This window comes from Sciurus vulgaris (genome assembly GCF_902686455.1).
Source record: "Sciurus vulgaris genome assembly, chromosome: 3".
Classification (NCBI taxonomy): Eukaryota; Metazoa; Chordata; class Mammalia; order Rodentia; family Sciuridae; genus Sciurus; species Sciurus vulgaris.
The window spans coordinates 153,481,603-153,600,638 of record NC_136463.1 but is presented as its reverse complement, the minus strand read 5'-3'; the positions used below and the strand labels follow the sequence as shown (position 1 = coordinate 153,600,638).

Here is a 119,036-nt window from a genome sequence, read left to right as displayed (position 1 = left end):
TAAAGTCGGTTTGTGCCTCGCAGGATGTCATCCCACCCTCGTAACCACGGTTGGTCTAATGCAGTTGGATACAGATTGGATGTTGGAAGAGGGGCTCACCTCTGGGCTTCCATGGGAACCCCACTTAGACATCTGCATCCTTCTGTCTCTGGAGCTCCAGGGGTCTGGCTACATGTTGCTTAGGCTGGTACTGGAACTCCTGGGCTCTAGCAGTCCTTCCAATGCCTTGGCTTCCCAAGTGGCTGGGATTGCAGGTTTGCTATTAGAAACCAAGCTTTGAATGAACCAGGATGAATTCCAGAAGTGTGGAGCCCCGGGTGCCACTATGTTGACGTCAGTCTGATATCTCTGCTTCAGTCCATCCTGCAACAGAAGTTGCTCAGCCATGGAGTTGGAGTAGGAATCCTCTTGAAAGGAAAAGGAGTCCTGTTTCCTGCCAAACCAATCCCACAAGGCTGTTGTGTACTTACCTTGAGGGCTAACCACAATTAAAGACTGTACCCATTTCTTAAAATTCAAAAATTAATGACTTTATAACCTTCCTACCTGGAGAAAGAATAAAATACTTGAAATTTAAAATAAGACTCAGAGATTAGCCAAGAAGTTTTCATTATTCTTTCATGTTCAAGTTTAGTTTACACAAATAACTTCAGACCCTTGTGTTCCTTCAGGACTAATAATGAATTATAGAACCTTGAGGATCCTTTGCAGCCAAGTCTCTGAATTATCAAGTAACTATAATAAGGCAGAATTTTGTCTTATTTTATTTATGCTTGATCCATGTGTGTTCATGTACTAGCTATCAAACCCAGGGCCTTGTGTATGTTAATCAAGCACTCTTAACACTGAGCTATATCCTTAGCTCTAGGACATTTCTGTGCTTTTCTGTGTATTTAAAACTGCAGAACATAACAGTATCTCATTTGTTAAGTATAAATTAATATATGAAAAACAGTTGAACTTGTACACAGCTGTAACCCCAGCTTTTTAGCTACTTAGGAGGATGAGAAAGGATTTCAAGTTTGAGGCTAGCCTGGACAATCTAGACCCTGTCAAAATTTTAAAAAGGGATAGGGATATAGATAAGTGGTTGGGTGCTTGCCTGAAGTGTGAGGCTGAATCCTTGGGCTCAATCCCAAGCCCTTCATGCCACCCCCCCAAAAAAAGGAACAGTCTTAATCTTTTTGGGGGGGAGTGGTTAACCCACGTGCACCTTACCACCGAGCTACATCTACCCCTTTTTAATTTTGAGATAGGGTTTCCAAGTTGCTGAGGCTGACCTGGAACTTGGAATCCTGCCTTGGCCTCCTGAGCCTTTGGGATTACAGGTGTGTGCCACCATGCCCATCCTGGAATCCTTTTGAGAGTATACACCTAGTGACCTAAAAACTAGGCCCTACCTCTGAAAGGTTCTGCTACTATCCAATAAACACCAAACTGAAAAACAATTTAAGGTGTGGGCCTTGGGTGGATATTCCAAATCCAACCTATAACTCTCTTTGACATATTTATGCTTCTCTAAAGGTGAATCAACATTAGAGGCACTTCAATTGTATATACATATCCTAAGGTTCTATACACAAAGCTAGTTAGAAGCCAGAGAGCCTGTAAAGAGGCCTGGGAATGTAGCTCTGTGGTAGAGCACCCCTGGGTTCAATCCCAAGTGCCACAAAAACGCTTTTAACAGAAAGTTGAGTACATGGAAGTATAACGTCCCTATTGCTATAATTGGTTTGAGACCAATACTGATTCTCACCCTACTGGTCTAGAATGTTTGTCCCTAAAGGGATACTGTGGTATTATAACAACAAATATTTGGTCTTTCTAGTTCCTGTGCCAAGAACTGGGACCCTTGGGATTTCCTAGGCAATCAAGAGAAGCTGGTTGCCAAGAAACCCCACCATGTAAGGGAGTTGAAATTTAGCACCACTTCCCCATCTCAGAGGTTATGAGGAGGGGCTGGGATTGACTTACTCACCAATGACCAATGAATCATCTCCTTTCCCACTGACCTTTCTCTATGCATTTGTATCTTCCATCTTGGTTGCCTGAGCATCCTGCTCTGTTAGGTTTTTTGTTTTGTTTTTGTTTTTTGGTGGTGGGGGTGCAGTGGATTGAACCCAGGGGCACTTAACCACTGGGCCACATCCTCAGCCTTTCTAGAAAGTCTTGCTGAGTTGCTGAGGCTGTCTTTGAACTTGTAATCCTCCTGCCTCAACCTCCGGAGCCACTGGGATTATAGGCGTGTGCCACTGTGCCTGGTTTATATTCTTTTATGGTAAATTGGTAATCTAGTAAGTTAACCTCCCGAGTCTTGTGAGCTGCTCTATAAAATTATCAAACCTGAAGAGGGAGACATGGGAACTACAAGCAATGAATGATGTGTAACTGATCAATCAGAAATAACCAGGGGCCAGCTAGTGTGGTGGTACACACCTGTAATCCTAGGTACTTGGGAGGCTAAGCCAGGAAGATCTCAAGTGGGAGGCCAACCTAGGCAATGTAGTTTGGGACCCTCTCATAATACAGTTTTAAAAGGGTTGGAAGTATAGGTCAGTGGTAGAGCACTTTCCTGGCATATGTGAAGGGCTGGGTTTGATGCCTATCAACACACACACAAAACCCAAAACAAAAGATTGTCACGAAGTGGGGACTGAGTCTTGTGAGACTGAGCCCTGTATCTGTGGAGATCTGATGCTAACTCCTGGTATTGTAAGGATTGTATTTTAAGTCTTAGAACACTGTCTCACCCCTAAAGAAAGGGGGGCAGTAATTTTAAAAAAGACGGGGGTGGGGAAACCATGTCCCAGAAAGTCTATATACATATACAGATACTGGGGATTGGTCTCACTAATACCCAGACTGACCTTGAATTTGTGATCCTAGTGCTTCAACCTCCCAAATGGATGCGATTACAGCTATGCTGTGTCACCTCATGTGGCAGATAAAGGACACTGGCTTTCTCTTGTGCACGCTGGGAACTAGGGCAAGTTAGTGTTATCCATAGAAAGTGGTTTTATTGCACGTACATCTGGACAGTTACTCCTTGGGATGCTGGTCATACAAGCAAGCTAATGCTGATGAGGACACTGCTTTCACAGTCTAATGTAAAACCCTTCTCTGGGGCCTGGTGTGGAATGGAGGGCATTGTGAAAAAGGGTACATGTCACTTATCTAGCTGGCCACTACCTGACTAAACACCATGTGAGGAGGCACTGCTTGGTGAAGCACCTTTAGGGGGTTGAAGGTGCCATCTGTTCAGCCTATTGCCACTGAACTCGTGGAAGTCACTGATCTTTTTAAAGTTTCCCCCCTAACATCACATCTCCCTTGCTGTGTCCAGGTACTTCCTTTGGCTTTCCAACAACCTACCACACTAACTTGGCATAATTGGGCGGTAGCCAATGCAACAACCCAGAGAACTGAATTTGGAAAAACCCCACACGGGGGGGAACTTTTTGTTGGTGAGGGGGAAGTACCAGGGATTGAACCCAGGGGCACTTAACCACATCTCCGGTCCTTTTTAAATATATTTTCTTGGAGATAGGGTCTTGCTGAGTTTGTCAAGGCTTCACTAAGTTGCTGAGGCTGGGTTTGAACTCAAGATCCTCCTGCCTCAGCCTCCCAAGGCATATGTCACCGTGCCCAGTTTCTTCATCCCTTCTGAGGAAATTTGAGTCCCTGCTTAAGATACCCTTGTAAGGCTCCATGAGTGTTGCAATTATCCACTTTAAATTATCAAGAAATAGTTGTCCTAAGAAATGACTCCAGGGAGCCCCAAGAGCTCTGAAATTTCTGCCTTGTCCTGCAAACCCTCTCACAATAACCAGGCCAATTTCACTGCTAATACACTAACACCTTTATCTGGCTGGTGGCCAACCTTAAAAAAAAAAAAAAAAAAAAAAAACTTAAATCTGAGAGCAGTTGTAGCTTTAGGTTTAGTGGACTTAACTGTGCACCCTGGTGAAACGGCCTAGGCTTAGAACCTCCCATCCAGCAGTGTTCCAAAGCTGCTGGAGTGACGAGGCCACTGTGCTTGTTCCCCTGGGCTTGTGTATTTTATCCACTGGATACATAACCTAGAATGATGGTCATGGATCATAATACAGTAGTCCTCCTTGTCCAGTTTGTTAGGATGGGTTCATAACTTTCACAAATATTAGGAATACTGGCACAGTGGTTACTAAGAGGGAAAGTCAGATTAAACAAGCGATCATGTAGGGCCTTCTAGGGGAAGTTAAGATTTTAAACTACATTTGAAGAATGCTCTAGCTACCGTGCTAAAGGACGAGGTGGACAAACTGGATGCAAAGATCACTTCCCCACTTAAGATGCTGGTGGCTTGAATTAAGGTGAACACATGTGAGGGGTTATTTCGGAGCTGGAGTGGACAGAATTTGATCCCTTAGACATGGGGCTGAATGGGTAAGGACTTGCAGCTTTCTGGAGATAGCAAATGGAATTGGTATCTTTGAAATTCAAACATTGGTGCTTTTTGGATTGAACCCAGGGGCCCATTACTACTGAGCTACACTCCCAGTTTTTATTCTTGAGACAGGGTCTTGCCAAGTTGCCCAAGCTGGCCTCAAACTTGTGATCCTCCCATCTCAGCCTCCAAATTGCTGGGATTATAGGTGCACACCACACCACCCAGCAAACGGTCATTTTTGAACATGTACACAATGAGCCATACAAATGCAAAAGTGCATCTGGAGGAAAAGCATGTCTAGGAAAGACCTTTGGTCCCTAATTACACCATAAAATAAAGTCAAAGTTTGAGGCTTTAGTGTACAACCAACTGAAGTCATTGCTTTTCTCTACATTAACAAGGAGTCTCATGAAATTTTATTCCATTTCAAGAGTACAGACAAGAAGCAAGTTTCACAGTTAAACACAAATAATGCAGCAATATCACTGGCTTAGATGGCTGTACTTGAGGTTGTTCAGAGTGCCAAGAGCTATCTGGGTTACCAGATATCCTGTTTCCTCCATTCTTCAACTGTTTGCTGTGCCCGGCTCCATTATGCCTAACTAGAATAGAAATGAGGTGTATTTACAGAGAAAATGTTTTATTCTTAAAATAGAATGTAGAACATCTTTTTGAAGTAATAGAAGTTTGTCTATAACCAGGTCACTTATTTCCAACTAGTTTATTTCTAATTTAACTTTTAAGCGCAACCTTCAATATTTAGCTTAAAAAATGGTCTTAACTATTGTTGTCCTTAGAATTTTTTGTCCTTAGTATTTTAGCATGAATTGGCTCCTAGCTAGTTTTGCTCAGGCTATTATTTCTTTGTAGATCTAGGGATTAAACCCAGGCAGGGCCTTGTGTATGTTAAGTAAGCACCCTACCACTGAGCTATACATACCCCCAGCCCTCAGATTAATTTAAAAACGATTACTAATTGGGAATTCCCTGAAAAAGAACAAATCAACTACATTTGATAAACATGTAGCACCCCAAATTCATTACACAGTCACAAACATTCTAATCACAGCTTCACAAGATATGGGTTCTGAATAGTCTACAAAGCAAGAAATCTGCAGTTTTTTTTACTACTCATCTAAATAACACAACAGTGGAGTTTTTAAACTCCTGATTAAGAGGAACTAAAATGACAGTGATTTAAGTACATTTATCAAGTGTTTTCATTCTTTCACTTCATTAAGGATTAATTCTAGAATAAAGGATTGTAAGTGCACTGGAGAATGAAAATGACTGGATTTGCCAGATTCCTCTAACTGCCCACAGTTAAGTGGGGGTGGGGTGGGGAGGAGAGGAGTCGGGAGCTTTCCTCATCCAGTTTCAATCATACCTAAGATCGTGTTCAGATTGTACTCCACTGGAATTCAACTTCTTAGACAAAAACCAAGTCAAAAAGTACTTATCAGACTTTTTTCAGGTCCTACTTAAAATTAAGCCTACTGAAAACCTTTTTTCCTAGTATTTTAAATCTTTAGGCCTTGGTAGGCTGGTGAACAGAAATACCTTCTATTGATACTAAAGGACTAATATTGCACATAAAAATTACGGTAAGGCAATTTAGCAGATTTCTCATAGAAATGCTTATTAATCTACTTTACACGACACCTGTAAATAGCATCCAAGGAAAACTTTTACAAAGCAAATTCTGTAGTCTAATGTACATACACCAACTTTGGCATCTACATTTCAAGTCAACCCACAGTAGTAGTGGTAGTTCCTGCAAGCAGCTTACTTGAGTAGAACAGTAGAAATTAATAAAATTTCAATGCCATTTTCCAGTGTTGACCCCATAACCTTGAAATAAATCATTCATCTGTAAGATTTTCAATCATTTTTACAGATTGGAAGTCCAAATCATTCTACTTATTGATATTTACAATCAAGCAAGTCGATTAGGCTCTCCAAAGCCCATGGGAAATGCCTTGCCTGGTGCCTATGGTGGGCTAAGATAAAAAGCACACTGTTGAAAGATGATTTACAGAAATTTCATTCATTTTCTAGTGACCCTGACAGAAAAAAACCATACTGCTTCACACCACAGACATGCATAAAGACATAACATTAGGACTCCCTCTTCCTTTAAGAAGAAAAAAAAAAAAAAAAAATAGAAATTACAGCACTAGAAATCAAACCAGGGCCTCACACATGCTAGGCAAGCACTTGACCACTGAGATACATCCAACCCCATCTTATTTTGAGACGGAGTCTAAGTTGTCCTACTTGTGACTCCAGCTTGAGATAACTTCTGCCTCAGCTTCCCAATTACCTGAGATTACAGGCATGTGCTACTGTACCCAGCTTTCTCAGAATACACTTGAGTGTATATTCTCAATGGGGTGATTTCACCCCAAGGGGGAACCAAAAAGTCATGTATAAAGCACAGACACAGTACATACACAACGTATGATATTAAAATTTATTGGGGATGCTATTAGGAAAAAATGTTTCTTGGGGGGGAAATGCAGGAGATACACTAAACAAGAGGTTAATCTCTTAAACGTGCATTTTCCCTCACCACCATCATAATTGGTAAAATATTCCATGGCATTTTTGTTATCTGGAATATTTATGAGAACAAAAAATTCCTAGGACAATAATCTTAGAGGAAGACCAAGAAATTTATGATCAGCTCTAAACACACATTTAATTATAGTATCCAAGTGGAAACTTATCCTTAGAAACTGACACCAAGCTAGGAAAATCAACATTTTTCCGATCATAATTAAAAGTACAAGTTTAACATCTTTATTAAGAATCACATATTTGAGGCCATAGGTTGGCATTGGCAGCTGAGTTTTAAAATTCAAAATGAAAATCTGCAGTTGTTTTATAAAGCATTCCCTTTCTTCATATTATACTCACAGATGACTTATCCATTTACTAAATACTGTAGTAAGTAAACACTACTGTGTCATTATGAAGGAAAAAACTATGATCAAAGATCATAATGTAGTTCTGGAAGACTACACACTCTTTCACTATACACAGTATATAATAAACAGGGTACACTTTGTACGGCAGTAACATGCAATGATTTGGTCATAGAAATGTCAATGTAGTTTCAGCTACATCATAAATCTGTGTAGGTGTTTACAATTTGGGAGTTTTAAGGATGAAAGAAGGAATTATTTAATGCTTATACATTAAAGACATCTGAACACACAACATACAATACACCACTAGGTATTAAAATGAAATTTATAAACAAAGAAAAAGGCTAATCTATAAACCTAAGTGTAAGGATGGACTTTATTTAAAAAAAAAAAAAAAGTATTTTGCAGACTACAAATACAAAGTAAAAGCAGATCACTAACTAGAAATCTAGTGACACATTTTGCCTGCACATGAAAACTTTATCAAAGTTATTCACTTAACAAAATCACCCATTCACAATGTTATCTGTTATAATGATCTTCTTAAGGTCACTATACCTTTATTTCAAATTATATTACATGTTATTCCTCAAGATTGAATTTTTAAATACCACTTCTTGGCTAATAAGAACGACACCTTCAAAAGGGGTAATTTCCACTCAATCTCTGGTGGCCATTATTCCAGGCTAGTTTCTTTTCAATTAAAATCCTTCAAAATGTTCACTTGTAACACAATGCCTTTCCACCCAAAAATGTTGCAATATTTCCCCCCTATAATGACTACATACATGGATGGGTAGCAGCAAGAAAATAAAAAGATGAAAATTAAAAGGCAGACGTCAAAATAAATGAATTAACCATATAGAAGAAATATTTGGCTCATGGCAATTAAAAATTGGCAACTAGGGCATGTTAATAGCCAGATGATTGACTCACTACTGAATGTAGTAAGAGAATGAAGTCGTCCAGTACAACCAAGTGGGAACATATAATTATCACTGAACTTCATTCTTTGCAACAAATGCTCTAAGCTAAAAGGAAATATAAGTTAAATTCAGATCCCCAATTAGAACATGTAGAGTCTTGGCATTTTTCAACAATCTTATGGGGTCTACAACAGAATATCCTTTATTCACACTTCTTTAGAATCTAAGTGTATTCTGAGCACAAATATTTAATCATAAGACTTCTACGGTACAGTTGAAATGGTCGCATGAAAAGAGTACCCATTTGTTTTTGCCTGTAAAGATACAACTGAATGCAGAAGTCTCTCAATGGGGAAGAAGCTCAATTTTCTTCTTCCCACCATCTCCTGACATATATGATTCCTCAAACTTCAGTTTGTTTCTCCATAGCTTCACTTATAGTGAAAAACAGAGAGCAAACAATTGAAACTTAAGGACATCTGGGGTTAAAGATGCAAGTAAATTTAACATGCAAGCAATGGTCCAAATATTCAGGATTCATGTTAAAAAATTCAATTACTGTGTAAGAGACTTTCCCTTGATGAATAGGGCTCTAGGCATACCAAATTATCACACAAACCATTGCCTTTTGAGATTTTTGGATACTTTTACAGTTTTAATTTGCAAACAGAATTTTTATAACAAATTATTTTTAACCAAATCATAATCTTGAAAACTGTTTATATATGAAACCCAGGAATAAAGTGAACTGTTCATTGTGGAAGGCTTTAAATTACATTATTACAGTAGAAAATACAGGAGGTAGAAGATAACTGAAAAGACTATGCAACATTAGATTCAAATCTATAGCTCCTGTAGCTACTTAAACATGGTTTTAGAAACTAAACCCAACATTTCCAGTAACCATAGAAACAGTTAAAATAAAATTTGCCATGAAAGCCTTATATCATGCTTGATATAAGGGAGGTAGGAAGATGTAAGAACCAGGACACATGAGACATGACATTTTATCTACAACTCCTGTTTGCTTTACTGAGGATGTAGTTTCAAAATTCAGTCACCTTCTTCAGCTTCAGACTCAGATTCTAGAAAGGGGGGAAATGCAGTCAAACATTATATATTAGAAAGCAAAAAAGTTCCCATTTTTACCTTAAAACAGTTAAATCATAAGGAAGAATTTTACTAGTCATATCTTACTTATATAAGGATATTAAAAAGTATTCATTTATAAATTTCAAAATTAATAAGTATTCTCAAAATTATAGTTCTCCTGCCAGGCATGGTAGTATACACTTGTGATCTCAGCTCCTCAGGAAGCTGAGGCAAGAGGATCCATGTTTGAGGCCAGCCTCAGCAACTTAGCAAGAACCTGTCTCAAAATGAAATCAATAAAAAAAGGGGTGTGGGATATATCTCTCAGGGGTAGAGCATCCATGGATTTAATCCCCCGTACCAGAACAAAATATCAATTTCCCTTCTAAGAATGTTTAGTATTATTGGTGAACCATCAACATACTTTAACAATTATAGTCTAATTTCCCCAACTGCCTTAAATCAAGTCTGTCATAAGTAAACAAAAATGTGTACTCTGGGTACAAAGCAGCAACAGAATGAGAGAATGCATGTGTGGACATATAGCCACATTAAAATCAATTTCCAAACAATTTGCACAAAAGAAAAGACTTACCTTCTTCAGCATTTTTGAGCCATTTCTACACAAACTTTTTCATTTGTTCAAGGAAGACACTTTTCCCCTTTGCAACATGTGCATCTTTATACCACTTCAGAATGGGCTCTTCACTCAGGACTTTCAGCTATAGAGAGCAATAAATCATTACATTAGGGAGTTTTATGTATTTCTCCATATGAGGCAGAGTTAAAACCACCTAATGTACAAATACCTGCTTGGCAAACAACATTTTCCTGGAAAGTTAAGTAAAAATTTTTATTTTTGTTGGTTGCAAGATAAATTCTATATTCAAAACACTGGTTTCTTCACATATTGAAGAAAAAATAAAAAAGGTGAAACAGGATCATTTATGTAAGAGACTTTTACCAACTTGCTGCACATGTATGAAACTACCCAAACTGAGCATAAACTGCAGGGGAAATAAATGCTTTCAATAAACCTAAATACAAGATGATAATCACTGAGCACAGGCACTACCCATTTTCCATACTTTCCTTTAAAACATGTTTTGGGGACCAGGGTTGATTCTTATTCTAAATTCAGAATACACATAATCAACAAAATATCGTCAAAAACTAGGGAAGAGAACACATGTACAAACCAACTATTCTAAGATTCAGGCTACTATGATTAATGTGGAACTGTAAAGGGCTCTCACCAACTAATAAATTAACTGCCTGTAATGGGTTCTCTCTGGACAGAGGTCTGTCTTTACTACCAAATTTAGAGCAGATTTCTACAACTGGGATCACAGGAAAGGAAGCAATAACTGCAACAGGGGGGTTACAAAAGCATTCTGAATTAGTCTTGAAGCACAAGGGAAAGTCAACACTGGGTGGTGGGGCAATGTGAAGGGAGGCAGACTTCCCACAGGCAGAAGACTAGAGATAGGAAGTGTGTCTAGAGAAGAGACCTGGGGAATTTAACGTGGTTACAGTGTTCAGAGTCAACTCTCAGACTCCATCACAATGGCTTTGGATTTCAACTTGTGAATAGGAAGAGATATTCTGACAGAAATATTCTAAAAAGCACCCAACTTAATCAAAGATGCCTAGAAGTAAAATAGTTCAAGGAGCCTATGTTCAGATACTCATTTGAAAACAATTGACTATTCGAGGACTTGCCACCCCCAACCTCTACTTTTCATTTTGAGACAGGACCTTGCTAAATTACTGAGGATGGCAACAAACTCATGATCCTCCTGCCTTTGCCTCCTGAGTAGCTGAATTATAGGCATGTGCCACCACACCTGGCTCCTCTAGTTCAAGGATTTAAAAAACATATTCACAAAATTCTATTACCTTTATAAAAAAGCACCACTATTTTCTGGAAGGCTTTCATGAAATGAATGTTGTCATAACAATACTCCTGAATCTTCAGTAACAGAGTCAGCTCAGACTGACCTTGAGTAGTAAAGGCAGCAAGTAGAGGGCTGTATTGCTTTTAAAAGAAGAAAATATTAGTCATTCATTACAATGACCATTACAAAACTTCTACAACAAAGAACACAACTCACATTTTAAAATCTGTGAACTATAATATGTTTCCTGGAAATTAAAAGAACATTAAAACAAAAAACTCCAACCAACTACTAAACATCAAAATAAATAATTCTATAAGTATTTCAGGCAACTGCTGAACAGTTGATACTGGGCTTAAGTTATACTCTTCAATTACTTTTAAACATGTTCTTGGTTTTTAACCTATGAACCATTGCCTAAGTCAGACTTAAAAGTATTATCATCAATAGTTAATATGTTACTTGTCTACTTACTGGTGGGTCATCCCCAGGAACCAAAGATGTGATACATCCGCTTAGAAAAGTACAGTGACAGTTCACTTATCCCCACTTAAAAGCAGAACAGTTTTGTCAGGCACATTTCTAATACCTTCAAGTGCTTGATGGCTTGCTCTGCTACAAGCTCCTCTTTTTTGTTCCACTCCACGGTGCTCATTACACTTGACCAGACTATCCCAATGACAACTGGTTCTGGGATGTTGTTTCTTTTCATCTCCTCCTTAACATATAGAATTATCTGCAAAATAATCCAAATTTAGTAAAGGAAACCAGTTTCAATATACAAAATTCACACATCAAACTTAGACCTTTTATGAAAGCATAAAGATACCCTTTCATGCAATTACCAACAACCACACATATACCACACATAATAGAACTTTTGGAACTGGAAATGGCCACAGATTTCAACCTCATTTTACACGCAAACTGGCTAGGAGGGACTAAGAAAGAAACAGAATCAGGTCTGTCAATTAGACTGTACAAACTCCCCCAAGTTTCATCATTTTGGGGCATCAGTAAGGTATTGAATTAGTATATGAAAATGGCTGAGATGAAGTACAACATTCTATAAAGTATTAATTCAGACTCACTCTGGTGAAATATTTTGAAGTTTCTCAAATGCGTGAAAATATGCCAGAAGTTTAGCCATAAAAAGATGGTTTAAACAAAAACAGCTTACATCCTTAAATGGATCGCCACGAGACATCTGTTCTTGAAGTTCTTTCTGGAGCTCCTTGCGAGCTCCTATGGTCTGTTGATTCCGAACATACTCTGAAAGCTCTTTCAAGCCTGCCTCAGTAAAATACTTTGTGAAATGTTCAACGCTTTGCTTGTTGGCAGGAAAAAGTTCCTATAAGGAGAATTTAATCTGTTAAATGATCTTTAACTCTGATAAAGAAAAATATTCTCCACTTTCAGATTTAAAAATGAAAAAATTTACAAACCATCAGTCTGTTATCCATGCTGACTTTCCGAAGACTTGCAGCTACTGCATTGATGTCTTTTTCATTTATCCATGATTTAAAGAGTTTTACAGCAAAAGCTGCTGAAACTCCTGTGAAAGGGGAGGAGGGAAAAAAGAAGCTCATCTAACAGAAATACCTTCCTGGATTTAAATCTTGCTATCTTGCTCTACTTTCCCCTCCACAGTTCAACCACATGGGATTATTCATTCTCTTTCTAAACTGAACCTTCAGCTTTCCTCTACCACTGCTTACCATTTCACTTCAATTTCCCTATTCTATTCTTTGTCAGTTACATATTTTTGGCCAACTTACTTAGTATTTTGTAATGTATAAAATAAGGATAACAGTTCCTACACTAACAGGAATATTGTGAGAATTAAAGAGGCCCTTAAATACCTAGTATCATGTAAGGGAAAAGAAAAAAAAAAAAAGAAAGAAAGAAAGAAAATCACTATGTCAGAAAACAGAAGCCACACTGGGAACTAATTATTCCTTTTAGCTTGAAATCTTTCCTAATGTGTCATCTCCATTAAAGATGTCCCAAGTCTCCCACTTGGTACAAAATCTTTCTGGGTTCCCAAAGCATTTCTCTTTTTACTTTAATTACATCTATTTCACCCTCATCCAACCAGAAACTACCCTATGCTAAAGGTTGATTACCTTCTTTAACCAAATTTTCATTATAAAGGCTATTAAGAATGGATGCATTAAGTGTTCCATTAGCCAGAAGAACACCAGTCAACATAGCCAGCTTGTTCCTCTCCGACTCTGAAAAACCCTTTAAGAACAACAGCAGCTGTAAAAATAAATAGTTCAGTTAAAAAAGCACTTGTTTTACTTTGAGAGAAACAGCAAAATACACTCTATCGATTAAAAGGGCAAGCTCTGGGACCTAATCACTTAAGTTTATATGTAAGCTGTAATAATTCATTAGCTAAATGATCCTGGGCAAAGTACTTAACTTCTGTGCCTCAGTTTCCTCACATCTATGTGGATAAAAAAACTTGCCGACCAGGGCTGTTATTATTTATTTTCGGTAGTGGGAACTGAATCCAGGAGCACTTTGCCACTAAGCTACATCTCCAGTACTTTCAATTCTGAGACAGAATCTCACTAAATTGCTAAGTCTGGCCTCAAACCTGTGATCTTCCTGCCTCAGTCTCCTCAGGTTTGTTGTTGTTTTGGGGGGAGTGGAAGGGTTAACTGAGAATTGAACCCAGGAGTGCTTTACACAGAGCTATATCCCCAGCACCAACCCCCGCCCTTCCCCGCTTTTTTTTTTTTTTTAACAAACTTTGAGACAGGGCCTTGCTAAGTTGCTGAGGATGGACTCAAACTTACAATCCTCCCGCCTCAGTCTCCCAAGTCACTGGGATTACAGGCACGCCACTGCATTGGGCTCCCAGGGTTTTGTTTTGCGGTGCTGAGGATTGAACCCAGAGCCTTGTGCTTCAACTGAGCCACATCCCCAGCCCCTCCCAGGGTTTTTAATGAATATTAAATGAGTTGATATGTTAGAACAAAGCCTGGCACTCAATAAATGTTAACATTATCAGATTTTCTTTGCACCTGATCACACTGGGACTCACACCAAGTAAACTGAATTTCTTACTCAACTTTTTAGGCTATTCATTTTCTGAACAAACTCCACTTAGACTTATTTAAAATTATGTCAAATCTGTGGCAGAATTAGAATTTAACATTCCTCTGCCTGACCCTATTCTTGTTCTACCACTGAGCCATACCAAATCCCTCCTCATACCTTTTTTACTTCATCTTCAAAACCTTTCTCCAGGTATTTGTAGCGCCTGATTAGCTTGTTAAAAACCTATGAACAATACCAAAGTTATTTCCAGAACAGCAAAGAAGGAAGTCTTACACTAGAGGTAAAAGCTTATACTTTATATCAACTTCGGAAAAATTTTATTTTCTCCTCAATCCTAAATACACCAGTACTATTAATGCATTAATTGCAACTTCTCTATAGATTTGTATTGTTGGGCATGTGTGTGTATGTGTGTTTGGTACAGGGGATTGAACCACTAAGCTATACCCTACTCCTTTTTATTATGAGACAGGGTCTTGCTAAAAAGGTGATGCTGGCCTTGAACTTGCAATCTTCTGCCTCAGCCCTCTGAGTGACTGGGGATTATAGGCCTGCCCACCATACCCCAGTTACCTGCCCCTCCTTAAAATAAAATGTTCTGTAAACATTAATTAACTGAAAATAATGAAGTAAGATTTTAAGTACCTGAGCAAAGGCGTGCATGGTCTCTAGGGCGTCTTGTGCTGCAAACACGCAGACAGGTGTACGCATCATGGCATCTGCCAGTGTACCACCTGGGGCTAAGAAATATTTTACAAAAATTGTACTTAGTTTAGTTATTTTTATGCTGAGGATTGAACCACAGGGGCCTTGAATATACTAGGGTGAGGGTTCTACCACTATGCCACATCCAGCCCCACAATTTGCAATTTAAACTGGCAATCCTTTCAATCTTTCTCTAAGAATTTTCAACATAAAATAAAATGGTAACATTCTAAAAGACAAAATAAAAGCAAAATCAAAATCAACCAGCATGGTTGGTTCAGTATATAAGAATGAAGAGTAAAAATTTACACAGGAATACATAGAACAACCTTAGCACCCTAAAGAAACTCATTAACCAATCAGTAGTGCCAAATCTGTGAAGTGGAAATGTTCAGAATTGGCTCTAATTACATGTAACTTTCCATGAAGAAAATAATCCCTCAATCTTCCAAACAGGTTATGTTATAAAAACCCCAAAGTTAGAGACCTAATGCTTTAAAAAATCGGGGGGAAGGAGAAAAACAGCCTAGATGTGTTAATAACTATTGAAGTTTGGTAAAAGATCAGATGTTCATCATATTATTCTGTTTAGGATGTACTTGAAATGTTCCTTAGAAAAATAATTTCAATCTGTACTCTGGACTGAATCCAGGGGCACTCTACCACTGAGCCAAGTCCCTAGCCCTTTTTATTTTGAGACAGGGTCTTGCTAGATTGCCCAGGCTGGCTTTGAACTTGCAAACTTTGCCTTAGCCTCCTGAACAGCTGGGATGGCAGACATGTTCCTACCTTCCTTAGTAAATAAATTTTAAGAATTTTTTTTCCCCCCAAAAAAGTCTTACTGGTAATGGTACTATGAATAGAAATAGAAATCTTTCATATTTCTTACTACAAATTGGCTAAGGCAATGAAAATAAATACTCACGTGACTAGGCATTAAAAGGCATTAATTTCCCCCCACATTTATTGGTGCATTATAGTTTATGGTGGGATTTGTTGTTACACATTCACACATCCAAATAACATAACAATATAATTTGGCCAATATCACTTCCACAAAAGGTATAAATTCTAAGTTCCTGGGTCTACTACTGGGTAATGCCCCCACCTATCAGGTAAGCCTCATAGCTTGGCTGTCAATACAATATTACTCTGAAAACATTTTAAAATATTCATTTTACATTCTTTTTTCTACTATATCTTTTTAAAATAGATCTTTTTGGAGATGGGGTCTTGCTAAGTTGCCCAAGATGGTCTTAAACTCTCAATTAACCAGCCTCAGGCTCCCTGAGTAACTGGGATTTACAAGCATTCACTACCATGTCTGGCTCTTTTCTATTTCATCTCTAAAATTCAATGTGTATTTTATGCTTACTGCACATATAAATTTGGACCAACCACATCCCAAGTACTTGACAGGCACATGTGCCTAATGGCTACTATGCTGAGTCTAGAGCTTTCAAGTATAAAAAAGTATTTCACAGGACAAAATAAGGAGTTTCTCCATAAAATGGCAGTATTCAAACACATGTTAGAAAAACCATCAGTTGGGGATGCTGTAGGAAATTGGTTTATCATATACTCTGGACTCTCCATAATCTCCAGAATTTTCCTAATTTCCTAAACCAACAAAACCCAGACACTTACCCAGCATTCCACCAGCCACCAGAATGTCAAAGAGTGTTTCTGCATATCGGCGATAGTCAAGTTTTGCTCCAGAAGCATCAAGAAACTTAGCTACTGCTTCCAAATCAGTACCAGTTTCAGTTAAGCCTTGAATAATACAGTCTTGAAACTGAGTAGGGTCAAACCTCTCTTTTTCATCTGTGGGGAAAAGCCCAAAACATTCAATGGCTTACCAAAAGACTATGAAACCATTATCACCTTATCAAACTAACTACTGAATAAGTTAATCAATTCTTAATTTCATTATTTCCATCAGAAGAAAGAAAACATAAGCTGTATGACCCAAGACTTGCAATAAACACAAGAGGAAGAGATTATATTCGCATCCTTTGCAAGCTTCCTTCTGCAAATATTAAGGCAGGACGGCCTAGTCACACAAATTGTGTGGTTGTTCTCCTACCACTTTTTCAAACAATCTCATTAAGTGAGCTAAATATACTAGTGTTTCATATGCCCACTGCCACAAGACAATGCCACTAGGAATGCTCTAATGCATCTTGGCTTTTTCAAAGTTTAGACCATCCTTTAAACCTGAGGTGAATTTTATCCCTTTGAAAATTGTCCAAATATTTGAGCTATTGGTTCTGTAGATGCTCAAACATTTTGGTTTTTAATTTAACCATTCATTTGTTATTTATTAAAGTAATCTTTGGAAGTTGTGTGTATTTTTTGGTTGGTTTGGTTTTTTTTCTTTGGAGGTGGTGATACTGGGATTATGGGCAAGTCACCACAACCAGCAGGCTCCCATAGTCTGATTTTTCGTTTGTTTGTGAGGCATGGTTACTTGGATCTGAACCCAGGAGTGTTTTTCAAAAAATTTTGGTCTTGGGCTGGGGTTGTGGCTCAGTGGTAGAGTGCTTGCATAGCATGTGTGAGGCACTGGGTTGATTCTCAGCACCAAATATAAATAAGAAAATAAAGGTCCATCAACAACTAATAAAAATATTTTAAAAAATTTTGGTCTTGCTAAGTTTCTGAGGCCGGCCTTGAACTTTCGATCTTCCTGCCTAAGCCTCCTGCTTCACTGGGATTACAGGTGTGCACCACCACACACAGTTATATTATTGACCAGCATTATTTGTTCTAAGTTTGTAACTCCTGTTCCTTACAAAAATTAACTGGTTAAATCTAAATGTAGCTGCAAAGACTAGAATCAAATCACACTTTGCTCTCCTCACCACTTCTACATGGGAACAGACTACTGAAGATTATAAAAGACTGTAATATACCTCAAAATGTGTGTTATTCAAGGTAGAAAAACAACTTATGACCATTAGTTGACCCAGTTCTCTATTTCCTCTAATCTTCTTGTAAAATAAGGGTATGTGTTTTCAAGCAAGAAGACGTAGTGTTTTGGGAAAATATCAAGCTTATAAAAAATCTGAGACCACATCTTATTTAGGCTCCTGTACTACTAGCACAATTCCTTGCTACTAAGTTAAACATTCATTGAAGTACACACTAGTACAAAATAGTAGCTAAATAATTCTAATTCTTTTCCTATTAAACATGTAACAAATATTTAATTCCATTGGACATTACAATGTGACTTATTCCATAATCAACTTCCATTTTATGGTAAATTATGATTTTCTCATACCTTTTTTTTTTTGTACTGATGTGTGTGCTGCTGAGGATCAAATCCAAGGCTCTGTAACTGTTAGGCAAACACTCTACCACTGAGTTACATCCCCAAACCCTACCACATTTTTGCATAATTTGTGTCTAATTAATGACATTAGGAGGTATCTTTTTACAAATTAACTTCTTTGCTCAAGTAAAAGTTTGCCTAAATAAAACTGCTAGTGAAAAGTCCTTTTTTAAAAGGTTTCTTATTTTTACACTAAAAATAACCTTGAATAACCTGCTTAGAGATACACTGATAATAAAAACTACAAGTTCGAGAAAGCAGTAGAAATATTAGGGGTACATCTGAAATGGCAGTTACCTATAAATTCAAGTTCCTTTCTGGTATTCTCTCTTGAGGTTTTAGTACTATGCAACTGTCAGAGGAACCAGGATACACAAGATATCTGGAGGTTTGAAGAGAAATATTAAAACATAAATATTTACCTCTTTTTCTGGTTTTAAAACGCTGGCCTGATAGCGTTGGCTTTTGCTGCTTTTGATTATTCATAAAAGACACCCTAGGAAAACAGAAATATGGCCTTAAAAGTATCTGTGTTGTAACATTCATTTTAAGAACAAAGCATAGACAAAACTTAGTCTAGTCACAAATCAAATAGAACACTTTCAGCTTGACAATATACCAAGTGCAGGCACAAAGAATTACCTTCACTTGAATTAAATCTAACTTCAAAATCTGCATTTCTCTCTACAAGAAACACTTTAAGGAAATTCTGGGAACTACACTTTGGATGCTTTACAGTGTCACAGTGACCAGTGACAAACCGCCCATCACAAACATAATTGTTAAGTTTCTTCCACATTCCTGTTTACATTCACCTACATCTTCCACTACTTTTAAGCACCACCGACGCCGAAATTAGAACTAGTCGCAGAAATCTGTACGTCAATCCCGAGACACCGTCAAAAGGGGAATCCCTTCTTCTAAGCAGTACCACCCTACCCAAAGTCACGCCTGTGATCCAGACGGCAGCTTGCACAACTGCGGCCTGCAAAATTAGCTGGGACGGCCGGACCTCCTTTGCCCTGTATCCTACAGTCTAAGTGAGCCTCGTCCCCGGGCACGTGTCTCTCAATCCACACTCTTCCCTAGCCACCCGCACGAGCGGCAGATAAGCCGCCCCGTCCCGGAACACCCTCTCGACTACAGTCGGGTGCCGTGGGGTCCCGTGGGCCCTTCTCCACTGACCCTGTCGCCTGGGGTGGCGGCCGCCGCAACGAGCGGACCACAGGCGCCGAGGCGCTCCGCGCCGGGGGCCCCGCCGCCCCGTACATCCGCCCGCCCTCCAGCGAAAGCAGCGGCGGAGGAGGCGGCCTCAGTGGTGGTGGCGGCTCCTCCGCCCCGCCCGCCGGAACCCCCCACGCGTACATCACCCAATAGAGGCCGCGGCGGCTTTGTTACCCAGGCCCGGGCAGCGTCCGGAGGTGGGCCGCCTCGGCCACTGACTCCCCCGAGGCACCGCGGCACGCTCCCAGGCTCTACTTCGGACTTGACCCCCCGCTTTTCGGCCTCCCCGCCAAAGCGACGGCCCCGGCCCTCGAATCCAGGCCCCGGATCGGCTTGGCCTCATGCGGCGGCCTCCACTTGGACCCACCCAAGTCGCGCCGCACCCGACTTGCTGCCTCCCTCGCCCTCTGCCCGGCGACGACTGGCCGCAATGTCAGCCCAGCACGAGTCGGGCGCCAGGCCTCACCGAATTTAAGGCGAAGAGAAAAGAGCCAAAAATCCCCGATGTGGCGGCAACTGCAGCAGTGTCTCCTCTGCGACCGGAACTAACGCGAGGAGGAGGGAAGAGGTGCCACCCCCGCCCCGGTCGCTCCGCTCTCGCGAGATTTCTCCACCTTGCACAGCCTCCGCGCCCCGCCCCTGTGGCGGCCACGAGCTTCCGTCTTTCCCATTCCTTGGAGCGTGGGGTGGAAAAGTAAGGAAAGGAAGAGAGCAGGAGTTTCAGACTCCTTTAGTCCCTTGTTAGATCCCAGATCGCCTGGACACTTGTCCTAGACTAGCCTCTTTCTTCCACCGCCGCTTCATCCGGCCTCTGAGCACATGGGGCGCTTGGGTGAATGATAGTGCCCCCCGCGAGTCTCGAAGTTGGACACGTCCTCCCCCACTCCCTAACCCGCCGACCCCTTTTCCAGCGCCGGAAGTTGGAGCCCGAGGACTGGGGTGCTCGGGCCATGCGTGGGCGGAGGCAGGGGCGGGACAGGGGCTTGGCTGGAATTGGGGGAGCTTCTCTTCGCCTCTGCCCCAACCGGGGGTGTTGGAAGTCGCTCAGACCAACCGCGGAGTAGTGTGACCTTACTCTACAGTGCTGGCTCCCTAGGGTGGTGCACCGCCCGAATGGAGGACCTAGGCAGAGGCTTCAGAAGCGAAATTCTGCCCACCGATTGAGCCCGCCACGTCTTGCAGAGGTCTCTATCGTCTCCCGAGTGTGGTGGATGTGAGGATTTCGAGAGCATCGAAAGTCCCCTGGAGGACTTGTTAAAATAGTTTGCGGGGTCCCATGTCTGCAGTTTCAGATTCCGTGGGTCTGATGCGGGACCCAAAAATGTGCCTTCCTAACACTCTCTGTTATGTGAATACTGCGGGTCTAGGAACCACGCTTTGCGAACCAGTCACAGGACCTATCTTCAGAGACCTGGGAACGATCAGATAAGACAGTGCCTGTGAAAAGCCCTGCACACACAGTTCTATGCACAACATCTCCAGGATGTAGCCCCATGTTTTTATTTTCAGTATCTGTCTCCCTCTGTGTCCTCACTCTCCCTACTAGAGAAACGGGTAAAAATGGGATTTATCCCTAAAATCACCTCTGGACCTGGCTTCTCTTATCAAACATGTCAGGAAAAGTCTATTAATTGACTTCTATTCCTTAATTTTATGATTCCCCCACCCCCAACTTCATAGAAAATTAATTACTCAGCATTCTTAAAATTATTGCAAGTCCAGTGATTTTTTTTTTTTTTTTTTTTTTTTTCAGTCCTCACCCTCCTTGCTTCCTCTCGAGCCTTAAACTTTGCTCTAGCCCACAGTCAGCCCTGCCAGGCCTAGTATCGCACACTTGTAATCCCAGTTACTCTGGAGCTCCAGCAGGACGCTTTCAAGTTGTAGGCCGTTCTTGGCAGCTTAGCCCCTGTCTCAAAATAAAAAATAAAAAGGGCTGGGAATGCAGCTCAGTGGTAGAGCACCCCGGAGTTCAACCCCAGTGTAAGGGTTGGGCGGGGTTAGTAAGAAAAAACTTTTTGCTCTTATTTGGTTACTCTGTATAGACTTTGTTTTTTTGCTGACTCTTCTTTCCTGCACTTACCTTTTATCTTCTTTCCTGTCTGTGTCATGGCAGTCTCCTGTGTTCTCTGGTATTTAGCATTTACTCCATTTAAAGGAATTTCAAGTTCACTTATTGAATCATTAAGCCAATATTTGTTGAGCCCAGCCTCTATACTCTTACAAATTGAGGGTACAGCAGTGGGAATGTCTTGAAGAACGGGACCTGTTGGAGGTATTGCAGAGTGTGTGTGACTAGAGCTTTGTGGGAGATGGGGTGGGGGTTCAGAGGGAAGTGGTGGGAGTCAGAGTTCTCTGATTTAGTCCCATCTTTTCTCCCTAGCCCCCAATCTCCCCTGAACTGGGAGTAATTCATTCACGCAATGAATTACTCTTCCCTCAATTTTTCTGAAGTGTTGTTAAAGGTACAGTTTCACCATTATACAGAGCTTCATACATGCTAGGCGAGCTGGTTACCACTGAGCCACAACCCCAGCCCAAAATTATCGTAGTTTTATATAGCTCAATACATGTTCAGGTATCCTCTAAGCACTTTATTAACGTCATTTAACTCTCAGGACTGAGGTAGGATTGAAGAAATTAAAAAATAGGGAGAAAAGAGACATAAAGCAAGGACAAGGAAATATAATTTTAATCTGAGATTCTACATACCTTTCCAAGCCTGCCATTCCCCAAAGCCAGACTCCCAGGCCTATCACTCCCAAATTTCTGGGGAATGTGTACATCTTAGAGTTAGCTGTAAAATCACTCTTATGATAATTACCCTGTCCACTGTTAATTAGCCCATCAAAAAATAGATTAAACAAAGAGATGTAATTTTTTAAGAAACCTACAATTTAGGAGACTTTCCAGCATTATCTGTTGTTCGAATAGTGGAAACCATGTCAATCTAAGGATGTTGAGAATGACCAGACCAACCATCATACACCATCTTGTGAATCCCAGACTGATGTCATCCCCACACCTTTCCATACCCTACACTTACCAAGTTTCCTTTAAAAAAATGAGTGAGAATTCCAAAAGCACCTCTCTCTTGAGCTGAAATCCACTCTCCTTTGAATGTTGTCTGCTTTCCTAAATAAATCTCTGTGTCTTTGAATGGGGCATGCTGAAATTCTTTTCCATCAAGGATACCAAGAACCCCACCTGTCCTAAATCAAGGTTCCCCCTCTCTGGGAATTACTTAAACCCCTTTCACTGACAAAACTACCCAATAATCTAGATATCAATATTAGCCCTATTTTATACATGAGAAAGCTAAGGCATAGAGGTCAAATAAATTGCTCAAAGTCATAGAGCTATTAAGCAGAAAAGCTCAATTTGAATCCAAGCAGCCTAATTCTATCATTATAAAATACCACCAACCACCAATATCTTAATTATTTAATCATTTGACAAATATTTATTGAACTAGAGACCAGTAGAGTTACAGAGGTGACAAATCAGACCCATGTCTTCACAAAGTTTATCTTCTATATTTGCCACATTTCTCCATTTCATCATCTTTTTCCAGTTCCATCTTGATTTAGTTTTCTATTAGCTCCAAAGAAATGGGACTTTTGCAATAACTTCCTAACTACACTACCCTTTTCCTTATCTTCTCAAATTCAGCCTAAATTCTTTCTCTTCAATGTTTAAATTTTGGGTTTGTACTCATGACCACCCAGGAATAGCTCTGACTTATGTTTTACTTCTTTACTCCCACCACATTGGTAAGTTTTGGTTTTGTTTTTGTGCTGGGAATTGAACCCAGGGCTTCAGACATGCTAAGCACAGTCTCTACCACTGATCTATACTCCCAGCCCTACATCGGTGGTTTTATTGCCTTCCATTAAAGCTAGCAAGTTATTTTCTTTAAAAATGAAAGCAGATTTAAGGTTTTCCCCAATATAAGATCACCCAAATGGGGTGCAAGGGCACTCACCTGTAATCCCAGTGACTCCAGAGGCTGAGGCAAAAGGAGCACAAATTAAAGGCCAGGTTGGACAACTTAGCAAGACCCTGTCTGGAAATAAAATTTAAAAAGAGCTAGAGATGTAGCTCAGAGGAAGAATGCTCCTGGGTTCAAGCCCCAGTACCAAAAAAAAAAAAAAAAAAAAAAAAGGAAGAAAAGAAAAGAAAAAAAAACAGGAAAAAAAATAATTCTCACTTTCATTCCAATATAAATTAGTAGAAATGAGAGGGTCTTGGGGTTACTGGGTATTGTACAAGATAGGCATCCTAGGCATCCTATCTTATCTATGTCTTCAGGTGTGTCCAAAAAGCAGGCACAGTGGACTGGCATGGAAAATATCATTTGTAAACTGTATCATGGTAGAAAAAGATTCCATACAGTTGAATCCCCTGCTTTAAGTTAGCCAGGACACATGATTTCTTCCATCTTCATTGATGTTCTTTCTTCATTTTTTTTTTTTTTTCTGTCAAAGACCTCCTTGCTGTTTCAACCTCTATCACAGTGACTACTTTTTGCCATAAGCCTTTCCCAGTCAATGCAGGAAATGGGAACACATTCCTTTTTTTGAACATCCTTTGAATTTTGTACTTTCTTCCTTGATAGTGGGTCTACTTTTGTATTTATAATTGTCTTTTGTCCTAAACTGAAATTCTTGGTGACAATGGCTATTTCTTACTCATTTTAGAAGTGCTTCAGTGTATAGCAAGATACATGCTTTAGTAAGTACAGAGTGAATCTGAAGAAGCCAGTACCTTTCATACCATCACAGAGTTCATCATGGGGAAAGAAGTGTGACAAGGAGGTTTGAGGAAGAACTGTTTCTTTTATAGGAGTGCTTGAAAATTGACATTTAGTCCTGGGCTATATTTTTATTTCATGAAAGTCACTTACCCCATCTGAAAAATGTGGGTACCAAATGCTTCACATGACGATTAATACCCTTCTAAACCTCCAAATTGGGGCTCTATATCTTTTTGCAGTCTGTTATCAGTACCCTTGAACAAACTGTAGTTCCCAGTGATATGTTCAGTGCTTGCTTGGTTCATGCTGTACTGGATCTAGTAACAGGTGACTGTAAGGAGAAGAAGGGTAAATCAGATCTTTGAAGAAATGTCCGATTGGATAAGTTTATGCAAAATGTTGTTCAGCCTTCCAGTGCTCAATGAAGAATTCTGGGGCTGGGTTTGTGGCTCAGTGGCAGAACACTTGCCTAGCACATGTGAGGCACTGAGTTGGGTCCTCAGTACCACATAAAAATAAATAAAATAAAGGTAATGTGTCCATTTATAACAACAACAACAACTCCAAAAAGAATTCTGTAATGGTTAGCTTTGCCGACTCTAGGATATAATTAATTTATTGATAAGATGTTGACTGCATTCAAGACAGTGTCTTATGATGGAAGTTATTTTCTTCATTGTTAATAGGTCAGATTGGCTTCCTTTCTTAAGATTTATTTTATGAATGAAAATATTTCATTAACTACACCTGGCAGTCTCATAACATTTTTGTATAAGGATTGATATTATTTCTTTTTTAAATAGTCGATAGAATATTTCACTGGTGACAATGAAGCCATCTGGGCCTGAACTTCCCTCTGTGAGTATATTTTTAATTAACATTAAAATTACTTTTTATCGATCTACTTAAATTTCTATTTCTTGTCAAGTTAGCTTTGATCATTTGTGTCATTTTAGGAATTTGCCATTTCATTTAAGTTGTCTAATTTGTTAGTATAAAGTTGTTCATAATATTCTTGTGTGTGTGTGTGTGTATGTGTGTGTGGGATTAAACCCAGAGTACTTTAACCACTAAGATACAGCCCCAGCTCTTTTTATTTTTTATTTTGAGACAGGGTCTCACTTAGTTGCTTAGGACCTCCTGGGTAGGTTGCTGAGGCTAACCTCGAACTTGCCATCCTCCTGCCTCAGTCTCTTAAATTGCTGGGATTATAGGCATGCACCACTGCACCCAGCTTTTTTGGTGTTTTCAAAAAAATGAAATCTTTGGTTTCATTGTTTTTTTTTTTTTCTCTGTACTGTTTTTCTTTCTTTCTTTCTTTCTTTTTTTTTTTTTTGTTACTATGATATATGTCATTTCCTTTTAGACAAGAATACCACAGACACCATTTTCTTACCTTAAGTTTAGCAGTGTTTCATGAATAAACACTTCCCAATTTGTTGTTTGCCTTTAGTGATTTCTAGAGTTTTAAAATGTTGGTTTGGGATAGTTTTGCCAGTTTTGTAGTTGAGAGAGGATTTGCTGACTTCTCCCTCTGCCATTTGTTGTAAGTCCCCCCTAGTACTTTTGGATTAAATTTTTTGAACTAAAATGAAAGGTGCCACCTGAACTTGATACTGCTTTATAACTGTTGCTTTTTCAATAGCAAGTAACAAAAGATCTTTATTTAAACAATTAGGATGTTGCCAATGCCTTTGGGGAATGATCTGGCGAAAGTATACTCCTATGCTTTTATTCTTATAGAAGATTGTATAACACCTTATGAACCTGGCTTAAACACTGTATCATTTATTTATATACCTATATCAATACATCTCTCTATATATGTATGCACACATGTGAATTTTTTTTTCTTTTACACGTGAATTTTTTTTTTTTTCTTTTACAATTCTGGGGATCGAACCTTGCACATGCTAGGCAAGTGTTCTACCAACTGAGCTCCAGCTGCAGCCCATATGTAAATTTATGTACGTGTGTGGCTAGAAATATTTTCATAGGATCCACAAATTTTTATAATAAGTAAGTTTTTAACTGAGTGCAGTGGCACATGCCTGTAACTCCAGCAACTTGGGAGGCTGAGGCAGGAGGATCACAAGTTCAAGGTCATTCTCAGCAACTTAGTGAGACCTAGTCTCAAAAAATGAAAAAGGCCTAGGGATGAAGCTCAATGGTAGAGTGCTCCTGGGTTTAAACCCCAATACAGAAAAACAAAAAAACAAATGAAAAAAATCAAAAAATCTTTGAGGTGTCATATTATGGTTTGGATGTGAGGTGGTGTCTCCCAAAATCTCATATGTGAGACAATACAAGAAGATTTAGAGGAGAAATCATTGGGTTTTAAGAGTCTTAACCCAATCACTGAATTAATCCCCTGATGGGATTAACCGAGTGGTAACTGAAGGTGTGAAGGGTGTGACTGGAGGAGGTGGGAATTGGAGGTGTGCCTTTGGGGTATATATCTTGTATCTGGTAATTGGAGTCTCTCTCTCTCTCTCTCTCTTTGCTTTCTGATCATCATGTGAGCTGCTTCCCTCTGCCATATTCTTCTGCAATCTTGTTCTCCCTCACATTGAGCCCCAAAGAATGGAGCCAGTTATGGACTGAGACCTCTAAAACCATGAGCCCTTAAATAAAATTTTCCTCCTCTACAATTGTTCTGGCCAGGTCTTTGAGTCACATCAGCAAAAAAGCTGGCTAAAACATGTTGTGAGCTTTCCAATAATTTCATTTTAAATGAAAAAATTATTAAGTATTTAATTGCTATAATATCTCATATACACCATTTCATTTGCTACGCAGGATGATTTTAATGGTTATTCTATAATTATTAATAAGATTTGACATAATAAATATAAAAATTAAAATAAACATTGCTTCATTACGTGAATATTTTAGCAAAATTTGATAAATAAGTACCCTCTTTTATTTAGGTTGAGATAATTGGGATGGTTAGGAATTCAAGAAATCTGATGCACAAGTTCCTTTTCTTCCCAGCCTCTACCACCAGCTGGCATGAAGTGAGCACCTTATTCTACTATGTATTCCCCATAAATATATATGCCTAATCACTAGCCCAAAAGCAACAGAGACAACCACCCATGGACTGAAGCTTCCAAAACCAAGAGCTAAAATACACTTTTTTCTTATTAACTTGGTTTACCTCCCATGTTTGCTATGGTAGCAGAAAACTCACACACAGCATCAGCAATAGTACTGCAACTACTTGGAATACATGACCTCTGCTGCTATTAGTACTACCAATAGAACGAGCATAGACCTTATGTCTATAGAGGAAGTAACCACCTGCAAAATATTTTCACATACATTATATAATTTTTCACAGCAATTTTGTGAGTAAACAGGACTGCTTTGTTTTCATTCTTTTAAAAAATTTCTTCTTTTGTGTACGTGTGGCAGGGTACTGGGGATTGAACCCAGGGGCACTCTACCACTGAGTTACATCCCCAGCCCTTTTTCATTTTTTATTTTGAGAGAGACAGAGTCTCACTAAATTTCTGAGACTTGCCTTGTACTTGTGATCCTTAACCTTCTGAGTTGCTGGGATTATAAGCATGCACCACTCTGCCTGGCTAGGGTTGCCTTATTTTCAATGTAAATTAACTACAATATAATTGATGATTATTACTCTTTCAAAAGAAGGTCATGAACTGCCATTAAGTAAATTTAATGCCATTTTATCTGATGAGAAAAAGTAGAACACTTTTTCTTATGGTGTATTTTGCATCCCACTCTGTCTTGGAGGAATTCCCAGATTTTTCTGGGATAAAATTAATTTTCATTGAGAAGTAGTTCCTTATTTCAGAACCTGACCAGTGCAGAAGGCTTTAGAATCAGAGGACATTATGCAATAAGCTTACCCACAACAGACTCTCAGCATGAGTTAAGTGCTAAAGTAGAATTCTCCTTTAGTTTTCTAAACCTATTATTTTGAGTTCAATTTACTTTTTTCTTTTTAACGGACACGTAATAATTGTACATATTTATGGGGGTACAGTGTGATAATTCAATACATATATTCAACTCACATTTCTATTATATAAATTCCATGAAGAAGTTTTAGAATGCAGTTAAAAAGGGTTATGAAATAACATGAAGAACACTGGAGTTTTATGACTTCAGAAAATTGAAGAATCACTTGTCTAGAAAGAACAATGTAAAAGCAACAGGTTTACTTGCCTTTGCTTTTGGTGAGATCTCATTAGACAGGTCTCTGCTTTTCCTGGGTGAAGAAGTAACAATGAAATATTGTAGGATTGCCACTTTTGCCACTTTTCTTTTTTATTTATTTTTTTGGTCCTGGGGGTTGAATGCGAGGGGATGCTTAACCACTGAGCCACATCCCCAGGCCCTTATATTTTTTTGTTTTGAGACAGGGTCTTACTAGGTTGCTTAGAGCCTCACCAAGTTGCTGAGGTTGGCTTTGAACTCACAATCCTGCCTCAACCTCCTGAGCTGTTGAGATTACAGTTATGCACCACCACACCTGGCTGCCACTTTTCTTTAGTGAACACATTCCTGCTTTGTTGCCTGGTATGCAGTAATGGGGTTATGAAGATGAGTAATCATGGTGCTCATGATGTGCACCATCCGAGATACAAAGCACACCACCATCCTGAATGTGTTGACATAAAGGTGTGTACAAAATGTCATTATCTTGCAAAAGAGGAAATGATCAGCTCCACAGATTTGAGGAGGAAGGGGTTCCCAAAGGATCCTGAATAGGAGATATTCAAGATAGGTCTTGGAAAAAGAAAAGAGGTTGGTCAGATGGAGGAATAAGAGAGGGCGTTGGAAAGGCCTAAAATTGACCATGGCTGTCAAATTCTAAGAACAGGGAACAACTTGGTATATCCAGTGTAGTGTGTGTGTATCTGTGCATGTGTATTTTGGGGGAGGGATGGTAGAAAGCAAGCTGGGGTTGACTTGAAAAGGACTAGGAGACCATGCTGATTGTTTATTTTCGTGGTGTTAGGGATTGAACCTAGGAGAATTCTGCCTCTGAGCTACATTTCCAGCACCTTCCTTCTTTTTTTTTTTTTAAACAGGTTGCTGAGGTTTGCCTCAAGCTTGTGATCCTCCTGCCTCATCCTTCTCAGTAGCTGGGATTATAGGCATGTGCCACTCTTCCTGGCAGGAGTTTTATCTTAATTTTGTTCTGTTTTCCGTGCTGTTATTTACTTTAAAATACTTGAGAAATTTAGTATAAATTAAATGACATATTTAGACATAAATTTCATCTACACCCTAAGTGTAGTCAAAAAATCTCCTTGGTGTAGGTAATTTTCATTTGGAGAATTCATATCATGAATCCATACTTCAACCTTAGTCACCAGACACTTAAATAACCATCTACAACTCCATCTTAAGATTTTGTTCACTGGTACAATATACATGGTTGTCTAGAAAGACTTCTCTTACACTGTGAACATTTTCTGAAGAAGGTAGAGGAACCCAGCAAATGGTGCTGGCCGCAGTAATCCTTGTCTGCAGCTCTGTTGGTTCTGAGTACTCTCCTCAGAGGATGCTGTCACTTTTCCACCTAGAAACTAGATAATTCTGCCATCAGACTACTGTGTTGGGTCATGCAGGTTCCTTGGCCTACTCCTCATTAGTGGAGGATGCTGGTATTTATGAAAGAACTTGTTGGTTGCTGTGATTGTCAATTGGTACCCCCTAGTTGGATGTGGATATTGAACTTGAAAAGAGGCTACCTTTTCAACAACCAGAGGGTTGAAATTTTTATTTAATTAAAATTAGACTAGTGGTGGCACATGCCTATAATCCTAGCAACTCAGGAAGCTGGGGCAGGAGAATTGCAAGTTCAAGGGCGGACTCAGTAATTTAGCAACTGAGTGAGACCCTGTCTTGAAATAAAAAATAAAGAGGGCTGGGGATGTGGCTCAGTGATTAAGTGCCCCTGGGTTCAATCCCTGGTACCTCCTCCCCACAAAATTTAAATTTTAATAGCCACATGTGACTAGTGGCTACCACATAGATACTCTATTATGGGCTTATTAGACAGTGCTGAAATATGACATTGAAAAACCATACAATTTTTTTGCCTTATTTCCAAGATTCAGAAATTTTTTCTTAACATGTTAAAGTAAAATAAATGGCATCTTCAGCAAACTTAAATTCAATAACAATGTGAAGCCTGGTTTATTCGTCAGAGTCATCACTTCTTTTTATCTTCCTTAGATCTTCTGGCTCATGGGTATTTCAGTTATATAAGCACTTCCTGTTGTAATGGAGCACATACATTGTCCTTACTTAATCAAACATATGTGTCTCGTTTTGAAGTAGATCCTGTGGTAAAGAGTGAGTGGAACATAGTCCCTGCCATCAGTTGCTGGGTTTCTTGTTTAAGAAGAGGAGGATACACATGTAGGCAAATAGATGATGCATTAGGAGAACCAGGTACCATAGGAACATAAAGAAGAGTCACTTCTACTCAAAGACTATCTGTTAGTCTCAGCAAGAAGGTCTAATAGTGTCCTCCTAAATTCATGTCTATCCAGAACCTTAGACTATGACCTGTTTTTGTCAACTTTCTTGTCACTGTGACCAAAATACCTGACAAGAACAACTTAAGGGAGGAAAAGTTTATTCTGGTCATGGTTTCAGAGGTTCAGTCCATGTTTGACGGACTCCATAGCTCTGGGCCCAAGGTAAGGCAAACATCATGGTGAAAGGGTTGGCAGAAGAAAGCAACTCGGGAGATGAAAACATGGAGGTGGGGAGAACGCTTTACTCACCAGGGACAAATATAACCCCTGAAAACATACCCCCACTGACCTGCCCACTCTTGCCATGCCCTACCTGCCTATAGTTACCACCCAGTTAATTCATCAGTGGATCAATCCACTAATTAAGTTCCAACTGTCATAATCTAATCATTTCACCTCTGAACATTCTTAATTTGTCTCACACATGAGGTTTGAGGGACACTTCATATTTAAACCATAACAGACCTTATTTGGAAATATGGTCTTTGCAGATTAAATTAGTTAAGGTGAAGTCATACTGGATTAGGGTGGGTACTAAATCTCATGACTGGTGTTTTTATAGAAAGGACAGGAAGAATTGGATACATAAGGGAAGAGGGCCATATGATGATGAGGACAGAGATTGGAGTGATGTGACCACAAGCCACTGGAGACACTGGAGGGGCAAGGAAGGATCTTTTCTGAGAACTGATGGCTCCACTGACAGTCGATATGGATTTTCTAGCCTCTAGAACTGTGAGAGAATGAATGCTTCAGCTACCCGGTTTATGGTCATTTGCTCCAGCAGCCAGCTGTAGAAAGTGAATACAATCTCCCATAATTGAAGGCAGAGTTGAAGAACCAATCTTTAAGATGTACAGGAACAGGGCACCTCCCAGGCTCTCAGCAGCAGGAATTGTGGACTCCATGGCTTGGCCATCCAAGTGATCTGCTCCAGTGAACTTTTACCCTTTCTCAAGAGCCTAATGCTCTGAAGTTATGTTCCTTTCCCAGCAGCCCAACTGGAACACATGGCATGAAGGATGGATGATTTCCTGAAGTGAAAAAAAGAAAAGAAAGAAAACAACCCATGTGTCTTTTTCTTTAAGAAGAGGTTCCACCTTTGGATCACCATCACCACAGTAGTCACCATTTGTGTAGGTGACCACTACACAGAGGATAATAAACATATGTGGAATAAGAAAACACTTTGGAATAAGAAAACATCTAGCTGAATGCTACACTTGTACCCAGTGGTGGCAGGTTATTATGGATGTTGAGAAAGGTTATCCTGACAGCTATCAGCAGAATGTTTTGGAGCAAGACCAGAGAGCCAGCCATTGTCATCATTTAAATGTGAAGTTATAGGAGCATGGGAGAACCTGTCCTGCCATGGTGGCTCTGCAGAGGAAAGAATACTATTGTATTGTAGTCAGAGCTTAACATTGACTTTCAAGATAGTGTGGGGAGACTGAGGCAATTTCTGCCTAATTTTTTAAATTTCTTTTTGACATCTTTTTTTTGTTTTTTTCACATAATAGAGTTTATTCAGCAAACAGGCAGAGTGTCTCCCTGCAGGGTAAGAGAGAAAATGAGAGGAAAAGAGAGAGAGAGATAACGTGCACAAGAGACAGTGAAAGCCAGGAGGAGAGAGCATGAAAGTGAGGAGGAGAGAGAGAGAGAAAATGGCAGGGGAGCTATTCTTAAGTAGTGGAATTTCGTGGGCTAACAAGGACCAATAATGAAGAAGAATACTTGCAGGCTGACTGATGAACCAATAGCTAGCTAGGATGTTCACAGACTGACAACTAGGCTGTAAGTTGGGAGGCAGGGAAAGGACTGCAGCGTAAAGGGCGGGGGAGCAGCTTTATATTATATTATATTCCCCGTTTTTGTTTTTATAAGAAGATCTTTTGTTCTCCAGTTCTCTCCCCTCTTATCTCTCCTTCCTGCCTACATGACTAGGCCTGGTTTTGCAGGTGAGATGTAAAAAGTAAGAAGCGAATGGGGCAGGGGCAGAGCCAAAGTAATTCAGCCAGGCAAGGGCCCAGGGGGCATTAATTAGCAGCTCCTTGCTTGAAGTACTTGATAAGGGCAGGGAAATCTGGTAATCAATGGACTCCAAAGATCCTTGACTTTCCATTCTCCCAGGGGCAGTCTTCAACTTCCACATTTCCAGAGGCAGATGGCTTTCATGGACTTCATTTCCTCAATTTGACCAATCCCCTATTTCTGCACTAACTGCCTGTCCCCAGTTCTGGCTTCATTCCCCTCTCTAGTTTTAGGAACTCTTTCCTGCTGTAGGGAAAGGGGGCAACGACCACTCTGACTGTTTCAACTGGAAGGGGGCAGCAAGGGGCAAGCAGTTTGGAGTTCCCTTTTAAAGATTGGGTCAATCGAGGTAGAAGAAGAAGTCTGGCTGGGAAAGAGCAGGTTGTAAAGGCATCTGGGGGTGGGCGCTTCATTATATACTATCTGTTCTGTAGGTGATGGCTTATTATCACAAGTTATCTAAGTTCTGTGTTCTTGAAGCAGTACCTCTAGGCTGGGGGTCAGGTAAAGGGGTTTAAGATTGTCTAGTAGACCCCCAGGGGTGAATCTGCTGAAATGGAGGACCCAGATCCTATGGTGGAGACTGATACAGCTGAGTCAGTGTCCAGGGCATCCTGAGATTAGAATAGTCAGCAATCTGAAGGCCGGTGGTAGATGTGGAGAGTGTCCGGGCGAATGGAATGAGACCATTGTCTGGGGGTCTGGGTCAACGGATGGGATTCCACCCACCTAAGTGGCAGTATAAGAGCCCATCCGAGTCACAGCACCAATGTAAGAACCCAGAAACCACTCCAGACACAGGAACTCACATAAGAGAGTTTATTCAGCAAACAGGCAGAGTGTCTCCCTGCAGGGTAAGAGAGAAAATGAGAGGAAAAGAGAGAGAGAGATAGCGTGCACAAGAGACAGTGAAAGCCAGGAGGAGAGAGCATGAAAGCGAGGAGGAGAGAGCTTTTTTGACATCTTAAGAAGTGGGAACAAATCTTTTTGTTGCTTGTTTACACAATTATACAAATCAGATCAAGTGTTCATTTTCACTGATCTGGAGTGGAGCTAGAAGCAGGTTTCTTTATGCCAGAAAAAAAATATCCACTTGGAGAACCCAGGCTCAGAAAGACAAGAGTACACCTATCTGCCTCCTGTGCTCCCAAGGCCCAGCAGCAAAGAAGTAGGATGCATAGAACTCAAAATGAACATTAAGAATTTCAGCTCTCTCTTCTCAGTTATTAAGCTGCCATCGATGGTAGAAAAGAGGGAATAAAATTGTGTAGAGAGAGAAAAGGGGAGCAGCAGGTGTAATGGGCAGGAACCAGGTACTTCTTGGTTGCCTTAGACTTTCCATGACATTCTAACATTTGGTCATTTTTGTCCCATCTATTTGTAGGGCCAGCTGGGAGTAGCTCTGATCCTGACAGATCATATGGGCATCCTGGACCCAGTTATTTCTTTTTATTTTTCCAGTTATTTCTGATGGGGAAAAATAAAATTAAAAGTAGTTAATGAAAGTGGTTGTACTCTACGCATGTGTGAGAATTAGATGGATGAGGATGGTGTGTGTTTTAATTAGTTAGGAAGGTTATAACAAAAAAGCCAGAAACTGGGTGGCTTATAAACAGCAGAAATTTATTGCTTACAGCTCTAGAGACTGGGAAGTTCAAGATTAAAGAATCAGCAGATTGGGTGTCTGGTGAGGGCTTCTTTTCTGATGAATAAGTGGTGTCTTCTTGTTGTGTCCTCACATAGTAGAAGGGGCTAGCTGGCTATCCAGGGTCTCTTTTATAAGAGTACTAAGACCATTTGTGAAGGAAGAGTCCCCATGACCTAATCACCTCCCAAAGGCCCACTCTTAATACCATTGACTTGGGGTTTGGGCTTCAACATATGGATGGGCCATGGCAGGCGACACAAACATTCATGCCAGGGCAGAATGAAAATCAGTTTGCTATGCATGTTTTTGAATTGCGCCAATGTATTATTCTAAAAAATATAGTTAAATTTTATCTTTCTAACAATACTTATTAAGCCCACAGACAGAACTGGTTTTAAAAATATGGCTTCAAATGTTTCTTTTCAAAAACACCAACACTTTATTAATATCCATTCCATCCAGATTTTAGTGCACCAACTTGCGGGAATCATTTATAGTCAGACACATTTTTTTAGTGCTTGGTAGTATTCACCATGACAAAGAAAATAAAGGTTTAGTAACCATCCTTGATCCTAATAGACCAAAATAATCCAAACTCTATTTACCATCATTTGTGTGTGTGTGCATGTGCAGTACTGGAGATTTAACCTAGGAGTGCTTTACCATTGAATCACATCCCTAGTCTTTTTAAATTTTATTTTGAGACAAGGTCTCTCTAAGTTTCTGAGACTGGCCTTGAACTTGTGATCCTCCTGCCTCAACCTGAAGTTGGGCTTACAGGCATGTGCCACTGGGCCCAATTTATTTACCATTATTTACTTATCTAATTTTTATTTTTTATTAGATCATTATAATTATGTATAGTAGTTGGGCTCATTTTGACAAAATCAGACATGCAAGGAATTTGATCTCCATCTTTCCCCCGACCCCTGCCCTTTCCTCTTCGTCTCTCCCCTTCATTCTCCCTCCTCTTCTGTTCTTCCTTTTGCTCATTTATTTGTTTATGGTATGGGAGATGAACTCAGGGGCACTCTGCTGATGAACCACATCCCCAGCCCCGTTTTGTATTTTATTTAGAGATAGGGTCTCACTGAGTTGTTTAGAGCCTTGCTTTTGCTGAAGCTGGCTTTGAACTCTCCATCCTCCTGCCTCAACCTCCCAAGTGGCTGCGATTACAGGCATGAGCTACCATACCTGGCTATTTTTTTTTTTTTTTTTTTTTTTTTTGTGGTACTGGGGATCAAACTCAGGGCCTTGTGCTTGCAAGGCAAGCACTCTACCAGCTGAGCTATCTCCCCAGCCCAACCTGGCTATTTTTGATTGGTACTTTCTACATATACATAAAAGTGAAATTCCCTCTGGTACATATGTATGCACATAACATGATTTTGTTAAATCACTCTGTATTTCTTCCCCTTTCCCATCCTGTCTTCCTCCCTTTTAAAAAATTTGTTCTAAATAGTTATACATGACAGTAGAATGCATTTTGATTCATCATTCATAAATGGAGTATAACTTCTCATTCTTCTGGTTGTCCGTGATGTAGAATTACACAGGTCGTGTATCATAGATGCATATGGGGTTCTTCCTCCCTCCTGATCATCTTCTTCTTCTACTCCACTGATTTTCTCTTTATCTTTTTTTTTTTTTAATTTTTTAGTTGTTGATGGACCTTTATTTTATTTATTTTTATGTAGTGCTGAGGATCGAATGTAGTGCCTCACACAGGCTAGGCAAGCACTCTACCACTGAGCTACAACCCCAGCCCTTCCCTTTATCTTTCTGATATTCGACCCTGCCTCCACCATCTTCTTTTCCTAGCTTCCACTGGAGAGAAAGCGACTTTTGATTTTCTGAGTTATTTGAAGTGATACAAGTGAAAAAGCAAATTTCCCACATTTTTATTAGATTACACAACTAAGGATTTTATTTTCAAAAGAGGTCTATACATTTTCTTTTATTACTTTCAACATATTTCACCCCAGCCACTCCTGAAAAGTTCCCCAGCTCTTCTGCTCACATGTCTTGCATAACTTTATCCTGCCCATAACCTTCTACCTTCTCCTTTCTCTTTATGCTCCTGTTCCACTTTCTCTAAAGTCAGCCTGTGGACAGCCATGCCTTAGCCCCTTTAAGCAAACGTGTCCAGGGCCTTGAGTGACCTGAGCTCCTCAGGGCTCTACTGCATGCCTCATCCCATACCTTCTCTCACCTATCGCCCACTGGTCTGGTTCTGCTTCCCCTCTGCATCAGCTTCAGGAGTCACTGCAAACCACAGCTGGTTGAGCCTCATTTATGTGAATTCTGGCTAACAGAGTACCAATTTTCCTTTTGATTTTCTGGTCAAATAGGCCTAATGTATGCACTGACTTCTCCTCCTCAAAAGGCCCCTAAAACTCAGATTAGTGGAATTTTATGGATCCTGCATATTCTTATTATTTTCTTTCTTTCTTTCTTTCTTTCTTTCTTTCTTTCTTTCTTTCTTTCTTTCTTTCTTTCTTTCTTTCTTTCTTTCTTTCTTTCTTTCATTCTTTCTTTCTTTCTTTCTTTCTTTCTTTCTTTCTTTTTTTCTTTTTCTTTCTTTTTTTTTTTATTTTATATCAGTTCTGGGGATTAAACTCAGGGCCTCATGCCTGATAGGCAAATACTCTGCCACTAAGCTATACCTTCAACAATTTATGTTTCATTTGTTCTGTGTTACCCACTTCAGTGTATGGGAAACTGAGTATTCAGTTATTTCTGAAACTCTGATGCCAGATCAAATGTTTTTCATCAACAACAACAAAAATGTTTTGTGATAATGCATTGAAAGCGTTTCACATTTCTTTTTCCTTTCCAATTTCCAAAGGAATGTTAATCAGTGGACTAGCTGATCTTCATGAGGAAAACACCACTCCTTTGCTGTCAAATGCACACACACAGATCCATAGCCAATTCATGATAAAAACAAAACAAATACTTGCAGAACTCCTGTGGTGTCGCTGCTCTGTGGTCCCTGAATCAAATACATCACCAGGAAAAGTCATCACGTGTTTACTAAGAAGTGTTTTTCTTACTTTATTTTGCAGGGGTGGGTACTGGGGATTGAACCCAGGGGTCCTCTTTACCACTGAACCACGTCTCCAGCCCTTTTTATTTTAAATTTTAAGGCAGAGTCTTGCCAATTGCCCTGGCTGGTCTTAAACTTGTAATCTTCCTACCTCAGCATCCTGAGTAGCTAGGCTTGCAAAAGCATACTACTACGCCCTGCTGAGAAGTGTTTTTCAGTGATTTTAACCTGTATGACCAGTTCAGTTAGATTGGATGGACAAAGAAGGGAAAAATTAGCTTTCATAGCAAAATTCACACCATCTTTTCAGAAAAAAATAATCAGCATTAAATTTGCTTGTTATGGATATTTCATAGTACTGCAATATTAATTTCATCTTGATTTGTACATTGACTTGTGGTTTCTAGGTCCAGAAGTCTAAGTAAATAATTTTTAAGAAATGATTTTTCTTGTTAAAGTAAGAATCGGAATGTTTCTAAATTTCTTGTTATTTTCCCCCTCAACAGATAATAGCATCAGTTTGGAGCCCACTTAGGATTAACAAGACATCTTTTCACTTGAAAAACTGTTAACACCTAGAGGAAAAAAGAGAAAAGAATAGTTGTAAAACAAAGGGTACAGATCCCTCAATTTTAATTGGAAAGAAAAACAATAAGTAGTTGAAAATTGGATTGGTAAGCTACACGGTTACGGAGTAGTACAGTTGGGTATTTTCCTATTCTCCCTTGGCCTCTGAGTCTTCATTCATAAAATAAAAAGCTGGGTGAGATCAGGGGGTTTTGCTTGTTTGTTTTTATCTTTTTCTTTTTTTGTTTTTGTTTTTGTTTTTGTAGGGGGCTCTCTACCACTGGGCTATGAGTTATAGCCTCAGACCTTTGTTTTTCATTTTGAGACAGGGTCTCCCTAAGTTGCCCGGGCTGGCCTGGAACTTGCCATCCTCCTCCCTCAGCCTTTTGAGTCTCTGGGATTACAAATGTGCACCACCGCACTGCTGAGACCAGAGGTTTTCTAAAGACCTTTAGCAGAGAATTAAAATGTTGTAGGAGACACATACACATGTGCACATGGTTTTAGTACGGTATAAATTTCTAAGATCAATGTTTAACACTTGCTAGTAAAGCAAATATGTTAGAGCGATTATGCCACTTTGGAGAATACAAAAAATTTGAAATTGCAGGTAAAAGATGACAGTTAACAGGCTCAGAATGAAATTCATATCTGAATTTTGTTTTGATCGCACAGCATGAAGAAAATTCTGACACACAAAAATAGTTGTAAATGAGAAAGTGGCACGAGTTTTTGTCTTGTTTTTATTTTTAAAATTCATCTTGCAATTTGAGGATGGGCCTAATATATTTTAAGGTTTGCACAAAAATAGAACAACCTAGTTAATTCACTGGTATTATCTATTTGTTTAAATTTAAAGTTTGTTATTTGGCACATCTGAATGTGTGCGTGTGTGCGCGCATGTTTGTGCGTGTGCATGTGTGCATCTCTGTATGTAACTACCCTTTGTTGAGTTCTCTTTGTCAGGCATAATGCTATGTATGCTACATGCCTTGTTTTACACAGAAATTAGAGTGGAAGCGTCATTATATTAAATTTAACTTTAGGATTTAGAAAGAGAAAAAATGTAGAGAGAGACAGAATTAAAGAGATTGGATAATTCTGCCCTACATTCCCTGAGTTTTAAAATTACTATTTTACAAAAATGTAAGATATGATTTTAAGGGTCAGCTATTTTGATTTTTGTCATTGTAAAGAAGCAGCAAATGCTCTTCAGTTATTTAGCACAATTTAGTAAAAATAGGAATGCAAGTTATTCTCAGGATAAAACACAACAGAATTAAACGTATATTAACACTTGGGGGTTATTTTAGATATCTAATTGGAAAACTAGACTTAAATGAAAAAAATTGATTTTTTTCTGAATTTATGACATAGTATTCTCTCAGAATGCTTTCAGATTTTCTGTTGTTGCCCATTAAGTGTACCGAAAAGTAGAAGATTAATTTTCTAACAATAACAATGTGTTTTTTATCAGGGTGTCTCTATGGTCACTCTCCAAAGCCTTCAGTGTTCTGAATTTTGTGTTAGCGGCACAAAACTGAAGCAGTCAAATTCAGTGAATATAAACAGATAATTCTTCCAAATAGCACTTGTTAATCATAAGTGCGGAAAATCAATAGATTTCAATTTGATGTGTTGAAGTCAAGCTTCAAGTGACTCTCAAATCAGGGAGTAGAATATTTAAAATGTCTCAATCTAACACATTTTCATTTCTTGATAAAAAGAAAAACTTCAGCGTTGGCTACAGCACTTTGACCTAACATTCTCATCATCCAGAGTCATGCATATTGAGTGTTAAAAGATTAAAACGTGGATAGAAAGTATATTAACTTGAATAATTATTCAATCCTAGGGTTCCATGGAACACAATTTGAGAACCACTGGACTGGCTAACATTTTTCCTCTTTGAGTGATTATCTTTTATTTTATTGATCTTACCTTTCAGGAAATAACAGCGGGGGTTATGCTACAGGAATAGACCAAGGTTTAAATGTCTTAGGGTCGTCTCTTGGGATCTGAGAAGGAAAGCAAATGAAATACTTAATACATATACCATAATACCATTGCAATATTTTGCCAGGAAATTTATATCAGATCTTTTAAGTTTTGAGAAATTCTGCTTGGAGAAAGCAGGATTTTCCTGGATCCTGGGGAACGGGACTGTGTCATTTCAAATAACAACTCTTAGAAGACAGTGTGTGGTGTTAAGATCCCTGGTGCACTTAATGTCTCTGAGTAAGAGGACACGTCCATTAGTAATCTATCTTCTTTGCGTCCCAGGTATGAATTGCAAAGAGAATCATATATCCTATGAATTATTTGGGGAGGAGACTTGAGGGAAGGAATTAGACTGGGGAGTATTGTTTACATTAAGACTATTTTTTGCAGTGTAATGATAGTACTGTCCACACCATTAGCCAAATAATTTGCATGGCATTGCATTCTTGCTAGTTAAGTTCCAATCCCTCTTCATTATCCTGGGCTACAAACTTCAGAATTTGACTTGTTTATCTTTCTTCCTTATGGTTCTGATGTCTGTCTCCTCTGTTGAGAATTTTCTCCTTTAGGTTTGACCCCAAAGCAGAACACATATTCCTTGCTTTCTCTTGTGTCCGTCATGTTTTCCTTTAAAGTGTTGGTTGATTTTTATTTACAAGGATATTTTATTTATTTTTTGCCTCTGGGAATTGAACCCAGAGCCTCACACATGCTAAGCATGTGCGCTACGACTGAGTTACATCCCCAGCCTGAGAAAATGTTAAAAACAAAACCAAATAGCCCCTAATGACAGAAAGTTATAAAGATTTCAGAAAACTTTTCTCCTACTCACATCAATTCACAAAAAATACCAAAAAAAAAAAAAAAAACAAAAAAAAAAAAACCAGTTTAGGTATGGGATTCGGTAGTAGAGTGCACCAACCCTTCATTGGACACCAAGAAATGAAACAAGAAAAAGCAAACCAAATCAAACAACAACAAAGGAAGACAAAACATTTCACCTCAATCCTGCCTTTTAGGATATATTTACAAGTTCTAGTCTCTGTATTTAAATGTAAATGAAAGGCTAGGTTTCCCTTTCTCTTTCTCAAGGGCCTTCCCTTAGTATCTTATCTGCTCCCCTGGAGTTGTACAGTCAAGTTCTTTAGAACTAGCATGTTCTCCCTGGACTGGACCCAACACTGGACAAAGCTCCTCAGTCTAGTCTGGGGTAGCTTCAGGTCAGGTAGATTCTGCTAAGGAGAGGGAGTTTTTAGTCTTCCAAACCCCACTTCCTATTCTTTTCATCAGACCTGGACTCTTGGGGTGCTTTTCTGTTCTGACCTTCAATCAATCTCATTCTCATGCCACTCCTCCCTTCTTCAGTCCCACCTATGCCTTAGACTTTTGAGTGAGGACATACCTTTCTTTCTTGGTCTCAAAAATCAAAGCCTTGGGCTGTGGTAGTAGCTCAGTGGTAGAGTGCTTGCCTGGGGTGTGTGAGGCACTGAGTTTGATCCTCAGCACCACATTAAATAAATAAATAAATGAATAAATAAACAAATAAATAATATAAAAGTATTGTGTCCATCTACAACTTAAAAAAAAAAAAAAAATCAAAGCCCTGGAACTCACACTGCACTGCACTGATTTTTGGTGCACTCCCTCCCCTCCTTCCTTTACCATCTTTTGCAAATTAAAGCAATACATTCACTTTGAATGTCAAGACCAATTCCACTTTTAGTTAAAGGTCAGCTTCTAAAATAATTTCTGGGCCCAATTTCATTGTCATGGCCTCATATCATTGCTAGTTGCCACCAGTTCAGGATTCATCAACGTCATCAGCATGATGCAGTTATTGGAGTAACTCTGCAGGCCTGGGTTGTCCAAACCCTGCACATTTCCCTCCAAATAAAAAAGGCTTGGTTCTTGCAGTTGGTTATCTCCTGGAGATAAATCCTAAGAGTTTGGTAATATCCTGCCTGATAGCAAATGTCTTGCTTAACTAGAGTTAAGTGGTTGGGGCATTTACTCTGGCCTCTGGAGAAGTAATGACCAAACAAGTTCAGCCATGCAGGCAATTCTTTGCCTATATAATTGATCCCTAATAAAAACCAAGGCTTCCCTGGTTAACAATACTCTATATATCTTCATACAGAATTAAGTGCTGTCTGTGCCATTCCACTGGGGAAAGGGCAAGAGGATGTTCAAGCATCTGGTTCCTGCTGGACTTAGTCTTATGCACCTTTTTCCTTGGCTAATGTTAATCTGTATCCTTTCACTGTTATCAACTACAACTGTGATCATTAGCAACTCTTCTCAGCTCTTTTTTTTTTTTTTTTTTTTGTGGTGCTGGGGATTGAACCCAGGGCCTTGTGCATGTGAGGCAAGCACTCTACCAACTGAGCTGTATCCCCAGCCCTCTTCTCAGTTCTGTGAGTCATTCTAGTAAATCATTGAATATGAGGATGGTCTTGGGGATCTCTGATGCAATCATCATCTTCACCATCGTCTTCATCATCATCTTCAGTATATATTGACCATTTGCTCTGTTTTTGACACCTGCTGTATGTCTTATATATTGTTATGGTTTTGATGTGCTGTGTCCCTCAAGAGCTCATGTGTGAGACCAATGCAAGAAGGTTTGGAGGAGAAAGGATTGGGTTATGAGAACCTTAACCGGTGAATTAATCCCTTAATCCTTCAGTGGTAACTGAAGGCAGTTAGGGTGTGGTTGGAGGAGGTGGGTCATTGGGGTACATATTTCGTATCTGGTGAGTGGAATCTCTCTCTGCTTTATGATTATCATGTGATCTGCTTCCCTCTGCCACACTCTTCTACCAAGATATTCTGCCTCACCTCAAGCCCTGAGGAATGGAGTTGACTTTCTATGGACTGAAACCTCTGAAACCCAAATAAACTTTTCCTCCTATATAGTTGTTCTGGTCTTTTAGTCACAGCAGCGAAAAAGCTGACTAAAGCATATGTGTTATTCAATTCTCACAACAAGCCTGTAAAGTTAATAGAATTATTCTCTCCACTTCCCCAAACTGCACTCCATTTCATAGATAAGGGAACTGAGTGACCAAACTGAGAGAAATTAAATAATCACCAAAGGTAAAGCTGGGGTTCACACCCAATCTCCTGTAACTCCAGGGTCATGTCTTAACCACTAAGCTAAAACAGTTTACTGTAACTCCTTTCCCCAGATGACTTCCTTTTTCTATTTTACGTTCTGCATTTTCTTATGACCTTTCTTAAACCGAGGGACGCCTCCAGCTTTGTCTCTTTTCTTTTAGAAGCTCTCCCAGCTCTTACTTTCCTCTGCTTCACCCAACCTAAGGAGTAACTTTCCAGAGACCCAGTGGGAGAGTTTTTAGATACAAAAATATACATCCTATAACAGTATCAGAGGGATGGAGATGTGACTCATGGTAGAGCACTTGCCCAGCATGTGCGAGACCCTGAATTCAATTCCCAGCACCACAAACAAAACAACAATGAAATGGTTTCAGAGAATCCCCCTTCAGTCGTTGTAAGAATGACTACTACAAGAAGTGTCGCCAGGCATTGCAGGGAACAGATTCAGTCCCTGTGTCCTGGGATAACCACGTTTAAAGGGGAGCCAGTTTCACAAGCAGAGTGCCCATAAAACCTCTCCCAGCAAAAGAGGCAGGAAGAAGAATGTGGTAAAGAATGAACACACACCTGCCTCCGTGTGTGTATGTGTGTGTGCACGCATGGGTGTGCAAATGTCTCATGGGAACAGGATGGCAGGTTCAACACCCCGAGGAAGGCACCATGGGAGGCTCCAGTTTGAGAAGTCTGTCCTCGAGTCATTCAGCCTACTTCTGTTCCATCTCAGAGAACCCACGTGACTGAGGCATGTTTGTGCTGGTGTAAGGCCCTGCCAATTATCTGTGGCTTAGATTTTAATTGAAGGCGCTGGCGCCTGCATGTTTCTACGCATTACAGTACATGAACCAGAGTATATGAATGCAGTCTTGCAGGACTGGCAGTGTGTGTCCTCCCCTCTCCTCAGAGAAATCCAAGGCTGTGGAAGATAAAGGACTGAGCATGCTTCATCTTGAGGGACGAGTGTTCTGGGGAGAACCAGCTGAGATCAGTGTGGTCAAACCAGGCTGTCCACAGCAGATGAATGCTCCTGGGCCTCTCCTTCATCTGGGAGAAGGGCCTCCCTTTACTGAACTAAACAGGTGGCACCTTTAATACTGCCAACTTTCTCTGCGTCTGGGCATCTAGATCTGCAAAACAGGCAGGGAGGAAGAAGCAGACTTGGGGATTGGCGAGAGAGGAAGTGCTTAAGAGGGAGGAGGGAAGGGGAGCGGAGACTATTTTAGGATGTCCTGAATCATCACACACTTCAATTAAAAAGGCAAAGGGAAAGGCAAAGGCCTTTTGAGACTAGCCAGACTTTTAGAAAAGGAGGGGTAGGACAGACCTGGTCACTCAGAATGGAGTGCTGATCTAAGGATGAAAGGACTTTTCCCCACTAAATTACTGAAATCAGGCTTCAGCTGAACATTGCTAGTAGTTGCAAGGATTCCTCATGAGTCAGCGTTATCAAAATGTGGTGTGAACTCAAACCTGTTTATAAACTTCTTTTTAGGTGGATTTTCAGGGTCTAGCTTCCAGAAGATGGAAGCTGAATCTGCCAACTTGCTTTACATAACCTTGCACCTCAGCAGCCCACATAAACCACATTCCCACCCCTTCCAGCCTGAGTGCTGGGGGTTGAAAGCAGGCCCTCCCTCAAGTGCTCCTCTGAGCAACACCCCCAGCACCCTCCCCCACCCCCATCCTGCATATTTGTACTTAACAAATGCTTTTTGCTACTGTGATAACAGGTAATAAGTTTTTTGTTTGTTTTCATCTGCCCTATTGCCAAATTCTCCAAGACAGCATTTTTCAATTTTTTTTTTCTTTTTTTTTTTTTGGTACTAGGAACTGAACCCAGGGACACTTTATCACTGAGCTACATCCCCAGTGCTTTTTATTTTTGAGACAGGGTCCTACTATTATCTTGGCTGGCCTTGAACTTGTGATCCTCCTGCCTCAGCCTCCCAAGGTCCTGGGATTATAGGCATTCGGTGCCATACCCAGTCATTTTTCTAATTTTTAAGGCTGTGAAATCCTTCATGTCTCCATGACTGAAAGATTAAAAAAAAAAAAAAAAAAAAAAATCAAATGACTGTTTCTAAGGAGAAGTCCTAATTTGAAAGTGTTAATTATGTGTCTTTTTGTGTATCTTTAAGGGAGAGTTACTCTTTTTTTTTTTTTTTTTTTTCTTGTGGAATTTTAAATGACTGTATAAAACACAAAACACATTTTCCAAGAAATAACATTTTTTCCCTCCCATTACCAAAAAGGAAGTTGCATAGAGATGATATTTCTGGCCATGTCTGGCTAGGCCATTTTGCCTTGCTGGGCTCAGAGCAGAAATTGTCACCAGCAACACTGTTCTCACTAGAAATTAATCTCCTGGCCGGGCGCATGCCTGTAACCCCAGTGGCTCCGGAGGCTGAGGCAAGAGGATCGTGAGTTCAAAGCCAGCCTCAGCAAAAGCAAGGTGCTTAGCAACTCAGTGAGACCCTGTCTCTAAATAAAATACAAAATAAGGCTGGGGATGTGGCTCAGTGGTCAAGTGCCCCGGAGTTCAATTCACAGTACTCTCTTCCCCCCAAAAAGAAGTTACCTCCTAAGAAAGGGCCCATGTGTAAAATATCAGTCAACAACTCAGTGATCAAGTTGACCAAAACTCAAATGAGTTAAAAAAGAAAACTTTTGATATAGTAAATGCTCATTCAGATATAGATATATATATATATATATAATGTACATACAAATATAAATATAAAAAATATATATTTTTTGTAACAAAAATGCCCTAAGCTTCTTACTAATGCCTGCTTTTTGTTGAAGCCAGTTTACCCTGAAAATGATGTTTCTAGTTATGAGTGGTTATTTGTTCTGGCTTCAGCAGGTCAACTTGATTTAATGTGGAAACACTTTTCAACCTTGTGGGAGAGGTATATTTTGAATAAGGTCATTAACAGTCATGGGTATTTGGTGAAGGCTTTAACACAAATATTTACAGAGTGACTCGTATTTCCATGATATTTTTACGTGCATTATTTATTTAATTCCTAGGGGAAAGTGCAGCGTGTTTTACCATACTCCTGTTTAAGAAATAGATGTAGGCAGGCCATTATTTACCTTATGGCTGGGACAAGGTTATTAAAAAAAGGAGGTTTTGAACTTTCCAGTGCTCATGTTCTAGTACCTAGACCCCTGACTTTCTTACTCATCAAAACAAATTGTGTTTTTACAACAGTACCAAAGGCCAAATACAAAGTGTTAGCGTCTACGTATGTGTATTGCACAGCCCGTGTGTGTGACAATGTGAATCACCGTAGGCTTCTTTTTCCTTTTTGCAGTGCTGGGGATTGAACCCAGAACCTTTCATATGTAGGCAAACACTCTGCCACCACTACAACCCCAGTCCTACAACCCCATGGTTAAAAAACCATGTTGTAGTTTGATCAGATGTATTTAAAAATATCAATTCTGATACGGGTTTAGATTTGTTCCGAGATGCTTTCGAGAGATGGGTTTGTGCGAGCAGCCAGGCCACAGGAACTTCGGGAGGAGTGCTGTGGTCCCAGAGCGGTGGGGAGATCCTACCTTGGAAAGATGTGAAGAGGCAGACCTGGGAAGCGGTGGAGGACAGACTCCAGCAAAGTGGCTGATTGGAAGAAGGACTATCCAGGTTTCATCACGCTGATGTGCAGATACGTAGTGCGGCACGTGTTATGGTTCAGAGAGGAGGTATCCCCCAAAAGCTCAAGTGCGAGGCAATGCAAGAAAGTTCAGAGGTGAAACGATCAGGTAAGGAGACCCTTAACCTAATCAGTGCACCAATCCTCCGAGAGGGATTAACTGAGTGGTTACTGTAGGCAGGAAGGGTGGAGCTGGAGGGAGGTGGGTCACTGGGGGCTCACCTTTGGGATTTATATTTTGTTCCTGGCCTGCAGTGTTTTCTCTCTGCTTCCTGGTGTCGTGTCCTGTGCTGCTTTCCTCTGCCACACCATGATGTCCTGCCTTACCTTGGACCCAGAGCAATAGAGTCTGCCAATTGATGGACTGAGACCTCTGAAACTGTGAGAGTCAAATAAATTTTTCCTCCTCTAAAATTATTCTTCTCTGGTCTTTTGGTCCCAGTGGCAAAAGAGCTGACTAAAACTCCACACATTTCTATTTTCTCTTTCCTCCAGGGAGAACAATAATTACAGTCTTTCAGTTTCTACGAGGGAGGCAAGACCAGAGATAAGAGGCTACTTTTGAGGGTTAAGGAGTCCCAAGCTGAAGTGGTTGAACATGCTTCAGCACCCTTGTACAGAACAGTGTTACCAGATTTATTCCCTCTCCCTCACTGCATGCAGACCTGGCTCAAATGTGAACATGCCCCCAGCAAGCTTCTCTAACAAACTCTCTACAATAATTTCTCCATTACATTGTAGCCTCCTACTCTTCTATTTTGCTTCAAAGTATTCAACATACCTGAAATTACATATTGTATTTGTTTAATTTTTTCTGTTGGCATCCCCAACAGAATGTAAACTCCATGAGGCAAGAAACTGTCTTGCTCACTAGTTCTCCAATTGTGCTTGGAAGATAATAACAAATAATATTAGATGAATAAACAATTACATAATGGGTGACCAAAGTTGAGACCCCCCTGCCCCCATCTATGCTGCCTTTAAGAAAAGATTAAGGCTAAGGCAGAAAAACATTCTGTTGGTGCACTGGGATAATCCAGAGTCTGTCAAGCACTTAGAATTTACAGTAATTGTCTTTCTCCCTTGTTATTCTGGAAACTCCTCGAGAGGACCTGTAAGTCTTCCTGGTTACCTCAAACTATACAGAAAGACTTCATGATTTGGGAGGCTGAGGCAGGAGGATTCCAAGTTCAAGGCCAGTCTCAGTGGCTTAGGGAGACCCCATCACAAAAAGTAGAAAGGGTTGGGGATGTGACTCAGTGTTAAAGTTCCCCTGGATTCAATCCTTGCTACCAAATGAACAACAACAAGAAGAAACTATGCAAAAAGGAAGACATCAAATTAATCTGTTGTATTTGTTTAAAATATGAAAAGTAAGTGAGGGTTAACCAGCTGTGGAGAGGAAGACACTTTCAAGTAGAGAGAAGAGCAAGGCAGAGGCCATGTGTCAGGAATGAGCAACCAGTCCTCAGCAGAAGAACAGACAGAAGGAACAGACATGATCAGGGTAGAGTCCAGCGAGATTGGAGAGGTGGGTGAGTCCTGCCACGCTGAAGGTGTGTAGACTTGTGGGCAAGTTGGTTCACCTATCCTACAAGCAATGTGCTTTTCATCTGTGCTAGAGGGACCTGGTCAGTTTCGTCATCCCACAAATCTCTGGCTGCAGGGTGTGGAAAGGCCAGTTAGGAATTGGCTTTGACGCAGACTGCAGATGTGGAACTGGATTTAGGGTCTCTAAAAGGTAAACTCCAAAGGGGAGGCATCTCTGTTTCATCTGCTGCTGTATTCCTGGAATTGTTCTATAGAATGAGACCTGGCACAGAGGAGACCCACCCAATGTCTGTTGAGTGAATGAAGGATGTGGTGGCTAAGAATGGAGGAAATGTCCTTGGTTTATATCCATAGGACATAAAATCAGCATACTACAGTGATGCAGTCACAACAATGTTTACAGCAGCTCAACTGACAATACCTAAGCTATGGAACCAACTTAGGGGCCCTTCAATAGTTGAGTAGATAAGGAAAATGTGGTACATGTACATAGTGGAATATTACTCAGCCTTAAAGAAGAACAAAATTATGGCATTTGCTGGTAAATGGATGGAACCTAGAGACTATCATGCTAAGTGAAATAAGCCAGTTACCAAAAACCAAAGACCAAATGTTCTCTCTGATATGTGGATGCTAATTCATAATAAGGGAGAGGGGCACTAGGGAAAATAGAGGTACTTTGGATTAGACAGAGGGGAATGAAGGGAGGAGAGGAGGTATAGGGGTAAGAAGAGTAGTAGAATGAATTGGACATTATTACCCTAGGTGCATATATGATTCCACGACCAGTGTGATTCTACTTCATGTACAGTCAGAAGAATGAGCAGTTATACTCCATTTATGTATGATGTGTCAAGGTGCATTCTACAGTCATGTATAACTAATTAGAACAAATAAATAAACCTTAAAGAAAAGAATGGAGGAAATGGACTACTTCAAGGGATTTTGACAGAGTTAAAATTAACAGGACAATGTGAAGGACTGACAGTTGAGGATGAGGGAGAGAAATGCCAGGATGACTCCCAGGTTTCTTATTTATGTTGCTTTTCTTTCCCTTTTTTGTTGGTGATGGGGATTGAACCTTTGGCTTCATGCACACTAAGTGAGGACTCTACTGCAGAGCTACACCCAGAGCCCCTCTTGTGAATGTTTCTCTGTGGACGGAGAGTATTGGCATTTCTGGAAATAGGAAACAGCAGAAGATTCTATATTTTGTGTGTTCCTGGTGCTCTTTGTCAAGCAGAGTCAGGACTTCCTCCTCTTTGCTCTCCTGGGGAAGCCCTAATGAAGGCTGGCTTCTGGTTGTTCTGTTCTCTGTGCCAATGAACAGCTGAGGAAGGAGGTCTAGAGGCCAGAGCAAAATAACTCTTGGATCCCTGAAGTCTTCTTTTGTGTGCGGGTGGTACTGGGGATGGAACCTGGGGCCTGAAGCATGCATAGCAATGCTCTATCACTGAGCTGTATCCCTAGCCCTTTTTATTTTGAAACAGTGTTTTACTAGACTGCTTAGAGTGGCCTTAAACTTGCAATCCTCCTACCTCAGCCTCCTGAGTAGCTAGAATTACAGATATGAGTCACCATGACCTATGAGGACCCCCCCCCTTTTTTTTTTACATTAGAAGTGCTTTTGCTTTTGGGGTATGTCATGTTCTATGGTTACCATGTCATGAGCAAGGTCAGGAATGACCCTACAGAATAAAATCAGCCCAGAGAAAGGGTCCTGGAGTATAGGTTGCCAGTTCCCTGGCCCTGCCCAATCAGGCAGGGCTGGCCAGAGACAGGTGATGGTTCTCACTGCTGTGTTCAGTGGGCTTGGATGAACTGAGAACCACTGACTTGGGAGAAGACTTGGAGGGAAGTTACAGAGTGATTGATATTACCATAGTACCAGAAATGTTGCTGATTTAGACTTGGAAATGGAAAAAAGGAGTGGATCATCTAGAGGCAAGAAATGAATAATTATGATGCTTCCCTTTAAGAAATATTCCTTTATTATTCTTTTACTCTATGGCTGGTTGTTTGAAGTGATCTGTTAAATATTTGGGTTTCTCTGAATATAAATATGAAAACACACATTTCCTCTTAGGAAATAGAGAATCAGCTCTTTTCTCTCTGGGATACAGTGTGCTACAGTGTTGCCAGGCAGCCTGGGTTCAGATCTTACCCCCCACCAGCTAACTGTGTGTGATCTTGGGCAAATTATTATGCCTCAGTTTTCCCAATAGTAAGATAAAGAAAATAGTAATAGTTACTTAATAGAGTTGTTATGGTGATGAGTGAGGTAGCATATGTAAAATGTTTAGTAGGTGCTCAGTCAATACTAGCTGCTCTTATTATTTAAATTAGGAAGCTTTTAGGAACTTGGCAAAGGGCATGTTCGAGGATGTCTCAAAGTTGCTTATCTGTAATTTCCAGCAGGTTGGGATTGCCACATGCATCTCTGCCTAGTCCTACCCCCTGGGCATGACTGCCATGAAATGGGTTGAGAGGGAAGGTGGTGGCTGGCAGTGGGACCATTTTGTTTCTAAACAGCAGGCAGATGGTGTGCATTCTGTTTGCACAGAGAACGTGCACGGCGACATTATCAAATACGCCTGTATGGCACAGAGGTTATGTTTTTGTGTTTTTGTTGAAAAGCAGGGCAGGGCAGGGTAGGTAGCACAGAGGGAGGATACTTACTGCCGTTTGGAATAGTCAGTGGCTTCCCATTTAGCTATTTGCTTTTTTGTTTGGTTGGGATTTTTGTCTTTGCGGTGCTGGGGATGGAACCCAGGGCCTTAGCCCTGCTGGGCAAGCGGTCTACCACTGAGCTACACCCCCAGTCTAGTTATTGTTTTTTTTTTCTTTTTTAAAAAATTATTTATTATTTTTTTATTTTTTACAATCTTAATAGCTATTTGCAGCTTCCCCAATTCCTCCACTTAAACTTGGAATCTTTCAGTTGATACTTTTTTCTTCTCTACTTTTCTTCTGCAAGGCTTTTTATCTCATGAATGTCATAGTTATTGGTTTTTGAAGCATGACAAATGATCGTACTTCAGGGCTGCTGAGATGATTCAATTAAATAAAACATGGGGAGACACTTTTTAAAAAACCGTTATGTATATACAAAGTGTACATGTGTGATTGGTATTGATCATTTTATAATTTGGCGAGACACAGATAAGGTCATAAATTTACTCAATAAGTCCAAGAAGCAGGACATAGAAAAATCACCTTTGAGGAAAATAGAGAATAGTTCCATACCATTTCTGTGAACCGGTCTGCACAGGCCATCCGAACCTGTTCTGGTGTCGCTGGGCTCTTCACTGTGAAGTCCTCAGCGGCATCCCTTTCTCTACGCGCTGCAGCCACCGCATCCGCGATTGCAAAGAACACAGATGACCCCAGGAACATCCCGGACTCCCCCAGGCCCTGTAAGAAAGCACATTTGTTTTAGAAAGTTAGACATTAGCTACTAGAGGGCAGAGCCAGGTCTTATTCACCATGATATTCTCAACTCATGGTACAGAGTCTTGCATAGATTGGCTCTCAATGAATGTTTGTTGACTGACTTGTTGATGGAATGAAGCTTGAGTACTCTTTAAAATCTCAGTAGCACCTAAACTTCCCAGATCTTTAATCCTGGTTGTGTTAAGCCTTTGTTCTCAAGGAACAAAGATGGTGGGTGTTGGGGGCTGTGCCATGTTGGTGGCGCCGGGATGGCGCCTGATCACATCGGCAGCGAGGAGGTTAATTGACATAAGCACACTCAGGTGATTTTCTGTCCATGCACACAATGTATGCGCATGTGTTCTCCAGCACTAATTGCCTGCTCCGAGCATCTCGCCTAATCTTTGCGTAAGAGGCGTGGCCCTGCTCTCCGCGTCCTGGAGGTGATATAAGCGTAGGCTGAGCGAGACAGAGACACAGCTGCCATTAGCAGACAGAAGGAAAAACACCCGGCAGTAGCTAGTAGGGACATACGCAACAGCAGCCATTAGCAGAAAAGCCAGAAGAAAGAACACAGCAGCGAGTAGGGGCAGCGGTGGAAGGCAGATTGCGGAACGGAGAACTGAGACGCATCACTAGGGCACCTTGGGTGGACGTACCCTTAGTTAACAGGATGCAGGACTTTAAGGCGTAGCAACTATCTTCCTCTGGGCTCTAAGCAAAGCCTGTCCTTCTCTCAAGGTCTCTTAAGCAAAGTCTCTCTCTCTCTCCTCTCAAAGCAAGTGAACCTCATTTCCTCTATCCTCTATAAATAAGCAAGAAAGCAGTGCACCAAAGAGAAAGATAGAAGTGCCTCAGTTTCCACTCCACCACCCATAAGACCCATGCAAGTTGTTCCTGCAGGTGGTGACAAATATCCATGGATTTTGGAACCGCAAAGAGCCAGCGACGGTGGGAGGACCTATTTAGTGAAGAGCTTGAACTGGCCAGCTTCATGAGGAGAGAGAAAAATGCCTGATTATGATTCCAGGATCTGAGGAGGCAGGGTGTTCTAGAAGAAAGTGTAGAATTAAGAGAGTTTGCAAACTCATCATCTGTAAGGAACAGGTAGGTAATGCAAGTGAGTAAAGTGAACACATGAACAACAAGGAGTAGTGGGGGTGGTGAAGTAGAGCTACCTATCTAAAGGGGGCCACTGTTGCTTGGTTCTGATTAATTTCTGTCACGTAGGTAGTTGAAGTCACCAGATCACCCAATTTTTAAAGAGACTTTAAGTATTTGTATTTGTTTTGTTTTGTTTCTGTGGTACTTGGGATTGAATCCAGGGCGCTCTATCACTGAACCACATCCTCAACCCTTTTTAGTTTTTATTTTGGGACAAGGGTCTCGCCAAGTTGCTCAGGCTGGCCTCTATCTTGCAATCCTCCTGCCTCAGCCTCCTGAGCTGCTGGAATTACAGGTGCGCCACCACACCCAAATAGGAATTTGTATTTTAATATAAAATTCCCTACTTTAACAAACAGTGTGTCAAAGAAAACATATCTTTGGGCAAAGTTCAGTCAGTGGCCACCAATTTGCAATCCCTGAGCTAGAAAGGCTGAGTCTGAATCCTAGGCCACATCTCCTGTTTCTCTGGTAGGGGAGATCATCTCTTGGCATCTCTGTTCCTTTGTCAGTGAGATGCAGGCAGTGACGCCTACCTTATGGAATGTTGTAAGAAAAGTAAGTGCAAAACACCTGGCACAGTGCCAGGGACTGGTACCTGGGGGGTTCTGTTGTAATTACATAGAACACTCTGCAAAGGACCTGCAATCCCGTGATTTTCCTGGTTCCTTCTGGGAGAGGCTGGCCACAACCATGAGTATTCAAGGGTCCAGCTGCCTTCTAAACTCTCGGTCTGAAAACTGCTCTCTGTGGCCTCTGAGCAGTCTTTTGCTTTCATCCCCTGGAGTGATTTCCACTCTAATTAAAGAATCTGAAGCCACTTTTATTCTCTCACTTTCGGATTTGCCCAGGCCTCCTCTCTCATCTTCACACATCCAGAGGACATTCCTGGGATCAAAGTGGAATCCAGTTTGGAAATGACGTAATTCCTGCAGATAAATTTGTACTTTTTTTTTTTCTTTTTAAATCAATTTACGACTCCCAGCAAGAATTCTCCCAAAAGATTTTAAAGAAAGCTTTACAAAACATCTCAAAGCTCGATGAAGTTTCTCCTCTGAGGGAGTTTTTCACATAATTTGCATACAGCAATGACCTTAATTTAATTTGCAGTTTTATTATGTTAGCCATTATCAAGGGCTGGCTGATGACTCTGCGTTCTGACATTATTGACATTTGGGGTCAGATGATTCTTTTTGATTTGGAGCTGTTTAGCTGCAACCCTGGCTTCACCCACTGGCAGTAAAATCCTTCCATCCCTAGTTTTGACAACCAAAATGTCTCTAGACTTGCCAAGTGTTCTTTGATGATAAAATTACCCCTCCTCTCACATTGATACCCATTGTCCTTGATTCATTTTTGGGTACAGCTGAGGACAGCCCCACAGAGGTGAGTGATTTACCTAAGATCAGAGGGGGTGGTGGGACTGGGCAGGATCCCAGGTTTTATGAGTCCTCCGTCTAGAATTTTGTCCAGAATACCATGGCTTTCTGAGATTTCAGTAGCATCATGCCTTCAGTTCCACTTAATTCTGTAGTCTTAAACTTCTTTAACAAAAACATTATTCTCTTGAGAAGGCAAAGCTTTTTGATGAAAAACTTCTTATTGAAATTATCAGTAAGAGAGGATATTAATAAACTTCTTGGCCATGATGGACACTGAGTGGATCGTTCATCTTTCCTGAATCTCAGTTTTTCCTAGTTGATTCACCCCACATGGTTCGGTATGTATGACATTTGATATTTATGTGTTGTTTCGTCCACTGACTTTCTTTGCCATGCTACGGATCTGCTGTATCATGCAATGCCGGGTTTGGTTGCTTACCTTGGACGAGTAGATGGTTAGTGGGGTTTGTGATGAGGGCAACAGGGAGACATTGAACTCCTCTGGGATGTCCGTGATGGTTGGAATTTTGTACTCATCTGAGCTCCGAGAGTACAGGACACCTTCTGGGGAATACTGCAGCTCTTCAGTTGTATAAAGGCCCATCCCCTGAATAAACGCACCTTCGATCTGGAGGGGGACAATTTCAAGCTTTGTGACACTGCAGCCTTTGAAGAAGGCCTTTCTCTTCACCACAACCATGCTCAGGAAGGGCTATCTGCTTAAGTGGACCTGCACCTACCTGCCCAATATCAATGGCTGGATTTAGGCTGCAACAGGCATCCATGACAATGTCCGTCCTGGTTTTCTGTCCAAAATAAAAACAATCTCCCCATAAAAACTTGAATTAAAAAATATGAGTTTCAAGTTTCTTCAAAGAGCCTCCAGTTATTCCCAAACTCCAGCTAGTGAATTCACATTGCGCTGAACCCATCAACATTGGAGCTGGTAATAACTGGGCATGGTGGCGAACACCTGTAATCCCAGCAGCTGGGGAGGCTGAGGCAGGAGGATTGCGAGTTCAAAGCCAGCCTCGGCAATTTAGCCAGACACTAAGCAACTCAGTGAGACCCTGTCTTAAAATAAAATACAAATAAAGGCTGGGGATGCGGCTCAGTAGTTAAGTGTCCCTGAGTTCAATCCCCAGTACCAAAACGAAATAAAATAAAACAAAACAAAACAAACAACAACAACAAAAAAAACTGGAGCTGGCATGACATCTGCTAAGCTCTTCAAGTTGATTGCCAGGACTGGCAGTGACCCTGGAAGATCTTTTCATGGTTTTGACTCCTCTTAAGGGACTCCAAAGTCCACAACATGTGGAGTGTTTGAATGAGTCACTTAGTAAATAATTGAGCCTGGTTGTGCATCTGATTTTCAACTTGGATTTATAGTCCTAATGTCATTCATGAGCTCACCTAGTCCTCATGATAATCTGGTGCAGGTGGCATTATTGCCATTTGACTGAGGAAACCATGTAGCCATGATGTCAAGTGTATGAGTTTGGGGGTTTGCAAGATCTCGGAAAGTATCAATGGCAAATGTGGAAACCAATCTCAACTTCGCTACTCTATGTCCTACTCTGAGAAACACGGCATGCTAATCTGGCCCTTCTGTTTTGGCACTGGGTTGTCAGGGAGCCACAGGGGCTCCTAAGTGACTATGGTCTATCTCAGGAATGGGGTTTCCTTCTGCTCCTATTTTCAGTGCTTATTCTGGCAACATCATTCTCTATTTAAATTCAATACCTGGTCTCCTACTTCCTGTCTAGCCTTCTGGGTCTGGCATTTCTTTGGACTCTAACCTTGGCCTCTCAAGCATTGGAACTAGCCTTCATCTATCCTCAGGAAGGGGATGGGCTACACCTCAGTGTGGCCCTTTGATTTCCTTCTACCTTGAAACCGGTATGTTTTGCATGATGGGTGCTGGACAGGCGAAAGAGATGACTCTGCACTAACACTGAATCAGTGACCTGCTTCAGTTCACTAACCACAAGCAGCCGGCAGCAACAGGCTTGCCCTATAACTGGCAGCAGTATGCGTGTCATTTGCTTTCTCTGAATTCTCTTTAATTTAAGTTTTGCCTCTTCAAGGAATCAATTATTTTAAGGGATCAAAGTGATACTGAAATTGTTGAACCTTTAATTATAAATGTAAACTGGAGGGAGGAGAGAAGAACAAATTTGAACTTTTGTGGAGCCATAAATTCTGGAAGATTTTCAGGTGGTTTGTTTCTTTAAAGATTTATTCTGAGACCCTCAGGTTGCATTGAAAGAAAAAATGACCCAACTATTGCCTGGGATGCAGAAAATTGTTTGCATTTACTTGAAATTCAAATGAACTGGGTGGTCTGAATTTTTGTTTGCTAAATCTGGCAACACAACTATCAGAATGTGGGGTCTGAAAACTAGTGTGTCTCTAAAAACAACTTCCCATCAAATTGGGTACAGAAACACTGAGCTTTGAGGGACCCTGGGGCAGGACTCCCGAGGCTAGCCACATGCTGCAATGTGCAGTGCTAATATAATTATCTAGGTGTGCCCTGATGTGAAAGACAGTAGGAAGAACAACCAGATGAGCAATCTGTGATCACATGAGTTTACTTCTTAAAAATGATCTAGAAGAAAAATGGAGACACGCTATTAACATACCCTGAGGATAACCTTGAATGGAATGTGAGGGTGACTACTTTCCAGATGGCCCTTCGTTCAATGTATTTTTAAACTTTGTATTTCATAAATTTATTTCAATTACTGCATTTAAAAATTATGTAATATCTAAGTGGTGGAGAAGTTAACCAAAAACGGGATAGTAAAAGACATTTTGATATGATTTACATGTCAGAATTTGCAAAGCCTTTTCTATTCTACACAATTGATCATTCCTATTTTGGGGCAAGGTTGCCAAAGGTTTTGTTGGAATAATTTGTGTATAAAATTAATTTAATTTAATTTATTTTTTTTGTACTGGGGATTGAACCCAGGCCACTTGCTACTGAGCTCCATCCCCAGTTCTTTTTATTTTTTATTTTTTGTGTGTGGAATTTAAAGGTGTCATTGGTGTATTCTATAAACTTTCTAAACTTTCTAACAATTTAATATGCTTCCATTGTACTATAATCTATTTATGGCTTCTGTAATCTCTGTTCCTGAAATGGTACCTGGGGTATACTTAGGGTGCAAGTTGTTAACTTTGGGTTAAATGTGATTCTGTCGCTAATAGGTTTCTCCAATGCTCAATTAAATAGCAAACATGAAAAATATTTTCACACCCTCCTTCCCTCAAGTCTTTCTTTAAAGGTCAGTAGTACCCTTGGGATAATGGACTTTAAGAAACATTAGCACATTGCTTTGTGCTTTTAAGACATTTGCTCAAGACTGTTTGCTAAATGCCTTATCCCTTCAGATGAGATAACTTGTCCTTCCTCTAGGAATAGAAGCTTCTTCTGGATAAAACTTTGGAAAATGATTTTGTTGTTTGAAAGTGAATAAACATATTTAAAACATAATCGAATTTGGTCTGTCATGAACAATTCGTACTTGACCACTACATGGTCTTTTTAAGAAGAAATTACAAGAAAAGGTTGAATCTCTGGACATTCCAATGGAATTAAAAGAATCTTGACACTTATTTTTCTTTTCTTTCTTTTTGAGACAGGGTCTTGCTAAGTTGTCCAGTCTGGCCTTGAACTTGTAATCCCCTGCCTCAACTCCCCCAGTAGCTGGAATTATAGGTGCGGGTCTACCATGCCTAGTTGAACTGAAAAAAATCTTAGTTTTGTTATCTGAGTGTATATACTAATCAATTTTGTTGTTGATTTTACTTGTCAGGAAGAGTATTAGTCTTGACTTACCTTGTGAGCACCTGTCAAGCAGTCGATTTCAACTTCAGAGCAGGCAACTCCATAGACATAGTATGGAAATGGGTCTCCCTCCCCCTTCTCCCAGTCCATGAAGGCCTTGTAGCCTCTGAGGGAAGAAATAAAACCCTTTAGCTTGGGAGTGGAAGGTGAAAACAATATTGCTTCATTTAAAAAATTACCAAAGTTTTATGTGATGAATGTTCATTTCAACTGGCTTAAAACAAAAAACAAAAACCAAAAAACCAGGGATTGAACCCAGGTGCTCTTAACTAGAATCACATCTCCAGTCCTTTTTATTTTTTATTGTGAGACAGGGTCTCACTAAGTTGCTTAGGGCCTTGCCAAATTGATGAGGCTGGCCTTGAGCTTGCAATCCTCCTGTCTTAGCCTCCTGAGCTGCTGGATTACGGGAGTGTGGTATCAAGCCCACTGAAATAGGCTACCCTGTATTTACAACCTAACTGGTTATCATTTCCCTTGTTTTACTCCTCGTAGATGAGGAGTAGATGTCACCGAGGGAGAGGCCAATGAACTGTTTTTGTCTGGACCTCACAGTGGGTCTCCATGTTGACCATCTGAAGTTTGAGCTCAACCCCTGCCAACGCATTGGGAATCTCAATGGATTTTGGTCAGGTGTTTCCAGAAGGACCTATAGACTGTGCTAACCAAAGTCACCGGGACTGATGATAACTTAGGCTGGTTAAAAAAAAAAAAAAAAAAAAAAAGCGGGGCCAGTAATTCAGGGTTTTACTTTATACTGGACTATGTATTCAGGCCGAGGGCTGGACTGACATCTTCCTGGGTAGATGAACTCAGGAATTTGGAACTCATTGCATATGTGCCCGGGCTGGACTATTACCTCCTTTCTCCCCCATGATATTTGCTTTGTTGTTTCTTTTGTGTGTGCATGCATAGTTTGGTGGCTTACTTCATCAGATTGTAAAAGCGATGCCTTCTACCTCTTTGGATTATTATTATTATTATTATTTTTTGTGGTGATGAATCCACTGGGCATGCTAGGCAAGTGCTGTCTCCTTGAATCACAGCCCCCTACCTCCAGCCCTTCACTTCTTGAATTTGACAACCAGTTCTCCCTTTGTTCTATTCAATTGATTTGCATTTACTGAGACTCCCCCCTCTGACAGACACTGCATAAATGATGATTATGATCATCACCATGCCCATCACCCTCTGCCCTACAAGGAGCTCCAAAAGAGGAAGTTTCTGATAAAGGAAGGGAGATTTGTTGCAAGTTATTTTTAATGATAAAAATCTCCCTACTACTCACAATAGAGAATAGTAAATAATGATTAGATAAGTCAAAGTGAGTTTGTTAAACCTAATTATTATTATATATATTTGTGTGTGTGTGTGTATGTGTGTGTGTGTGTGTGGTGCTGGGGATTGATCCCACGGTCTTGTGTGTGCAAGGCAAGCACTCTACCAACAGAGCTATATCCCCAGCCCTATTTAATGTTTATTTAGACATAAATCAAAGGCCAAAATGAAATCACAAAAATATGAGGTTAGAAGAACCTCAGCAACCATACAATAAAATCTTATTTATAAGTGAGAGAACTTAAGCCCAGAGCAACTGAGTTACCTCAAATTTTCTCAGTTAAATCAAGATATTTTAATTCTTACCTGAAGTATCCAGTGGCTGAGAGACTGATTCTTTGTTCAAATGCTGCTTCTATCTGCAGAATGGGCACAAGTGGTAAAAATGAAAGAGATATACTATTTGATGGGTGAAAATGAAAGTAATCTGTATGTCAAAATTGACATCAGATTGTTGTGGTTGGTGCTTTGCCCCTAAAAATATACTTATCATAGTAGTGTCCCCTTAACTGGCACCGTGACAATTTCCCTCCAATTGAGTTTGTTATAAATCTTTAATTTTTAATTTTATTTATTCTTTTTAGATACACATGACAGTAGAATGTATTTTGACATATTATACATACATGGAGTATAACTTATTCTAATTAGGATCCCATTCTTGTGGTTGTACATGATGTGGAGTTACACTGGTGGTGTATTCATTCTGATTGAGTTTGGAAGTCTGTATTAAACAAGGATAAATTGGAATCCTGCTTCGTATTCATGTTATATGGGCAAAATTTACAAGTTATTTGGGCTTTGTTTCTAAGTGTTAAAACTCGAATTAGTCATTACCCTATGTACATGTATGATTACACAAATGGTATGAATCTACATCATGTACAATCATAGAAACAAAATGATGTACCCCATTTGTGTACATTGAATCAAAATGCAGTCTGTAAAAAATTAAAAGCTAAATAAAAATAATAAAAAAGAAGAAAATCATTAAATATGAATAAGATAAAAAAAAAACCCTCTAATTAGTGTGTGTGTGTATAAGGGTGAGATAATTGTTCTAATGAAAAAAAGATGTCAGATATTGTGAGGTTGGATTAAGTGAGTCATTTCTCTTGAGATGTATTTAATAGCAACTGGGCTTTTTAGTTTTCTTCTTCCCTACCCAAAGCATCAATAGCTTTGTGTGGCTTAGGAAGGCTCAGATTTTTCTTCTCCTTTCCAATTTAAGCAGAGTGGGTGAAGTCTTCTGGGTATTCTTCATATACTTCCATTTCTTTTCCCAGTGACTGCTGTTTCTTGTGCATGCTCTCCATACAACCTGGCATGCATCCTGATGTAGACTTCTCAACCTTTGATAACCCTACCCTTTCTCAGAAATCCAGTCAATTGGGGAATAACTTTTCTTGGGGAAGAAGCATGCTGTATTTATATCATGTTTATAGCATGTTTCTTTATCCATTGGCATCTAGGTTGGTTCCACAGTCTAGCTATTGTGAATTGAGCTGCTATAAACACTGATGTGGCTGCATTATTGTAGTATGCTAATTTTAAATCCTTTGGGCATAAATCCAGGAGTGGGATAAGTGGGTCAAAAGGTGGGTCCATTCCAAGTTTTCTGAGAATTCTCCACACTGCTTTCCAGAGTGACTGCACCAATTTGCAACACCACCAGCAATGTTTATACACAATGGAATATTATTCATCCATAAAGAAGAACAATATTATGGCATTTGCAGATAAATGGATGGAATTGGAGAATATCATGCTAAGTGAAATAAACCAATCCAAAAAAACCAAAGGCTGAATGTTTTCCCTGATAAGTAGATGATGATATATAATGAGGGTGTGGATGTGGGGGGATAAGAGAAGAATGGGAGTAACTTTAGATTATGTAGAGGGAAATAAAAGGGAGGGGGCTTATGAAAAACAGTGGAATGAAACAGACATCATTACCCTATGTACATGTATGATTACACGAATGATATGAATCTACATTGTGCACAATCATAGAAATGAAATGATATACTCCATTTGTGTACAATGAATCAGAATGTAGTCTGTAAAAATAAAAAAAAAATTAAAAAAAGAAGCATGCTGTAGCACTGTGACAGAGACTTATGTGAACTGGCTGTGCACTGCTATGATACTCTCTCAGTACTGGTTCCAAATCTTCCCTCATTTGTAGTAACAAAGGCAGAGGAACACTTACCCAGTCTTCCCATGTACCTTCTGGATTTTTCTTAATGATGGGCTCAAGGCGTTTCAGAAGGATCTGACAAGCATTCTTGAAGAAATAAAGAAGAAAATGCACATTATAAAAGAGCTCACTAAACTCTAGCCAGAGCAATTAGGCAGACTAAAGAAATTAAAGGGATACGAATAGGAAAAGAGGAACTTAAGCTGTCACTATTTGCGGATGACATGATTCTATATTTAAAGGATCAAAAAACCTCCTCCAGAAAACTTCTAGACCTCATCAATGAATTCAGCAAAACAGCAGGCTATAAAATCAACACGCATAAATCTACTGCATTTTTATACGCAAGTGATGAAACAGCTGAAAGGGAAATGAGGAAAACAACTCCATTTACAATAGCCTCAAAAAAAAAATACGTGGGTATCAATCTAATCAAAGAGGTAAAAGATCTCTACAATGAAAACTACAAAACACTAAAGAAAGAAATTAAGGAAGACCTTAGAAGATGGAAAGATCTCCCATGTTCTTGGATAGGCAGAATTAATATTGTCAAAATGGCCATACTACCAAAAGTGCTATACAGATTCAATGCAATTCCAATTAAAATCCCAATGACATATCTCACAGAAATAGAGCAAGCAATCATGAAATTCATCTGGAAGAATAAGAAACCCAGAATAGCTAAAGCAATCCTTAGCAGGAAGAATGAAACAGGGGGTATCGCAATACCAGATCTTCAACTCTATTACAAAGCAATAGTAACAAAAACAGCATGGTATTGGCACCAAAATAGGCAGGTAGATCAATGGTACAGAATAGAGGACACGGACACAAGCCCAAATAAATACAATTTTTTAATACTAGACAAAGGTGCCAAAAATATGCAATGGAGAAAAGATAGCCTCTTCAACAAATGGTGCTGGGAAAACTGGAAATCCATATGCAACAGAATGAAACTATCCCCCTATCTCTCACCCTGCACAAAACTCAACTCACAATGGATCAAGGACCTTGAAATCAGACCAGAGACCCTGCATCTTATAGAAGAAAAAAGTAAGTCCAAATCTTCACCTTGTTGGTCTAGGATCAGACTTCCTTAACAGGACTCCCATAGCACAAGAAATAAAAGCAAGAATCAATAACTGGGATAGATTCAAACTAAATAGCTTTCTCTCAGCAAAGGAAACTATCAGCAATGCGAAGAGAGAGCCTACAGAGTGGGAGAATATCTTTGCCACTCATACTTCAGATAGAGCACTAATTTCCAGAATATATAAAGAACTCAAAAAACTCTACACCAAGAATACAAATAACCCAATCAACAAATGGGCTAAGGAAATGAACAGACACTTCACAGAAGAAGATCTACAAGCAATCAACAGATATATGAAAAAATGTTCAACATCTTTAGTAATAAGAGAAATGCAAATCAAAACTACACTAAGATTCCATCTCACCCCAATTAGAATGGCGATTATCAAGAATACACGCAACAATAGGTGTTGGCGAGGATGTGGGGAAAAAGGTACACTCATACATTGCTGGTGGGACTGCAAATTAGTGCAGCCACTCTGGAAAGCAGTGTGGAGATTCCTTAGAAAACTTGGAATGGACCCATCATTTGACCCAGCTATCCCACTCCTTAGCCTATACCCAAAGGACTTAAAATCAGCACACTACAGAGATACAGCCACATCAATGTTCATAGCAGCTCAATTCACAATAGCCAGACTATGGAACCAACCTAGATGCCCTTCAATTGATGAATGGATAAAGAAACTGTGATATATATATATATATATATATATATATATATATATATATATAATGGAATAGTACTCAGCTATAAAGAATAATAAAATTATGGCATTTGCAGGCAAATGGATGAAATTGGAGAATAAGCCAATCTCAAAAATCCAAAAGAGGAATGATCTCACTGATAAGCGGATGATGACACTTAATGGGGGGTGGGAGGGGGACAAGAATGGAGGAAGGAGGGACTGTATAGAGGGAAAAGAGAGGTGGGAGTGGTGGGGGGAAGGAAAAAAATAACGGAATGAATCAAACATCATTACTCTATGTAAATATATGAATATGCAAATGGTATGCTGTTACTCCATGTACAAACTGAAACAATATGTATCCCATTTGTTTATAATAAAAGTAAATTAAAAAAAAAAGAGCTCGCTGGTTAGAGTTTGTGTGAAAGAATATTCATCCATCATTCAATCAGAAAGTGCTTATAAAGTGCCTGCTTCTGCTAATTTGGGAACAGAGATAACAGACCCTGCTCTTAAGTGTCTGCTACTGGAGTTTTTTTTTTTTTTTTTTCCCCCTTCCTGGTACGCTTCCTGTGAAAATATGGGTTCAACTGAATTTATATTCTCAGATCCTTTTTCTTAGATGAATCAGGTTTTTAATTCCTTCAGCTTTTCTACATCTTTGTTCTTTCTATACTTTCTTTTGCACTTTCCAGCTGTTACAACAAATGGAATAAACATTCTATTGTCCTTCAAATTTGTGCTCTTCAGTCTGAAGCAATGCCATGCCAATGACCCTCTGGGTCTGAAACTCTGAACTCTCTGGTCATCCTTCCATCTGTTCATCCACTTACCATCAAGTTGCTACAATGAAGGCCTTGGTTTTGGGTTTGAAATGAGAAAATAAGGAAATTTGACTTATAATAACCTAGATCCACAAACTTTCTGATCCTTAAAATAGAAACCTAAAACTTAGGAAGATAGATTAATATTTGTTTGGGTTGATGACCCCCATACACCCACCCATTTTCTCTCTTATGTTGAATTCTAACCCAAACTAGATCTCATGCATTTGAGGTTTTTCATACATTTTTTTTTTCTGAGCAAAAAAAGAGTTTCTGCTTTTTGACCCCTTTATAATGTCACCATACAGGTAAAACTGATTTGAAAGTAGTGTTTCTGGGTGGCATCCATGCAGTGTCCTGGGGGAATATGCCTCCCGATAATGTTCCAATGGAAAAGTGAGTAGTTTGTAACAGAAACTTGACGGATACAGTAGATATTACTTCAAAAGTATATGCAATCAGATATTTGAATTAGAGACTAGGAATTCTGAGATAGTGCAAATTTAGTGTTTTTTGAAGACATCAATTAGAAAATAAGTACCCAGGGAAGCTGAGTATTCTGGTAGAACCATACTGACGACAACACTCTAATTGTACCATATCTGCTTGGCTGGGGTTTGACTGACCTGCCTGTCTGCCTGTAAGAATTTGTTTGTGCCAGCGGAAACTGACACAGCTCTGTATTTCTGGGTTCTGAAATTTCTTTTGTGTCTCCCAGGAACAGATTACCTGCCCACCAAAATCCATTCTCCCTTTTTCCATAGTAGCTAGGCTTATGGTTTCCCACTACCCTACATTTCCCAACCTCCCTTGCAGTTAGACATGGTCCAAGACTAGTTCTGCTTATAGATTATGAGTGGAAGCGCCTCTTCCAGGTCTTCCTCATGGGCCCTTCCTTGCACACCAGAGTGATGGTGCTCAAGGCTATCTTGAAAGCCACTTGTTGCAGATGAAGGAGCCACCAACAATCTGGGTGCTCGAATGACCAAAGACTTCCTCTGGACTGATACGTGTGCAAGAAAGGGACTTTTGTTGTGTTGGAGCCATTATATTCTGCATTTGTTTGTCACCTCATTTTAGCTTAGTCCAAGTAATATACTCTCTCTTAAATTTTTTTTTTTATTTAAGAGTTTATTTGAGCATTCAAGGACTCATAAATCAGGCAGCACTCAATATCCTGATATACTACTCTCTTGACATTTCAGTTATTATAAAATTATGTTAGTGACACAGATGATTTCTCTGATGGTAACTGCTGTGCCTTTATCCAGCTAAGAAAACAGGAGATCTGGGGAAAGCACACTGAGGAAAGACAGACAGACAGGAAGGATCACCTGCACAGCTCTGCCATTGACATCTGCACCGATGGACGCTGCTGTTGCAATTGTATTAGGCACTGTTGCTGTGCTCGTTTCACAGATGTGCAGATAAGACATAGGGACTTTCAATTCACGGCTGGCCACCTACAGGAAAGGGAAATATTTTCAAGTCCACCGGACTTCTATGAAGACTTAAGTCACTACTTTTTCTTAATAATAAAAGATTACACCCATGATATACTTTAAAACCTAAGCTAGTATGTTTCAAAAGCATGCATCAAAATAACTTTTCAGTGATGCCTTAGGCTGGTTTTTAAGTTTTTTTTTTTTCCTTGATAATGTGTCAAAGTGGTTTTTCTTTTCAAATTTCTGACTTTAGAATGTTTAAGAATTTTTTTTTTTAAGTTGTATGTGTATAGGGCCAGGTTGAGATTTTCAGAAACTTATTTTTTTGTAGTGATAGAAGAGATAGAGACAGATAATGAATAGATAGAGATTAATTAGACTGATTGACTCAAAGTTTGCTCCGAAGTCTGTGGGTATCAGTCTTAGATGAACCTGGAACATCTGTGAGGTCTTCTTTCTTGCCTTCAACTTAACTTTAGCTTATTCTTCTTCTTCTATTTGTTCCGACTTGTTTATACTTATCCAATATTTGCTTTTCACATTCTTATTTTCTGTTCTTTTTCTTCTAGCTTCTCTAGGAAATACATGTAGAAGTTAAGCTACTAATCAGAAAGAAATGAAAAGAAAAAGAAAAGAAAAGAAAAGAAATGGAAGGAAGAGCAGTAGGAAGGGAAAAAAGCAGTTCTGGCTGCTGTCATCTTTTAGTTTTTGCAAAATCACTTTCTTAAGACATCTGTAGGTGTTTATCTGTTCCCAAATGCCAACATTCTAATTAATGCCATTAAATATTGAGCTTCCCCAGAAAGATGCAACATTAAAAAAAAAAAAAGACAATTTCTTTGTTTCTTAGTGGTGAAAATCCAAAGGGAATATACTGGTTCGTATAACTGGGAAGGAGAGATGGAGCTCATGTCAGGTTACGTCTGCAGGTAGGAACTTTATGGTCTCATAAGTTCTCTCAGCCTCTTGCATTACTTCCCCCCCCCCCCCCCCACATGTTCCTTACAACAGCAGACAGGCTTTGTCTGTGGCACAGAATGACCAGCCTCTCCCGGCCTACAGCATAGTTCCTAAACAACCACTGGAAAAGATAGTTCCTCTCTCCCAGCATCGACCTGTCTGTTTCATAAAAGGACACTGATTGGTTTGCATGAGTCACACCCTTTCTTCCTGTAGCAGATGGGGTTCTGAATTGGTCAGGCTGGGATCCTGCAGAGTGGGATCAGTGGCAGATGTGGGAGTAAGGAGGGGGATGGGGCTAAAGGGAACGCGAACTGAGTCCTTTAGAACCATGTAGAATGTGGCAGGCGTAATATTCTGAAGGAGCTAAGGGGCATGACAGTGAAAAGTTCCAGATGTGCACTGTAACAATCTAATAGATTTGTCACAAGGTTAAATGTGTTCAGTTTAAACGATTATTCTTTTATTCTTCTAAGATTATATTCTTCCTACTGACCATGTATATGTATGTGTATACATTAACATATCCTTTAAGAATTAAAGGATGATAGTTGATGAAATACTTGCTCTTAAAATAAAATGCCAGTGACTTAACATTGTTGTGTGAAATAAAAAAAAAAAAAAATTATACCTACTGGTCTCAAAATAGAATAACTGAAAAACTCCTCCTCTTGCTAAGCCAGCATGGAGCACCCACCATATGCTCTATGGGCTCATGAGTGGCATCTTCACTAACAACCACCTCCATCCTTAAACCTTGAAGCAATATTGCACACATGGGATTTCTGCCACCTCAGGCACTGTATTTTGTATGTAAGAAGACTTTCAACTGAATAGTCAGGGTCTTAGAGCTTGAATCATCATTTACCCAAAGTTCAGTCATGTCAACAATATGAGAGAGATTACTGATTTAATTCCATTTATTTTACCTGTAGCATTTTGGTGTGAATACCCTGTCCCAGTTCATTGCCTCCATGTGTGACCAATACAGATCCATCTGTATAGATATGAACAAGAGCAGCGGCCTAGAAAACAATCCAGAAGGCACAGCTCAGTGCAAGGTGGCACAGGAAGTTCAACATAAGAAACGAGGTGGGGAAATACAGGTCTCAATGAGCATCGAGGGTCAGAGAGGCAGGGTTTTCTGGTACCATTCTGATTTGTGCAAAAAGTCACCTGTAAAGCAGTTTAGGAACTTGGCTTAGTTGGAATCCTTTTGGAAACCTCAGGAGTTGTGAATATTGTTTCCAACTGTTTGAAAATTGGCCCCCTGCTTAAAGTCTCCAGCCAACCACGAAGCGAATGAATTAAATACTTCTCCAACCTGTGTTCAGTTCTACACATATTAAAAGGAATAAGACATGGTTCTTCTTCAAGTAGTTCACAACAAAGTGGGGAGTCATCATAGTGCACCATGATCAGTGACAAGCTGAGACACAGGCACCCAGGAGACCTCAGCAGGCAGGTCCAACTTCTCCCATGCTGCCCAGGATGTGGGTTCTCTGAAGTGACAACTAAATGGAGCCAGGAAGGAGAGAAGGGTTTGCCAGTGGACAAGGTTGGCAAAATCTCCCCATTGCCTGTGAGGGAATGCCCTGCTCCTATTGCAGCATAAAGCCCTTTGGTTCTGGTCTCGCTTTTTTCCAGCTACATCCCTGTCCCTTGCCCCACTGTTGCTCTTCTCTGACCTGACCTCACTCTTATGCTCTTCTCTATTCCTGGCTTGCTCCTCCTCCTGTTCTTTCCCTGTCTGCCCGACCTTCAGACCTACACCCACAGTCTTTGTTCTGTTAAAACTTCCCTGAAGGCTTTTCACTCCATCTGGAAAAGATCCATCACCCCCTTCTCTGTACTTCCTCTTACCAGAAGTACTGGGTGGAATAGTGCTCCCTGCCTCCCTGCCTCCCTGCCTCCACCCCCAACCACTGCATTCACATTCTCCGGGCACCTCCGAATGTAACCTTGTTTGGAAACAGCCTTTGCTGGTATAATTAGTTAAATGAAGCTAGACTGGATGAGAGTGGGACCTAAGACCAATGACAGGTGTCTGATGAGAAGCCATGTGGAGACACCAGGAAAGATGCCCACGTAAACACAAGGTGGTCATTGGAGCTATGCTGCCACAAGTCACACGGCAGCAGGAGCCACCCGAGGCTGGAAGAGGCAAGAATGCAGTGTTCCCCGGAGTCTTCAGAGGGGCAGAGCCCTGCTGATACTTTGATTTTGGACTTTCAGTCTCTCAAACTGCAAGGGAATAAATTTGTTGTTTTAATCTATCCAGTTTGTGGCATAAATAGTGTTCACAGATTAACACAAGAGGTAACGAACTCTGCCAAGAAAGGACCCCTGGTTGTGTATCTGATGTCCTATGGAGAACTCTGGGGAGATCTGAATCACAGAGACACTAAACAAATGTTTGCAGAGTAGATGGATGGAAAGGTGGTATTTTTCCCTCCAGAAGAAGGAGGGATTAAGACTTCTGCCCATTCCTGTCTGGAGAAGCCTGGAGGCCCCAGGATGGCTTGGAGGGGCGGAGAATGCCAAGGTGTGTAGGTGCTAATAACAGTCTTTCCCCACTGCGGGTCTCTGACTCCCTCTGAGGACAGTGTTCTCACTGTCGGTAGAGAGTAGGCGATCCGATCCTGCACTGTGAGTCATCAGCTGACCTGGAATGACACCTCTCCAGGCCTAGCCAAGTGGTCCTGGGGTGCATCAATTTAGAACTGAGGGGAAGATGGAGGCCTTTCAAATGGAGATTTAAAGTCATTGCTTGATTTAATTTTTTTTTTTTTTGTGAGATGAGGAGTTGGTTCCCATGTATGAGAGCAGAGAGGCTGTTAGGTGAGAGGTGAACATCCAGGTGAAGAGAGGTGTGGTATAACAAAAAATAGATATTTAGTCTTGGTGGTTGGTTCTTGGTACAGAGCTTCTAAAATCCTGGAATGTGTTGTACTGCCTTTTGTCTGTTGATGAGGTGACTCATGGGTTCCAAGATGATATTTAGGTTGAGGAGACTGGTGTGTGGATGCGAGTGTGCCTGAGTGTGAGCATCCTTCAGGCCCTCCCACCTGCCCGGGTGGGGAACTTCTGTGTTGGTGAACCCCCAGAGGGCACGGACTTTCTGTGTTCCTCCCTGTGCCCCACCCCATGTGTCTCTTCCATTCAGCTCTTCCTGAGTTGTGTCTTATAATGAATTAGTGATCATCACTCTTTGACTTGTTCCAAAAAATGACCCAAATTAAGCAGGGCTAATGGAAACCCCCAAATCAGCTGTCACCAGGCAGTGTGCGAGAGTCTGGCATCCCATTTGACCTTGGCGTCTGAAATGGGTGAAGTCTCCTGGGACTCAGTCCTTGGCCTGTGGCATTGGTGCTAACTCTGGGTAGGTAGGATGAGAATTGAATTGAACTCCATTTTTTGGTCACCCTGTTGGTGTTGGAGAGTTAGTTTGAAAAAGACAGAACATTTGTCATCAGAAAGAAACCACACAGGGAGCTACCTGGGGTCCCAGCCATTGATTCAGTTCAGCCTGCAGACCTGCTAGTTAACCTCTCTATACTTTTTTTTTAGCATAGGTACCTTGCCCCTGAACAGGAATGTGACCCAGAAGCTCAGGGCATCTCATCCTATCCATAGGAGCAAGAGCCCTGAGAGGTGCGTCTGGGCTGCCCTGGAGAGGGGCTAAGGACTGTCCTGGGTGACTTCCAGTGTCCCAGGAACCTTGCCAAGTGCTCTGCATTTTGTGTTTCACGGAATCCTCATCAGTCCAAAGAGAGAGATTATTATGATATCACTTTATGATAGAGGAAGTTGAGATTCAGGGAGGTTAAATAACCTGCTTTGGCGTACACACAAGGAGATCTAACGTGTGTAAGAGTTTTCCCAGTTGCTGGGTTTTCTAATTTTGGTGGACTGTCATGGCATAACAACCATTCCCAGTTTTCTAAACAGCTTTTATGCCCATGACTCATTGGGATTTAGGGAAGACTCGTCGGTCCCAGTCCTCATATTATTTAAGTGACTCATCTGCATGCTGCCCTTCCTCTAGTGAATGACTTGCCTCTTCCATTTGCACATTTACCTTGAGGATTTCTGATCCCCACTCCCATTTCCCCACCAGAATTGACAGATTCCTTAGAGAGGAAAACTGCTAGCTGGTAGAGCAAAATGGAATGACTTCTCTGCCTAAGACTTAGCTCTCTTACAGAGAACTGCAGTGTCTGGGGGCATGGATAAGGAGAAGCTCATTTCCCCCCAATCCTTGAGATCCCTGAGCTCAGAAACCACAGCAGCTCTTGTGGGTTCCTGTTCCTTTCTGGACAGTGGGAGCCGGTTGGGCCAGGAGTGGTCTGCCACCAGGGTGACTTACCTGATGATAGCTTGTCGCAGCAAAGCCAACTGAGAACTTCATGGGGATAATAGCAATGCCTTTCTTCTTCCAATAATTCTTCTTGTTGAACTCTTCCACTTGCCTTCTTCTGCTGTGAAAAGAAGACTTTTCCAGACATTCGTTCCAACATCTTATCAGGGTCTCAGGACTGAATGCTTGTTTGTAGATGGTTTTATCAAATGTTTTGTACATGTTTTTCTCCCTAATCTGAAAGAGTTGGGAAATACAGTCAGTAGTTATGGTAAGACAGACACTGACCACCAAACAGACTTGAAAAGTCTTTCCATTAAAGTACCAACTTTGGTGGGTGGAAGACATTATTTTTTTCTTTTCTTTGAATAGCATGTGATGTTGTAAAAACAATGGGGTTATTTTTCATCTCTTCTTTAACGCATCTTTCAGAGTATCTCCCCCACCCCCAGAAGTGGCAAGCAGTGGATAGTTCCATGCCACTGGTATGGCCTAGGGAAGCAGATTTTTCTTTTTTTCCTACAAGGTTCAGAGGATGAAGCAGAGTCGGTAGACAGTATATTAAAACCAAGATTTACTGTCATAACTGAGGATTTGTTCTGCTAGAGAGGAATCTCTTTGCATATAATGACAAATAGCAGATCTCCTCTAAGCTTTCCAATTGCCTTTGGAATGTATGGTCAAGTTTTTAAAAGAATTTATTTGAGTAGGGTGTGTTTTATAGCCTGGGAACTTGGAACACTCAAAGGAGAAGAGCTTACTGAGAAATACCCAGGGGTTTTTCATTATCCCTATCTTATTCCAATAACAATAAAAGGATTGCTGTGTTGTTATCAGCAACAACACTAGAATGATATTATGTACCTTATGAAAACAAACATTTTAATGAACGTGAATTCATTCGATTCTGCAGGAGCACTATTGAGGTGAGTCACCTTGTCCTCATTTTATGGATAAGGAAACTGAGCCACAAAAAGTCCGACTCCCTTTGTTCATGCTGTTCCACTTGCCTGGATTACCTTCCCACCACTTGTGCCTATTATTCCCCAAGGCAAATCTCAAGCACCATCTTCTCTAGAAAGTTCTTCCTAATTCCTCTCCCTTCATGCCAGTGTGATATCTTCCTCCTTTGTGCCCATGGCACCTTTACCTGACATCTCTTCAGATACCTGTTGTTTCCCTGGTATACAATATCAGGTGTTCTCTTGTGTGGAAAACCTTGTTAATCACCTTGACAATCACAAATTATAAACCTGGCCTGTTGAATTTAGGAACAAAGAAATTCAAGGAACAAGGCCTGGGAAATCCTTGCTGATGCAGAGGGTCTATATTGCAGAAAGAGGATAAAAGTGGAAAAAGTAGACTGAAGTCTGATTGGAATGTGTGAGGAGTGGAAGAGTGTTATCAACAACTTCCCCAATTACCAGAGGCTGCCTCTCCCTGTTCTAGTGTACTGTACCACCTGTGAGCTTTCTAGTATATTGCACAAAATTATATTTTTAGAGAGTATTCATTTGGCAGTATCGCTAGAAAGCTTTTAAATGCACCAGCAAGTCCATTTCTGTAAGTTTAGTTTATCCTATAGATAAATGTACACAACAGGGTAAAATATACCCTTGGTACATATGTTCCAAGATGTTTTTTGCAACATGATTTTGATAACCAAAAATGAGTAAGAACCTGAAGGTGTATCATATTATAAAGTCATGAAAAAAAGAATAAATCATTCTATTGACATGGTGAGATGGCCATGGCATATTGTCAGGTAGGAAAAAAATGTACAGAATGATATGTATATTATGGTTCCATTTCGGTAAATAGTTATGTACACAAATAAATTGTATGTCAATATTTATATATGTGTGTATAAATACAAATGGATGGGTAAAGATAGATAGATAAACACGGGACTCTTAATAATGGTTACCCTTGACCAACAGGAATGAGGGATGAGAAAGGGGATGTTTGCTTTTTACTTTGATTATTTTGGTGTGGCTTGAATATTTTATAAGAGCAATTATTTGTGCATACATTAAAAAAAAAAAGAAAAACAAATTTTTGCCTACGGAGGGAATAAGATAGGAAGAGATGAATACTTTTAGGTGTCTCTTAATTTATCTTGAATGCTGAGCCAGGACTCATTTGTTTGGTCTTCTAGTGTATTTCCTTGAGACAAGGTAGCTAATTCCCCACCGGGTCTGACTCTTCACCAACCCTGGTTGTGACCTGATTACATCCCTACCTCTTCTGGTGGGAGGCCACATTTGGCTGCGACAGCTGTGATGCAAGATTCTGTCACCAAGGTTCCTTGTGGGAAGCCAAACCCACGAAAAGCTGTATTGGACGGCAAATTTGTCTTGCATGCACGGCCCCGGAATCTGAGGTTGCGGATTTTATAGGCATTTTCCAGCTTTAGTATAAGAAATTCTGTTACCTGAAGTAAAAGGAGATATTCACATTTATTGGCCATCACATCCTGCCTTCCCCCTTTCTCTAAAATTCGAGTACGAGTAAAGGTTCATCTGGCATCTGGAAATTTTGCATTCTCTTCACAATTAAGGATGTGGTTAGTTAGTTAGTTAGTTAGTTTTTTGGTACTGGGGATTGAATTCAGTCAGGGGCACTTAACCACTGAGCCACATCCCCAGTTTTTTTTTTTTTTTTTTTTTTTTTTTTTTTTTTTTAATTAGAGACAGGGGCTCACTGAGTTTCTTAGTGCCTCGGTGAGTTGCTGAGGCTGGCTTTGAACTCTCCATCCTTCTGCCTCATCCTCCCAAGCCACTGGGAATACAGGCGTGTGCCACTGTTGACATGGTTAGTTTTTGATCCACATACCAGTTCTGAGTCATCCAGCATGCATCCTCCGTTAACATAGCACTCAATGTCTAGAGCTTTGATTCGCCCGTTGTTCATGAATCCCACCTGTCACCAAATGATGGAAGTTTTACTGATAAGTTTAAAATTCACATCCTAAGTACAATCCACAGCCCAGGTCCTCTACTGAGCAGGACCGGGGACAGACTTTGCTTCCTGTTCACTCTGTGGTGTACCATGCCTTGCTCTTCCCTTGTTTTTCAGTCTGATGGATGAAGACCTCTTTGGACCTGAGTTTTGCTGAGCCCTCTTCTTTCAACATGTAATTTTTTGTGCTTCACAGTTAAAGTTTTTGCTTGTCTCTCAGTATGTAATTGCCACTCTCATCTTCCGTACTCTCGGAAGATTCTCCTTCACTTTTTACTGGCTTTCCTTTTAATTTAGTCTGTGGTTTTCTCCCTGTGGAAAAGTCTCTGGGATTCCAGAATGTGCTGGGATGAATCACAGGGTCTCTCATTACGGGACAGCCTGTGGAGCTGAGGTCAGCGATTGGATGTGCAGGAATGGAGGCTCTCAATTGGCCTTGCAGAGAAGATGTTTTGTAAATGGTTACAGGACCTAGAGAATGTGAGTCAGTGTTGCTGTAACTGCTTGGGAGGAGCTTAAGGCAGATGACAGGTTTCTGATGTTGCTAACCCCCTCACTTCCACCCACCTGGACTATCTTGTCTGGACAACCCCGACCGAAAAGAAAAATCCCCAACCTCTATTCTGGTTTTACCAAAAGATGGCTGGCCCTGGCTCCTTTATCCTTCTGAAAACAACGATAATGGAACTGAAGAAACTGTACAACTATGTGGTTCCATCATCTATTGCAAGAAAAATATTGGATAAGAGACCACAGAGCAGTGAGGAAGTATAGGAAAACCTACAAATTCTAAATGTATGATAATTTTGACAAATACTAGACAAATTTACTTTTGACTTTTCGGGAGAATTGCTAAGCCAAATAATGCTATGCATAAGGTAGCAGAGAGCATTTTTCAACTGTTTAGTATAAACCTTTTAAGAATTTTGGAAGAAGTTATTTACACAAAACATCTATTATGCTAATTTACAAACATTTCTGAATAATCAAACAAAATATAATTAGCAGGTCTGAATGAGGTTATAGTTCCACATATGTATGCAAATATATTATTATATTGGAACTGAAATTATATTTCTTTAAAAAAATTATTGGGATTTTTGAAAAATTCTACTCTCTTTTTAATTGCATTTTGCATTATGATAATAATGTTAGAAATTCAGAACTTCTTTAATAAGTATTGTTACTGAAACAGTCTCATAACCATGACATAAAACCTAATATATAGTCCAGGCCAAAACAAAAGACACAAGAATCATTCTAACAACAGCAACTGCCACAATTTCAGCAGTTAGCCTCTAATTGCTCTTGGTCCTAGAAGATAATAATAGCTGTGACTATTAATTTCTGTGCATTTGAAGGTAAACAAAAAATTTAATGGCCAACCATGATCCCTTCCTCTCTAATTATAAAAATCACTAATGCCAATGAAAGAAATAAAATAGTGTTGTGGAATGGGAAGCTGCGATAATCTAAGGCAATGACAAAGTCCGATAGGGAATCTGTGTGTTTGCCACAGCAATGCCCAGATAAAGTTGTCTGTCATGCTTTGTATTACATTAGAACTATCCTATCAGCTCAATCACAAATTCGACAAGAGGTATTGTCAACTAGATGTCAGCAAATAATTCTAATAGTGTTTATACTACAGTTGCATAAAAATGCAGTGAGTGCGGTAGAAGTAGTTTTTCTTTTTTTAGTTATTTTTTATAAGATGAGATCTTTTTGTATTGCTCAGGCTGGTTTTGAATCTCTGGGCTCAAGCTGTTCTCCCACCTCAGCCACCTGAGTAGGTACATGCCTCTGCTCCTGGATTTATAATTTTAAATCCAACAGTTAGGATTCTTTTTCTTATCTGCAAAGAGATTTTGTGACACTTTTATGATTGTTTTGTGGACACTTTTGTAAGAAATGATTTTACAGTTAAAAATGATCAAATGTTTTCAAATGTTTCTACTATAAAGTAATATTTTTATAGTCAAGACATTTTGGTGTGACAATGTTTGTATCTTGAGTTTTCTTTCCTTCCTCCAGTATTGAACCCAGGGGCACTCAACCATTAAGCTACATCCCTGCCCCTTTAAATTTTTTTTGTTTTGTTCAGAGTTTCTCTAAGTTGCTGAGGCTAACCTTGAGCTTGCAATCTTCCTGTCTCAGACTGCTGAGTAGCTGGAATTACAGGTGTGCGCCACCACACCTGGGATGTTTTCTGTTTTGTGGGGCTAAGGATTGAACCCAGGGCCTTGTACATGCTAGGCAAGCACTCTACCCTTGAGTACAGCCCAGTCCTATTCTGTTTTTTGTTTGTTTGTTTGTCTTTAAGGAGCTACTAATATATAATCTTATTCCTCAAGTAGTGTTTTTATCATTGCTTCAAATTATACTTCCATTATTAAACTTCTTCATTATCATATGCTAGATTTATTAAATGTTCACCATAAAATGCTATGAATATTCAAATACATAGCATCTTCATTAATATTTTAGGTAATAAGATTGTTTTTACAAAATAAATATTAATAGAAAAGGACAAAACCACGCAAGTAAAAGGAGTTATTTTAATAATTTCATCTTTAAGACTCACTTTATATTTTCCAAATAACGGGTGCCTCCCTCCAGTTATTAACATATCATCTTCACGATCAAGAACAAGACGAATGGGATGTCCAGTTCTAAGGAAAACAAATCTTGGTTAAATACTCCATCCATCCCACCCACTCACCCCTCCATTTACTGCTTTACTATCCACCTATCTATTCACCCAGCCCCTTATTTATCTTCCCACATCCATCTACCCAATCATCCACCATCCACCCTCCCACTCATTTACACCATTCATTTAACTGTCCATCCATCCATCCCATATAGATTTATTAATTGCATGTCATATGTACTAGACATTGATGTGAATTAATGTATGACTAAATTACTGTTCTCTTTGGTCTGTAATGTAGTGCAAGGAAATCTAGCTAAAGGGATTAATGTCACATGACAGTTAAATTGCATTCTTATGGCTTCAAATTGACCTTCATATTTGACCTTCACTCAGATCCAGTTATTATGCATATCCCTGCAGCTAGTTATAAAGCAGAGAGTTCGAACAGATAAATGCAAAGTTAACAACAGTAAAAATAAAAACATCATTAAATATACAGATTCCAGGTCCATTGTTTGGTAATTCTGAGTCAGTGGGGCTGGTACGGGAAGGCAGGAACTTCTATGACCTCTGGAGACTCCTAACACCCAGGAGGTTTGGGGTTTGGGAACTGCTGGTGGGGTGGTCACAATGTATGGCAGTTGTGCATGAAGGCAGGGTTGTATTTTTTTTTTTTTAATTTTGTATTCCTGAGGATTGAACCCAGGGTCTTGTGCTTGTGAGGCAAGCACTCTACCAACTGAGCTATCTCTCCAGCCCAGGGTTGTATCTTAAGGCACTGGTTCCCACAGTTGACTGCACAGTGCAACCATCGAGGAAGTTTTGGAATATATGGATGCCTTGGTCAGTAACGGAAAGTGCAGGCACTGAGATTTAAATGTTCTCCATATGACTCCAATGTGCAGTCACAGTTGAGAACTCTGAAAGGCCCAAGGCCTTGTGGGAACACATGGAACTGATTTCTTAATTACCTGGGTCCCCAGGGGGTGAGATAGAGATGGGTCAGTTATGGGAAGAAAGGAGATGGGATTCAGATCCTGCTTTTCCCACTTGCAGAGGTTGTCAAAGGAAGCAGGACCTGGGGACATTGTGTACAGACTGATGGAACCTCTGACAAAATACCAAAGAAATAGCCACAGAAAATGAATAAGTCTTAACAGAAAAGCCAGTACCTACCATACAGGAATGTTGAGGCAGGAACAGCAAGTGAGTTGGTGAGTTTTCCATTGCAGTAGTTAGCTCAGGAGCCCCACCTGCTACATTTTTTTCCCCCATGCTGGAGATGAAACCCAGGACCTCAAATGTACTAGGCAAGCACTCTACCACTGAGCTATGCTTCCAGTCCCTAGGAGCCCTCTTTCAGGACAAGTTATCTGTACACTGAGATAAACATTTTGAGGAGGTGGTCCTTCTCAAATACAGGGAGGTAGAGTATGGGGCTTTTTTCTTTCCTCAACACACCTTGTTCTGGGGTTGAGAGTAGGAGGGGAAGTCAGAGAAACTCCACTTGGGCAGGGTGCCATGTTCCACCTGTAAATGAGTCACCTTCTCCAAAGCTCAGAATGGCAGCCCGAGCTCTGGAGGTATTCAGCTGATAATACCACTTTTTCTATTTAAAGCATATTAATTTATTCAAAGTACTGGATATGTGTGACTTTTGCAGTAACTCTGGAAGGGTGGGAAAGCTGAGCTTGGTGGTACGTGCCTGTAGTCCTAGTTACTTGGGATGACTTGTGGTCAGGAGTGTGTGAACAACCTGAGCAACATAGCAAGGCTGTCTCTCAAAAAATAAAATAAAGAAAAGAAAAGAAAAAGGCTGGTGATGTAGCTCAGTGGTAAAGTGCTTACATAGCATGCATGAGATTCGGGGTTCAATCCCCAGTACTGAAAAACAGCAACAACAACAAATGAAGAAGAAGAGCCAGAGGGTAAGTATTATTATCCACATTTATAAACAAAGACTGCATTGCCAGGACACACAGGTGACTATGTCAGCAGCCAAAACAACTCTGCATTCTGTACCCTCTGTGTCCCCTAGCATACTTACTTGACGGCACCCACTGCTGCAATTGCCCCAAACACAGATGGCCGTCCCACCTTCCCTCCAAAACCTCCGCCCACTCGTTTTACATGGCAGGTGATCCTGTTGATGGGGATGTTTAAAGTAGAGGACACTGTTTTCTGTAAAAGTGAAATAACGGGAAGATTTCTAAGAGTGAAATGGCAAAGAATCTTTTTGTTTGCTCCGCTCAGTGGTGCACACCTGTAATCCCAGGGACCTGGGAGGCTGAGAAAACAGGATCACAAGTTCAAAGTCAGTCTCAGCAACGGCAAGGCACTAAGCACCTCAGTGAGACCCTGTCTATAAATAAAATACAAAATAGGGCTGGGGATGTGGCTCAGTGGTGGAGTACCCCTGAGTTCAAACCCTGGAAACTACGCCCCCCCCAAAAAAAACCCTTTATGCAAAGGGTTTCCTGAAACACAACATCACAGTGGAATATGTTCTTATCTGCATTTGGTAAAAAAGTAGATAGTCCAAATCTGTTTTATGGTATTCTGATTAGTTCATAAACATCATTAATCTTCACTGAACAGTTCTTCCAGCAGAAAAATGGTATTTTTCAGAAGGGAAACTGTCACAGTCATGGATTCTTATCAGAAATTGAGTCCCAAGTCAAATGCCTAGACCTAAAGTCCCACAGAGGTGAAAACCAGCAAATTCCAGAAAACCTACTAAAGAGAGTGGTATGTGTGCAGCTAAACACTAGAGCACATTGTGGCTTGGGAAGTAAAAAATGTTCTATAAGGTAATCTGTTGACTCTAAAGATTATCTATAATGATTATTTTAGAGAAAATCTTGTACAAAAATAATTCAGTGGTATCATTCAGTCATAGAGTTCATCTAAGCCTAGTGCAAATAGACTTACTCTTTAAATCTAAAGTGATTGTGGCTGTACTTTTATTATTTTATAATGCCAGAAGAAATAATAAAAATATTTAGGGGTCTTAGCTGCTTTACAGATGTCCAATCCTTGGATTCTAAAGTTCTGCAGGTAAATGGTTATCAACAGTGAAGCTATAGAGATTGCCTGCCATGAAGAAATTAGTAAGGTGGAGAGTTGGGGAGACCCTTGATCTTACCTGCACATGGGCTGGATCCTGTGTGGACACATAAATGTCCAGTTCTTTGTCCTCTGTCTTCGGAATAACAAGTACTCTTTGTGTTTCCATGTAAAAGTGTTCTTGTCCGCCAACGTGGACCTCTCCTGTTAAGCACAAGCACAGGAAAACTTCTGAAGGTATGTGCTGGCTGGAGGCTGCCATCTTGGGGAATTCAAAATCAAGTAAGACATGAACTGGCCAGCCTGCATTTGCTCTGACCAACCAGGCATTAGTCTATAACAACTGAAGACAATATGTTTCAGAGACTACAGTTGTGGATGTTTCAAGTGCCAGCTTCTGTTCCTTACTCTGCCCTTGACTAAGCAAAGACTTAGGGATTTTCCTTCCATTTATTCTTTTGCTCCCTACCACTCACCCCCAAGACAAAACACACACACACACACACAATTTGAAAAGAAGAGGTATAAATCTGACGAAGCCCCAAGATTTTGGAGAATGATCTTTTTGAGGGGAAAAAAAACATGCTTCCGATGTCTGGTTCCATATTGAATCAGGCAAAAAGTCTACTAACCATCCTGAGTTGCTTACCTTCAACAATTTGATCCACTTTTTCAAATGCCTCCTTAATGTTTCCTTGCTCAAGTTTTTTTTCAGGGCATAGGAATGAATTGTGTTTTATGGCATCCTGAATAACAAGGGAAACCACAAGAGCCAGTTATTCCTACTTTTTCTTCCATCAGCAGTTCTTTCTCTAATGAAAGTTAGTTTACTCTCCCAAATCACTGTCTCCTGGGATGAAAGGTGTCAAGCAAGGAAATAACTTGGAGCAGCAGGGCCACTGTAGAGAGAGACCTCAGAAGGAATGTCTTCTAGATTTGCGAGAAAACCAGCAAGAATGAGTAAAATGTTAGGAAGGAGGCTGAGGCTGGGCGTGGTGGCGCATGTCTGTAATCCCAGTGGCTCTGGAGGCTGAGGCAAGATAATCCTGAGTTCAAAGCTAGCCTCTGCAAAAGCGAGGTGCTAAGCAACTCAGTGAGACCCTATCTCTAAATAAAAATACAAAAAAAAAATAGGACTGGGGATGTGGCTCAGTGATTGAGTACTCATAAATTCAATCCCGGGTACCAAAAAAAAAAAAAAAAAAAAAGAAAGATGCTGAGAATTGAGGAGTTCTGGGAGTAGTAAGATGGCCCAGGATGATAAATGCTCATTTCTCAATGTCCCAATGTGGGTCTCCAGAGAACAGGTCCCAATGACTATAAGTGAGTTTCTGGTCCCCCTTTTTCACTGGTATTAGACTACTTAGGTAACTCACATACAAGAACACCTAACTCAGGAATCTGAAAAATTGAGGCTGTGTTGAGGCAGAATATGCAGGTCCTTAACATCCTGGGATAAGAAAGGCCTGGAAACACTTTAGGGAGTTTGTTCATTTCTTCGGGTATTTGGTATATTAGCACAAGGGCCTTCCCAGTGTCCTCTGGGTGCTATTTCCCCTTTGGTGAAAGTGGGGTTCAAATTGAAATTTCAAAAACCCATATTAAGATCCTAGTACAACCAGGAAAGGGGATGAGCCAAGAAAAATGACGTGGACTCTTTGCCAACCTGGCAAATGAAAATTTGGAAATTTGGAGCAGAGTTAATTTGGTTTAGAAACATTTAAAAACATTCTTTGAATATTGAGCAATTTGTACCTTTTAGGCACACTAAAAAATGCTCAGATGATTCACTAGGGCCTTTGAATACTTTTTATGGTCTGTTTTAAGCACACCAACAAATTAGTTCTGAACCTGTCTCTCATCGAGTTAGAATCTGCAAATCCCAGTTGCTGCAGTTTGGATCTGGAATGTGCCCCAGAGGTGTGGTGCGATTGGGAGGTGGTAGAAACTTGAAGAGGTGGGGCCTAGTGGAAGGTTTTAAGTCACTGGGAATGTGTCCTTGAAGAGGATTGTGGGACCTTGGTCTCTTCCTCTTTCTCTTTTTCTTCTCAGCCATGAGGTTAGCAGTTTTGCTTCACCATGCACGGCTGCCATGAAATACTACCTCACCGTAGGCCTAAAAGCAATGGGGCCGAATGACCATGAATTGGTCTAAAACTGTGAGTCAAAATTAACCTTTTCTCTTTATAAGTTGATTATCTCAGGTATTTATTACAACAATGGAAAGCAGACTAACACACCCATGCTCACCTGAACTGTGTTCTCATGCCATTAGCTTTCCTGAATATATCGCCTGAAGTCCATTATACAGACTCAAGTTGAGGGGGGAAATTTCTGGTGAAATTCCACCTTCAAATTCTCACTACTTTTGGGCTCCACCTTGGAAACATTATTGTTCTCAATATCCATTCTCACAAGTCATAGAATCCCCAATTTTCAGTGGATACATGGCCACAAGGAAGGCAATCTACATTTCCCATCCCCCCTTGAAGGTAGGTGTGACACGTGACTAGATTCTAATCAATGGGATATAAGAAGGCATATACAACTTGGGACCTGTCCTTACAGAGAGGGGATATTCCTGTCCTTATCACCTCATTCTCTCTGTTGTCTGGAATGTGAGTTTAATGCCCAGAGCTTCAGTAGCCCCTGAGGACCAGGTGTGAACTGGAGAACGGAAACCGTGCATACAGAGTGACTAGGTGGAAGGAGGCTGGGTCCCAGACACACAGAACCCGTGTGCATGGCTTGAGTGTGTCCCCAAAGTCCACGTGTTGGAGACCTGATCCATAATATAATAGTCTCAAGAGGCAGGAACTTTAATAGTTGATTAGATCACAAGAGCTCTGTTCTCTTGAATGAGTTGATGCAGTTATTACTAGAAGGTTTGTTATCAAACAGAGAGGCCAACTGGGATTTGCAGGTTCTAACTCAATGAGAGCAAGACATACAATTTTCTTACAATGCCATATTTAGTGAGTGTTTGTTATAAAAGCAAGTTTGGCCCTCTCTTGCTCTCGCTTTCTCTTTCTCATATAAACATGCACCCTCTCTTGACCTTCTACCTTCTGCCATGGGATGATGAAGTACCACAGGCAGCCCCCTACTCATGGACTTCCCAGACTCCAGAGCCATGAAAAATACATTTCTATTCATTATAAATTACCTAGTCTCAGGATTTCTGTTGTGGTAGCACAAAACAGATTAAGATACATAAGCCCTGAACTGACCACCTCTAGATTTTTGAGTGTGAGACAAAAACTTCTACCCTGAATTTTTAAAAAAATGTTCCTTGGAGTCAAAGATAATTTCAATTCATACAAGTAATATCTTCTAGAAAAAATGTATTTTTCCAGAGCAAGCCAATCCCCACCCCAAATCAGTATTGAGTATTAAGATATTTACAAAGGCACTTTTGATTGTACAACCTTAGGGTGAGACTGGCCAGCCCTGCTTACCTCTACTGTGAAAATGACAGGTTCCAGATCCTCATAGGTGATCTTTATCTTTTCAATTGCCCGCTTTGCCTGCACATCTGTCTCTGCAACTACAGCACAGATGACCTGGCCCACGCAAAGTACCTGTGGAAAGTACATGCATTAAAGTAGACGGAACATTAGGGCGGGAATAGGCGACTTCACCTCACCAATGCCTGGTGTCTTAGATGTCATTTTTCAGCAATAATAACCACATTGAACTCATTCAACTCTATGTGCTTGGCTAAAACCTCTAAAAACTTTTAATGAAAAAACTTAAATAATATAGACAGTTCCCTTTGCTATTTCACACATTGAATATAAGTCCCAGAGTAGACATGAGATTGATTGTGACCTGAATCTACTGTGTCCTCTTTTGAGCTTGGTCCTCATGTATCACTTTCACAGATGCCACTTTAGAGTTTAAGGATAAGCAAAATATTTTTTGTTCAACATGACTTCCATAGTAGACTGAACAATATCCTTCCCCCATCCTGCAAATTTACATGTTGAAGCTCTATCCCCTAAAGTGACTGTATTTGGAGATAAGACTTTGACAGAGGTAATTAAGATTGAATGAGGTCAGAAGGGTAGTACTCTCATAAAATATGTCTGGAATCTTTATAAGAAGAGACACCTTTGAGAAAAGGCATGCTTATGAGGATTCATTGAAAAGCAACCTTCTGCAAGCTGGGAAGAGTTCTCAGGAGAAACCCAACTTTCCAACACCTTGATGTTGGACTTAGCCTCCAAAATTGTGGGAGAATAAGTTTCTGTTCTTTAAGGCTCCCAGTTGTGGTATTGGCTTATGGTAGCCCAAGCAGACTCACACAGCTCCAGGCAGCCAACCTCTTCAGCTGGAGTTCAACCAAAAGAACAATGATCCCTTTCATGGCCGGAGGAGACATTGTCTAGGTTTCATTGAGAGGTGACAGTAGTAGCCCAGAGCCTTCATATGCCAGTCACTGTCCAAAGCACTTTAAATGTATTAACTCATTTAAATCTCACAACTACACAGTGAAGTGGGTGCTAGGCTCATTTCCTCTTTACAGATCATGAATCCCAAGAGGACACAGCTCTGGAGTGGAAGGGCTGAAACAGGAACCTAGACTGTCTGGTCCCAAAGTCAAATGCTCAATGAATAATTGTTAACTTTGAATTAAAAAGTCAGAGACAACAAGAGCAACTTTACAAATGGAGTGTGTGAAGGAAGGTGGGATTCGGGAAGAGGGTTGGTTCAGGAGGGAAGGGAGTTCCGTGTAATCAGTGGGAGTGGCTGTTTTTTGGTGCTCTCCTTTCTAGATCTTTTTAGGGCATTCTATCCTGATACAGATCACTTCCTTGCATTTACTCTTCAAGGGTAAATGGCCTCAAGAGCACATGGTGGTTGAATTTCGACTGTAATGTTTCCTTTTGCTAGATTATTTCCTGACTGTAGAAAAGTAGTGCTGAATAACAAGGTTAGGGATAGAGAGGAGCTAGTGAGTGGCACTTCCACCTCCCAATGGGAGAAAGAGCTGGCAGGCGGCTGAAGGTTGTACCTCGGTGGTTATCTGGGAAGGCGTGTTGCATACGCACCTCATCTACAGCCAACAATTTGTCATCCTCAGTACCATTGGTGCCTGGAATGTCTTCCACTGTTATCACGTCAATCACCTCAGGTAGTTCAAGGGCCTCAGAGAAATCGATTGATCTGAACATAGAGATTTAAGAAGGAGAAATTAGCAAGATTTGAAGGCTTTAAACCTGAGGGAGGCATAGAACATGGTTGAAAGTAAGAACATATGACAATAAATTCACCCCGATCAATCAGAATGGACCAGTCATGGAGTAGGGTTCAGGAGACTCCCCTGCTGGGCTAGGAGGTAACCCTTCAGTTGTATATGTGTGTGGGGGGATGGCAGGTGCTAGGGGAGGGGCGGTATGACTGGCAAGTGGCCTTCTTTGGAAGCTTAGGACACTGGTCATTTATTATTCAGTAATAAAGTGTGGTACCATGTTTTTACCAGCTGAAAATCAGCCCTGCATCAGAGTTACTCCTTTGAGCCAGTCTGAGGCTACAAAGGGGCATATTCTTGTGAGGTTAGGATAGAAACAAGGGGCCTACAGCAGTGACTGTACCTCTCTTTTATGATAGTAATTTTCAGACATTCTCCCTTCCTCCTCTGGGGGCTTGTGACCTTTCCTTTATTTGTTCCATTTTAGCTTCTTTGAGTATAGGATGTGGTAGAAGAAACAGGCCTGTTCTTATGAGGGAATCCCCAGCTATGCTCTTAAAGGGTTTTTGAAAGTTTTTGATTTACTTACATGATTTTTGCATGAGCCCTGGTACTGGTCACCAAAGCCATGAAAAGTTCTTTATCCACTCTGGGAATGTCATCACAAAATATGGCTTCCCCCGTAGCATGTTTAAGACCTGACAGGTGCATAATGGGGCGTCCAACTGGATCCTGGAGAGGTTGGTGAGAATCCACTCTCTATAGAGGAAGACAAGAATTGCCCTAAAAACCTTTCATCTTCACAAATGACCTGGCGAATCACCAGCACTCCTGATTCAGGACTGAGCAACTGGGTGGTCCCCTCAGGCACTGGAGCAGGTCAGATGACTAGTGTGACAATTTAGTGTTGTAACTAGACTGGGGAATTGTCATTCAGTTATGTGGCAATGCTTGAGGCGGGCCAGCCTTTGGCAAAATAGTGAAATGGGTGAAGGGGTACTCCACCTTCTCCTTTTGTGGTGCTAACAGTTTAGAATCTTCCTGTTCTCCTTGCTCGCTGGTCTAGTGATCAACCAGTCCACTTTTAAAGAATCAAGATTTTTTAAAGAATAAGGATAAGGCCTACAGGAATACAGTTTCCAATGGTGAGGGACCAAAATCTAAGTCAAAAGCCTGAGTATTGACCAGATCCTTGCCTCTGTCAAAGGGTGAGGGATTGGGTATGGAGTTCCCCCAATCTGGATTAGGATGCCCTGGCCACCCCTGGAAGTAGCACAGAAACATCAGCAGGAGTATAAGGAGATAGAGAAAGATTTAAGAGTTTATTCTGGAACTGTTCTCAGGGGAGATGTGTGTGTGTGTGTGTGTGTGTGTGTGTGTGTGTGTATAGGGGAGGGGCTGTGCTCTAGCAAGAACAGATAATTGCTAAACTGTCCTTACAGAAGGGTGAGCTCAGTTACCTCAAGGGCCCTTGCTTGCTGATTGTGATTAAATTTTTGCAATCAGGGCCAGAGGCTGAACCTTCCAGCTCAGCTACACTTCTGAGTAAATATGAAACAAATGCTCAAAGAATATCTCTTTGAAGAGACTATAATTATTAGTCTAGATCAGTCAGATGGTTCAGCCTTGAGTATGTCTAGTGGCATCCTGACCTTGGATTCCAGATCACCCTGACTCGGACTTAGGGACAACTGGAAAGTCAAAACTCAAAAGCACAACTCTGAAAAACCTGCTCCCCTTGTGCAGTTCCAGTTTATCTCATGGTGGTTAGGTTTCTGTGAAATGAGACTCACTGACCTGGAATGTTTGGACTCCCTGGGGTATTGTGACTGGGAAATCTTCCAGAGCACTTAGAAACCCGTCTGAAATTTCTGGATAACGACTGCTGTCCTGCGATGATTCAGCACAATTGAAGAGAGGCTGGTTAGTCAATCAGGTTGGATTTGGGTTTATGTGAGAGTGACCTTCCACAAGTGGTCAGGGTGGCCAGCATAACCAAAGTCCATAGTACGCCCTGGGTTACACTTTTTATGACCCCAACGCCCTTGTCCTTTCCCACACAATAAGGACCTGGCCTGACTGGTTTGAATCTGCTTCCCCCGTCACCTGGAGGGAGAGGCCAGCTAGTGAGCTGGGGCAGAGGCTGGGAGTGGTGGGGAGGAAATGATGGACAGGACAAGTTATCCCAGAATAAGCAGGAGCCCAAGTCCTGGTTGCTTTTCTCAGGAATTCAGCTTTTCTGGGAGAGTAGCAGAATTGGGAGAGTTTGTTCCCAGTGCCAGTGAAACATGTCAAGTGTCTTGACTCAGAATTTAAATAGCAGGTCTTCATCTGAGTCACTGCAGTGCAGATGTTTTAGGACAGTGGACTGTTGGGGTAGGGGTGGGGTGACTGGGGAACAGTGGGTATAGGGTTGGGAGAGAGTTGTAATCATGGGAAAAAGCTGTAATCATGGTCAGGGGATGGGCAGGAGGAAGAGAAGAAGAGAAAGGATACTTTGTTGTGCTTAATTCATTCTGGAAAAAGAAAAGAAAAAAAAATTTCCAGATGTTTACAATCAGAAAATCTAGAAGACTACTAAATGTTAGTATATTAGTATACAATGCATATCAGTTTTCATCTTTTTTTTTTTTTTTTAATTTGCAGAAATTTAATCTGATCATGGGCAGCAGGAACAGATCAGTTTTGGTCTTTTGAAAAATAAACTTTTATTTTACATTTTATTTTGTGTATGTAATTCTAGAATAAGCAAAATGAATCTATAGTGCCACAAAGCAGATCAGTGACCACCTGGGCTGGGTTGGGTTGATGGAATTAATGTTCTCTGGTTAGTCCGAGGTGATGGCTACACAGGTATGCACATTGCCAAAATGCACTGAATTTCAACAGGTGCATTTCATTGGAGGTAATTCATATATCAATCAAGTTTATTTTATTTATTTATTTATGTATGTATTTATTTATTTATTTTTGTGGTGCTGGGGATTGAACCCAGGGCCTTGTGCTTGCAAGGCAAGCACTCTACCAACTGAGCTATATCCCCAGCCCAATCAAGTTTATTTTAAAAGAAAAAAACTGTATGCTGCTGGAGAAAGAGTCAGCAGTTATTTCAGTGCTCTGGGCACATGGTGAACATGTGTGAGCTTAAGATAGTTTGGCACCCTGAGCCTCATGTAGCCCTTTGGGGTTGAATCCCAGGAGGAGGCTGGACCCAGAACAGGTGACAGGTAATGGGCACAGGCTGCCCACAAGATGGTGCACAAAAGCAGTATCAAAACTGGGGACTATGACTGCAAGGAGCTAATGAGCCAAATGTTATGGGGTGAAGTGTGTCCTTCCAAATTTATAAGCTGAAGTCCTAATCCTTACTACCTCAGAATTTGACTTTATCCAAACAGGTAGAGTCTGTGTACTGCAGAAGTAATCAAGTTAAAATGAGGTCGTGGGGCTGGGCCCTGGTCAAATATGGCTGCTGTCCTTATCAGAAGGGGAAAGTTGGGCACAGACATGCACACAGGGGGAATGCATTGTGAAGGCAGAGGTCAGAGATTACCTCTACAAGCTAAAAACCCCCAGAGATTGCCAGCCACCACCAGAAGGTAGGTAAGAGGCACAGAGATGATTCTCATGGCCCTCAGTAGGAACTAACCCTGCTGACGCCTTGACCAAGGATGTTCAGCCTCCAGAGTGGTGAGACAATAAATGTCTGTTGTTTAAACCACTCACCCAGTCTGTGGTGCTTGGTTACAGGATCGCTAGCAAACTACATTAGAGCACTTACAGGCATGGAGAACAGTCTTACTAGCATCTTCAGTTCCTGCAAAACCTTTAAGTAGAACTTGAACAGGAAGCTGACTACCAGAGTCCTCTTGAACTCCACCTTGCCACCTGGAGCTGAGCCTGGGAGGGAGACTTCATCCAGAACCAACCTGCAAGCCTCGTCGAGCATCAGCTCATTCCAGCGCCTGGTAGTACAGAAGCGGAAGGAGCCAGTTAAAGGGCAGTCTTTATTGCATGGCGTATGCTAGATATCAGAGAGTTGCATTTAGAGACCCCAGAATTTCCTTTTTTGAATCGTAAGGGAACTTAGATATCACCTTATCCAACCTCTCTGGGAAACTGAGGCCTAGGGAGGGCTGCTTCAAGTGGACCAACTGTCATGGCAGGATGAAGGGACCTGTTCCATTGCAACATAAATCAAGCAAGTTCCAGAGCTAGAAGATAGAAGAACCAGGTACTAAACAGACCATTTGGGACAATTCTATCATGAACCAAACAGGATTCAGACCTGGATACTGTCTTTGTTGAGGAAGAAATTGTGCACACCCCAACGTAGAAGTGTGAGGAGCTGTATGAACACTGCCGTGGCTTGCTGAGTTGATTGTGTAAGACAATGACAGCCGACAGGGAAAAATCACCAGCTGGCTGAACTCGGCCTGGGCCAGTTTTGTTGTGTCCCTCACTCAAAGAGTGGCACCCAATGAATCCAAGTCAAATAAGGTTTAATTCATTCAGCAAAATTACAGAAAGAACAAGCAATGATTTTACAAGTAGGAGTTTCCATCTTTCCAGGGCTTTATCAATACTTGCCAAAGTCAAATTTCCACTTGTTTTTTCAACTTTAAGTTTCACCCTCAGGGCGCAGGGCTCATTGCTTACCTGCCGAGGAGCTGCTGACAGGATTTATGTGCACTGACTGTGGCAGTCCCTACGCCTCCGTAGGCAATGCTCAGGTCCTCAATGGTGTCCGTGCCTTCTTTGAACAAGACTCGCATTGCAGCATTGATATCTGGCAAGGCGTTTTGCTGACACTGAGCCTGTCGGAAGGCGGACACAAATTCCCACTGTGGAGACAAAAACCATTTTGGGTTATCAGCTAAGTCAGAACTAAGAGCATGGTTTCTGCTTCTTGGTGCCTCTAATGAGTCACTTAGACTCACTCAAAAGAGACACAGAGCACACTTGGCACAATTAGAGGACAGCTGGACTGTCTTCTGGTTCAAGGTAAGAACGATGTCCTTTCCACACCCTCTCCAAGGCCCCAGGCACCTCATGGATCAGGGGTCACTGTGCACTTTCCCTCTGAGACTGGGATGGCTCTGCTCGGAGTGCTGTGAAAACTTGCAGCAGGGAGCAGGAACTTGTGCTGGATCTGCAGGAACCACTCCCTCTAGGCTTCAGATGCCTTTGTCCCTGAGGACAGAGAAGCCCTAAAAATACAGGGGTGTAATGTCCAAAGAGACACACCCCATTTTTTGTTTTGTAGAAAAAAAATCACTTTTCCATGTGGCAAAACTTAAAGGGGATCTGGGTGGAACTTTCCAGCTGTGGACTAGGGAAACCTCTAGCAGGAGCAGGGGCAGGGGCAGGGGATTATGGCTGCCCCAGTGGACTCCTTGGTGCCATGACCACTGGTGTGCCCAGCTGAGGCCAATGAAGACTGTCTGTGCCCCGAAGTGCCTCTCCATCTGGGCTGGTCCATCGGTGCCCATGTTTGCGTCTGCCTGCTTTTCTGTTCACTGCTTTCACACAGATTGTCTTTTGAATGGGAACACACTTAAAAATTTCCATTCTAAAGGAAAAAAACTAGTGAAGTTCATTCATGGCTGAAAGACTTCCTTGAAAACTGAGCTGCCTCCTGGTTTTATTTTATTTTAATTTAATTTAATTTTTTTTTTTTTTTTCTGTGCTAGGATTGAACTCAGAGCCTTGAACATGTTACGCTCTACCACTGAGCTACATCCCCAGCCCTGTCTCCTGGTTTTAGATTGCTATGAGTGTGTGTGTGTGTGTGTGTGTGTGTGTGTGTCTTGTACACGTCTCTCTGGGAAGACTTTTTTCTTTTTGGATTTAGGTGCAGCTTTGGGGAGAGTTACAGGAACAGGAAGTGAGGACAGGGGCCACCTTCACAGCCAACCAGGTGGCCACAACAACCCCAAGGGACCTGGGCTAGTAAACACCTGGAGGTCTCATCCTTCTCTGAACTGTTGGGGTTCGCAAGGGTAAGGAGTGTGGAGGCTCTGGACTCCATTTCCCTCTGGGTCAGGCAGAGAAGCTCTTTCACAGTCAGAGAGTTTTAACCCCTGAGAACACAGGGGCATGGAAGTCTAACCAGGGCCCTCGACAGACTGCACCCAACAGCTGAAACAACAACTTCACATCCACACCCTGGAGCTGCTGGCTCCAGGCTTTCTGAGGGCCTTGGTGCTGAACCAATCCACAGTGGGACAGGAAACTGGTTTTTAGAGCAGAGTTATTTTTCTTCCATTTGTTTTCAGATTTCCAAAGATGACTGGAGTCCATTATGAAAAGGGGAAAAACACTTAAAAACAGTGGGATTCTTACCTTTTGAGAGTGAGGGATATACACAGATTCCAAAATCTCCTCTGGCTTCAGGTCTGCACTTGCCAACCCAGCAAGAAAGTGTTCATTGAGAGGAATCTGCCGGGTACCTTCTGTGGAAGAAAATGACATTTCTGCTTAGTCACAGCCAGAAAAGCAAGGTTATTCTGCGCTTTTAAATGTTGGTCGTGAGCACAGGAGGCCTGCTTTCTCTGCACACAAGGTCCAAGTCTGTGGCACATCACAGGGGTCCTGTTCCCCCCAGAGGAAGGGACTGCACTGTGTGTGACATTTATTCTCTTACCAGTGCACATGCTGTGAGCACTGAGGTCACAGGCCTGTTGTGCATGGGGTCTGCACAACAGGGGCTGGCTAAATAGAACCCACTGCATGCTGAGGGTAGAGGTACAGGCCTAACTGAAGGGGATACAGGGTTGTTTCCACTACTAATAGACTTCAGGTCATTGGATTTGCTTTTTGTTCTTGCTGTTGTTGGCTCTGGAGGCAGATACCTAGACCTCTGAAGCACAATGAGCAGATTGTAAAACCTTCTTCCAGCTCAGCTGTCACCTTTTGGTCACCTTTCATGTCTCCAGCTTGGAAACCTGGTTCGTGGCACTGAAAGATATGTCAAGGTGTCAAACAGCAGCCCCGGGGTAGGGACACAGGTTCCATTCCTGGCACCATTAGTGCTATGTGGGTTGGAATGCATATCTATTGAGAGGGATGGGGATCCCCACAGAAGCCCCGCTGATCTTTGCCCACCTGCCCTGCCCTGGACTGCTCTGCTGCTAGTCCAGTGGGCTGATCTGTTACCTTTCCTGGGACAGAGATGGATTTGGTTGAGCTAGGAGAGCAGAAGCCATAAGCCGAAGGCAACAACCAATACCCTGGTTGAAGAACAGTTAGTACCACTGTAGGAGAAGGCCCTGGGTGGTAACTGAGCTGCCCAAGAGTCTTGGCTTCTCTCTTGGTCTTTGGAGGCTGAGCTGGGTCATCTCAGACCACAGACCTGGAGCACTCGGAGAAAAGCCTGGTTTGGGTCAATAGGGTGTGCCCTACCCCTCCTTCCTCCCTGGAGGCCTCACACAAAGATGGATGCGGTGACGTGGGGATGAATGCCTGTCTTCAGCCCCAAGCCTCTCCTCATCACGTCTGAACTCCCGGCACTGAGGGACAGAACGATGCAGCCAGCAGAAACCTCAGGGAGACATGCCATGCCTGGCTGGGCCTACCCTGGAAGTCCACACGGCAGAGGTTGTGACTGCTCCTCTGTGCCTGGGGCACTGTCAGTACCCAGGAGGTGCCAGTGGGCCAGTGGCCCACTGGGGGAATGGGAGGGACAGAGGGGATGGGTGTTGGACAGGTTGCAGGTGAGGGAAGCAGAAGGGGCATTTCAGAGCTGGAGACCCTGGGGGAGGGCAGGATGGCCTAGGCAGAAAAGGACACATACTCAAAGGGAAATCAGACTGGGAATCACACCTACCATGGTCTGAAAGCATGTCCCCGCCAAAACTCATGTAGTTCATGAAATTTAATTGCCATTATAATTGTATTAAGAGATGTGACTCTTGGATTGTGGGTACAGCAGTGATAGAGCACTTGTTTAGTATGCACAAGGCCCTATGGTAGATCCCCAGTGCCACCAAAAAAACCAAAAAAATCCCACAAACTCCCCCCAAAAACCCCAGGAAATGTGAACTTAAAAGATGATCAGGCCATGTTCTCTCTGAGATTCGGACGCTAATGCACAATGGTGGGGAGAGGGAATGAGTAGAAATACTTGGCTTAGACAAAGGGGAATGTAGGGATGGGAATAGAAAAGATAGTAGAATGAATTGGACATCACTTTTCTATGCTCATGTATGAATATACCACCAGTGTAACTCCACTTCATGTACAAGCACAAGAATGGGAAGTTATGCTCCATGTATGTATGATATGTCAAAATACATCCTCCTGTCATGTGTAACTAAAAAGAACAAAAATAGCAGAAAAGATGATCAGACCATGTGGGCTCCACCCTCATGGATGGGATTGATGGTAAAATGAGCTTGGCTCCTTTTTACTCTCTCTTGCCTTCCTGTCTTCCACCATGGGATAACACAGCAAGAAGGCCTTTACCAGGTGTCAGTAACTTGATGTCAGAGACTGGATTCTCACACGATCTTCAGAGCTGTGAGAAATAGGTTTCTGTTCTTTGTAAATTACTCAGTCTCAGTATTTTGTTATAGCAGTGCATATGGACTAAGACAATATCCCATCCTTCCGGCTGGATTAGAGATGAGATTCGTCAAGTGTGCAGCCTAACTTGGCATGGAGCTAGCCTCCAATCAAGGGGGTGTTAACACGGCTTCCTTGGGGCAGCCAGAGGCAGAGTGAGTGCATGGAGCATCTGGGGAACTGGAATGGGATTTATCAGGAAGCTTCTCCAAGGAACTGTTTCTCTCAGCCAGCAATTAAAACCTATCACTGCTTTCCCCCTTGCCCCAGGGACCCATGATGTCTGGATGTCCTTGAAACATCTGCTGTGTGTCCTCACCATACTTGTGGCTTCTTACATGGCACCTGAGGGGGAGGAGTGCAACTTAGAGGGTGCTGTGGGGAGCCTCAGACTGGGGGCTGGGGGAGGAGGACCATGAGGAGGAGGGAGCAAGGAGTGGTCCCTAGGGCACAGGCAGTGTGCTCACTGCAACCTTGCTCTCACCCCAGCCTACACACCACCCCTGGTATTTGCTGGCCAAGTAAAAACAAGTGAGCTAACACAAAGGCTGAGTGCGTGTGTGGTCCTGGGCTGTGTGTGCGCACATGTGGTGTGTGGTGTCAGAAGGAAGCTCCAGCTGTCCCTTGCCTTGGTGTGCTTTCCCCATGAGCTGTTCTCTCCATGGGGAATTGACATCCAGGAACAGGGGCCTTGGCTTAAAGCAATTCCTTTAAAAAAAAATTCATGAAAAAGACATTAAATCTCTGGTGTGCAGAGTGTTAGGAGGTCACTTACCTTCTGACCGCAGATTGAGGGTGGCATTACCCACAGCGAGAACTGGATTCAGGTCTGAATAGCAATGGCGGCTTATAATATGACCCCCTAGGGACTGAGAAGAGAGAGTTAGAGCCGTGTTAGTCTCTCTCAATTCTTCTACCTCATGGGCTCCTGCTTAAGGTCCCCTCAGTGGCTGCGGAAGTGTCAAGGGGTATCTTGGGCAGTTTGGTCCTTTCTTCCCTTACAGAGGGACTCAGCTAAGGGAGCTGGGGAGACCCCTCCTTTGGCTCCTTTGGATTAGAAGAGGAAGTGAGGGTAACTGGCTCTTCCCCAGCACTGGACACGTTCCACATGCGTGACATGTTAGTGCCATGTCTCTGACATGTCTACGCATGCATCCTCCCTAAGAGATGGAGGCTGTTATCCTTGCTTTATGTTTTAAGAACTGGGGCACAGAGAAATTCTGAAACTTGACTCAGGACCCCAGATAGGACACGGCAGCCCAAGCCCAATGAGGCATGGTGGCCAACTCTGATGGTGCAGGTGGCCGAGGCACCAGCCACAGAGCCACCGGCCTGCCTAGGTACACAGGATGTCAGCCTCATCCTCACAGGCTCTGGAATGACCAGGTCATTCAAATGGACCAGGTCAGGGGGACAGGAGCACCCACACTGCTGGGAGAATCGCCCTTTGGTTCTGCTTGGGAGACCTTGCTCAGATCTGACGGTGCCTGTAGCATCTCAGACTTGGGGGTGGGGGAAGTGAGTGCCCAGCCAGTACAGTGCTCTCCTCCTTGTGCTGTGAAGGGTCCACAGGGGCTTCCCAGCTTCTGTCCAGTGGTCTGAGCTAGAACACAGGCAAGGGCAGGGCATCCCCCCAATCTACTCCTCTGTGAACAGCTTCATCTTCAAGTTCTTTATTCCCCTGAGCTGAAACCTGCTCCCCTGCACCCTCAACTATGGACTGTATTTCTACCCTTTGTGATCTACATAGTGGTACATCTGTCCCAGGGGTCTATAAATATTGGAAGGTATCTCTCATGTTACTTTTGATATGTTTCCACCCTCACTCTCCTGCCACCATCTCTAGGGGATCTAGTCAGAGTTCCTGACTGGGGACAGAACACTTTAGAATCACTTGAGAGCTTTTTCAAAGGAAACATGTCCTCCCCTAAATCCCCCCAAGGATAATAACACCATTTAGGGTATGCAGCAGAGGGAGCATGCATATTTTCAAAACCTAACCATGTCTCTTTTCCATTCTTCTGCTCATTATTCTCCAATTGTGGTTTGAGTAGTCCAGAGTAGAGAAGGCTACCCTCCTTGTTTTAGATACTGTACTTCTGTTATGCAACCTAAGACTAAGTTAGGTTCTTTGACTGACTTATCCTTGAAAGTAGCAAAACCATGACATCCTCTTCTCACCTCTTTGCTGTTTAGCCACTCTGTTGAATTTGACTTACGGTTCTTTTCTGAACATTTTATTAAATAATATTTGTTAATTTTAAATATTGATTTACTTACTAATGTGCTGAGACCTTTAGGCATACTGATTTCGCAAATGCATACTCTGACATTTCAGTGAGGTTTAGAAATAGGCACAGGGTGCTCAGTGATTGAAAGCAGGGAACATACTGCCATATTCCGGATCTGCTGGCCTGCCAGACTCCGCAGGTGCTTCAGGAGGGCTTGGTACGTCTGAGTTTTCTCCTCTGGGAGCTCAGAGATGCTCTCAGTCAAGAAGTCCTTCACCTGCGCCAGGCTGCAGGCAGCACCAATGGTTAGTCCTGGAAAATGAGTTGGTTTTGTGTGACAAGGAAGAAGCAGTACAACTTACCCTGGCACCAGGGCTTAGCGTTCAGCCAGTGCAGCTGGCTCCATGGAGGATCAGCAGGAACTCAAAAAGGGCACCGATATCCATGCCCACATCAACTAAAGTAGAGTCTTTGGGTATGGGGGTTTTTGAAAGATTCCCCAAGTGACCTCTTTAGTGCAGCCGGGGCTGGGAAACCCTGAACCACACCCTTCTTTGGACAGACATGAGGAAATAGAGGCTAGAGAGAAGGGATGTCAGAGATGACAGGCAGCAGTTGACCCTACTAGAACTTTCCATGACTCCTTTCTAACAGACCATGGTGAAGATGTGCAAACTTGCTTTGTGATTAAGGGGATACATCTGACGTCATTAACAGTGGCAAAGGTTGCAGAATGGAGAAGACCTTGCTGGATGGCCATAGCCATTTGTTGGGCATTTACCAAGAGAAGGGCTTACATTGGAAAAAGGTGTCTTTTGTAGCTCAGAGCATGTCTCAAGAGCCTGAGAGCAATTCTCAGGAATGTAACCATCAAAAGAATAGGACTTCTGCCTCCACGACTCCATGGGAGGACAGAACCCTAACATGGATAATTACCAGCCAACAGACTCAGCTGGCGTAGTCTCATTCACACTAACCAACCTGTTGTGTCTTTTACTTTTTGGACTCCAAGCCCCTTTGCTTCTCTCCTACTTACTGGCTTTACTTGGCTTTAAGACTTACAAGGCGGAGGTCGCGCAGTGGAGTTATGCGTTCTGAGTCTTCCCTTGCTTTGCTGTAGATAACACCTCTGACGGATGGGTCATGATGACAGCAGTTACTGGAGCTACTTTTCAGGAACCTTCAGGTTGCTTTTGTTGAAACCACTAAAGCTTCACTTGAGTCTCTGCAGGTGTCCAGTGAGTGACCTTTTGATCTCAGAAGACAGAGCTCCACCTTCGGCTGGTGCTAATGCTGTCATTTTCTGAACATGCATCTCATGAGGAACCATGAGGTATGATTATGCCTAGGTGGACTACAGATCACTTCACCTCTGATCACCTCTCCCCACGCCTTAAATCACCCTGCTTCTTTCAAACCTATCCTCAGGGAGGTGAATTGGAAACTTGAGACTCCTCCTCCATGCTTGGTTACCTTGTGAGTAAGCTTTAAGTCTCTTGAAAAAACTTGTCATGTGGTGATGGGCATGTTTGTGTGTGTGTGTGTGAGGCAAAATGGTCCTGGTTCAACAACATTCAATTCCCAAGATCATTGTCTAAAATCAATAATTCTTTGACTTCAGATTTTGCCCCTCGGCATGTCCCTGATGCTCAAAATCTTCAATCATGAGCTCTGTGAAGGGCATCAGCCAGGCAGAAGGAACATCGCCTAAGCAAGCAGCTGCCCTAGGCATTAGGTTGGGTGGTATTGGGTGAGGAGGTGGGGATCCCTGGAGAGGGGACAGGGAAGCAATGGGACAGCATCCAAGAGAGTGGAACTGGCTACTTGCTAACAGTTCAGGAAGTAATTCAATATTTGACAACTGTTGCTGCCATGCTTTTGAGGATTGGTATGACAGTAGGCCAAATTGTGGGATTTCTTTTCATGTGGGATGAAGGGCTCAAATCAATCTTCAAAAGTGAAGTATTCATTGTGTGCATGAATGAATATTCAACAAAAAATCCTTATTATGTGTAATGATAGTGCACCAATGATAAAAGAATATCTATTTATATATAATGGCAACAACAAAAAGGAAGTGGTCACCTAAGCCATCAGGAGATGACTTAGCTAAACTTCTAAAACGAATCCTTTACTCCTCTGGGATTTGCAGAATGAAGCAATTGGATTGATATCACTAGCAGGATTGGGTAGTAATAGTTTGTTTTTGTCAGGTTTCAGGTGGGACTTGGATTTTTTTTCTTGATTAATCTTCGAGTACATCTCAACTTTTCACATGGCTGTGTTTTACCAATATTAAAAATGTTCTGGGCACAATCCTTCCTCCACCTCTGCCAACATCCATCCACCAACACCTCCATTGCCTCACTAGTCTGAGCTAACTCAATTGATTAGAGAAACCACCAGCTGCTCCTTAATAGACTTATTCTAAGTGAATCTTGCCTGAAAGTAACTGAACCATCCCTCCTCCCTGGAATGTCTCAGCCTGGAGTCTCTGCCCTGTTTCTGCTTCCGCACCTCATGAAAGGCACTCTTAATGGAATCTCATGGAATCTGTTCCCATCCCAGACCCATCAGTGATGGTCTGTGCTGCCTTGTCACCTCAGGTTCTGCTAGAGGCTGGTTTTTAACTTTTGCAAACCCCCCAGCCTCATCTTTGCAGGGTCTTAGGGGAACCATGCTTGTTCCTGTCATATAATTCCTTCTCCCCAAGAAGAAGACTTCAGCTTTATTAGCAGGGAAGAAAAAAATGCAAAAAGTTTTGTTAGTGTTCTTAAGGTCAGAGGCTTCATGCAGACAGGCATCACTGACTCTATTTTGACATAAGTAGAAAAAGACAGTTCATCCCCATAGGGAAGTGAAAGGTTAGCTGTCTGTCCTATCTCCTGAGTCCTCATAAGATTTCAAGCTCAGTTTGAGGACAGTTCATCCATTTTGGGATTTTTGCTTGACCATGTCCCCTGCTGAGATGGCCACCTCACTGTGGGAGAGAGTCTTCTGTTTATATTTGACTCCATCTCCAGTCATAAAGCCTATTTTGCATTCCATTGGAGTTGAACAGGGCATCGCCTTTGTTTGATTCTCAGAAAGGGACCTCATTTGAACTCTGCCCATCTCAGAGTCCACAGGTCTATGCAGTGGTTTCTTGGAGCACTTACTATATGAAAGATTTTCAGGGGGAAAAAAAGGACAGTGAGCCAAATTTGTCTGGAATATGGATAAAAATGAAAAGTTTAAAGAAACATAAAAATTAAAATTATAGCAGTAACATAAAGTTATTTACTGAGGGGTGCTGGTGGGGGCACATCAGACTCCAATTCACTCCAGTGAGGAGTCCTTCACTCTCCTGCATCGTAAGAAGCTTGAGAAGCATGGGAATGTTCCTAGAAGCCACGAGAGGGCACTCATGTTCTTCGTTGGCTTAGATTTCAGACTGGCTGAACTGTGACTTCAGAGACCAAACTGAGCAGTCAAAATAAATGGCCATTGAACAGGCAGTGTAGTGGACCTGGGGGAGACAATTCTGGGGACTACAGACAACCTGGATACGTTGGGCAAGTCCACTTTCTTTTTGCATCTCTTTATCCATCTATAAAATGGAGAATTTGGGTTATACTGAGGATTTTGAGTTGTATCTGGAGGCCCTCTTAGGACAGATTTGAGGGTCTTGGAGATAGGGAAGGATGGGGAAAAGTCTTCCCCCTCGTTCAAGCAGAGTGGCCTATTTTCATTTACTTATATTATTTAAGACTTGAGGACAGAGTCACAGTGTTAGTGAGAAGCTTAAAAGCAGGAGGGACCAGGTATGCTACCTGAGTTGTCCTAAGACTGAAGCTGGCCAAAATCAAGAAGGGATCCTTCCCTTTGGAAATGGATGGGGTCAGGCCAGGAAAGAGCAGGCTTGCTGGTCCAGAGACCAGAGAGACCAGAGTTAGGATTTCTGGACAACAGTGATTCAACCATGGTGGCCTCCTCCCCTGCTCAGCACTGGACCCCACCAACAGGGTAGGCTTGGAGTCATTCCTGATTAGAGCTTTCAGCTTCAGCAACCTTCCTGTTGCCCAAGTTAAGGACGTCATCATTACCACTGCATTCCATTTACATTCAAATTCTTGGTCCACTCTTGCATTTATTTTTTCCATTAATTAATTTATGAGTGATTGACTAGCATTTATATACATACACAGGACTAGGAGTTCTGGAGGATGAAGAAAAGAGTAAAATAAGGTTTTTCATGCCAAAGGGTTTGCTGTGCATCTTGAATGCAAATCTTGCATGCTTTCTTCCTACTTTGTGGGTCCCTCCTTCCCTGATGGAGCAGGCCACACTGGTGGGTTCTTACGGATGTTGTAAGTGACCAGGGGTGCTTGCCTGTAGGATTTTCTTTGTCCTACTTGGTCTTTTGCCATTGTTCCCACAAAATGAGTAGCATGAGAGTGTCAGATCATCTTTCTCCTATTTCCCCCCTCCGCAATCTCCCCCCTTTCTGTTCTTTCATACTATTTCTCCATCAAAGTGACACTAAATTTTTTGTCTCCTGTAGAGAGTGCAAGATCTTGACTGATATTCAGATACCTCATATCCCCCACAAAGCTTTGGATAGTGAAGTGCCATGAGGGGGATGTACTATCACGTTAGAAAATCAAAGAGAAAGAGGCCAGACAAGACAAATGGAGGAGGAGGCTCTGAACTACTTGGCAGGTGCAGGAACCGTTTCATTGACATCTACTAAGAACAACGGCCACTTACCATCACTCGTTTTCATCACTATGCTCAGCTCAGAAATTCTAGCAGGAGAAAGGAGAATTGGGTGGAAGTGTCCTTGAGCTTTCATTGCAGGTCCTGAGGAGTGAATGTATTTCAGAGACAGTTAGGAAAGAGAAAATATCTTTTTTTTTTCTTTGCATTGATATTTTCTCACAAAAGATACAAATTTTAAAAATTGACAATAAATGTGTATAGAAGTGAAAGCAATGCTCATGCATCCTTGCCAAGGAAATTTTTGGATGCTCTCCCAATATATGCATTTATTTATTTAGATACTCATTACATTTATATAAAAATAGGGAATAAAAAGAATGGGAAACTCTTTAAACACTCTTGTACATAGGTACCAGGAGACATAAATAAGAATATTTGCAATAGCACGGTTTGAAAACAGCTGAAACAATTTCAACAGCTGTTCTTAAATAATAGAATGGAGGGGCAAATTGTTCCATGTCCATACAGTGGAATACAGCACAGCTACCTGCAACAATAGGGGTGAATTTTAGGTCAAGAACACTGAATGAACAAGGCAAATTGCAAAAGAATAATAATGTTAGGCTATTTGTGTGAAGTTTGGATGTACACAAAACTAAGTGATATTGTTTACAAATTCAAATATACATGGTAAAATTATAAAAACAAGGAAAAGATTGACCAACACATAATCTAGGCAAAGTACTGCCTTCAAGAGGGAAAGGAAAGGAAGAGATTGTAGTTTGGGAAGGCATATGGTAGCCTTCAAGTTCTTGGTAAATTCAAATTTTTAAAAAGACGGATGTGGTGGTCCCTAGGGGTGCACTGTATTGTTAATATATTCATAACTACTTTTATAAAATTGTATGATGTTTATCCAATATTTAACAAAAGAAAAGCAAGACTGGATAAAGAAAAGGTGGCATATATACACAATGGGGTTTTACTCAGGCATAAAGAAGAATGAAATTATGTCATTTGCTGGTCAATGGATGGAACTGGAGAACATCATGTGGAGTGAAATAAACCAGACTCAGAAAGTCAAGAGTTGAATGTCTTCTCTCACATGGAGAAGGTAAAGAGAAGTAAGGAACAGCAGGAGGAGGGGATTTGAAAACAGAAAGGAGAACTGTGGAGTAGAGGAAAGGAGATGAGGGGGAGGGAGAAGTGGTGGGAGAGGGGAGGAATAGCAAAAGGAAAATTAATCAAACTACATCTTGGGCACGTATGAGCATATCACACCTGGTTCCCCTTACATATAACTACAATGCAATAATTAAAAAATACATTGATTAAAATGAAAAAATAAAAATATAATGCAATAATAGAGCAAAGGCTGAGAGGGAGGATTTGAGAGAACATTATTGTAAGTTTCTTACATTGTACATGAAGTGAAATAATATTATTTGAAGGTAGACTTAATAAGAGATGTTTAAAAAAAGGCTAGATACATGATTTTTAAAGACCCTGCTAATACTCATAACTTTCCTCATGGGGTTGCCCTGCATACTACCAGGGTGTAGTTACCTCCAACTTTGGAGACCACTGTTTTTATTATACAGGATGAGATTTTTATCCTAAAACATGGAGCAAGAACAGAGTAATAGACAGCAGGTTCAGCTCAGCCCTGATGGTGGGATGAAACCATTGCAGTCACTCACCTAGTGAGGTGTTGCCCAGGATGAGAGGGGCTTCTGGGTATTTTGCTTTCAGCTCCAGGAGATCCTGGAGTGTCCCAGGGGAAATCCAGGTAACTCTCTCTCCATTGAAGATCAGGGTTCGCTTTTCTGGGTTCTCAGCCATCCTCTAAGGACAAATGGCAACTGTGTGTGCTTGTGTGCACACCAGTTCTCCTGGGTTATCCAAGGACCCAAGTAGAATAGAAAGATTTTGGGGGTTCTGGGCTCCACTTGCCCAGAAAGATGCTTATTACATTCATTGACTAATACCCAAATTCCCTTAATTAGATTTTTTCTTGGGGGGGGGGGGGTAAGTGACAATATAAGCTGGCACATTTTATTGATCAGAGTGGATTAATTTAGCATAATTTGGGCTCATGGTCTTAAAAAATTGCAATTAAACTAATGCTTCTAAATTAACATCTTCATCCTGGACTTTTCTCCTGAAATGAGAATTCACACCTGAATGAGCACTAATGTTACCTCTTAGGTATGTAATAAACATCTCAAATTTAACCTGTCTGAAGCAGAGCTCCTGCTAGCCAATCCCTTTCCAAGTCCCTGACAAGGAACCACAAAAGGAAAAACGATCCATTCCTCTGAAGGTTTTTCCCTTTGCTGTAAATCATTGCTGTACTCTTTCAGTTGCCTGAAGCTCTGGGGTCAGCCTTGCCACTGGTCTCTCTCCCACACCCACATCACATCCATCCATCAGCAAGTTGGTTAGCTTTTCCTGCAAAATGGGGAGGGAACAGGTATCTCCATCCTATCAACCATTTCCACAATTTGACAGTGTCACAGGAAGGAAATGGGTGGATTTATAAAACTGAGTTCATAACTGGTTATATTTAAACAAGCACATAAAGCACCCAACTCATCTTACCAAGAGTTCTGGGGGAAAGATGAGTTCCTGGGTCGGGTCCAAGGGCTGAAACTCCTCTTTCGCAAATAACTCCGTGCAAATCTTTATAGAAAGAAGAAGCAGATGGCCCTGTCAGCCCTACTCAATTGGCAACAGTGCTGTAGTTCTTTAGAGGAATTAGACAAGATTAACTAGTACTAATTCACCGACTCTCCTTATATAGGGAGATGGTCAAACCAAATAACTTAAATAAGAATCTTGTAAGCACGATACAGATTTTCCAGTAGTATGGTATTAGAGGAAAGGATATTCTATGAATACGCTGAAAAGTACTTTGGGAAATGCCAAGACATTGTGTGAAAAATTATCAGAGATTAAATAAGTTTGAGCAACCCTTTACATTGTGCTAACTGCTATCTTTCTTCCCTGCCAAATCAGGATTCTAAATGTCAAAAACTCTGAGAGGTCCTGTAGTTAAGCACACACAAACTTCACTCACTTATGGAGTCTTTCACAATAATAGTTAATATTTATTGAGTGCTTTTTCCCTCCTCTACTGGGGACTGAACTGTACCAGGGCCTCACACATGCTGGGCGGGTGCTCTACCACTGAGCTACATCTCTAACCCAAGTGATTTTGCATGCATTAATAATTACTCAATTCTCATGAAAATTGTATAAAGGAAGTCAATGATCATTCCATGGTACACATCAGGAAACTAAAGCCCAGGGGACTATCTCCTGACTGTCATTCCACCTGACTCAGAGCTGCTTTAGCTTTGGAAAACACTTGTTGCCAGAAAACATTCCTGATGAAGTAAGGAAAACTGGGAGAGCTCGGTGGGAGGCAGGGGTGGGGGCTGGTGCCACGGGGAGAACACTTAGACATGGGAGGCACACAGGTCTAGTTGACTCAGCTAGATGCTCTGACCTTTCCATTGGAAAGGTACTTAACCTTCCCAAAGATGAAGAGGGAAATCATGCTTACTTTGAAGGGTAATTGTGATAAATAGGTGAAATGGCCTGACATTTGTCCAACCCCTACCACCTTTTTCTATGTCTCTGAAGCCTTTCCAGATTCCAGAAAGGAAACTTCCTTGTAAATGTTCTCTGGAGGGCCACAGATTGAGACATGATGGGTCAACATTGGGATGACCAGTTTTTATGTTAGTTAGATTAAGTATGGGCAGTACTTGTGGGGTGATGATGTAATATATCTCTAAAAACCTAAAAATGAGGGCTGGGGATGTAGGTCAGTGGTAAGTGCACTTGCCTAGCATGCTCAAGACCCTGGGTTCAATCCACACTTACAAAAAATAAAACCTAGAAATGAGAGTATGTCTGAGAATGAAAATGTCAAATAAACATAATGATTCAAGGCTAAGAAATGAAAAGTTCCCCTAAAAGGTTTTAGGCCAAGACTTGTCCAAACAGAAGATGTTAACAGAGCTTATAGAGGTTGCACCCATGGAACAGGGGTCTTCCAGGACACTATGTGCACTGTGTCCTTGTTTGCCACGCAGACTTTGCAATATAATTTGGTTTCCTATACAAGATTTGCTGTAGGGGGCTGGGGTTGTGGCTTAGTGGTGGAGTGCTTGCCTAGCATGTGTGAAACACTAGTTTGGATTCTCAGCACTGCATATAAATAAATAAAAATAAAGGTCCATGGACAACTAAAAAAAAAAATGATTTCCTGTAGGAAAAGGACTTGTGGTTCACTGATCCCAAGATCCACTTTATAATTGCATGTCTCTTTATGAACAAATATTGGAGCACTTTACAGTTTAAATATCATGTTCTTTTAAGTTTGGTTAATGTAAATCAGGTGGTCCCCAGAGACCACTGATTGCCCAAATTGAATTCTCAAGAAATTGAGATTGACTTCAGAAAGTATCGACTCCATCTAGGCATTGATCCTCTGGGCAGTGGTCATGGGACATGTAACCTACCTCCTTTGGGAAATGTCCTCTGTTGCATTGCATACTTTCTTTAGACCCCAAATAAGGTGATGGTGAGAGGCAAACATGGGGAAAGGTAGGTTGGAAGGACAGAGATGGAGGAGGGGAATAATAGGCACAGTTTTGTCTAAGACTTGCTCTGTACTCTCAGGTTGCCTTGTATACTGGGAGCCAATTCTCTATCAATCCTGCATTTCAACCTCTCTGAGTAATTCCTTTGAGAAATTGGCAGTAGCTCCTTTTTGGAAATGAATATCTCTCAAAGCAAAGCCAGAGACTGGAATGTTTAGGGCTACATGTCCTGGGTGTGGGGGCTGCTGACACATGACTTGGAGGGCTCTCAGCCTTCCTGAGGTTGCTGTGCCCTCTTTGAAGAGGAGGAGGTGTAGTGACAGAGTACAGGATCCCTGTGAGCAGGGGCAGTTTCCAAAATCCATTCCCACCTTACAATGTGACTCATCCTCATGAAGGGTAGATATTTCTTCCTTTGTGTGAGTGGTTTTTGTTCTAGCCTTTCAGGCTATAAGGGGAAAATCAGTCTGTGCTTTAAGATGGCCACTTTACCCGCTCCCAAATGCAAAGTGCTCTATTCATGCACACACTTGGGACAGTTGTAAGTAAAGCAGAAAATGACCACTGAAAATAGCAAGCCCAGTTCCAAAACTGGGCCAAGCAGTACTCACAGCCACAGGCCCAAACCAAGAAAGGCACTCACGTCACTTTTCCTGTCCAGTGAGGAGGAGAGGTTTTCTCTCTGGTCCATGCAGCATTTTCCTGTTCCTTTCTGCTGACAGCCATTTGACCCCTAAGAAGGAGGGATGCCTTACATTAAACACTTTTTATTTTGTAGCTTAGTGTATATGTATGTGTTCTGAAGGGTTTGGCAATTTTCACTTTTTAAGCCACTGTTGGTAGTTTCTATTGGAACAGGGATAATCACAAGGCCTTTCTTCTTTTGCTTTATTTATCTATTTATATAAGATGACATATACAGAACATATATACTTATATATACTTTATATACTTATATAGTATATAAAGGATATGCACTAATATAAAATGACAGAATTTATAGACATATAAAAGAAAATGATATTTGACATAAAATATATTTGGGATCATACTACATTTATGTATTATATATTTATATACTATATAGTATATGAACTTTTTTTTGTTCATCACATGTATAGCTTGTGTATATCTATGAAATTTTAAGGTTAATACTTAGAGGCAAAGTTAATTTTCAGGGCAATAGCAATGTACTGTATACAAGATTCAACAACAGTTTTCATTATAATCATATTTCATAAAAGGTCCTTAAGAAAAATTTGAAAAAAGCAAACTTCCCTTGGTCCAGGAGATATCAAACTTTTGCAACCTGTGTGGGGCTGGCTTGCTGTGACCCATTAAAGTCTCATGGGACCTGTTGGCTGTAGGGTGGGGTGTTTGACCATATTTTTGCCTTATCCCCAAATTCTGTTTGTCTGGAAAGGTGAATAACACCACATCCATAGGGAATGGACTTTCCTCTAACTTCCTTTTTGCATTTCACAAGTGCTTTCCATTTACACCAGCAGTTTGCTGAACTCACAGGCTATTCATTTTATTTCTTGGCTTGTCAACTTTGGCTTCCCCTATGTGACAGGATGGAACATCTGCCTGACTTCGTGGTGTTGTATGCACCTGCTGGTCCACCTCTAAGCCTACCTGTACTATTTGTGGAGTTGAGGCAAGAATACAAATAGCAGCCTCAGCCTGTAGCCTGCAGCCTTTCTCTTTCAACCCTGGCTCTCTTCTGTATTGTGAGGGGCCTTAGCCATGTGAACACTCCCACCAGAGTGTCTAAGTTCTGCCCATTCCCTTCGACTTAGGGTGGAGGGCATAGATGCTGTCATGATCCACCCTTGAGTATATCAGAATATATATGAGTATATATAAGAGACTTATATTGACCTAAAAGTGAAGTCAAAACCAGACAGAAAGAATGACCTAGAAATGGGGTGAAGAGTCCAGGTGAGCAAGTTGTTTGGCCCCAGTGACTCCTGAGAATAGCTGGAGAAAGACCAGAGGGGGCCCTTCTAAACTGTGGGATCCTCCTTACTTGGGTCTAAGGACTTTGTGGCCCATATCTGTCCTGTCCTCAGTAGAGGGTCATCAGATGTGCCTGTCTGGTACCCCTGTCAAATGCTAGTCCATAGTGTCAACAACATTATCAATAACAGTAGTAACTATTTCTTAAAACTCTTACCAAGTGCCGAGCAAGACTCATTCAATTTTCAGAACAGCCCAGTGATGTTCCCCCATTTTGTAGAGGAAGCTCCCTGTGCTATTGCACTTGGAGTGAATTTTGGATTCCACTCTGCATATTCAACTTCTTTATCTGTTCATACCTTCCCAGCTGGTTGGATTCTTGGATCAAATCTTGCTTTACCACAGTAAACTTTATCCACTTGTTTCCCTGGGAACCCTCTTACTTGTCCTATCTAGATACTTTGCATAACTGATAGAAAATATCTGGTTTTCTGGTTAGATCACTTGTCTTCCCTGTATAGTTTTGGACAACATCAAAGGTGGTATAGGGCTCACCCAATCCCCAAGAAATAACTCAAACCTCCATTGAGTCAGTTGGAGCTAACTCACTTTGTTTCCCTTAAAGACTTGGAGATGGTTCGGGAAAACTTAATTCCTGTGTCCCCGTCATTCTCGCTCTGTAAGGTCTTTCTACAGTCACCTACTTACCATGCAGAAGGTCTTGCCACTCTCAAGAATTGGCCGATACCCAGTGCAGCGACATAGATTACCTAATTGGAGGAGAAACATGGTTGTCAGGAGGCATTGTTTTTACTGCCTTCTTGTGAAATTGAACTAGACCTAGAAACTTATTTACTTATTTATTTATTTATTTTTGCTGATGTCAAGGATTGAGCCCAGGGCCCAGGCAAGCATTCTACCACTGAGCTCCACCTCCACTCCCATTGTGTATCTGTTGACGATAGTTTTATTTCAGAGTGTAAGAGAGTGGGGCTCCTATAACAGAAAATAAAAATAATTCCCAAGACACAAGATGAGCAAAGTATCATGTCTTGGACATTTTGTCAGTGGTTTCCTCCGTGACTTTTAGGTCATGCATCAGAATCTCATGCAGGCAGTTATTAAAAATACTGATCTCTAGCTCTACTCCGATTCTCTGGAATCGGAATGTCTGGGGGTGGGCCCAGGAATCCGCATTTAAGAGGTCTGAAGTTCATTCTATTGCATGGTAAAACTTTCAAACCTCAGGTTTCCAAGGATAAAGGTCCAGTAGTCAGGGTAGAGGAGGGTCAGTGTAGACTAGAGCTCATCTGGGGAGACCTTGCTAAGAATCCAGGTTTGAAAGATGAGCAAGCTATGGATTGGTGTGGTGCAGTCTGAGTTCTCAGAGCAGCACAAACAAGGTGCAGAAGAGGAAATGTGCAGAGGCGGAGAGGAGAAAGGCCTTCAGGGAGTCACACGGAGGAGAAGGAAGCAAGGTATGGGACCAGTTGCTAGACTTCTCTGAATGCCTGGTGAGGGAGATTGGGCTTGGCCATGCTTCAGGCCCAGGATCTACTAAAGGACTATACTAGGAGAGAAACCCAAGGAAGGTAAGGATTCTACATGACTTAAAATGATATTTTGCATTGGAGCAGAGAGAAAAAGAGAGGACAGGAGAGAGGAGGAAGTTCATCTGCAGCTGGCTGAATACAGGTGGGTGCTTGGTTGAGGGTCCTCAACCTAAGAACCTGTGTGTCTAACAGATGACTTGTTTAGGGACTGTTGACACCAGAAGATGAAGTTTACTGATCCCATAAAAAGGACAGATTAATGAACTCCTCTTTAGTAACTTAAACCCACTACAAATTTTAAAGGATTCTCTCAATTTATGAGGAATTCTGTTACAGGTTGAATTGTATCTCTCAAAAAGATATGTTGAAGTTCTAACTGATAAAACGTGTGGCTATGACCTCATTTTGAACAGAATCTCTGCAGATGTTATTAAGTTAGGATGAGATTATAGTTCATTACAGTGGGCCCTATGGAAGAGTATCCTTGTTAAAAAAAAAAAGGATAAAAAGAACATGGGAAAAGGCCATGTGAAGATGGGAGTCACAGATTGAAGTGGTACATCTACAAGCCAAAAAAATGCCAGGGACTATTGTCAAACACCAGAAACTAGGAAGAGGCAAGGGAGGGTACTCCTTACAGCCAACCTGGTTGTGGTACTTTGTCAGGGAAGCCCTAATACTAATCCAGCCACACACTAATGAAGGCAGCCACATAAGTCACTGGGTAGAGAAGTAGTATGGTCCACACATTGTGCATCGGTTCTTTGCAGACTGTACCATGTATGTGCTGTGATAAGCAGGGAACTGCTTGGCATCTTTCTCTGCTCCTGGATGAACTACACCTACTTTAGAAATGACCTAAGTGGAGGTATTAGTAGAGCAGGAATAATATGGAAGGTGGTATATAGCAATCTGAAGCATACTTCCCACCTGGCTGTGGGTAGCTGGTGGTTTTTCTCTGCGCCAGACCTACCTCCCAGGGCCTCCATGAGCTGCTCCTCTGAGGGATGCAGGTGGTTCCTGAGCAGTGTATACACAGACATCACCATCCCAGGAGTGCAGAATCCACACTGGGTGCCATGGCTCTTGGCAATCCTCTCCTGAAAGGACACATGCATGTGTACAGCCCTACTTTCTTGCTGCCACTCATTCTTACCAAACTTCATAATACTTTTGTGATGGAACACACTCTTTGATCAAAAGTACCCCATTCCTTTGTCAGGGTCTGTGTGTCCCTTTTCCTAGTATGCTCCTGGAGGAGGTGACTCAGAAGCCATAGATTATCATTATAAGCACTGCTCAAGGTCAAGCAGTGACTCCAACCCTTCAAGTTGAGAATTAGTGTGAACTTTCAACTACCAGAGTGAGAAGAACTCTTCAGACATTAGTAATTGTAAGGAGAGTGTGCATAAGTTTAAAAAATAGTTTTCTTGAACACCCCATCTTACAGTTAGTTCTGACCAGGAGGCTACCTCTTCTTGATTAATTTAAATACTATCTACGTGGATCTTGTTTTGCTTTCTTCTTTGAATTCTTCTGTGTTGGCCCAAATGGAATACCACTTTTAAGGATCTTGATCTGTGTTCAAGATTCTTGTTACTTAAAGTATGATCTGTATCCCAGCAGTATTAGTTTCCCCTGGGAGCTTGCAGGAAGTGCAGAACCTGGAGTCCCTTCTTCAAACATCTTGACCCAGGATCTCCATCTTTAACAACCTCCTAGGAGATACTTAGGAACATTAAAGCTTTGGAAGCCCTGTTCTAGATCTCAAGATGTAATGCAATCCTAGGATTTGGGTTTATGAACCTTATGTGAGCATCCTAGTAGATTCCTAGTAAATTCTAGAAGACCTCCTAGTAGATTCTAGAAGAATATTCTGGGTCCTTCACCTTTGCTGATCTTGGAGTTGATTTTCATGTAGTTAAACCCAGAGATCCTTGGGGCGCCTTCTGCCTTGATGGACTCAGTATTGGTTTATCTGGTCTTGTGACTCCCTAAACATCTATGACACTGATAGAGAAATTGATGTGTTCTCTGCCAATGCATGTCATTACTCTTAGATCCAACCTCTTTGTTCTGGTTTCAGGTTAAAAGAATTAGGGAAATGATTGTACTCATGATATAGCAAAGTTATTTTTAGACCCCACTCATCCCCAATTCTGATTTTACTCCTGAGACCTCTGTGGCACATGGAACAATATTGAATTTTATCCTGTTAGCTGCAGAAGCATTTATTTTACATGTAATAGCCTGTGTACAGTGTCTATTCCAGTAGACACTAGTCCAATAGGCATTAATCAGTATTTTGATGATCCTGCTTATCATTCAAGTAGGAAAAGTAAGAAGACAAATGACCAGCTAATAAAACATGGATAGATTTCCAGCTTTCTTTTAAATTAAGGAACAGATATTGTTAACTTGATCAAAACACATCCTAATCTCCTACTTACCTGATCATAACTTAGAAGCCTTGGGAAATACAGTCAATGTAGCATTTGGCAAGAAGATAAAGTTAAGGAGTGAGAAAATTGAGATGCACGCTCACCTGCACAGGGTGAAGCCTGGTTTTGATGCTCCCAACGCCTTCCACAGTGGTGACAGCGGCTCCATACAGAGAACAGATGGGCACAAGGCATGCAGTGACGGAGAAGTGTCTTTGTATGAGAAACACAAGAAAAATCCAAGGGAGTAACCCAGTCCTGCCTTTTGGGGAAACCTGGAGCCAGAAGGGCAGTAGAAAACCTCCAGAGCCTATCAACCATCTCTGACAGTCTGGGGACTGGAGAAGTGACAGCAAGGAAGAAATCAGTCCTTTCTTAGCCTTGGTGCTATCTGCAAGAATCGAGGATCTTTATGGTAGATATGGGCATTCTCAACTGCAGAAAAGCTTCCTAAGTCTAGAATGGACTCACCTGGGAGCAATAGGAATGGATTAGGGTCTCTAGGAATGTGACTGAACTTCACCAGACATTGACCTCACAGCAAGCAAAGGCAAGCAAAAGATATGGGTCTTTTACCCATAGCTACACATTTGGGTATTTTTTTGCTTGTTAATTTAAACAATGTTGAAGGACTCTTGATTCCTTGGACAAATGGGATTGGGAAAAGACCCAAGTTCTAGAATCTGGCTCTTAGTTAAAAGGTGAAATCATGACCCAGGTGCCTGCTCTGTAGGGTTAGGCTATCACAACAGTAGAAAGAACATTGGCTTCAGATCCAGAAAACCTGGGTTCAAGTTCATGTTCTACAGGTTACTAGTTATGTGACCACGAACAAGTCACTTCATTTTTTGAGTCTCAATCCCCTCTTCCATTAAATAAGTTGTTGGCCTAAGTTGAAGTTTCTTAACCTAGGGCATATAGATGAACCTTGGGAGGGTCATGATCTCCCTGAAATGATAGGTAAAATGTAATTAGCTTATATATTTTCTGCATAGATGACTTTCAGCAATTATGGGATTTCTCAGAGGGGTCTGAGATCCAGAGTTAGCAAGATTCCAAAAATCTTTCTTAGTTGTGAGATGAGAACATGTCAGACAAAGAAACAAGGCCCTCCTCCTCTGGCTTCTGAGTGACTGGGTGGGATACCTTATCTTCTTGGATACTGGATCATGCTTAGACACCATCACAGTGCAAGCTCCACAGCTTCCTCTTCCGCAGGCATATTTGGTTCCTGTGAGGCCTACTGAAAGTCAAGGTGGTCAAGGAAAAGTTGCCAAGATGTATGTTTTGCATGGAGCATAGCTAGCTGCTTTCCTAGGGTGTCACTAATGAGGAAGGTCTTTGTCAGGTGAGTTGCAGGTCTGTGAAGTTATTCTCTCACTTCCAGGTCTTATTAAAGGTCACTCCATATATTAATAGCTGTGTGACATGGGACATACTAATTTTTCCCTGCCTATTTTCTCAATTGCACAGAGGGAGGAATATTTCCTACTTTATTGTCAAAGGTTTATTATAAGAATCTTGTAGGATAATGATGTAAAACCTGTTTGAACATCCTATTTCATTTTAGGGTATTCTTATGTGTCTTCCTCTGGGCTCCAATCATGTAATTGGAAGAGAACTTTATTTTTAGTAAATGTATTATGAGTTTTGCTCAGAAATTGTGTTGTATTAGAAAACAAGGAGTCTTCAGAGAAAACTCCTGTCTTTACTTTTTGATTCTTCCCTGAGCATCCCTGGCTTGGTCCAGGTCCAATCCCGAGTCTAGACCCAGCCTCATTCATCCTTCTCCCTAACTGTGATCTGTTTACACACAATTTATGGGACTGGATGGAATCAACTAGACTGGCTAAAAAGACTTCAGAATCACTGGCTCTTTATTGCTGTTATCTATTTTTTCCTAATGAGAAGGGCTTATTCATTTGAATTAAACCATAGCCTCAAATGCTTAACCAGAGATGTCACATAAATGAATAGAGTGGCAAGGGTGTGACTGGAGAGACTGAACTTGAAGGGGACTAGGGACAGTCCCTCCTGAGCTCTAAGCAAGACTATTGCCATGCAGCACTGGCAGGCTTCCCACTCATAATGAGAAGCTGAAAAATCTTTTTATTTTTTTAATATGGAATTTCCTAATTTTCAAATATTGACAACTAATTATAAACCATGTGAGCTCGTGGGCTTTTAAACAAAATTGTAGAGGCCAATTTAATAATCTGCAATTTCTCTCATTTAATTTTATTTTTCTGGCTTCTCTGAGAGAGCCATCAGATTTGCCGATTTAGATGTGTTGGCCATTATGAAGATCTAGATTCCAGAATATAAAATAGGGCTGGAGGAGTCTGGTGTAAGAAAGCAGGTATAGGGAAAGGAAATCTTTTCTTTTGACATTCTCTCACTGATTCTGGAGAATTTGGTTTCATGAAGGTCAGGGCACAGGTAACATGAGCCTCTATTACATGACATTCTGCTGGGGACCTGTAAAACGTTTCAAGGATTACTTCCTGTGGAAATGAAGAACTTAGCTTCTATTTCATGCTATTAAATTAAATATAAGCACCTCTGGGAAAATTCTTCCTCTCCAAACTAGCCTTCTTCACCTGAGATTCTTAAAACCATGACCAAAAACAAATAGTAAGGCCAAGGGTCAATTGAACGGAGAGAGCGATCAGTTCCCATGGTCTTACTGGTTTAAGTTTTGAGTCACAGACACAGCAGGGCTTAGCTAAAAAGGGTTCAGTTCTTTCGTAGGAAGGTCAGCAGAGTCACTTCTGGGTCTGCATTCCTCTCTGTCACCTGTGTTAAAACAGAAGAGAGATTATTATGGGATTGAATCAGTGACCTAGTGGAATGTCTGTCATGGCCTGTTTAATTTAGGGCTTGGGCTATAATATTAGACCTGCACTATTTTTGTGTGTGTATGTCTGTGCTCTGAGGGCAGACAATTTTCATGCACATTTAGGGGCAGAAGCCTCACAAAGCATGGCAGTTCTAATCTTCATGATGAAAACTGGGATCTACTTCTGTCTATAAATGTCCTTGGACTTGTATTCTTCACATTTGCTCCATTATCTACCTTTGTAGAATCTTCCAACTCAATCTACTGTACTCTTGAAACATTTCAAATCTGGCACAGTGTGTGTGTGTGTGTATGTGTGTGTGTGTGTCTGTGTGTGTCTGTGTGTGCACGCGTGTGCGCCATGTGGGGCCCTATAGGAGTAAAACTTGGCAGAAGGAGTTTCTGGCACCTCTATGACACCTCTAGTAGGGACTTCTTTGGATAACATCAGGGGTCTTCATGATCTATGGCAGAAGAGGGAGTGGGGGTAGTTGCTGTCATCCTGGAGAAGCCCTGGAGTCTGCAGTTCCACTCGATGGCAGAGTGGCCCCACAGTGAGCCTTGACACCCTGCTTAGGACCCAGGATGGTTCTGCTGCGACACTACACTTCCCCCATCCCTCCCCTTGGGAAGCAGAAGTGTTAGCACTTGGAAGTCAGGAGGGCCCTTCTTTGGTGCCTCTTTCACACATGCGTATTTGGGATATTCCTTTTGACTTTGTCTTGGGGTGTCCTGACAATAGCCATTCTGTTATCTCGAGAAAGAGAAGATCCAATGGGCATCAGCATTAGATTCTTCCTTTCTCCCCAAAAGGAAGACATGCTTTTTTTTTAGATCTCAAAGAAAAAGAATCTGTAGGAAGTTGCTTCCACGTTGAGATATTAAAATTCAGCTGCTTTCTGGATCCCTAGGGCATCTATCCAAGGGAAGAAGTCCTCCTCTGCCTGCCCTCATATCACACTAAGTCCTTGAAAACACTTATTGAGAATGTGGTGGGATCATGATTTTGATCACCTAACACTCTCAGTCCCACCACACACACCTGTATTTCCTCTAACCCTCAACTTATTCTCTGTTCTGACTGCAGCTACTTCAAAATGCTACTCCAACTAAACTTCTCTTCTTCTTTAACCTGCATTTCTCTACTTAGAACCTTCCAGTGCCTCCCATTGCACTAGGCAAAACCCTGCATACCTGTCCTGGCAGACCCATGAGGTTAGTTCTGAAATAGGGCTCTACTGAAGGGATATGGAGAAGAATGGAGAGGAAGGAGACTCCTCTGGATTTTGAGTCTCCAAAGCCAAGACCAGTGGAAAAAGAAAGTAGGGGCTCAACAGGGTAGTTGCTGGTTAGGAAGAATGCATACAGGAGAGAGGGTTCTTAGGCAAATGATGAGACCTTAGGGGTATTATGTTCCGTTTCCTTTCCTGGGCCAAGCCCAGAGTGTGTGTGTGGGGGGCAGGTGGACACACCAAACACCAGTGAGGATTGTGGGATTGGAGGTCTGAGAGGCCCTGGAGGAGAGGTGGCAAGGCTCTGGAGAAACTGTGTGCCCCTGAGAGACAGATAGAGACTCATTACAGGAAAGGCCTGGCAGAGGGCACTGAGGGCGACTAGTGGCCTGTGTGGATGGATTGTGAGGACAGGAGGGGAGGAAGCTAGGGAAGAGTGGCACCCAGGAGGCCCTGCCCTTGTCACCCTGGAACTCAGTTGCAACCCAGGGAAAGAATGGAGATTACACTTTCACTAATTCTATTTAATGGGGACTCAACTGAAAAATTAAGTTGGTAAATAGATAAAGCAAGTCCCATTTCTTATCCCCCTGAGTTTGAAGATCAAGGTGTGTTACCGGAGAAAGTCCTTCATGTCTCAGGCCCAGTTTTGTAAGCACTTTGTGGATTCCTAAACAATAAAAGAAGCAGCTTTCTTTTCATTTTTACGAAAGCCCCAGGAAGCAGATTCCACAACTGAGGACTCGAAGCTCAGGGTGGCAAAGCACAGTGTGTAAGCTCATGCAGTAAATGGCAGCTGTCTGAGTTGCTGGAGCTGAGCCCTGACTGAGAGGGGGACAGGCAAAATCAGGCCCTGTAGCAGGCTTACCTCTGCAAGCTGTGTGATTAACACCCAGCACTCACCTTCCTCCCATTCACGAAGAAGACCAATGTGTCGGATCTCGGCTGGCAAGGCATGGCACCTGCCAAGGCTCCGTCTCACAGCTCTAAGGGGAGTGCTCAGGCACCAGCCACAGAAGTGAGTGGAAAGGATTCAGGTCTAGCAACTGGCATCTCTCCCTGCATGGAAGGAGGCAGGCTGGAGCCTCAGAGAGGAGGGCAGGAGGTGGAGACTTCTTGCTTCTGGGCTTTTATGTTGAGGGCCTGCCCTCTAATCCTGAGCCTCACTCCTACCAATCCTGGCTTCGAAGCTGTCTGGGCACACAGTCCACACCTCTTCTGGCTTTTTTTGAAGTTTGAAGGCATGGGTGTGAAAACCATAAACAATCTAGGCCCAACCTCCCTCTCATGTCGCCTCAGCCCAGAGTATATCCTGGATGGATTTCATTCTTCTCAGAGTTAGGGGTGGGCTTCCTGAGACCTCCCACTTTCCCAGCTTGTTTCTTATTCTACCCTTAGAAATGCCTCGCATGGGAAAACATACTGACAAGTCCAGCCTGTGCCCTAGTCGAAGGGGAGGTGTGGGGTGCTGCATCTACCCAGCCCCTCTGCACCCTTCCTCCCCACCCCTATGATCATTCTGCTGGAAAACATGATCTAGTCAAGGCAACCACTGTCCATAAATAGCAAGGCCCACGGGGCCAGAGTGGTAGCCTTAGGGTTGCTCAGAAGTAAGTGGTAAAGCAGGAACTAAAAGCAAGATCTCCTGGCTTAAAATACCTCTAAGTATAAATAGAGACCCTTGATCAGAAGAAAATACCATGCTTGATTGCTCTGAACATCTCCAGTGAGGTGTCTACAATAAAACCAAGCACTCATTGTTCTTTCACTGAAGTACGCCCAGGACTTGGTGTCGTAGGTTAGTGAAGCAAGTAGATGCTCCTGGTTTCAGGAGAGGTGGCAAGAGCTCTCTGTTCCCCACACTTCCTTCATGAGGTGATGGAGCCCCATTAGAGCAATCCCTTTATGCTAAGAACACTCACTGCATAACAACGTGTCAGGCCAGAAACTGCAGATACCTGGTGTCCTCCTAACTGGGCTAATAGGGAAGATCTCTTTCTCTGTTGGTCCAGATAGGGTTTCAGCACCTTTTCCACTAGAGAGGTATTCCAGAAAATACTCCTAATCAAATGGAGTTGAAGCTTTCAAATTTTTTTACAATTCTAATGTCCAGATCCTTAGGCACACTAGGCCTAGTGGACACAAGTGTGTATGTGGGTGTTTCACATGTAATGAAATGGCTCAATAAATTAACAACAGGTTCATGAGAAGTTGTGAATCTGCTGTGAGTGAGTTAGGACCTTTGAGTTGGCCTTTTTGATCATGTCCCTCCTGCTCAAAAACCCCCAGTAGCTCTCCGTGGCCTGGAACATAAGGTCCAAACTCAGCCTAACGTGCAAAGCCCTCCACAGTCTGTCCTTTTTCTGACCTCAGATGCTCTTGCTCTGCAAAACAAAGCAAAACTCAAAACAACTACACACACCACACACACACACACACACACACCCCAAATAAATCAAAGCAAAACATAACAAAAAATGCTACTCCAACTAAACTTCTCTTCTGCTTTAACCTGCATTTCTCTACTTAGAACCTTCCAGTGCCTCCCATTGCACTAAGCAAAACCCTGCATACCTGTCCTGGCAGACCCATGAGGTTAGTTCTGAAATAGGGCTCCACTTTATGATTTGAATATAAACCTTGCTGCTCCACCACTGGAGGATTATTTTAAAACTGACTTTTTTCTTTTTTTCATTCCTTTTCTTCCTCTTCCCCTGACTGAGGGGAAAACAAGGTGAACATTCTTTTGGTCCTAAATCATCTATCCTTCTGTTTCCTGCTCACCTGAACAGAGAAACTTTGGACCTGGAGTGGGAAAACAGCTCTTTTAAGGATGAAGTTGAACATTAATTACATCTACTGATAATATCTGAAAAATAGCCCTTGTATCCCCCTTTCTAAAATCTTCTCTTCCCTTTACCTAGCAGTTAGGATAGCGGCCTCCGTGACGAGTCTGTTGCCTTTCTCCTTTGCTAGAAAAGCAATAAAACCTCTTTTTCCTTTTCTCAAAACCTTGTCTTTTTATTGGATCAGCATTGGGGACAAGGACCACGCTTTCAATACCAGCCTGCCTGTCTTCCAGCACACTGTCCTTTGTCTTCTTTGCCACATTGGCCTGCTTCTGGAATATGCTAAACTCCTGTCCCAGGCCTCTATGCATGTGATTCACTTCATCTTTTTTTTTTTTTTTTTTGCGGTGCTGGGGATTGAACCCAGGGCCTTGTGCTTGTGAGGCAAGAACTCTACCAACTGAGCTATCTCCCCAGCCCGATTAACTTCATCTTGACTTCTCTTTTCTCAGACTTTGGCATGGCGATGCCTTGTTATTTGGGACCACGTTCTTCCCTGATCGCCCAATCTCACAGCAGCCCCGCCACGCTCTTCTCCCACTTGGATTCATTTTTATCCACAGCACTCTTCACTTGCTGACATGGATGTTGTTTACCTTCGTGTTTTCTGTCCCCACCGGGATGGGCGATGATGTGACTGTGGTATCCCTGTGGCCTAGGATGGTGCCTACCACAGAGTGAATACCCAATAAGTGTCTGTTGAATGACTCGAGATGGTCCTTCCACATCTGCAGTGATGACACTCCTGTCCCTGCCGCTGTGATTGCCCTGCCTCCTTATCCACCCTCAGAAAGCAGCTCCATCTACCCATTTCATTTCTCTAAAGTTTTTAAAAGATGACAGCAGGCAATTAAACCTTTATACCTTTGACAAACACTAAACAGAGAAACTAGCCTGGTTTGGGGGACA

At 41.5% G+C, this 119,036-nt stretch overlaps 2 protein-coding genes across 6 annotated transcripts; both read right to left on the bottom strand.

Annotated features, from left to right (window-relative positions):
* Positions 1-6,888: 6,888 nt before the first annotated feature.
* BZW1 (basic leucine zipper and W2 domains 1) lies at positions 6,889-20,236 on the bottom strand. Its single transcript, XM_079133153.1, has 12 exons — positions 20,080-20,236; positions 18,812-18,885; positions 16,700-16,876; positions 14,993-15,087; positions 14,504-14,569; positions 13,402-13,537; positions 12,721-12,830; positions 12,456-12,626; positions 11,865-12,011; positions 11,264-11,415; positions 9,973-10,085; positions 6,889-9,370 (listed from the first exon to the last, which is right to left on the bottom strand). Exons 2-11 carry the CDS (start codon positions 18,873-18,875, stop codon positions 9,998-10,000), a joined length of 1,206 nt encoding a protein of 401 aa, XP_078989279.1. The 5' UTR covers positions 18,876-18,885; positions 20,080-20,236; the 3' UTR covers positions 6,889-9,370; positions 9,973-9,997.
* Positions 20,237-35,563: 15,327 nt separating this feature from the next.
* On the bottom strand, positions 35,564-116,689 carry LOC306657279 (aldehyde oxidase 2). 5 transcript variants are annotated; one of them, XM_079133116.1, is made up of 37 exons: positions 116,182-116,689; positions 113,946-114,003; positions 112,354-112,447; positions 111,312-111,420; positions 109,740-109,866; positions 107,922-107,983; positions 105,895-105,984; positions 103,240-103,320; positions 102,339-102,483; positions 100,687-100,779; positions 96,098-96,249; positions 94,482-94,575; positions 91,487-91,596; positions 89,801-89,985; positions 88,923-89,106; positions 86,939-87,031; positions 85,731-85,900; positions 85,002-85,116; positions 83,406-83,528; positions 80,597-80,693; positions 80,027-80,151; positions 78,929-79,062; positions 76,810-76,897; positions 74,100-74,186; positions 73,507-73,698; positions 71,274-71,501; positions 67,834-67,929; positions 65,834-65,962; positions 61,907-61,981; positions 60,001-60,053; positions 58,348-58,462; positions 55,238-55,303; positions 54,937-55,125; positions 51,766-51,933; positions 40,130-40,206; positions 35,879-38,196; positions 35,564-35,766 (listed from the first exon to the last, which is right to left on the bottom strand). In XM_079133116.1, exons 1-35 carry the CDS (start codon positions 116,233-116,235, stop codon positions 40,153-40,155), a joined length of 4,035 nt encoding a protein of 1,344 aa, XP_078989242.1. In that variant the 5' UTR covers positions 116,236-116,689; the 3' UTR covers positions 35,564-35,766; positions 35,879-38,196; positions 40,130-40,152. The 5 variants fall into 5 exon arrangements, with proteins under 5 accessions (XP_078989242.1, XP_078989243.1, XP_078989241.1 ...); XM_079133117.1 differs by having other exon boundaries at positions 35,879-40,206; positions 113,808-114,003; XM_079133115.1 differs by having other exon boundaries at positions 35,879-40,206.
* Positions 116,690-119,036: the final 2,347 nt, after the last annotated feature.

Bases quoted from the DNA above. Each gene is read 5' to 3' on its own strand.
- BZW1 (XM_079133153.1), bottom strand. From the start codon at position 18,875: ATGAATAATCAAAAGCAGCAAAAGCCAACGCTATCAGGCCAGCGTTTT. The intron at 12,831-13,401 runs GTAATCAACCTT...CCCCTTTCACAG, and splicing joins TGAAAATTTGGTTAAAGAAG to GAGTTTCAGCAGCTTTTGCT. The intron at 10,086-11,263 runs GTGAATATGTTT...GAAAGTCCTGAG, and splicing joins TATAAAGGTAATAGAATTTT to TGAAGAGCCCATTCTGAAGT.
- LOC306657279 (XM_079133115.1), bottom strand. From the start codon at position 116,235: ATGCCTTGCCAGCCGAGATCCGACACATTGGTCTTCTTCGTGAATGGG. The intron at 96,250-100,686 runs GTAAGTGGCCGT...CTCATTTTCCAG, and splicing joins AGTGATGAAAACGAGTGATG to GACTAACCATTGGTGCTGCC. The intron at 85,117-85,730 runs GTAAGTAAATCA...CTCTATGTTCAG, and splicing joins AGGGCTCATGCAAAAATCAT to ATCAATCGATTTCTCTGAGG.